This window comes from Carettochelys insculpta, chromosome 4 (assembly GCF_033958435.1).
Source record: "Carettochelys insculpta isolate YL-2023 chromosome 4, ASM3395843v1, whole genome shotgun sequence".
Lineage (NCBI taxonomy): Eukaryota > Metazoa > Chordata > Testudines > Carettochelyidae > Carettochelys > Carettochelys insculpta.
In genome coordinates this window covers 91,464,660-91,608,838 of record NC_134140.1, presented here as the reverse complement: position 1 = coordinate 91,608,838, position 144,179 = coordinate 91,464,660, and the positions used below count along the sequence as shown (strand labels likewise).

The 144,179-nt window shown below is 41.6% G+C and overlaps 1 protein-coding gene across 4 annotated transcripts; it reads right to left on the bottom strand.

The window, feature by feature from the left end:
• Positions 1-33,561: 33,561 nt before the first annotated feature.
• Positions 33,562-94,553, bottom strand: PCDH18 (protocadherin 18). Of its 4 annotated transcripts, XR_012645265.1 has the most exons (5): positions 91,678-94,553; positions 90,514-90,602; positions 90,248-90,411; positions 55,941-56,094; positions 33,562-33,628 (listed from the first exon to the last, which is right to left on the bottom strand). XR_012645265.1 is itself a non-coding variant. In XM_074991931.1 (4 exons), the coding sequence occupies exons 1-4, from the start codon at positions 94,177-94,179 to the stop codon at positions 56,066-56,068; spliced, it is 2,784 nt and encodes a 927-aa protein (XP_074848032.1). In that variant the 5' UTR covers positions 94,180-94,553; the 3' UTR covers positions 55,418-56,065. The 4 variants fall into 4 exon arrangements, 3 of the variants coding, with proteins under 3 accessions (XP_074848032.1, XP_074848030.1, XP_074848031.1); XM_074991931.1 differs by lacking the exon at positions 33,562-33,628 and having other exon boundaries at positions 55,418-56,094; XM_074991929.1 differs by lacking the exons at positions 33,562-33,628; positions 55,941-56,094 and adding an exon at positions 84,643-85,751.
• Between the last annotated feature and the right edge of the window lie 49,626 nt (positions 94,554-144,179).

The window sequence follows — 144,179 nt, the reverse complement described above, 5'->3', positions numbered from 1 at the left end:
TGTGTTATGAAAAACAATCACATTCCAGGCACAGCCCATTGTCCTGGAATAAACAACCCCTTACTTTGCTTTGCTATGATAAAAGGGAGGTGCATACCCAGTGTGGTGGTCCTAACTCTTACCGTTTAAGCAGAGTTCTTGAACAGATTTGCTCATTCCCAGACAAATTCTCTCAAATACGTAGTAGATAAAAGATATGAAAAATCAACAGAGTCCTGTGGCACCTTAAATACTAACAGATTTATTTGAAGATAAGTTTCCAGGGGTTCAAAACCACTCCATGCTTCTGATGAAGTGGTTTGCACCCACAAAAGCTTATGCTCAAAAAAAGCTATTTGTCTTTAAAGTGCCACAGGACACCTCATTGTTTTTGCAGATACAGACTAGCAAGTGTACTCCTCTAAGATAAGATATTGTCTAACTCCGTGTAACACAGCAGCTCACAATTGATGTGGGTCACTGGAAAATAGTTATTTCTATGCCATAATGGGCTGTATATTATAGCTTGATGTCTTTCCAAAGAAAACTGGCATTTTGTGATTGATTTATAGCGATAAACAGGTACATTTATGTTGTTGATCTGGGTAATCATGTCACTTGGTATTCATGAGCTTGCAATAGGTAATTTTATCAGAATTCCATTACCATCAGCATTATTTAATAGCCACTGAAGCAAGTGTTAGCAAAGCCTGTGGGGAAAGAATATAATATTCTTATAAACCTTTACGATTATTGTAGATCTTCAGCAGAGCAGAATAGCTTTATTTCAGCCAAACAAACAGTATATTGCATGTGTTAGACTAAACTGGACATGACGCAAAGTCCTTTGAAGTCATAAGACTGGCCATAATGGTTCAGACCAGTCATCCATCTATCCTAATGTTTTGTCATCAAACAGTGGCTGGTGCTAGATTCTTTAGAGCAACCTTCAAGTCAATAGAACGACTCTTCATTACAGATATGCAGGAACTGGATATACCATTTTGCTTGAAATGTCAACAATTTTAAATTTTATTTTTTCAATGTGAATGAAAATAAGACAATTCAAAATTTCCAACAAAGGGACAAAGGAAAATTCCCCTCTCCCCACTTTACCACCTTGCCCCAGAAAAAATGCTTTAGGACAATGAACACATTATTTTTGGATAAAATCAAAATTTTTTTTGATTTTTGATATTTTAAAACACTAAAGAATTGTTAAATAATAAAGTGAACATATATTTGTTTTGAAATGAAAAATCAAGTCATTCCCATTGTGGAATACATCAGATATTTTGTTCCCCTTGCTGGAGTCCCCATTCCTTGGCTTACCATGCCCTAAGATGATCTACTGGAAAGGAAGAATACACATTTCAGGACTTTGGGGGTTGGCTATAGAGTTGGTCCACCTGCACCTAGACTGGCTGGGAACAAGAGAAACACAATCCGTGTCAAGCAGGATAGATTAAAAGGGCCAGTTCAGGGCGAACCCAAGAGAGGTAAGTAAATCCTGGCCTAACCCAAATAACTTTGCCAAGTCAGGACCCTATCCTTGGCAATACTGACCTTGGGCCTCTCTGCAGGACTAGGGTTTATATTTTTTATTTAATGCCCAGGTAGCTGTCTTGGATTCAACATGGGTTTGTTTTCTATTAACCTCAGAAAGAAGCTGGACAAAATGCTGGTTGGCTGGAAAGTCTGGGCCATGGGAGCAGCAGCCCAATTAGAACCAGGATGCAAGATGTGGTGGAGTGGAAGAACACATGCCACATTGCATGTGATGCAAAGGGAAACAGGTTGTCTCCACTCTAAACCTTTGACCTTTTCAAAGTGGATTTTTCTCCTCCCTCCCCTCCCCTCCCATCCCCTCCCAGAAACCATATTTAAATGAATTCATCACATTTAGCTTTCAACGAATTGGAATTTTTCGGACAGAAAAATGTTGTGTCAGAAAATTCCTGATCAGCCCTATTCCCAAATACGTCATTGAGCTTTGGCTGACATTCTACATAGAGCTCTGAGTGAAGGACTATGCATTGCAGTACTGCTCCGTCACAACTGAAAAATTCCTGAATACTGTTTGGGGCAGTAAATAGCTACAACTTATTAGGTTGCATGTTACTGCCCACAGCTGAGATCAGCTATTCTGATTCGCTAGTCTTTTACCCCCAAAACTGCATATATTTTGCATGGGTATAAGTAACTACACGGGACACAGGAGAATGCAAATTCAATCCCTAGACTGACTGAGGTATTCTAGTAAATACTGTTAGATGAGACACTTCTTAACAGCAGAAGCATTTGATATATTAATCTTTGGACAAACATTATTATGATAAAAGTTGTGGAAAGGAAATATTTGTCTCTTTAGGCACTGAAGAGAGTTCACAAAGAGAACTAGAAAATAGATCTCATGAATTTCCTATGTAATGAACAGCAAACTTATGAACTTTCAATTCCTGACAAATGAATATACCCAATTACTGAGCAGCAATTACATTAACCCATTAATTTATATGCTCTTAATGGATAACATTCCATAAACATTTCCTTAAAACAGAACTTCTGCTCAAAATAAAAAATGGAATGATTTCAAAGAGCTCCATGTTCAGGAGATGGCATTAAACTCATAACACTTCTTTTTAACCTGGCCCAAATCCCTGCTCCATGATGCTGTTAGGAGTCTGACAGGGCACCAGGAAAATCATATTGGTTTCTGTTAGCATTTTCTTGTTTCATCTAACTAGGTATGAGAATTGCCAAACTACCCATAAAGATTCAAACAAAAGTTTTAGTTTCCTGGGAATCTAGAACAAAATCATTTCAGAAAAAATGAAATAAGACACACATTGGTTTAGGAGCACATATTCTAAAAAATGCCATTTTAGGCAAATCTATAGTCATTCTGAAGTTAAAATGTTTCCCCAGGGGATAGTATTCATTCTTGGCAATACAGGAAGTGAAAAGACATTTACATTAACTTCATCTGGTGTACAGATGTCATTTATTGCTAAGTGTGGAAACATGGGAACCTGTCTGAAGTCTGGTATCAGAACAGTGATTCATTTTTACTGCTGACAGAGAAGTTCTGAACATACTTCTGCTATACTTAGCAGGGGTGTATTTAAATGTTTACTTCAGTTTTAAAGAAACAAATGTTTGTTCACAAAATCTTTTGCCGTCTTCAATGCAAACACCTATTAAGTAACTTGGGCTGTAATGTACTATAAACATGACTGCTTGAGATTTCTGGTGCTTTATGGTTGAAATTTGCCTCTGAGTATGACACAGTAAGAATTCCTCAGAACACCATATACCACTTCTACTTGTAGTAGAAATAGAGGACAAATTCAGAGCCATCCTGTCCACAGGAGGAGGTGGGGCAGTGACTCCAGACCCCACACTTTTGGGGCAAAATAGGGAAGGGGCAGGGCCTGGAGCATTGGTGGGGGGTTGCCCTAGGCCTGCCCCCCCTTCAGAACAGCCCTGGCCAAATTAATGCTTATTGCAACTCCCTGTAATTATATAGAATTAAATTTGGAATGAATTCTGGCCAAGAACTGTACAGATGCTCAACAATGAAGATGTTAGAAGCAGGTATTCAAGCTTTTGAACCTCAAAAAGGATTGATTCCAGTCTGATGTCCTCCTGTGCAGAAAACTCACTGTTCAGTCTGTTAAATAAACCTTCCAAGAGCAACAGCCTTTCTGTGCTATTTTTCAAACTGTGTTTTTAATTTTTTAAACCAACGTCGACTAAGCTCAGCACTAATTTTTTGTTGATTCTTTTAACTCCTTCTTGAAAGATAGGACCTTCAGCACAGCCTTTTATAAAGCACATTTAAATTAAGGCTTTTATCCTTACTGCATGTGGTAAAGCTGCTTAAGTTTTTTTTTTTTTGTTTTTTTTTTAAGGAAAGGTGTTTATTAAAATCAGAAAGTGTTTGTTGAAATCAACTTTTTGCAGGGATAGAACAGGTTTTTGGGGGGAAAAAGGGGAAAAAAAAACAAAAAAAACCCTTTGTCATTTCCAGTTCAGAAGTTCTGGTCAAAAGTGAGGGAGGGAGAGAGGCAGACAGATAGGAGCCACCAAATTAACCAATAGCTTGGTTCAGGGCTACAGTCTAAATCTGGATCTCCCATTTTCCAGATGAGAACCCTAAGCACCACGCTGTTGTGAGGTGCTGATTTTTCTCTCACATTTTTTCAGTTTCATGCTAATATGGAAATGTTTAGACACCTTGAACATCTCCATAAGGTGGCAGAATGCTTCCTCAAGCAGATCTGCCCAGCAGCTATCTTCCACAGCACTCTTTGTGACTGGAGCCCTCCCATGCCCTTCCCTTGATCCTGCACCACCATCTGATCGATCTTCCTCCTGCAGGACATGTTGAACAGTAACAGAGAGGAAGCCGTGCTAGTCTATACACTATCAAAACAAAAAGCAGTCAAGTAGCACTTTAAAGACTAGCAAAGTAGTTTATTAGGTGAGCTTTCGTGGGACAGACCCACTTCTTCAGGTTCTGGTCTGGCTATGGTCTGAAGAAGTGGGTCTGTCCCACGAAAGCTCACCTAATAAACTACTTTGCTAGTCTTGAAAGTGCTACTTGACTACTTTTTGTTTTGATACTGCAGGGCACGGTCGCTTCTGTCTGACTTAATCACTTAACTCAGTTGGTAAGTTAAACTTTGAAACAGAGTGTTGGGTCATATGCCTGTGTCCGGTGATCAGTGCCCTGCACCCATTTGGATTGGATCATATTTGAGCTGAATGCTTAATATTTTTATAATTTGTGAAATCATGTGAAAGTAGCACTGCAATAATAGGGTGACAGTGAAAGCTGTGTGTCATTTTCTAGCTAAACAAGAAGACACAATATCAATGAGCTGTTTCCCCCACACCTATTCATTAAGTAAATTCCTGATTTCCCTTCATTTTTAAAGTGTGCCAGTTTTCTTAAAGGCATCCAAGTCCTTTGTTGGTAAACAAGGTATCCAATGAGCATAGAGTAAGTGATCATGCTTTTTTGTAACTGCAACTCAGCAGCCCTGGCCTTGGGATTGGCTGGGGGTGGAGGACTGCACAGTGAAGTATGTTTTTCTTATCTATCTTTTAATAACATACACTCTAAATTGTGATAATATTTGAGATGTTGCACACTGGAACTGAAAGACCCACATGTTTAACTTCACGTAGTGTATCGATTTGTAATTGATTTGAAGCTTCTTCATCTCACCATATATTTTCCAGCTATTCCTAAATATGAGAATACTCAAACAGATCTGCAATTAATGCAGTTCAACACTGTAATCTAATCAATGACTGGCGCCTGTGAGAAATTTGCTTGTATTTTGAATTGGCACCAAGATTTCTTCCCACTTAAGATAAAGGATCTTCTTCAGTAACTGTCAGTATTTACTCACATTTCTATCTTTGCAAGCCCCATGCCACTAGAAGATAAAACCATGTTACAGTTCAGCAGCATATTTTTAAACTGCTGGAAGTCCCCATTCAGCTCCATTTTAATTCACAACAGCACTCTAGCTATCCCAGGACTGGTGATGAAGCACTTTAGCTGTGCTTTGCCAGCTTCATCAATGTATTTGGGGAATACAGTAACAGTCCTGAGGAAGTCCCAGGATTGCTTTTGCAGGATGCTTATGACACATATAAATCCCTCTTTGTTGCAGCAGAGTCTGTTTTCACTTCCATAGCAGTCCCTTTGCAGCTCAGCATTAGTGCTGCAGAAATTCTTCATAGGTAAAGTAAAACTTGCTTTGCTATCCAGGGTTAGGATTCTGCCCTCCCACCCGTAAGACATTTTTCCCCTTGACTTCCCAAAAACTCACTTTGACTCCATCCTTCATCACTTAAGTACATTTACTTGGCATGCAGTAATGCTGTGCTGGGGTATTCAAATGCAGATGCAGGAAAGATGAATGTAGGGTATATCACAATTCCAAACAGATACCCTCTGCCCTTAACACATATTACACATCTCATTATTATTTGATGTACATTGCATCAGGCATTTTTGAACTGGTTGTTTTTTACAGAAAGCAATAACACTGCAGACTGCACTATTTACTGCATCCTAGCTGCATCGTTTGGGGGTGGAATGTTTCAGGGGAAGGAATGGAACCATCACCCCCCACCTCCCTGGTAGCAGCAGGAAGTGGAGCAACATTGACATTGCTGGAAATCAGGGGAGCACAGCAGATCAGGGTGAGGTCACTCCACATCTCCCTGATGCTAGTGCCACTGAGTGTGGATGTGGGTCCAACCCCTGTTGCTGGTTTCAGATCCTCCACTAGTCCCCTGGGTCGTGTTCCCTAGAGGATGGGGCATGGGAGAAAAGGTGGAATGAGAGCAGGGTGGGGACAGGGCAGGAGTGGGAAGAGGCCAGTTAGGAGGTGGAGCAGGATAGAAGGGGTGAAGTGGGAATGGAGCAGGATTGGAAAGGGGTGGGTCCTGGGGTGAAAGAGTGGGTTGTCCCAGGCCCTGCAGCCCTGCCTTGCCCCCCAAAACAGCCCTGTAGCCCCTTATCGACAGCCCTGCCTACTGGCTTATTGACTTTTCTTATTTAGTACAAACATTTCATTTTCAGACTGATCACTCATTAAGACCTTCTTCCACATGTTAAGTAAGCAAGTCAGACGAGAAGAAATCCCTGTAAACAGTTTCTTTTCATGCCCTTAAATTTGTGGAGACAAAAAACACCTAATTTAAAGAAATGCAGCTTCAACATGGTTGTACAGATTGCTCTGAACTGCAGTATGCAGTCATGGCTTATCCTTACCAGACCAGCTGAGATTTACAGCCTTGCAAAGTAAATTAACAGGTCTTGGTTGCTTGGTAACAAAATGCTCTCAATGCCTTATTAGAGGACAAGAACTGATTTAATACAAAGCTTTTGGGGGTTTTTTGGGTCCATTTTCAGCAGGCCTCTGTGTGCACATCCAAAAGTTGTATGCATATGCACACATATTGACTTGTGTGCACTTCTGTGTCACCATATGTAAATCTGGTGGCTAAGCCTCTCCGAACCCATTTCAGTAATTAAATATCTAGTTGTGTATATATGTGTGATTGTTTCTGCACTCCGACAGAATACATTGAAAACATAGCCCTCTAAGTTAGTGATTAAGAGTAAATATTTAAACACATCTTTCAGGAAAGATTAAAACAGTGATTCTAATTTCTGATACTTTAAAAAAATGACAATTTACCCTGTTTCCTGACAATGTTTTACAGGGTATCACATTGATAAGGAAAATAATCATGGATCTTAAAAAATAAATGTCGTTGGGAGTTTCTCACCTCTCAAGGCTTTTGAGGTAATAAGATTATATGTTACATATTACCAAGGTATTGGCTCATATAAATACACTATGGTACTATTCAACAATCACTGCAAGAGTGTATGAACACTTTTCTAAAGATGAGATTAAACAGAAGCAAATGGCTAAACACAACATAAGCACTCCTGTCAAATTATTAAATAACTAATTCATTAAGTCACAGAGCCAAAGAGAAAAGCTGGCCATTTGTGCATGTGGTCACACTGTAGTTAAGATAATTAGGACCAGCTGTTCTACTGTTCTGTTTCTGGAAGGGATCCAACTTTACTTGAAGGGAACGAGACTGCAAAGTGATACTAGTGCCCATGTTTTTACCCTTCAAGCCTTCTTTCCTGCTGCAGGTCATTTGATTGTGATGATTCAAGTTCTGTCCAGCTTGTCTAATGATTATAAGCCATCTGGATCTGCTTGCATCCAGGGTAAATTGGTGAAAACATAGAGTTCTAAAGCTTGCCAGTAATTCTTCAGTTGCAGATAGAGTTTATCTCCCTATAAACTGTATCTATTTTCTTCTGACATTATATCTGAATGATTCTCCTGGAGCTGATAGAGCAGATATTTTGGTGATATTGATCCAAGAACAAAACATTGAACAAATCGATGCATTCTTCTGATACACGTTCTAAAGCAAACATAGTCATCTCATACAGGGGTAATGTTAATAGACAGACTGCAGGCTTAATCCAGAATGCCAGATATTTTTATCAAACACAAAATCTTTTCATTTACTTATCATCGTTCTTTTTATAGTGTTCTCTGGAATTTGGTCTTGACCTCCTTGATCAATAAATTTGGTGCTTGACAAAAAATAATGGAATCCCCCTTCCATAGACTGTGCCCCTTTTATAGGTAGTCTATAGCTAACACAGAGGCTACGTCTACACGTGCACGCTACATCGAAATAGCTTATTTCGAAGTAGAGACATCGAAATAGTCTATTTCGATGAATAACGTATACACGTCCTCCAGGGCTGGCAACGTCGATGTTCAACTTTGACGTTGGGCAGCACCACATCGAAATAGGCGCTGTGAGGGAACGTCTACACGCCAAAGTAGCACACATTGAAATAAGGGTGCCAGGCACAGCTGCAGACAGAGTCACAGCGCGGACTCAACAGCAAGCTGCTCCCTGAAAGGGCCCCTCCCAGACACAGTTGCACTAAACAACACAAGATCCACAGAGCCAACAACTGGTTGCAGACCCTGTGCATGCAGCATGGATCCCCAGCTGCAGCAGCAGCAGTCAGAAGCCCAGGGCTAAGGGCTGCTGCACACGGTGACCATAGAGCCCTGCAGGGGCTGGAGAAAGAGCATCTCTCAACCCCTCAGCTGATGGCCGCCGTGACGGACCCCCCTATTTCGATGTTGCGGGACGCGGATCATCTACATGTGCCCTACTTCGACGTTCAGCTTCAAATTAGGGCACTATTCCCATCCCCTCATGGGGTTAGCTACTTCGATGTCTCACCGCCTAATGTCGATTTCAACTTCGAAATAGCGCCCAACACGTGTAGCCGTGATGGGCGCTATTTCGAAGTTGGCGCCGCTACTCCGAAGTCGCGTGCATGTGTAGACGCGGCCAGAGGGGGAAAAAAAAGTTAGTCATTACCAAAAAGTAGGCATCCTGGTACAGAAATACTTCAGAAGATATGTAGGGAGCCACCTAATAGCCTTTGAAGCAAACAAATATGCTTATTTTTTTCTCCTAGAATAAATTTGAGCATAACTGGGGTGCTTTTCTCATGAGAAAAGAGCTAAAAACTTGGCCTACCCATCCCTTACAACTTGAGGCATTCTCCTTCAGATGCATCTTTTGTTTCCAGGCAATATTAATGCCATTACATTTTAAACAGGAGATAGATTTTGCCAGGGCTCTGTTGAATCCTGGATGGAGATAATATGAATTGACATCCTTAGGCATAAACAGAGTTTAAAGAAAAAGAATGTAATCATTAACTACTCTTTTTTTTTCCATTGGCGTAACTAACTCACCACTCTATTCAGATTCCTGTACATTTCAGAAATAAGTGGCAAGGATGGAAACAAATTACCCACATACGTGAACTACACATAGCACAGCCATTTAGTACAATCATGTTGCTAACATCTGCAAATGAACTATTTCCTGGAGTCCTTTTATCTCAGAAGTAGGCAATCAACACAATTGCATGCCACAAATCCAAAAGTTTCCTCTGTACAAAAACTTCCACCACTTCCCTTCATACAGATGTTAATAAAATGCAGCAGCCATTACATCTGAATAGTAAAGTTGAAATGGCTCTAGACTGCATAAGAAATTTAAGTAAATATCAGCTGAATAGATATATTTACAGTTTGATATTATCCGATATCAACTTTTAGCAAGTGGAGCAAAGTGTAACATTTAGAGCCAGATTATTACATAACTAGATTACACAAATACAATCAACGTGGAGTATAGACTAGAGTGTAACTGCTCTGCGCCTGAGAAAGACAAAGCAATAATTTGTACCCAGGTGAATCACAGCTTTGTTCCTGATGGGGAAGAACCTTACACCAAACAAACATTACTCCTCTTCTGCAATGACTCAACAGCATAGGCCAGCATGTCTTGGTGAGGCATGGTGGAATCAAGACTTCCCCTCTTCCCCACTCCTGCCTTCCATCCAATATGAGAGGAGGAACAGTGATCCCATAGATGAAGACTCAAGAGCAGCACTGTGGCCTGAGATCTTGATAGCTTGCACAGGGTAGTAAACTTGTGTTTTGTGTCCTTGACCACACTATGCAAGCACAATGGGCAAATGGCAGTCGTGTTCAACAATGCTTGCATAAACTGTGTACACAGAAGCGTTTGTGTGATGAAATGAAAAATATATGCTCTGTTTAGTCCAATAGCTTGTAGAGAGTGAAAAGTTTTTTATCATCTCTGACTTTCTTCCTCCCTTGTCCAATACAATAAAATAGTAACCTTCACTTTCAAGAGTTTTCTTTGAAATGTCTGGATTGATTTAATATATTTTGGCATTAACTTAACTTAGTTAAATGATATTTTGGACTTGACTGTCTTCAATTCTTCTTGTTGATAGTTTTTGGTTTTTTGGCTTTTTCTGTGGGGAGGGTTGTTTGTTTAAGATTGTGGTGACCAGATTGTTAAAAGAGTAAAGCAAATAACAAGCAGTCCTATGGTAAGTCTAACATGCCACTGGACTGCCTATTCTTTCTGAAGCTATAGACTAACATGGCTCCCCGGAGGGGAAAAATGTGTCATTTATGGGGCAGACTTCACATTCTTTGCTGGAATGCTCTATGTGCTCAGGTAAGAAGACCTTTGCACATATTTGTTACTCTTTCATAAAGACATAAGTTATGTAGAAGAGCCATCCTCCAGGCAGTGTTCCTCATTAGATTAGAGACGGATATAAGCTAGAACCACAGACACTCCCTAATTACAGAACTTGAAATTCAGATTGAAATTTAAAGTTTCCCCAAGTTTGGAATCGGTATGAGGACTTCCGTGTGCCATTAGTGGACACAGTGAGATATCATGGGTTCCAATGTCAACAGTACACAGAAAACACACTACTCAATGGGCTTGTGTACATTTCCCCCCAACTTTGTAAGGGGCATGGTAACCAGGGCAATGGATGATTACTAATGAAGTGCTGCAGTGAATAAGCAGCACTTCATTAGGCTAATTTTCACCCATGGCAACTTCTAAGCATCAAACTTCAAAGTGTCAGCATTCATGTAAACGTGAGCAGTTTGAAGTCCCTTTACTCCTCAAAATCTGGCTATGACTGCATCTATGTCACCCATATGGACAACACTCTGCAGCAGGATGATGTTGAGGAGTAAAGGGACTTTGAAGTGCTCACAGCTACACACTTGCCGGCATTTTGAAGTCTGAAGCTTTTAAGTTGTCGGGGGGGGAGGGGGAGAATTAGCCTAAGGAAGTGCTGCATATTCACTGCAGCACTTCATTAGTAATCTCCCATTGCCCTGATTAACATGCCCCCTTTGAAGTTGGGGAAAAGTGTAGATCCAGCCTATATTTTCTTTACATGAAACAGCAGTAGCCCTATCACTTAGTTGTTTCAGAGCTCATGAGATAGCTGAATCTAGGAAGAGAAAACTACTTACTAAAATCTGTGCATGTTACGCATAATAGAGCACCTGCCATGTGCAGTAGGTGCTATACTTAATTGAAAACACATTAGTAATTGAATAATAATAATAATAAATGAATACATTTTCATACGTGTAAAATATGTATACACACAATAAAAGAAAACAGGTAAACTGGAATATTTCAGATTTCAAAAATGGGTTCAAAAATTAGAGGAACGTTTACATTGCTTGAAGGTTTACGTGGTTCCATATTTTACTCAGTGTTTCCTCTATCTCAGTATGAGTGGACCAATGAGACCATGGATTTATCTGCTGCATATGCCATCTTCACTGCCATATTTAGTGTTTGCAGAAAAAATGCTTTAAACTGTTAAGTTAAAGTGATGAAAAGATGATTTTACAGTGATAGAAAAACAAGGAATATTGCATTTTAACTGTCCAAATATAGATCTGATCTTTACCAAAATCTGCAATGTTGAAAGCCTGCTATCTGCTGTTAATGGTCCCTGCTTGATGTTGAAAGAATTCCATACTTGAAGAACCTCTTTCATAATGACTGTGTGTGTCTCCACTAGGAACTAACATCAAAGTTAACTTCAAAGTTAGGCACTACTTCAAAGTAGCCAGCAGAGAGTCTCCACACATTTTCCCTTAGGCTGTTTCTACACACGCCACTTTCTTCAAAAGTGGTATGCTAATAAATGGCCCAAAATATGCTAATGAGGCATGGATGCAAATTCCCCACGCCTCATTAGCATAAGGTCACATGATTTGGAGTCCAGAAGATGTTCTTCTGGATTCCAAAACGACATTTAGAAGCACACCCGCCCCAGGGGTATTCCGGAAGGAAGTCCTTCTTCCGGAGGCCCCTTCTTGCCCAAAATTTTGAAGGAAGTGGCATGTGTAGAAATGGCCTTACTTTGAAGTTAACTTCAAAGGAAGGGAGCCCAATTTCGAAGTCCTTACTCCATTCCTAGGAATGGAGTAGTGCCCTATTTTGAAGTTTATCTTAGAAGTAGGGTGTATGCAGATGCTCAGTTTCGAAGGTGCTTACTTTGAAGTTGTACTTCGAAGTAAGCAACTTCAAAGTTATTTTTGTAGCGTAGGCACAGCCTGTTAGTCTTCAAATCCTTATTTTTATGACAGCTGACATGTTACATCTCACTTATAATGATCCATGGTTAGGATTGTGATTCAGAATGCAGAACAGAAGGGAAGTTATGATTTCTTTTTTAAAAAATGCATGTGAAAAATATTTACACTCCACACAGCCTAATGTGTTCAAGGACAAGGATGCAAACATAGACAACTGGCTGATCAAGCGGAACCCAGATTGTAAATGTAACCTTGTTAATAATTCTTCATATCTTGAGACCATGGTACATATCATGCATTCTTTTCTTTGTATTCTTTTAAGTAATCCGAAGATTACAAAAATAAAGCAAGCCTCGTAATGACTAAGATTAATTTCAGAAAAAAGTATATTACTTGCACTAGAGCCTTAGTCAGAAGCTGACATGAGGAAAATGGCAATGTCAATGTAAAACATTCTGGATACTTGAAGAAAAGTTTTGTAAGGGCTTCTGTGAGGGGATGATAATGACCATTGTCTTTACAATGCTGCTGAGCTACTGAGAATGGAATACTACCATTCAAAGGTATTCTTATCTCAGGAGAAAAATAATTAGTGAAAGCAACTCAGGTGCAGTGCCTTCTTGCAATGTGTTTGGAACCAAAACTTCTGAGTTCTTGTCATGGGCATTTACATCAGAATCTATTACTTTCTGGCGGGAGATCAAAATATGCCCATTCAATGTAATATCAATGGTATCATAGTATGTTTCACTTCTATGATAACTTTAATCTGAAGATCTCGAGGAAATTTATATAATTTTAATTAGTTCCTCTTACAAATATTTATTAAATTAGGAGCTGTAGGCTCTGTTCTTCCATATCTGAGCTCCAACTTGATGCATGGGGTGAAGAGTTTCCACTTGAGATCAATTTATCTCTCTCTACTTTGGTCCCAGCCTGACCTTAGACAAGCATAGGCGTTTCTCTAATTAAAGCCAATAGGCTGTACATTAGACTTCCAGACTATGACTACACTAGAGGCTACTGCCAACAAAACTGGCATTTTGTCAACAAACCTAAGGAGCGTCCAGATTACTGAGGGGTTCTGCCAACAGTAAATCGATGGAACACAGCACTTTTGTCGACAGCTGTATCCTGGTCTCCACAAGGAATAATGCTTCTGCTGACAGAGATCTGTGAACACAAAGCCAGTGTAGACATGCCGGGTGGCCTTCTGTTGATAGGTCTCCAGGGTGCTGCACAGGTGCCCTGGCATACACCCTGTTCACATCAGTCAGCTCTCTATGGTGCCTTCCTCCAGCCCTTCTGCAGTTACCTAGACCATCGCAGCCACTCCTTTCATCTGAGCCTTCCTAGGTGGCAGACAGCCACCCTGAGACCCCCTGGACCATTGAGGGAGCAGACCATGGGGTCCCACGAGCCATTCCAGGGTACCAAGAGGTGGGCCCCCTCCTGGTCTGGTCCTGAGGTGCAGGCCCTCCTGAACCTGTGGGGCAAAGAGGAGCTACTCTAAGACCCCAAGGCAAAGAACCATAATGTCCCAGCCTGTGCCTGGATGGCCACTGCCTGGTGGAACAGGGTCACCCCCACCTGCTTTCTGCCCACCACAGCATGGAGCAGGTCCTAGTGAAGGTGAAGGAGCTTTGGCAGGGCCATCACCCAAGCTCAAGAAGCTGGCTGACTCTAAAGGACAGGACCCACTACCTGCCCCCATTACCTGGCCATCCTGGGGTTGGGGGCACATCACCTCCAACCCAAACTATCAATGTGGTGCTGGAAGCCTCCCCACTGCAGCCAGAGCCCCCAGAGAAGGAGGAGGAGCAGGCCTCTGAGTTTCATTCCCCACTGGAGCCAGAGGCAGACATGGCCTCAGACCTCAGCAGCAGCACCCTCGTGATAATCCTGGAGCTGGTCCCTGCAAGCCAGGCCACCTCTTAGGCATCTTCTGAGCTGGGTGAGGGTCCCTCTGGTGAGTACCCTGTGCATCACATATCCCATGGCACGGGAGGCAAGCACAGATGGAGTGTACTGTGACTGTCACCTGGCCAGCTCAGGCGGGACCTCGCAGTGTGGTCCTGACATATGGAACTATGTGCGCAAGAGTGTGTATTACCTACACCCAGCTGACAGCCAGTGACCAAGGGCACCAGCTTGCTGCCAGCCTCAGGGGAGGATGTATGAGCACCAGCCCTGGGGCAGGGGGGATGCCAGCACCTGCTGTGGCTGGAAGCGGGCTGAACACAATCATGCAGGACTGACCCCCAACACTCCAAGGAGGACAGCTCCCACTCCCACAGACAGCACTGCAATCCACAAGTGGTGTGGGGAGGGCCAGGCTGCCCCCAGTTCATGTGCCACCCATGAGGGGACCTCTCTCTGGCTGGACACCCCACTTGGCTGCTAGCTTATTCCCCTAAGGGAGTGGGGGACCACAGTGGTCAGCATGGTCCCAGAGGCACCATGGAGTCCCATGCAGCAGGGCCTGTTGTGCAGGCCACATATGGCTTTGCTCCAGGGACATTCTTGTCCTGTGGCCTGGGGTGGGTTGGGTGCTGCTCCTGGTGGCGGGGCAGAGCCTGAGTGGCTGTATTACATGAATAATACCATGCTGCCTTCTGGAGGATGACTGACCTCATGGAGAGGTGACTGTGGGACAACAGGGAGTGGTGATTGTGGGCCTGGGACCAACTAATATCCCACTTTGATGCCACTGTTGGCATCTGGTAAGACATGATGGCCCAACTACCCGTGGCTGCTGCCCGTGCCCCCACTCCATCCCCACTGGCCATCCTGCAGGGCATCCTGGAACTCCTGCAATGGCTGAAGGCCATGCCCGCCCACCCTGCTCCCCAGCCCCCAACCCCATTTCTTCTGCTTACCCAGACCGTGCACAGTCCCACTGCCTCCGTACCTCCCCCCGGTCCCGCCCCCAACCCAGCCATGATGCGTCCCCAAACCCATGGCAAGAGGGGATCCTGAGGCCAATGCCGCTCAGGGTCCCACTCCCCCTCAGGTTCACAGCCCCCCACCCCCTCCCAAGCCACCCCATCCAAGTTGTGATGCCCCCCAACCTCTGCCCCAAGCCCTCCCACTGTACATAGTGCAATGGTTCTGCATTTCACTTTATTACAGATAGTTTGTAGGGCACCATCTCTTTTCAACACATTTTTCTTTGGTTCGGTAAACTAATTCTTTGTGCACCTCACCCACATCCCTCTTTAGTGGGCAGGGGTTGGGGAGTGGTGTGGGGTAAAGGAAGGGGTTGTGGTGTGGATGGACTAGGGCTGTGGGCCTGAGGCCCCCACTGGGGAAGCCCTGAGGGGAATTCTTGGGGGCCATGGGAGGAAACTCTCCCTCAGGGCCTCCTGGATCTGCATCCCATCCCAATGGGCCTGGTGGATGGAAGTTGCACCCAACTGTTCATACCTTAGGCCAGCATCCACTCGCCAGCCCGAGAGGGAAGCCTTCCCTTCCACTATATTGTTCATTGTACAATACATGGCCACAACTTAGGAGACATTGTGCTTTCCTATATCCAGTGGGTGAGCAGGGATTGAAAGCATGCCTTGAGGCAGCCAAAGGTGCACTCAACCTGCATCCAGGCTGGGTTGAAGTGGGCTTTAAAGAGTTCCTGGCTGGGGTCCAGCTGGCCAATATAAGGCTTCATGAGCCACTGCATGAGGGGAAAGGCAACAGCCTTCACAATGCAGGGAATGAATGTGCCTGCCTCCATCCTCTGGCATAGCCCAGAGCTGCTGAACACCCACACATCATGTGACTGGCCCAACTACTCAAAGTAAATGTCTGTGAACTGTCCATAGTGGTCAACCAGGTCCTGCAGCACCATGAAGAAGTATCCCTTTCAGTTTATATACTTGGCCACGCTATGGTCTAAGGCATGGATAGGGACGTGGGTCCTGTTGATAGCCCAGTGCAGTTCAGAAACTGCATGACGGCAAATCTGGCTATGACTGCATCCATGTTGCCCATACAGACAACACTCTGCAGCAGGATGGTGTTGATGGCCATCATGACCTGCAGAGGGAGGGGACCAACCAACATAGCAGGGACTGAGGGAGGGAGTCCCTGGGACCCCCAGAGGGTCCCCTGCCCCCTCCCATTCCTCCTCCCACAAGCTCACCAGAAGCGCCCACATGAGGCCAGCAGCAAGGATGTGTGAGGGTGGGAAGGCACAGTCCACTGGGGATGGGGCTTCCCTCAACCCCTTGCATGCCTGCTTCTGCACACACCCCCACCATGCAAGGATTGCAGCCTGAGAATGCCTTACCTCTGTGAGGATGACCCTGAGGGTGGCCTTCCTCACACAAAACAGCTTTTCCACTGAGCAGTAGCTGTTGGGTGTGGTGAACTTCCAGAGGGGGACTGTGACCTCATGGAGATAGTGGTCTGCAGTGAGGTGTTCTGTCTCTAGAGGGTGGGGTGAGCTAGGCACAGAGCTCCAGGAGTATGGCCTTCTGCATGCAGAAGTTCTAGAGCCATTGCTGGTCCTCCCACTGCCCCATGACCAGCCAGTCCCACCAACCGGAACTGGAGTGGTGCCTCTAGATCCACCTGTGCAACTGGGGGTGGGGGGGTGGGGGGAACAGGAATGGGTGTTACTATCTGGCAGCCATGACAAATTCCTCCAAAGTGGTGTCAGGCTTGCTATCCCTGAGGAGGAGGAGGATGTCTCTCAGGAGGTGCAGGAGGTGCTGAAGCACCCCTGCTTGGGGCCAGCACAAGCCCAGCGGGTGGCTGCTCTGTCACCATGGGTCACTGGAAAGAGCTGTGTCTCTCAGAACGTATCAAAGCCCTGGTCTAGCATGGGCAGGCATCAAGCATCTTGGGGGAGGCCCTTTAAGGGCACATCTCACCAGGCCTCCCAGAAGGCCATGCAACCCTGTCTGACATTGTTCCATGTGGCCATTTTGTCTAGAGAGCGGATTGACAGAGCGATCTGCTTTGCAGTCTGGCTGCAATCTGTTGACAGAAGGTTTGTCGGAAGATTGCTGCGATCTAGACATGGCCCTTTTCTTCCCTGGCCCATTCCAAAAATGCTCCCTTCCTCCCACTGGCTGGTTGGTGGGGGTGTTGTTTTTGTTTGTTTGTTTGTTTGTTTTTGGCTTGGATTGGGACGGACAGTTTGTGACAAACTCCCAGCAAGGGGAATAATGGAATAATCCCGGCTCCAGGAATCTTACAATATATATGGCCAAAACAGATAAAGTGCGAAAAGAGAAGTGGACACAGACAGGTTCCGTGACCTGCTGAGGTGAGAGAGTGAATCAGTTGTCCAGCTGGCTACAACGCCCAGATCTTCTAACACCTTCCTGAATGCCCTATTCACTGGATCACTGGCTTCTGTACATACATCATAGAGGTTGATTTTATGCAGATTTTGTCCAAAGGTCTCCTCATATAAAATGATTGTTCTAGAGAGTAAAACATTCCACATTTTCCATGGTGCCTCTCACATACTAAAACACAGGGATTAAGCTCTGATTTTGACTGAAGAAGAGCCAGTCAAATAAATACAATTATTAGTAAATGATTATGATTTTCAGATGCTTTCATTAGCGGATTAAACAATCATAAAGTTATTCCACAGTGACACTGAATGATATATCAGCTGAGCTATTCAGCTTCCAGCATGAAGTTCAAGTTGATTTTGAGCATACCACAATAAAATGGATTTCTGTGACCTTGCATGCTCAGTGAACTATGAGAGTAATCACATGGCAAAATATTTGTAATTGCTTTTGGACACTGTTAAAGTTTGTCGAAAGCAAATTAGTTACAGTCATAGAAAAATGTTTGGAAATGTTAACAGTGCATGTCTTTTGTTGATTATAGAAGACATCTTCCATCTGGTTCCAAGTATGAAAATACCCTAATGTGGCCCAGGGCTCCACTGAGCTGAAAGCTAATGTAATCCTGCAAAAGCCTCAAAATGGGGGAAATGGCTTATTCACTTTAGGCCTTACCGTGCTTCTGCTGAAGTCAATAGCAAAACTCAGTTGAGCAGAATGGGCCTGTATCATTCACTTGTAACTATAAATGTTTAGAGACATAATGGGTGCGTCTACACTAGCCGGCTATTTCGAAGTAGCCGGCACAACATCGAAATAGCACGCGTCACATCTACACGTGCCATGTGCTATTTCAACATTGAAATCGACATTAGGCGGTGAGACGTCGAAATCGCTATTTCCATCTGAAGATGGGAATAGCGCCCTACTTTGACGTTCAAAGTTGAAGTAGGGAGTGTGTAGACGATTCGCATCCTGCTACTTCAAAATAGCGGGGGTCCTCCATAGCAGTCATCAGCTGAGGGGTTGAGAGATGCTCTGTCCGGCCCCTGCTGGGCTCTTTGATCACTGCATGCAGCAGCCCTTAGCCCAGGGCTTCTGGCTGCTGCTGCTGCAGCTAGGGGGCCATGCTGCGTGCACAGGGTCTGCAACTGATTGTAGGCTCTGTGGATCTTGTGCTGTGCAGGGCAAGTGTGTCTGGGAGGGGCCCTTTAAGGGAGCGGCTTGGGGCTTTGCTTGCCCCTTATTTCGACGGGGAGCACTTGTGTGTGTGGACGCTCCAGATTTCCTTCTGGGGGTGGCACCTTTCGATGTTCCCCATCACTACTTCGATGTTGAACATCAATGGCACCAGCCCTGGAGGACGTGTAGACGATACGTGTCTAAGTAGCCTATTTCGATGTCCTTACTTCGAAATAGGCTACTTCAACCTAGTGTGCTAGTGTAGACGTAGCCAATATGTTCCATGTACTTCCAGAGTAAAAAGTGACATTGATAATAATATCTACTCTACTATTTCCTTTTATAGATTGTTGGGGTTTGAGGTCAGAAAAAAGCCAGCATTAAAACTGTGTAATGAAATTTACAGTTTATGTGAGCTAAAGTTAATGAAAGATACTTACCAAGCAATGAGAATGAGAGCAGCTGCAATATTACTGAGACACATTTTCCCTCATTATTGAAACCACAATATATTGCTGCCTAAAATATATGCACAGTAAAAGCCAATTGCAATCAGCCTGTACAAATATTCTCATAAACATACTTTTAGGTCTGAAAACTGATGCTGTGAGGCATTCCAAAAAAGGCATGAAAAGCTTTCAAGCAGCTACAGCAGAACACACACACAGAAACGGAGAATGGGAGAGGCTCAACTAACAGTTAGTATGTAAGAGATAAGATCACATCTTTAGAAAGCTAAGTCAGAAAAACTAAATATTAATATTTTCCCTGTTGCCTAACAATCAGGCATTATAGCTGGTCACGACAGCACTTAGAATGGGTAAGAGACAGGCATGTTGTTCTATTGCAATCTGGAGTTAGGACAAATGAAGCAACAGTCTGTGTCATTCTTGTTTCGTGCTTAACCTGTGCTCAGCTTCGGCATATAGTCATCCCTTTTATTAGGTTATTTTCTTGGTTGTTCAATGGTTCTGCACAGAGGACAATGTTTTACTGATTCAAGGACTATCTGGTACAGAAGATTATCACTGATTCAGTGCAGTCGTCTTGAGGCAGATGGCAGAAGAGGTTCCTTCAAGCCCATCCATTTTTGATCATTTTGATTGTGTAGGAAACCACACAAATAACAGGAATCTATTTAAACACAATGCAGATTTTTTCCACAGTATTTTGTGATAGACTAAAGAAAGAGTACTAAAGACACACACTAAGCTGTTTAAATGTAATTCTTCATAGCCTCCTCTGTGGAAAAGTTCACCAATCATAGCTTTAGAGGGGTGGACTTCAAACCAGAAATAGTAAAAATCAAAAAAACCAAAGTAAACAAAGAAATAAATAAAGGTATACACTGACACTGCTTTGTCATGAGTGCTGTATTGTAAATAAAAACTCAAATGTATGCTTGTATCACTAACAATGGGGGCTTGTTTTAATTTTATTTTGTATTGAAGAAGAAGAAGAAGAAGAAGAAGGAGAGGAATCAACATGAGACTTTCACATCAGCTATTTGTAGTGTTACGAAATTATTATCAATAACGTAGCTACAATGCTAAGAGAAAGACTGTGCCTTTACACACACACACAGTCTCAGAAAAATTAGGAGACCTTCTGGCTCAGAGGCACAGTCATGATGCACAATTTGTATTGGGTTGCCCCAGTGGTACTGGAATGCATTGTTTAGGACAAGAGTGGGCACTAAGGTGAAGGCAGTTCAGTGGGGTTAGCCCCTGGCAGGCCACCAGTGTTTTATTTACCTGTGCGTCTAGAGGTATGGCCACTTGCAGCTCCCTTTATCCATAGATCACCATTCCCAGAGAGTGAGTGCTATGGGAAGCATAATGGACCATGTCACCACCTCCCACAGCTCCCATTGGCAGGAAGCAAGGATCCATGGCCAATGGTATCTGCAAGAACCTGTACCTGTAGATATATGGGTAAATAAACTGCTGGTGGCCCACCAAGAGCTCATGCTGATAAACTGCAGCTGGCCGTGTGGGCCACTTATTGCCCTCCTCTGGTTTAGGAGAAAAATCGTAACACTCTGTTTTTGGGATGCAACATAATTCCAGTTACACTTGTTGGCATAAAAGATCAGGGAAACCATTGCTACGTCTATTCCTCTTCCCAGAAATATCCTTGGCAATGCAGCTTCAGGGAGTTTGTGCCCTCTTAGGGCAACGGGAAGAAGTGAGTAGAGGTCCTTGTTTCCCTCTTGGGCTCTTTCAGGGACAATGTAACAACGCTCTGTTCCTGTCCCAAAGATTCCAGGGCTGCAAGAAATAGGTAATATAACACTAGTGGGATTCCCCCCACAGGAACAGTTCACATGCTCCTATCCACCATCCCTCATGAGTGCATCTCTAACTTTTAGTATCCTCCTGTGATGTCCAGGAACTGGAAAACAAGAGAACAGCTGGACCTTACATTTATGCCGATATTCTAGTGTTCTGGAATAAATCTTCAATCTTAGGTGCATTCTTAATTCATAAAATCATAATTTAACTAGTAGTCAGCTTTAGAGCAAATGGCCAAGTGGTTGCTGAAACATTAGCAGGCTATCTCTATTCCTGAAGATGCTAGATAATTTTATATTATCAGCTTTACTGGATGCTCCCATGAGCACTTTTCTTTATAAATGCATGTATACCAGAAATTAATTCATGCTCCAAACTTTATTGTAGGGTAGAATAAGTAATAACTGAGAAGAGAAGAAATCAAGGTGCAGATGGTGAGCATACTCAGGCAAAAACAAAGCATACCCATAATGTAGTAATACTGACTGTTGGAAAACCCTTAAGGGAAACAGCTTTGTTGAATTATTACGTTTTGTGGAATTTTTATTTTGCATGCCAAGGACTGTAGAGTACAGCTGAGTTCCCTAATGGAAAACTGTTTGGCAGACATATTTTTCCTGTCAAATATTTTACCATATGTAGTAAGATTTTAACTTATTATCCAAGTACAATCATGTGTTAGCTTATCTGATATGGTATCAGTGGGCTAAATACATTCTTGTTGTAACTCTGCTGCGGTAGAGCTTCACCAAGGGAAAATTCAGACCAGTATCTTGGCTTAAATAACACACACTTATTTCCTTAGGCCATATTTGTTAGGTTCAATCAGACTGAAAACACACCTATCAGAACCCTGGTACCAGATCATCCAGTACAAAATAGAAATGGTGGAGATCAAAATTGAGATGTATCTGCACTGACAGCTACCACAATTACTTTGCCAAAGCCTCACTGGATTTATAAAATAGGAAGGTAAGAGAGCAGGTCTCAGATCACAGAACTAAGGATGGACGGGACTAGCTTCAACCCAGAGATGATTAGGGATAATGTACTTTATTAAGCTTATTACTTCACTGTTTCTACAATTACAGAGCACACCTTAGCCAGCAAAAGCACTACAAAGCAATGCATAAAAAGGGAGTACAAGGAACTCGGAATACTTATGCCTCACACCCAGGATGCCTCACACCCAGGCCATGGTGATGGCTGGGATGAAATGCAGGGTGCTTCTCAGGGTAAACTCCCTGGGGAGACTCATTCAGGGGCAGGTCTCCCCATGGCTTTATATTTTAGCTTTTTCTTCTGTGTGCAGGCACACTGGCTAAACACCACAGCTAACATTCCCACACAGTTGAAGCAGGGACCAATGTTGTTGCTTGGTTCTCCTATAGAGGTGTTCAGGCTGTAGCTGATAAGGGCTCTTATTGCTGTTTGATAAAGCCCATCTGGTGTTTATGCCTGCAGAATTCAAGGCCGTGTGAGACTGTGTGCAGTGAGCATGGAAATTTCCAGACTTGCTTCTTGGGGCCTGGAGACGTATTATATGACAACAGGAAAGAGAAGAGAACAAGCATTAAAGTAGGGAAAAGTGTTTCACTTCAGTCCAGGATTTTTAGCATCTAGTTCAGTTATTTAAGATCCCAAGCTCATCTTTTGAAAGTAGTATGCAGGTTTTCTTTGACACTGATGGGTGATAGGTCAGATGTAGAGTGATTGCTTTGTGTAGTGTTCAACCACAGATGCTGGGTGGAATTTGTCTTTTATCAGCTCTTCCTATGTGAGTTCATTTACAGCGTATTCATTGGCTGCACTCATGCCTTGTAACATTTAGTGCACTGGATGAGGTATACTGCATGTTGAGAAAGACATGTGCTGGTGCTGAAGATATCACCAGCTGCAAAATTCATTTCCAGCTTTCAAACATCCTAACACAAAGAACCATTCAGATCCAAGATTTTGATTTGGGTCATTAAAAAGAGAGAAGTCGTATGCAAAAACGTCATCTAATTTTGCATTCAGAATATGCCTAGCCCTAAAGTTTTGATTCAGATGTGATTGAAATCACAACAGAATTTGAAAAAATCAAGGGAAGGGCTGGGATATGGGTATAGTTGAGTCATGGCTTGTTTGTTCAGTTAGGGTGAATCTATCCCTGCTAGTTGTGCCTTTTTGATATTTGCAAAATGTTCACAACAGAACTCAAAACACAAACACAACTTATCCTAACCCATACAGAGTTCTCTAATGGCAATGGCCCAACTCAGTAATTTGGCACAGGGCTCATTCACTCAGATTAAGCAGCCTCTCTTCATGAAGTTGAGGTTGGACTTTTTCAGAGTGCTAACTCTGTAGTGGGGAACTCTCTCTGGTATGGCATAAAGGACTTACCTCAATAAAAACATTCTTTTTGTGTATCCCATAGAGTACACATCTTCATTTCCATTAGCCTAACTTAATTTTGCTCTTGATCCAGCATCAGAGGTATCTATATGTGCTGCAATTTTGTCATAGTCAGGATTTGTCAAGTATGCTCAAATAAAAACCGTATCTTCCTCAGCTTGAAGTGGAGTGAAGAGGTTTTACTCCATGTATCAAAACTACATAACATTTATTGAATTAGTTTTAGTGTTTCTTTGAGATTTTGATTTCATTCAAACTTGAATCAAAGTGAAATACACAGATATAAATTGATGTGACTCAGAACTGAAGAATATGTTCAAACAAATTCCTAGAAAGCATCTTATATTTGGAACACATAAAAGAAAACCTAAAATAGTATAGGTTTTATGTGAAGAAAAGGGACTGGTTTGTGAAATAAGCTCTATTTAGAGTTCTCTGGTTGTGAATATGAATGGAAAATAGTGGTTCATAAAGTAAAGAAACGCTGATTGTCTTTTGTCATGTCACATCACCTGTTATCCACTTCACACTACTGATGCTAGTGTGAAATAGTCAGGTAAAGATCTTTTTGGAGAAGAAAAACTGAAAGACAGCAATAGTGAAAGCAGCTGCTCTGGATTACAATTTGGAAGTGTAAGTGTAAGTATGAATTACATTAAGAATGTACATCACATAGCCCTTAAAAGTTAAAGAATGTTTAATAGTTACAAGAGATAATCTTAGCATGCACTGAGTCTGGAAGTCACAATATTCCATGGACAACATATGGAGTCTCTTCTGGCCAGAGGGTGTTCTCAGGGAGATGTAATCCTTTCTGGAGCTTCAGGAACCTCAAGGGAATTGGCCTTTTACTACAGCTTTTTTTGTTCATGCATATTCCTCCCATGTCTGTGCATAGGGACTGTAATTATGTGACAACACCATTACAGAAACTGCTTACCTGGAAAATAAGATTAGCAAAATTGCATTATGGGCCACATTTTTTTCAGTCTTACATATACAAAAGCCTTTGCACTTATACCAGCAGAGAATATGGTGGGTGTCTTTCATGCAGTAATTTTTATTCTTTCTGAAAAGGTGAATGACCATCTCAATTTGCTCTTCATTTCTCCTTGCCATATGTTGGATTTCTCTCACTTAGTAACAATGAGCTAGCTCCCTGTAGACCGTAAGCAAGTGATCCACAGAAAAATAATAGTTAATGGATCACAATACGTGAAGTTCTCATCTGTTGTTTAAAATATTATGTCTCCTAAATCTTTACACAGATAGATACATGGCAAGTGAACATTTACCTGAAAAACTTGTTAGGGAACCACTTCATGCTGCATACGTATATCTTGAATGGGAATAAAAGATCTTTAACCAGATGCATGGATGTCTTTGTTGTTTCCTGTTATAAGAAACACAATTGATCTTTTTCAGGGGGAAAAGACAATACACCAAGTTAATTGCAACTATAGCATAGAAATCAGCATATGCATACACACACATGCGTGAATCCTGCAGCTGATGTCATAGGTACTAGGCTTATTAGTACACACGCCAGTCGAGTGGCCAATTAGACTGAGCACAAGGATGGATGGCACTGGGTTCTGTCAGCCATGGTCCAATGCTCTGAAGTTGTCTTCACAGGACTAACCCAAAGCTTCATGGCTACATTCTCCTCTTTTATGGTTGTAAGTCCCAGCTTTAGTCTATGGGTTTTGGCAGTGTCATTCTGCAGTCACATAACTGTTTTACCTGAAGGTTCCTTCTGTTGTCATGCTCCATCTGTACTTTGATGAATGCCCTGGGAGTGACTGCAGCTACTTTGTCATTTAAGTATAAGCCCTTCCTTTGGAGTAGCCCATTCTGCCCCTCTTTGGCCATACTGAATTTGACTGATTCTTGAGTTCACACTACCTTGACCCATCTGGTTCTGGAGTCTTCTGTGGCTTGTCTTCCCACATTCATATATTTCTCACTCACACAAGGGACAGTTCATTTCAGAGAAAGCAGTTTGTTTCCCAAAGGAGAATGTGGGATTTCTCACAGACTTACCAACATAGAATACTTAATACAGAATATATTTTAATATCCAGCAGCTGCTAGGAAACAAAGCTTAAGAAACAGAATCTATGTAACCATTAAAAAAACTAACAAAGCTTTGTTTTAAAGCATTATATAGATTTAGCACTCAGTCAGGCCTAGACTCCCAGCACTGGCAACATGGCTGGCCAATGTGCCATACTACCCTTGGTTTCCTCCACACTTGAAATCTGATTTCCACTTCCAATTTTCCCTATAGTCACCACAGCAATTCTTATCCATAAACAGAACGTGCAGCTGTGTGGGGTACTGGGAAATTGGGGGCACCACTAGGTCTTAATGTCCACCCATCTGGCTCTTCCTATCCCTGTTTGGTGGTTCTGCATCCTCTGGAGAGGCTCTAGTTAAATTAAAAGTGAAAAAGCCTGTCCAATCTCTTAGCAGAAGCTGGGAAAGAGCCAGTCAAGTGGTAATGAAGCTGTCAGACAAGCATTTGCCAACCCTGTCAATTTCTGAGTTTTCTACAGGACTTTAACATTTGTTTTAAAACTATTCTGGATATGGTCTGAAGAAGTGGGTCTGTCCCACGAAAGCTCACCTAATAAATTATTTTGCTAGTCTTTAAAGTGCTACTTGACTACTTTTTGTTTTGATAGTGTATAGACTAGCACGGCTTACTCTCTGTTACTATTCATTAATGTGTTGCTGTAGATTATAAAAATCACATATTTAAAAAAATATGCACCCCCAACCACCAGCTATGCTTGAGCATAGGAGTACCAGTTTAATAGGACAGGTTGAACCTCTCTAGTCTGGCACATTCCTTTCCAGCAACATCTATAATCTGGCATGATTTTAGTTAGCCATCTGACTACTTTTCATGACTTTTTAGTAGCTGGATGGCTATTTTTGAAGTTTCTCTTAGTCCCATAATGTTCGTTTACAGCCATCAGTCTTGGCTCTCAGTGTTCTGTCATGTTATTTAATTTTAATTTACCTCTAACTGTCTTCTAAGGGTCCAGTAAGCAGTGGACGTATCGGTAATGTTGCTAGACAATATAGACTTCCAGTGGTCCAGCAAATTCTCTCGTTCTGCACCTGTCAGATCCTGAGGGTGCTGGACTAGAGAGGTTCAACCTGCACTGAGTTGGACCCCATAAACCCTCTGTTACTTATATTGATGTATGTGGTAGGATGATACTACTACATAGCTCCATTTCATTTCAGTATGGCATCCCCATTTCTTCACAGTGAGCAAAGCATAGATGCCTAGCTTATGAAGTATCTTTATAAAAAAATGCGCTTATTAGCAAGGGGTCAAATATTGGCCATACGAACACAACATTGGAGTTGTTCTCCAGCATGTCTCATGCTTCTCAACCTTTTTTCTTTCTGAGGCACCTCCTTCCTGTCCACAAACATGCAAATAAAATGTCATGGTCCACCTGTGCCATAGTACCTGGTTTTCTGTATATAAAAGCCAAGGCTGGTGTTAAGCAGTAGCAAACAATGAAATTGCCTGGGGTCCATGACACAGGGGGCACCATGAAACCAAGTTGCTCAGGCTTCTGATTCAGCCCCCAGATAATGGGACTCAGGGTTCCAGCTTCAGCCTCATTGTGTGGGACTTCACCTTTCTATCCTGGGCCCCAGCCTGTGCAATACTGGTCCTGCTTGGCAGCCCTCTGAAATCTACCTGTGAGCCCCAGGGTCTAGACATTCCAGGGAGGCCTTTGTCAACAGACAGAGCTTCTGCGACACTGGGCAACCCTGTCTGCTGTGCTTCTGGTTGGTCATTTTGTTGAGAGAGCGGCATGGCAGTCTAGCTGCTGTCTGCTGAAAGAGCGATCCGCTCTTGCGATCTACTTGGTAATTTGGCCAAGATCTTGGTAATTTGGCCAAAAGTTTTGTTGGAGGATATCTTCCATCAAAAAGTTCTGTCGACATATCACAGTAATCTAGACATAGCCATAAAGAACACTTCACTCTTATGGCAAGAGCTACTGTTGTAATTCACACAGTTCTAATCAATAATCCTCAAAACGCTTGACCATCATACACCAGAAGGATAATAAATTGAACAACCCTTTCAAAGGAAAGATGTTATATCGTGATATGTGCAAATAGGAGACCTTTCAAAGCTCTTCTATGCAGACTTGTATTCCATCAGATATTCACCCCACATACACTGCTATATAAGGCTACATCTCTGACATCTCTTTTTTGTTACTGTTCTGAGATGGATAGGTAGATAAATATCTACAGTAGCTCTATAATATATGATGAAGATTAAGCATTTATAGATGTTGTCTTCAGCAATCACTGGCTGCTATCAGTTCTAAAACATATCTCTAAGCTTTTTGCGATTACATACATCTGAAAATGATACTGTATTTTCCTCCCAAATCACTAGTTAAAGAGCATGAGAAGGCTTTCTAACTCACTGGCAATTTATAGTTTCTCATGGGCAGATTCAAGGGGAGTATTGGAGAAGACTTGGGGTTCTCCCTACTGTCATTGCTACCCAGAAATCATAATGCATCTGCTTTGCTGAGGCTGCTTGTAGCACTGCACAAACTTAACAGGAGTGTTTAGGTGGAATGGATATGTAGTCAGGTCCTGGTTTTTCCCAAAAACTCATGCCAGAGGACAGTGCTAGAGAATATGCAGATGAAGCAAGTGCCATGCTGGTCGTACTGTCCCTATTACTGCTGGAGGCACTACACTTTACTTACAGTTAATGCTTTCTGCCACTATTGCTTAAGTAATTCAGTTGATTCCCAACTTCACTATTTTTCAGAGCTATAGTAATATTTGATGTCTGAGAGGTGATCAATGATGAAACACTGTGTGACCAAAAAACCCCGGTCCTCGAGCACCTTAAATACTAACCATATAATTTATTAGGTGATGAACTTTCGTGGACCAGGCCCACTTCTTCAGATCTCGAGAATTCTGATAACAGCTAACTGAGAGGAAAAGAATTTAAAAGAAAGAGAAAAAAAATAAAAACTGATGAATCAGCTGAATAGGAAAGCAGGAAGGGAAGGAAGGGGAAGGAAAAGGGTTTCTGCAAGAGTCTATTAAGTTAAGTGGGCTTCCTGGGGTCACTGTGAATATCAAAGTTGGGGAAATTGTCCTTGTAATGTGTACGGTAATTCATATCTGCATTGAATCCAAGGTGATAAGTTTCAAACTTGAGAATAAATTCCAGTTCAGAGAAGTATCAGAGAGGTAGCCATGTTAGTCTGTGGCTTCAAGAACAATAAGAAGTTTTGTGGCACCTTAGAGACTAACAGGTATTTTGGAGCATAAACTTTCGTGGGCAAAGGCCCGCTTCACCAGATGTGTGAGTCGGCGGGGGGGTGGTTTCAGAGGGGTATTTAAAGAGTGGTGTCCCAGTAAGAGGGAGGGGCAGAGCTGACAAGGTCTATTCAGTAAGGTGGAAATGGTCCAGTATCAACAGCACTGATAAGAAGAGGAAAAAATCTCCCTGGACACTCAGTGGCAGATTTAAGGGTGGCAGTTCCGAAACAAAAAAATTTCAAAAATCAGATGCAGAGAGAAATATCTGAGCTGCAATTTATTTGCAAATTTGACTCCATTAACCATGGGTTAAACAGAGACTGGGAGCGGCTCGCAGCTTACAAAGGCAGTTTCTCCACTCTGGGTACTAATATCTCCCCATTAGACTCTGACAAAGGCTCACAACCCCCTATCTGATCTATTTGTTTTTTCCTCTTTTGATAAGGGCTGTTGATACTGGGCCATTTCCACCTTGCTGAATAGACCTTATCAGCTCTGGCCCTCCCTCTTACTAGGACCCCACTCTTTAAAAACCCCTCTGAAACCACCCTTCCTGACTCATGCATCTGATGAAGCGGGTCTTTGCATACGAAAGCTTATGCTCCAAAAGATCTGTTAGTCTATAAGGTGCCACAAGACTTCTTAATTCAGATGTTTCCCTTTGTAATCTGGTGCTAAAGTATCTTTGTTTTGGAATGCACACCATTAAGTGTTGGCTACTATGACCTGCTAAATTGAAAGGCTTATTTACATGTTTATGTGCATTCAAATACCTAATGTCTATCTTTCTTTTAAATTTGCTTTGGCTCAGTTAGTTGTTATCAGGATTCTCCAGCTCTGAAGAAGTGAGTCTGTCCCATGAAATCTCATCATGTAACAAATTATATTATTCGTCTTTAAGATGCTACATCACCGCTTTTTTGTTTTGTGAGGATACAGACGAACATGGCTGTCTCTCTGAAAGTATTTTGTGTTTTCCTACTTTCTGTCCACATTACAAAACTACAACAATGATTGGCAGGAATGGACACCTTTGTTGTCCTTCTCACAGATGTGAAGAACTAAATGGGAAAGGAGAATGAACCTCATTTTGATGGATACTCCATACAAGTTATCCAGTTTGGAAATGACTATACTGCTTCTGCTTCTGCTGTGTCAGCTGTTGGAGTAAACTTTTGACTTTTTTTTGTAAAAATGTAGTATAGGGACTATGTTGAAATCAGAAGATATATAGAAGGGGAAATAGGTTGCATTGTTACAGGAGCAAATCCAGGGAATTGTTGTGGGTTTTTTTGAGAATCCTTAAACAAAATTTAGGATGTCTTTTTTCATTGTTTGTTGCAGTATTTCATATAAAGAATAAAACTATGTATATTACTGAGTTATTATTTCCAACCATGAGGGGTATTTCCTTATTAAAAGTTGTACAGTTTAGTGAGCATTCAGCCCATGCATAAATAATTATTTGAAGCTGCTCGATATGCAGCAAGTAAGAATTCTGTCAAGACCTGATTATCTTTACTATGGTTTTAGATTTTTTATTTTAGAAAATCATCCAGTAAGTCCCAATTTCCAGGCTGAGAATTTAAATACATTTGAAAAATACTCTGTGTGTGTGTGTGTGTGTGTGTGTAGCATTAGACAAATAAAATCTCATTCAAGTAACTGTTATATGTGATGTGTGAACTAGCAAAAGCAAGGAACTTCAAACATTATCCTAGTTTTTGCTTCAGCTATAAATTCGGATCCTCTGGACCAGCTATTTGGTGGTAGCTCAGGAAAAAGGTATAAAGTGGCTCTAAATCATCTCATGCTGCCTCTGCTTTGTTGGCCACCATGTGCTGGGCCATTTCTGAGTTGCAGCATAGAAGGTCTACAAGCAACTTGGAGATCAACCAGATATAGCAGTTTCTCAGCCAAGCCCTTTTTTCCCTGGTATGGTGCAAAAAGTGCTACACTCCAGGTGGGATCTGGAGAGGAATAGAGGAAGCATAGCTAGATTCATATTGGAATTCTCTTAGTCTAGGAGAATCCTTGGTAACTAATTAGGGAAGTCTCAAGGCTGATTTGTATGGACACACTGATTCAAATTGGTTATACAAGTTCAAATTGAGGTGGAAGAGGTTCTGTGGCTTTCAAAATCTGGTGTTTAGTCTTATCCACAGTTCTGAGCCTCATTCATAACTTAGGCACCCCAGAGAAGTGAGTTAAGAATGAAATTTCACCAATTGTGAATTTCCATGTTTCTGCACTGGAGCCTGAAGTCAGCCTCTGACTTTTGTACGAATATATTATTTCGTGATTTAAATAAATTCTTGTTTGACAAATAAAATACTAACTGACATGGATGTGTACAAGACTTGAAACAGGGGATCCTATTAATTTTGTGCATATGAACATAGAGTCTATAATGTATTTTATATCCCATGAGTTGGCATTCACACAATGGGTTGAAAGCTTCATTTCAACTTGAATAATGTTAGAATAAACATGTTTGGACGAGATGGTGAGTAAAGGACAGGCGAGTGAGAAAAAGGAAATGAAATGAAAAATGGGGTCAGTGGCAGAGCTCAGTAGTGTGGCACTGCAACTTCTTAGTCAAGGGTTTAGCTAATACTTTTAACACAGCATTTTCCCTGCCTACGTTCCTGAATTTCCTTCATAGCATTGATCCTGGATATAAATATTCCTCTTTGTCAGCATGCTCTCTGTTTTTCAATGCAGAGCTTTCTCCGAGTATGAAATTTTCTCCAAGTTCCACAGGTTATTGTTTATAATTCTATCTGTAGCATGTGAATCCCCTAAAATAGGCAGCAAACAGCCTCTGTGAACTCTAGGTAATCAGTTCCAGCCAAACTAGTCCACATTTCCATCAAGCCAAATTCACTCTAAGATATATGGAAATGTGGAAATATTCATTCTAAGTTTATGGAAAAAGTGCCAGATCTCTAATTCGATTACTCACCCATGATGTGTTGAAAGACTCAAAACCAGTGTAGATAGCAAGCAGAACAAAACGTGTATACCAAGAGGATGTGGGAAGAATACAAGTTAAATCTAATTAAAAATAAAAATAGCATTTATACTGTACTGTGTTCATAGCTGAGACAGCTTGGCATTCAATGGGATAGATTAGGGGGTAGCATCTCTAATTCTTAGCAAAGATTTCCTTTCAGCTAAACAAACAATTTTGTCCTTGGGAAAAAAATGTTTTTGGGTTCCAGGAAAAAGATATTGGTCATCAACTCAAATTGGTTTAACAGACTAAAACAGTCAGAGGCAGTTGCAAAACTGTGAAATTTATCAATCCTTTTTATATGCTCTTTGTAATGATCCTAATGGGGTATAAATGTATGTTTAAACATACATGCCCTCTAATAGTAGATACATAAAATGTTCACAATGCAATTTTAAATGTGCAGCATTTTATCGTCGTCAAATTTTAGTGTAAATTTAAAATTGGTGCTATTTATAATTTTTGTACTATTTCATGCTTCCCCATGACTTTCAGCTGACTCAGGGCAGGTCCGTACTACAGGGATCAATCACCGTAGCACCAGTCCGAGTGGTAGTGGAGACAGCCCTCCAGACTGCAAAGTCCCAAAATCTCTCAAAATGGTACTTGTTCTCCTAAATTACTTATGCTTCTGAGAATGGTTTCTGGAATTAAATTACAGATAACTTATGAAAAAAAATTCACAGTTTCACACAGTTTCCCTGTTTTATAGACTTTAGCACATCTGTTTCATCTCTCTATCGGTATCTGGTCACCTATTAAACAAAAGGAATTTATAACCTGACTCACCATTGTTATTATGGCCCTTTAGAAACCTGATATTAACAGGTATTGCTCTGTTGACTCCTCTGGAAGTTGCTTGAGATTATTGAAGTATTAAAGCTTATGACACTACAAAAGAACCAGGAGATATGGTATCAGTCACAATATGGAGAAAAAGGCTGTAAACTGGACACCAATAAATTTTTGGGTTTGAAATTAGACAAAAGTTTCCAGCCATAAGAGAAGTGAAGTTCTGGAACAACCTTCCAAGGGGAATTGTGGGGACAAAAACCTAACTTGCATGATAAGTTTGTGGCAGGGCTTCTATGGTGAGACTACATACAATGGCATGCAGCTTACTTGTGACTGCTAGTAGCAAATGTCCTCAGTGGCTGGTGACGAGAAAGTAGATAGGATGCGTTCTGAGTTACCAGACAGATTTTTTTCCCCAGTTGTCTGGCTGCTGCATCTTGCCCAGATCCTCAGGGTCTAACTGATTGCCTGTATTTGGGATCAGGAAGGAATTTTTTCCTGGTTAGATCAGCAAATACCCTGGGGTAGGTGTGACGTCCTCTGGAACATGGGCCATGGGGTCACTTGCAGGTTTAAACTAGTGTAAATAGTAAATTTTCTGTACCTTCATATATTTAAATAATGATTTCAGGACTTCAGTAATTCAACATAAAGTTATGGGTCTGTTACATGATGAGGTGGATGAGATTCCATGGTTTGAAACATTCAGGAGAACTAGAAGTTCACGGTAGTCTCTTCTGGTCTTGAAATCTATGAAGATATGTAAGTCATGACGTTTAAGAAATGCAATAATTTTGGTGATGTAAATGGAGCTGTTAAGCAACAAATACTGATATAATTGGATCACACATATATGGTGTGAACTTCACTCACTCCCATTAATTTCTGATTCATATTTAAATCCTGATCCTAATCTATTTGGCCTTGAACAAGTTGAACATAGCTACCTTAAAGACTTCACTTTATCATTTGCAACTGATAAAGATAGTTGAATACTGTAATAACAACGCTGCCAATCAGACCTAATTTATGACTATAAAGAATAAGAAGCACCATGTTGTAAGTGCGGATGTGAACTTCCTTGCTAAAGACCCAAATAAGCCCAAATCCAACTAGGCTCATTCAAACAACAGTGTAAGTTTCTCTTTGAAATACAGCCTTACTCATCTCTCAACTTCATCTGTTACTTCCATTCTCTTCCCTCAACTCCAACATACCCACTGTGCAACCACAGAGGAGGTCAGGGTGGAGGGGAGAAAAGTACTATTGTGTATCTCAGCAAAATAGACATGAGTAACTACTGATGAGGGATATGGGGGGTAAAGGTGCACCAGTCATATGACTGGCCCCCCTAATGTGACTCCTTCCTGTAGCACTTATAGGTGGGGTAGACTGGGACAGCCCTCCTGAGGCCCAGGCCCTGCCCCGACCTTCTTCTTACCACCACAGGCTTTGCCCCACCTCTGCACCTCAAACTCCTCCTCTGAGCAACACCACCTGAGGGACTAGCAAGGGTCAGTAGGGGCAAAGCCCCTAACATCATACTCATCAGCATCAGTGGGGTAAATGGGGTGATGTGGCCCTTTACCATGTTGCTCTGTTTCCCATTAATCGAAGCCAATGAAACTCACTCTGAAAAGTCTCACTACCTTTGCCTTGTTAGAGTACTCCCATATGGCTTCACAGCTAGGTGTAGGAAGGGCTGATAAAACATAGTTTTTCAAAACGTTTTGTTTTTTTGGCAGAAAACTGGGTGAGAACTATTGGGTGTGTGTGTTTCCTAGCCTGCTTGGTTGTTTGAATTTGAATTTCAGTTCCTGATTGATCTCAGTTACCTGTGGGTGAGTTTGATTGCAAGGCTGCTTGTTTGAATCTCAATTTCAGTTTGCTAGGCTGATTGTCTAGTTGAATTTGAATTTGAATTTCTGTTACTGATTGAGTTCAGTTACTCTGGCAGTTAGTGTGTGTGAGAGTGAACCCCTCCCCGTGTGACTCATCAGGGGTAGGAGGGACCAAAGAAGAGAAGGCTTCGCAAGCCAGAGGCTAGGGACCAGCAGGAGCATGACCAGCTAGGAGGTGCAAACAGGGTGCTTCAAACAAGGATGTTTGCTTGGGAGTTTGCCTTGTGGAGAGCCCCATATTATTATTATTTGGTCACATTTTTCTATAGTTTTGTTTCTCTTCTGCCCTTCAAGGTGGCTCTAATATTATCTGAGGGAATTCTTTGAAGAAAGAGAAAAAAATGGATAGTGACAAGTCTGCTGACTTGTCTAGACTTATTTAGTTTGCAGAAGAGAAGAGTGAGAGGAAATTTGATAGCAGCCTTCAACTTCCTGAAGGGGGGCTCTAAAGAGGATGGAGAGGCTGTTCTCATTAGTGACAGATGGCAGAGCAAGCAACGGTCTCAAGTTGCAGTGGAAGAAGAGTAGGTTGGATATTAGAAAAACTATTTCACTAGAAGTGTGGTTAAGCACTGGAATGCGCTACCTAGAGAGGCGGTGAAATCTCCATCCCTAGAGGATTTAAAGTCCTAGCTTGCAAAGTCCTGGCTGGGATGATTCATCTAGGACTGATCCTGCTTTAGGCAGAGGGCTAGGCTTGAAGCACTCCTGAGGCCCCTTCCAGCCCTAGAATTCTATGTTTCTATGATATCAGAAAGAAAACTTGCAGAATAATAGCAAATAATAAAAACACAATTTTATTTCAATATGCTTCCGTAGAGAGTCCTGCAAATGGCAATTTGATTGCTTTATATTCTCTTTACCCAGCTCTCCAGCTGGACTTCATCTCCCAGGATGTATCATGTTCATGAAGGTTCCATGGTACGCTGTCTCCCTGAACAAAGAGGGGAGCACATAGTGCATCATGAGTTATGTAGTCCAAACAGGAAGCTAACTCCTAGAGAAAAATGGGAGCAGGACGTAGCTAAGCTGTAACTCCCAGGAGACATGGCGGTGGCATTTCTGAAGCAAAATATTTCACCTTTTTCTATTTGTCACGCAAATATTGACATTTTCTCCAGGAAAAAAATCTGAGATGCTCTAATAATTCTTCTGTTGCATATAGTTTGGTTTAGAGTATACACAAATTAGTAAAAATCAAATTCTGAAAATATGGTAGTTGCATCCACCCAACTCCAGCGGCGTCAATGCCCTTGTGGTACAATGCTTGAAAATTAAGCATTAGTGATGGAAATACTGACAGGCTATTAATAGCAGTAGCAGCAGCTGTCTGTATAATAAAAAAGACCAGACAATGTGTTTTTCTCTCTCACTCTCATGTAAACAGCATGTCAAAACTCCAAGAAACACAAGTTGAAGAAATTTACAGAACAGATTTCAGTTTTTTTAAAGCCCCATGTCAATGTTGCTAAATATTTTAAATATGGCCTTGAATAATTCATTTCTGGACCTCTGTTGTTTCATCAGACAGTGGAGTTTGCAAAGATGCCTGTCTCTGTTCTTCAGCTGGCTAACATTATGTCTTGTTCCTTCACACTCCAGAAGTATGTTTCTAATTAAGATTCATAATAGTGTTTTCCTGTGCAGAAGAACTAATGGAGAAAATATTTTTACAGTAGAAGTTTTATTCCATTTAGGCCAATGACTCAAGCTCCACTCCATTTAAAATAACTAGCACAATACAAAATTTTGAAAACAATGTAAAATAGTAAGTGCGTGTTTGTTGTACAGTGTTAATAGTAGATTTATTTGTGGCAAGGTTTAAGTGCTCCACATCCTGAAATAAAGTAGGAGACGCTTCACAAGCGTGCTTTATCTTTGCTCAGAAGTGGATGTGGAACAGAACAGGAATGCATTTGTAGAAGAGCTGCTTTTCAGCACTGCTAGTAATAAAATAATATAGTTGTACTTTGAGTGAAAAACAGACTGACCTTTTTTCTTTCTTGCTTACAGACTTCCTTCAGTGGGGAGCATAGAACGTGAGCTTTTCCTCAGTGTCTATCTCCCGGGAATGTTAGCGAGGAATTTACTCAAAGTCAATTTTATGCTAACTTTGCTGTTGTGCCACCTCTTAGTTGTTTATTAACTATTTATGTCTATTTTTCCCTTTCCTAGTCCTTTTAAAGGAAATATTTACTTACACTTGTTAACCAGAATGTTTGTCCCAATTTTTAGTGTACTATTTGGGTTTTTCATGTGATGGTGTGGTGTCCAGGAACTTTTAATCCTGAAATATCTAATTTACTTTTCCCATTTCAACAGTAAAAATATTTGCATGGATTTTTTTAATTAAAATATTCATGACATAAACCAAACAATATTTTTCTCCAAGTCTACCAGGAACAAACAATTCTATAGTGAGCATTCACGGTGATAGACTGTGTTTGAGTCAAAAGAAAGTCAAATGAGTGAAGGAATTATCAACATTGCTTTTTGGGGCAAAATGATAGCTAAATGCTTCATGACATCCTTATTTGAACATTAAGATATTGGAAAAGATCCTTCTCCTTTGTGAGACATACTCAAAAATACCAGTACAGTTATACGCTGACCATGGTGATGTCCGTGCCTGTTTTTTAGGGGTACTTTTGTCTTTATATGAGTATCTTATGACCCTAAAATTGTTGACACCAAAGAGGTCTCAGGTAATTTTTTAAACCTACGATGACATGACACGTTGATTTCTTGGAACAAGAGCTAAATTTGTTTCCTACAAGCTAAAAAATGCATCTTTCCATGGTTCGTTTTGTATCTAACGTCACAACCTGGGTTTGAGTCTATGGAAAGTTTCCAATTCATGTTACAACTCTTATATGCCTTCTGAGATACCCGTCATATATATTTCTGGCAACCAGAACAAGTGCTAGTGAACTCCATCCCTTGCCATTCAAGCATTTCATTTATTTCATAGCATACACAATAACTATCCAATTATAAAAAGGAATATTGCCAAACTACGAAGAGGTATTTCATGCCAGTGCTGAGATCCTTGGATGAAAGTTGGTGTGCATGTTGTACCCAGAGGTACTGAGACCTCATCTGGGGTGAATAAAGTCTCTGCTCTACAGCTTTGCCTGAGAGCCATACAGCCTTCACCTCACATAGTAGACTTCAAGGGCTTTGGATTCTATGCTGGCAGGTTCTAACCCTGGTGCTAGCAACCTGGGTCCGTTGGTATTATAACTGGTGCATTGGATGCTAAGAACTGCTAGAAGGTCTCAGAAGTTTGGAATGCACTTCCACAGCCCAGAGAAGCATGTTGTACCCAGAGGTACTGAGACTTCACCTGCAGTGAGTGAAGTCTCTGCCCCAGAGCAGAGCCAGCTGGTCTTTAGCTCACATGGTGGAGTGCAGAACTTTAGATCCTATGCTCACAGGTTCAATCCCTCCTGTCAGCAACCTGGGTCTGTGGGTGCAACATAGTAATTTGTTGTTATCGTCTCAGGAGGAAGATTCTTCTTTCAGAAAGTAAAAAGATCCTCAGTTTTAGTCATCCTCAGGGGTTTTGTGTTTTTTATTGCTTAGCTTTATAAATGGATCAACCTATAAATAGGAACAATTAACATAACAGTTACATCTGAATAAGTTCTTATATGCCATAAAGGTTTTGATTTTTTGCAGAAGAAATTTCATGCAGAAAGACCACGATTCTGCATGCTACCTGGGTGTATAACAGATCGTGCACAGATGAAGATACATGACTTGTGAGTGCCATTATGGTATTTCTCAAAATAGGCACATAATGTAGGTGGGAGTGATTATGAGTGCCTATTGAAATATGAGAACCCTAGGAATGCTATTGATAATAATAATAATAGTTAAGGGGGTGGTGCAGATCTGTGTGGAACTAACTTTCAAACTAAACAATCCTTCTGTGACTGCATAAGGATAACTTTTTTTTCTGTGACTCAAACAAATCCTTAGAGAGATACTATGAAATTAATAAAGACAACTTCTCCATAGTCTTTTTTTGTTATAAAATCCATAAGGAATAAACCAAACCCAAAATTTCCAAAGTCTTGCAAAATTTCATGTGAAAATGTCAGCAGCAATTGAACCTATACCTCAGCCTTCCATTTCTTCAGTGTCCATAAGAACAGGAATATTTAATGTGATCTTAATTCAAGTTCAGGTTAAATTGTAAAAAGTCATTTTCAATGTAATTAAGAGAATGGCTTGAGTAGTCAAACTCTTGGCTTTAAAAAAGTATACCCTACATTATAGAATCATGGCACTGGAAGGAACCTTGACAAGTCATCAGATCCAGACCTCTGAACTCCTGACAGGAACAAGACTCTGGACCATCTCTGACAGCTGTTTTTCTAACTGGCTCTTAAAAGTCCTCAGTGATGGAAATTCCACAAACTCCCTGGGCAATATATTCTGGTGCTTAACCACTCTGACAGGAAGTTTTTCCACTAATGTGCATCCCAAACCTCCCTTGCTGCAATTTAAGTCCCTTGCTTCTTGTCCTATCATCTGCAGTTAAGAAAATGTTTCCTCCTCCTCCTCCTCCTCGTAACAACCTTTTAGGTACTTGAAAACAGCTATCATGTCCCCTCTCAGTTTTGTCTTTTCCAGACTAAACAAACACAGTTATTTCAATCTTCCCTGATAGGTCATGTTTCCTTGACCTTTAATCATTGTTGTTGCTCTTCTCTGGACTTTTCCCAATTTGTCCACGTTGTTCCTGAAATGTGGCACCCAGAACTATACACAACACTCCAATTCAGGCCTAATTTTTTTATATTCTGCTTTCAATTTTAAAACAAGTACAGCTGTGCTGACAAATGAGAAATGGCTTGTGAGTTTTTTGATACAGGCATTAAACAGAAGGACTGCGATCTTGAATGCATGAAAAACATAAGACTCAAGAGGAAAATACATATAGGTAATTAATCCAAGGAGAACCAGTGGTGATAGAAGTTTCCACTGTCCTATAGTTTGTTACATTCTCCTACCTAAATTGCCTCTGTAATTTTAGCTTGATGCTGTTTCTTGTCCTGTTCAAAGTGCTGCTGTGAGCTGATACCTTTCATTGCAATGGTGGGTATAGCGATTCTTATATTGTATGCAGTGATTTTGCTCTCTACATTTCTCGTGTATCTGTTTGGCCCTAAATATCATGTGGCAGTGCCTCAACCAGGGAGGTCACAAAGTCTAAGCATTGCATTTTTCAGCTGTTGACACAGTATCTGTCACTAGACTACCTTCCCCATTCAGTAACAACCCCAGGCCTTCCCTGACCACCTTTTATTGCTAACATGCCTATAGAAACTATTCTTGTTGCCTTTCACATCCCTTTCCAGCTGCAACTCCAGTTGCACTTTGGCCCTCCTGATTGCACCTCTGCATGTTCGAGCAATATATTTATGCTCTTCCCTAGTCATCTGTCTAAGTTTCCACTTCTTCAAACCTTCTTTATTTTTGTTTAAGCTCACCAATGATTTCTCTGTTAAACCAAGCAGGTCACTTACCGTATTTGCTTTTCTTACTGCACCTTAGGATGGTGTGTTCCTGATGTCTAAACACCAAATACGGGACAGGGAGATATGGGCGGGAGAGGCAGCTCCTCCAAGCCCCCAGCAACTGGGAAGGAGGTAGCAGCCACTGGCCCTCCCCACGTCCCAGACCGCAGCAGCCCCCAGAGCTTCCAGGAGTCCCAAGGAAGTAGCAAGGATGGGGCAGCTACAGCACTTCCCCCGCCTTCCCTGAGCCCGAGAAAGCTGCAGGGATGAGGCAGCCATGGCGCTTCCCTGCCATTCCCTGAGCCTCAGCAGCAAGGATGGGGCAGCTGTGGCTGCTCGTGGAAAATATGGGACAATTGGTCTCTTTTCTAAAATAAGTAGGAATGCCTTTTTGGCATCCCAAATACAGGATCGTCCTTCCAAAAAAAGGGATGGATGGTCACTCTAATCAGAGGGCAGAGAAGTAGATGTCCAGGAGAAGGGGGGAATAAAGAGGAGTGCCAAAATTTAGAGAAATTCTGATAAGAATTGAGAAAATGCTCAATTCTGATTATTTTTTATTTGCCTCAACTTTTCAAAGATATTTTGTTCACTTATTACAGTTTACCCAGACTACAGAATCAACAATTTTAAGAGGAGGACAAGCTTATAACCAAATATTAAAAGGATGAATGTGTATGAAGTCAGGTTTTGGTGGCAATGCTCCACACACCATAAGCTTAACCATTAAGGGAATTGAAATGATCTGTTCTGAAGCCACCTGAATACTCTGAACCATTCAGGAAAACACACAAGTTTGCAGAGACTGATACTGCCTTTTGACAAATTGGTGTTACCATGGAAAACATTAAAGACACATTCTATTCAAGATGCCTTTTAGGCATGATCAGCAGGATTTAATTAGAGAGAATGAATTACTGAACATGTGCTGCTGTTTTCTTCAAGCTTTGAAACTAGAGCCAGGCAGACTCAAACCATAGCAAGACAAAAGGGCATGTTGTACCAAATCATTTTTCCACTTTCCTTTTCTCTTTTTTGACTGCAGCCTTTCCAGAGGTAGAGTTAACTGAATATGCTGAAAGCAAATAGGATAAATAGGACTCTTCCGTAGAACTGCTTGATCCATAAATTTGTAAATAAATTATTTTAAACAAAGCAAAGCCACAGCAACAAACATCTTAACAATTAGTGAGGGACTAGTTTGCCATGGTTAGCTTTAATTTTCATCAGTGCTCTTGTTTGTGGCTTCAATGCCTAACTATTTGTGTGCATTATCCTTCATCTTCATAAAATGCATTAAAAATTGTTGCATCTCACAAGATGTCTGTTCTGATAGGAAAGCTGTGCCTGAAGAGAACATTTTGAACCCAGTCAGGTAACATTCAGCTGCAGACATTCTCATCATTTTTTCCCTGGGAGGGACTTAGACAATTCTGCCCATCTGTAGAACAGGTTTAAAACAGAGTTCTTGAAATACTGTTGCATAATATTACATTGTGCATTTATTAAAAGGTCAGGAGAATGGTATTTGCATACGGTATATAGAAAAAAAATTGTCTAGTCAGTCAGAACCCATTTTTGGTGTCATGATTAATTTCTAAAAATTGAGTTTATTTTTTGCTGCTCTGGCCTATTTGTGCCTTCTTACACGTTTACTGTTAGGTGCAGATGTAAGCTGTTTGTCAGCATGTTGCATCTCTGCCCCTCCCCAAACTTAGGTGCCCTATGCACAGAAAAAGTGAGTTTGCTTTTTTGTAGTTGGGTAGGTAAAGGTAAGTCAGTTGTAATTACTGGCATTCTTTTTGTATATAGTTTATACGATGTCACTATATTTTTCCATATATTTCTCAAAATAGGGAGAGTAAAGTTTTGCTTCATTATTTAACAGGTTCTTTTTGAGGTTGTAGAAAGAAAAGCTGGAAAGAGAAAATAACACAGGCTGTGTCTCCACATGCCTCTTCTTCCAGAAGAAGAGGCACACTGATGAGGTATCTGGAGGATGCTAATGAGGCACAGATGCAAATTTTCCGTGCCTCATTTGCATATCAGCACGTGGTTCAGAATCTGGAAGAGCTTCTTCCAGATTCCGAGGCACCTGTGCAGATGTGTGGCCCATGGGAATCTTCCGGAAGGAAACCCTCCTTCCAGAAGCCCCTTCTTCCCTAAAATTCTGGAAGAAGTGGCACATGGAGACACAGCCCTACTGCATAAGGCAGTGAATCAAGAAAAAGAAATATTTAAATGCATCTCTGTAATTCGCCCGTGTGTGCAATGTGTCCCTCACTGTGTCAGATCTAGAAAGGGTATAAGTCTATCACATCTCTTAGTTCAACCTGCAGTTGCACATGCTTTTAGCTCAGTGAAATTGTATAAAATACACTGAACAGAATCACGATGAACAGCCTGACGCTGCATTAAAAGTGACTACCCTGGCCAAAATCAATTACAAAAGATACATAGAAAGAAATATGCTTTCTATTAATATTGCATTTTGGTGAATATTGTATGCATTTAATTATAGATTAAATAATATTTAAAGCACAAAAAGAAAAATATTTTTAATTTAAAGCAGTTGTTTAATATCCAATGTGTGTTGTATATACAGATGTAAGTGATTTAAAGCCAGAAGCTCTGGCTTAACTAAGAAATCACTCATTTTCTGTGATGAAACTTACTTTAAAAAAGTAAAGCTCATCATTCTTTCCAAAAGGACCCTAAAACTGAAAAACTGTGGGTGCATCTACACTAGGAACTAACATCAAGGTTAACTTCAAAATTAGGGGCTTCTTCAAAGTAGCTTGCAGAGCATCTACACACAGTTTCCTTTACTTCAATGTTAACTTCGAAGTAAGGGAGCCCAACTTGGAAGTCCTAACTCTATTCCCAGGCATAGAGTAGTGCCCTCCTTCAAAGTTTAACTTTGAATTAGGGTGCGTGTAGATGCTCAACTTTGAGGTCTGTTACTTCAGTGTCATACTTTGAAGTAAGCAACTTCAAAGTTATTGTTGTAGTGTGGACACAGCCTGTCTGTGATAATCTTTACGGGGGGGTACCTTTTTTTTCAGATATCATGGTCAATGTTTGCCAGCACTGCACTGAAAGCTGCCTTCCATGCTTGCTTCTGATGAGTTTGCCAAGCCTTTTCTATGAGATTTGCAATAGGGAATTTTAAAAATGCTATAAAGGTTTACAATCACCAATACTTTTAAATTATATGGTCACATGAATGTAAATTCTCTCATGCTCTTGATCATACAGTTTAATTGTAAGCACTTGTATGACGTTTGGAATTCAAACTACATTGGTTGAAAGATGCCATGGGATGAAAGCTTGATGTAACAGAACTGCCCAGGTTTCATTGAGCACCCAAAGTGTTTCTTTATTCTCTACATACTGTGTGCCAAGAATAAGTGTTTTGTCTTCTTCTTAGTGATTGTAAAAAGGTGGTGGAGTCTTCTGTGGACCTACACAGTTATCAGGATGGGAACCAAAAACAGATCACTGGGGTTTAAAGAGTCAGAGTCAGGAGAGGAAGTCAAGGCACAAGAAACAGACAGCTCATAGGTGGTTCCTGGAGACAAAGAGCAGGAGAAGTGATATTATAGGGCTTGGGGTTCCCAGAGTAAGGTTGTAGGGTTGGGGAAATGCTTAAAAGGATAGGGGAATAAGCTTGAATGAGGGTGATTAATGATATTAATGACAGCAAGGAATAAGGTAGGGAGCAAAATAAGGATTTGGGTTGAAGTTTACCAGTTTAGGCATTTGAATAGAGACAGAAAATTAAAGATCTCAGAGTAGATCAGGTACAGAGAATAAACTCAAAGACCCATCAAGAAGAATGATTGGTGTAAGTGCTTAGGTATATGATGGGATTCTTTGGTAGTGGGATAGTAACAAAGAGGAAGCCGTGCTAGTCTATACACTATCAAAACAAAAAGCAGTCAAGTAGCACTTTAAAGACGAGCAAAATGGTTTATTAGGTGAGCTTTCGTGGGACAGACCCACTTCTTCAGACCATAGCCAGACCAGAACAGACTCAATATTTAAGGCACAGAGAACCAAAAACAGTAAGCAAGGAGGACAAATCAGAAAAAGATAATCAAGGTGAGCAAATCAGAGAGTGGAGAGGTGGGGGGAAGGTCAAGAATTAGATTGAGCCAAGTATGCAGACAAGCCCCTATAGTGACCTAGAAAGTTCCCATCACGATTTAAACCATGTGTTAATGTGCCAAATTTGAATATAAAAGAATAGTGTGGGGCCATGTGGGTGCCCATAGCAGTTCCACTAATCTGGAGGTATTGTGGACTGGAGGTATTGGAGACTGTCCGTTTTGGGGACAATTTATACCTCCAGATTAGTGGAACTGCTATGGGCACCCACATGGCTCCACACTATTCTAATATATTTATGGCTGACCTGGAACAACGATTCCTCAGCTCTTGTCCCCTATTACCACTCCTCTACTTAAGATACATTGATGACATCTTTATGATTTGGACCCATGGTACAGAGGCTCTAGAGGAATTCCACAGAGACTTTAACAATCTGCACCCCACCATCAACTTATGCCTCGATTACAACATGCAAGAGATACATTTCCTGGACACTACAGTACTAATCAAGGATGGCCTGATCAGTACCACACTGTACCGAAAACCTACTGATCGCGATACTTACCTACACCCTTCTAGTTTCCACCTTGCACACGTGACTAGATCCATTGTTTACAGTCAAGCTCTTAGGTACAATCGCATTTGCTCTGATCCAACTGACAGAGACCAAAAACTACAAGAACTTTACCAAATATTCATAAACCTGAATTACCCACCAGGAGAAGTAAAAAAACAAACCAACAGGGCCAGACGAATACCCAGAGACCAGCTACTCCAAGATCGGCCCCAAAAAGCCAAGAACAGAACACCACTGGTCATCACCTACAGCCCCCAACTCAGACCACTGCGACAAATTATTAAAGACCTACAACCTACCCTTAATCAGGATGCTACACTCCAGAAGGCCCTGGGTGACATGCCTGTTCTCTCCTACAGACAACCTCCCAACCTCATGAGGATCCTCACTAACAGCCACAGTCTATACCCCAGGAATACCAGTCCTGGAACCTTTCCCTGCAACAAAGCCCGCTGCCAGCTTTGTCCACATATCTTCTCTGGAAATACCATCACTGGACCTAACTAGGTTACTCACAGAATCACAGGCACTTTCTCATGCTCCTCTACTAACATCATATATGCCATCATGTGCCAGCAATGCCCAGGTGCTTTGTATATTGGACAGACTTCTAACTCCCTTAGACAAAGGGTCAATGGGCACAAAACAGACATCAAAACACTCCACATCCACAAACCAGTTAGTCAATATTTTAATGGAATGGGGCATTCTGTCAATGACCTAAAGGTATGTGTGTTACTGAAAAGGAATTATCGCTCCGTTTTGGAAAGAGAAACATCTGAGCTGGCTTTTATATTCATATTTGGCACATTAACACATGGTTTAAATCGTGATGGGAACTTTCTGGGTCACTATAGGGGCTTGTCTGCATACTTGGCTCAATCTAATTCTTGACCTTCCCCCGACCTCTCCACTCTCTGATTTGCTCACCTTGATTATCTTTTTCTGATTTGTCCTCCTTGCTTACTGTTTTTGGTTCTCTGTGCCTTAAATATTGAGTCTGTTCTGGTCTGGCTATGGTCTGAAGAAGTGGGTCTGTCCCACGAAAGCTCACCTAATAAACCATTTTGCTCGTCTTTAAAGTGCTACTTGACTGCTTTTTGTTTTTGTAATGGGATACTAATTCTTTGGTAGTGGTGTAGGACTGGATTATTAAAGTTATTTTTAAGTAGTAGTAGTAGTAGTAGTAGTATCTTTGTCTTTATGAGCCCCATTAATGGACAAGGAATCCTACTGTGCTTTACAAACAGAAAAAGACAGAACAAAGCAAACTGGCAGGCATGTAGCACTTTAAACACTACATGATGGACTTTTTTTGTTTTGTTTTGTTTTGTTTTAGAATATGGACTAACACGGCTATGTCTCTGTGATTAGAAAAAAGACAGGATTTGCTACAAAGACTTTACAATAAAATATAAGACACAAGACATCAAACAAGAGAATACAAGGAAATAGTGCCACAAAACTGGTGTGTGAAAGCAGAGATCTAATTGTTATCAAGTTTTGTGTAGATAAAAATGCTAAGCATAATCACGGACCCACAGGACTAGGAAGGGACCTTGAAGAGTCATCTGGCCCAGTCCCCTGCACTCGTGGCAGGACTAAGTATTGTCTAGGGCATTTCTGACAGGTGCTAGTCTAACCTGCTCTTAAAAATCTCCAAAGATTCCACAGTCTCCTGGGGAAATTTATTTCTGTGCTTAACCACTCTAACAGGAGGTTTTATCTAACGTCCAACCTAAATCTCCCTTGCTGCAATTAAGCCCATGGCTTCTTGCCCTTTCTTCAGAGATGAAGAACAATATTTTTTCTCCCTCCTCTTTGTAACATGCTTTTACATATGAAGTCCCTCTCAGTCTTCTCTTTTCCAGAATAATTATTTTTCAAGCTTACCTCATAGGTCATGTTTTCTAGACTTTTAATACTTTTGTTACTCTTCTCTGGGCTTTCTCGAATTTGTCCACATTTTTCCTGAAATGTGGGTAAAACAGGACACAATACTGCAGCTGAGGCCTAATCAATGCAGAGTAGAGCAGAAGAATTGCTTCTCATGCCTTTACACCCATTGCAGATGCAGTTTAATACCTTTAAGCACTTACTAGCTGATCAGAGTCAAGCCTAGAATCTCTCTCTAGGGTTGATGAAGACCAATTAACACCTTTTTAAAGATATTCAGTAGACCTGTCTGGAAACAAAAAGGAAAAATCTGTCAAAGTTTGTGAAAAATCTTTCTTTTTTTGCCAAAAAATTTAAAAATGGGTATTTTTCAACCAGGTTTTTCTAAGCTGTTTTCATACTAGATGCAAAATAGTTTTTAAAAACAGTAAGCTAACACCTTTTCAAACACAATCTATTTTCCCAGTGTAGAATGGGCCTTAGAAATTCCCTCCAGCCTCTATGAATTTTATTTTTTGTCATATTTGAAATTACGGTAGCTTCCTATGGTTTTAGATTTTTAAGGTGTTGCATGTGTATGGTGCTGTCAGGGTTCTGTCTGCATAAAATATAGTCAAAGCAGTATAACTGTTGCAAGTGAGTGTTCAGAGTTCTGAGCTATTCACCAAACTCTGGGACTGAGCTTCACAGCAAAGTTATTTCAAAATAACAATTTTGAAATAACTAACCTAGTGAATATTCAGCACCTCATTACATGCTGCTGGCTGTGGGCCTTCAAAAGCGCCGCATTTCGCTCATGCACAGCTCGGCTACACGGGGTCCTTTTTGAAAGGACCCCACAGAATTCGAAATCTGATAAACTGAAGTCAGCCAATAGGAATAAGGGGATTTGAAATCTGTGGGGTCCTTTTGAAAAGGATTCCCATGTAGCTGAACCGACTGCGGGCATTCGAAATCAGCACTTTCAAAGCGCCATGGCCGGAAGCGTGCTAATGCGAATGAGGTGCTAACTATTCAATTCAGCGCCTCATTAGTAATCTTCGAAATGGCTATTTTGAAGATTTGTGCCAGTGTAGACATGGACTGTGTGTAGCAGTGTTATTTTGAAATAAGCTATTTCAGAATAGTTATTTCAGAAGAAGGCTGCTGTGTGGACATACTGGCTGCGTCTACACTAGCAAGTTCTTTCAAAAGATTTTTTGAAGAAAGAAGAGGGCTCTTTCAAAAGATCCAGTGGATCAGCTACAGACACAAAGCACTATTTCCAAAGAAAATTGAAAGAATGCAGTGCTCCTTTCGAAATCATTCTTCCTTTCCCATTTCAGGAAGAGTGCCTCCTGTTGAAAGCTTCTTTTGAAAGAAACCATGTAGAGGGTCTGCAGGCCCTTTTTTAGAAAGAGCAGTCCTCATTGGACCTGATTTGGACCTGTGTGGACAGACTGTTTCAAAAGAGCAAATCATTCTTTTGATTCTCCTTTTTCTGCATGGACGCACTCTTTCAAAAGCAATTCTTTCGAAAGCGATCTTCCGGAAGAGCGTCTTTCGCAAGATCTCCGTAGTGTAGGCGTAGCCACGCTGGGAGAAGTAATAGTGAAGAGTAAATTACAGAAGACAGAGAAGTGACAAGATTACAGAAGTGAGCTGAGTCAGGCAGACATTTTAGTGCCTGCAGTGGCTGAAGCTGTCCTGATGCTCCCACTGCTCACCAAGTGAAGTCTCTTGGATATTAATAAGTGCTGCTGTTTCTTTGTTCTCCACTGGTATTATGTTCCTTGGCACCTACCTGTCTGTTCTTGTGTGACTTAAATGTGGTGTTGTTGTTTTCCAAACAAGCAGTTAGCTGTCATCTATTGTGAATAAGGCTGATTAAATCTAAACACCCAGAGACTTAAAGGTCATGTGTCTATTTTTATATTAATCTTCTGCCTTGCAGGGGTTTTTTTTATGTGTATGTCAGCTTTTCTAAACCAGTTTCAGCTTTGTTCATTCAGGCTGTATTCTTGATATGCAGATTGGCATTCAGATGTCCGGGACATAAATTTACTGACACTTTATTTTTAATAATATAATTAAAAATGAGTATAACAAATCATAAAAACAAGAACCAAAAAGGATATTAGTGCAGAAACCAAAGGGTTAATATAGGACCTGCCAGACATTGACTGGTAGTCTAACAGTAGCTAGGAAGGTAAAAGACTGCTGGGAAGCAGACTGGCAGGGTGGTTAACAGAAGCACAAGCAGGCAGAAGTAGACTGACGAGATGGCTCGGTTTTATAGGGAAGTCCTGCTATTTGCAGCTTTTTCTTATATAGGCTCTTATTACCCCCAATGCTGATATTACCTACTTGCTATGTGGTCACCCTAGGCAGAAGATGGGAACTGTCATCTGCAGACTGCTACAGAGCCTCCCAGGGACAATACCCAGCATGGGGCACACAGACTGAAGATCTATAAGGTTAGATTTTAATCAGATAACATCACAGAGGGAAACAGTGGATCTGCCCTTTTATGTTCTTGCCTGAGATCACAAGGAGAGCAAGAAATCTTGCATTGCCTAGAGTGGTATGCTGCAAATATCTTCCACTTGAGTGTGCTGGGAGGAGCTACACCAGTGGGAATGTATATGTGCACAGTCACTCAAAGGAGAAGTTTTGGTTAATCCATTCATTTAATCTTACAGTGAGGGTGTATTTCATTTGCATCTTCTGTTTGGTTAAGCATTGTTCCTGGTAAGAAACTGCTACAGAAAGCGTTCTTAGGAAAAAAATAAAATCAGGAGTTTTGCTGCAGAATTTGGAAGAGCAGAGAGTGAGCACACACCATGTGGGTTGCAGTGAGCTACTCTGACATAGCTGTGTTAGTGTATCAATGGAAACGTGCCCTTTCCATGGGCAAACAGGGAGGGCATAGCTGCAGCTCACTCAGCCCGTGTATCTAGAAACCCTCTCCAGGCCTGTAAGTGGCGGGTAGTGTGGGTGCAAATGGTGTGAACATCCTCCCCCGCCCCACATACGGTTTCTCTCCCTTTCTCCCAGCTGCACTGTGGAGGGCAACCTACAGGACATGATGGAGGAACCCAAGGTGCCCTGGGAGCTGTAATTCCACGGCCAACTCCCTGCCTAAACAGCTGGCTCTGGAGCAGAGAAAGGACTACATTTCCCAGCATGCCTTTGGCCAATAGCAACAGCAAAGGGAAGGGAACAAGGAGTAAGCTGTGAGACTCCTGAGCAGCACTTGTTGTGCATGGAGAGGGCTGCTGTAGGGGGGTGATGCTGTGAGTGGAGAATGTGGGTGCACAGGGAATATGTGACTTTGGCCCTGAGCTCACTCGCAGAAGGCTACAATATTTTGGAATATTGTTTTTCACTTCTGATATTGCAGCAAGATTGCAGAAGGTAATTTCCATATAACCTTTATTACTGTATACACCTTAGTATGTTATAACAAAATCATTTTACCAATTGCTGTTTCCACTCAAATTTTTCATTACCCTCTCTTATGCACACTCATTGCGTGACTATATTGAACAACCTTTGTATTTTAAGAATTGCAGTCCATATTTACAAATGTGCAGAAAAGGCCCTGATTAAGTCTTCTGTTGCTGATTTGAGACATGTCAAATTTAACACTCACTAGTTTGCTGATTTTGACTCCAGCTCTGTTGTGAGCAGCATCAACATCTACGCCGGTTCTGTCTTTGTCTTTCCCTCTGATCCACTCTACCTCAACTACACCAGGTCCAATGTCACTGACACAGTGTTTGTTTTGGTGCCCTCCCCTGCCACTTCTTGGACTTCTTCATTGGCAACGGATCTTCTATGCCTGTCCTACTGGACCTTCCTTTGCTCCATCTAGTGCCACTGAACACAGTACCAGAGTTTTTGGCTTCATTAATAGACTTGTGACTACTAAGTACACTCGGGCTATGTCAACACTACAGCTGTCAGTCTTTCCAAAGAAGTTCTTCAGGAAGATCTCTTCCGAAAAAAACTTCTCTCGAAACAGTGCATCCACACACAAAAAAAGTGGATTAAAAAATTCATCCCTCTCTTTTGATAGAGATCATCCACACAGTGACTGCTCTTTCAAAAGAACAGGCCAGGGATCGAAAAATCTGATGCCATGAGGACTGCTCTTTCAAAAAAAGAGTGTGAGGAGCACCTATGCATGCTTTTTTGCAAAAGAAGATTTTTTCTTTTGCAGATTACGTGGTCTTCCTGATCCAGGAGCAGAAAAGGGCTTCCAGAAGAAGAACCATATTCTTTCAATTTCAGATCAGAAGAGCGCATTTTGTGTGTAGACGCTCCTCAAAAAGAAATGGCTAGTGTAGACGCAGCCTCAGTGTCATAAGCAATATCCACACTGCAGGAGCACTTATAATTATGAACATCACTCTGCACCCTCATAACATTTGAAGGCATCAGCTTAGTCAAAGATAGTACTGTTTCTCTTTCCTGTTATGGGCTGGTACCAAATGCTTCATCAGCATTCTGACCACCCTGCTCTTTGGTTTCCTTGGATCCAAGAATCCACCACTCATATCCCCACAATCTCAAATCCCAAGGTGGACTCCTCCTTCCTATTCCAAGAAAACTCTACATTTTGTTCAGACTCTGCAAGGGAGAAACATGCATCCCCTACAAGATCTTTTAGATCTCCCTTTTAAGGGCTTCTACCACTATGAGACCTACAGGCCAGGAAGGGATTTGTTGTAAAGACGCTTCACTGTGGCGTCCCCAGACATGGATGTCTCAGACGATGCAGTAACCTCCATGGACTTACTGGTTTTGGGCTTGTCCAAGAGTTTATAGATTTCCATCATTGTCAAACTGTACAAAGAAGTCTTCTCCTTTCCTACTGCAGGTAACCTCTACCCAACATTCTGCAATCATCCCATGGTAGAAGGAGTAGTAATGGAGGAGCCCTTAGATATTTTCCTTCCCTCCATGTTTCAATATCTTCTCCAGATGAAGACCTCACTCCAGAGTTGACATCTCCTGATTGGACTGCAAATCCTTTCAGGATCTCATGAAGTCCTTCTACAAGACTTCAAGATGTCATGACTTCTCTGAGAGCACAGATGCAACTTGTTCAAGACCACCAGCGGGCTCTTCTTAATATTTATAGACTTCTGTCAAAGGAAGGGTTGGTTTGCTCATCTACTGATGTAGTCCCCTGAGCTGGGGTTCAGTGGAGTGGGAGGACCTGTGCCCCCCTGCCATCCCTAACTTCTGGGTGTCAGTCTCCCCCTCTAGCTAGTCTAGGCACATGGCTGTGTTTGTCACCCCTTCTTCTCCCCACCTCCCTCCACCCCGTATTGCAAGGAGTCCTGACCTTTCTGAATGGCTGTTTGCTTGTTGCCCCTCCCTGAATCAGAGCCTGGGCCTAATGACTCCTGTTAGAACTGCTTTTGTTTGTTGCCCCATCATGAACCAGGGCCTGGGCCTGGTGAGTCCTGAGCAGAGTCACAAGCTCCAGGATTAAGCCTTGCTGGCTCATAGTCCTGACCCCAGGACTAAACCTATTCTCTGCTTTTTGTAGCCTATACTGAGCTTCAAGATCAATCAGTATCTCAGTGCCTGCTCAGCAAATCTCATATTGGATTTTGGTTGCATTAAGCTCTGCTATAACCTTTCTAACCTCTTTCAACCTTCAACAATAATGGCTCACTACACATTTCATGAACCCTTATGAGTAATATCCCAATAGTGAACACCTGCAAAGCAGCATGTTCATCTTTTCCAGTCATTAAACCATCACTCAAACCTCCAATAACAATCCACCATTGGAAAGTCAGTTTTACAACCTCTGCTCAGATGATCAGAAGTCCCAATGTTGAGTAAGAAACCATTGATGCATCACCTACAGCAGAATGTACGTGGGCATAGCAACTTCAAGGATTGCACTTCTCTGTACAATAACCATTGTTCTTTGAGATGCTCCATGAGTGCAGGAGTCTGGACCTGATGGCTTCTCCAGGTCTCTTCCAGTCTTATGATTCTATGTATTGTGCACATACACTTTCCATGAAACCACCATTCCTGTTACTTCAGCCATTACATGTCTGTTGAAACTACAGAGTGGGAGATGGTGAACAAGCCCCTTTTATACTTTTGCATCAGAAGCAATGGAACTCGTGTGCTGTCTGGTAGTAACACAGGCAAGTCTCCAACTTGAATGCATTTCATGCATGTACATCTTCAGTGGAATGTATATGTGCACAACACATCTTCAGAACAACTTTTTCTATCCAAGTACATGACTTCTTTTTTCCTTAGCACACACCAGTAGCATCACATCCTCCCGGTATTAAAAAGCCATAGTTCTGAAATCAGTGGTGTTGTTCCAATTGAAAACAAGTGAGGAACGAGTTTGCACACATCTTGTCTGCCCAACCCATCAGAGTACAAATGCCAGCTGGTAGCTCTTAAAAATTTATAGAATAACATAAAATGAAATAAATCTCAAAAAAAATCAACTTCAGTGAAAGAATTTTTTTCAATTTGTTTTAACAAAATTGTGTTACAACTGACATATTTCCCCAGAAACTGTGTATTTCAGTAAAAAGTCATTTTCCAGAGGATTAGAAAATAATCATGTGCTGCTGAGCACAATGCATATTTTGTGGAATTTTATTACCTTGGTCAGGCCTACAAACTATATGTTTTCAGAACATTGATTTAAGAGAGGTTTTAATATTCAAGGACAAAGGAGGAACCAAACATGTCCACAAAATATCCTTGCCAAAATAGTTTATTCTTTTGGTGTGGGAAAAATGTACAAGTGCAGTATCGAAGTGGCTGTTGTTTAGGAAATAAATCTGGCTTGCTTTTTCCAAAATACCATAAGCCACTGACTAATGAGCCTAAACTTTTCCTTTGAGAAAACAGAACCAGCTTTGCTTTCCAGCAGAGACTAGCAACAGCTATTTTTGTACTCTTGCAACCTTAAAACTTACAAATTTACTTCCCTTCCCTCCCCCATTTCTTTATGAAGAATTTCTCCCACTTAAGCTCAAACCTAGAAAGAATGTGATTGTGTGTAATCAAGTCACAATGCAATTGCTTGAAATTACATTTTTTAAAAATAGAAAACAATCTTCATTATAAAGGAATGAAGGTTCCCCAAATACCATAAACCACAGATGTCAAATGTCATTTTTTTGAGCTATGGGAAAGCAAAAAAAAATGTAGGAAACTAATATTCCTTTCCATCTGGCAAAGCTTATTCTCAGGGTCTATAATGCTGAACTGAGTCCTAAGATATGCAGAGCTGAGTATTCTGTGGGTCTACCAAATTAGTCTAGTAATTTACTGTCACTTAATAACTTGAACTGAGAAGCTTGAACCAATATTGATTAAAAACTCTGGCTTCCAGCTGGGTTGGGTGTTCTCAGGGTTTACAGAACTTACAAGGAGCTACAAAAGACACCCACAGCTGAAACTCAGGGACACAGAAAGAAGACCTTAAACTCTGATGAATTATATGCCAACGCAAGCCCCCAGTAACAGCAGAACAGCTCTCACTTTTAGGGATAAATCAGAGCTTTAATCAGGCTGTCAGCAAAGCAGGTGTTTTGACTGCTTCTGTGGTTCATTTTTATGCAAAAGGGTTGTGGGATACAGAAATCATGGGGGATTGCAAATAAATGGCACTGACAGCACTGATCCCACCAGGCGAGGGGGCCAAAATCGGCCTGTCTTTTCATATTATGAAATATACCTAATGGCACCCTCTTTAAGCCGTGGTTACACAATGCACTGTCTGTAAGCCCAGGACTTTTCTTTCTTTTTTATATGCCAGTGGCTCTTTTCTATTCTTTCATGATAAACTGCCCCAGCAGCCATAGCAGGTTTAGAATGTTAAAAAGCGATATCTCACACGATTTGACAAAAGGATTCTGTTTTAAAGGGTTTAAAGGACACTGTAGACACTATCTACAAAACCATTTCGGGATAACATCTTTTTCTTGGTTTTCATAGTTCAACAGCAGCAGCAAAAACACATCATAAAATGTGTCAATGCAAATTTTCCAGGACCGAAAAAACAAACATCACTCAAAAAGAGGTTTATTCTGGTGTTAAATTTAATTGTGAAGGGACATGGGGAAATTCAAAAACACAGAAAAAACTATGTTGATTATGCTATTTACTCTGATGTAAACATGTTTTCTGAGCTCAAAGTTGGCACCCACAATTTATTCAGATTTATATATATTTTGACTCCATTTAATTAGGTTATGAATTAATATCAGATGAAATTACTTACAGTATTTCAAATAGTGTAACATACTGTAACGTGAAACATGATAGCATCCTAAAAATATTAACTGTTAACGAATATTGAATATATCTTCCTTCTATCCACTTTTCCAAAAGAGAAAAATTAGAGACTTCTTCCTGACTAATACAGCCCAATAGCTGTTAGTGTATTCTGTGTCATAATTTGAAATATTACCACAAGGCATTCTTAGTAAATTTCATTCATCATTCACAAACCGTAGAGCAGGCAAGAAGAAAAATTTTGCAATGACTATAATTTCAGACCTATATTTACTCATGTCTCGTAGCTCACTATTCACAACTGACAGTCTTTCCCAGCTTTATTACAGATTTGATTATTTTCTTTGTATTTAATTAAAACATAAAAATAATGCCCAGCTGGCATTTTCCTAGCTCACACTACCTTGGGACTACTTTGATTAATTTTTTTAATGAAAAATACTTGTAGTGTAAAAGACAGATATAATAATCTAGAGGACCATTACAATCCTCCCTACCGCTGCACCTAGACAGAAAGCTTTCTATCAAAATTAAGAGAGAACATGGATGCTTTTAAAACTTCAAAACAAAAACAAAAAACTCTTCTAATTGTTTTCAGGGTCCAAGTCTCTGTGAGCAATTTAATCCCTGATTCTCCAAACATTTACCTGAATGCTTTGCTTAACACACGAGTAATCAGTGGATATACTTACATAAGCAAACTAAGTATATGTGTAGGAATTTTTGAAGTTCAGGGCCTCAGATATAATCTTACATTGGCTTACATCAGACTTGAGTTCATTGGGATTGTTCATGTCAGTGATGTTACTTCTGTGTATGCAGGATTGATCCATCAGGCCCCAGTGCATCATGTGGTTTGCTCAATCGCAGCTTTAGTTTTTGCCAGAATTTAAATGATGAACAGACCCCAGTAATTGCCTGACAACAAAGATGATGTAATATGCATATTTTGATCATTAATCATTAATCACAGCATTTTTTTTAACTTTTAACTACAATAAGTCACAGCTGGAGAGTTCATCCTAAAAGTTACTGATATCACTGTTTTGACTTACTAAAGCAGAAGATTAATACAGGTTGAACCACTCTAATCCTGCACCCTCAGGATCTGACCAATGCCGGATGAGAGAATTTGCCAGCCCATGGGAGGTCAATATTGTCTAGCAGCATTACCAACACTTTCACTCTTTACTGGGCTCTTAAAAGACATTTGGGGTAAATTACAGCACAGAACACTGAATGCCAGGACTGGTGGCTGTAAACAACCTTTATGGGACCATGGGGAACTTGGCCACACCCATGATAAATGGTCATCCTGCTAATTTAAATCATGCCAGATTTGAGATGTGGCCAGACGAGAGAGTTTCCAATTAGAGAGGTTCAACCTATAGTAAAATTTTATTAATGTTGTCTGCTTAAAAAAAAATCATTAAAATTAAAGGAAAATTAACAATCTATTGTCAGTGTTACCAAGCCAGTATTGCCCAATTTCTGATCATATATTTATTCTTTAGTTTAGAGCTCATTTACTCATGAGATGTGCATTCTGACTGCCACAAAAATGCATGATTTTTGTTAATCTGGATTCTTATTACAGCTGGTTTTAAAAAAACAGGAACAAAATAATAATGTTGGCAATATTTCTGACCCATTCTGCAATGACTATTAGAAGCTTTTGTAACAGCAATAGATAATTTGATCATCAAGAAGATGTGACCTGATCCTACCGCCGTTATGTGTGTAATCCCATTGAAATTGATGTTGAAAGCGTGAGTTAGGACCCAGGGCACATCTCATGTTCTGGGCCACCAGGGTTTTTAGCATGTTCCCTAGATAGTTATATTCACAAATGCTGATCCAAATGATTACAGAAGCTAAGCTTCACTGAGCAGCACAGTCTAAGCTCTTATACTCCGAAAGTTTATTCACCAGTTTTCAAATACAAGTTCAAGGACTACGTTAAAGCTGAAGTTAAGAGGAGAGAAGACAGGGGAGCTCTAAACCACTTTCTTTTGCTACCAGTTCTAGAACATAGACTATTTCAGGCTTAGCAATTGCCTAGATCAACAAAAAGATTTAGGGCTTCTTTGATGTAGGTACCAGAACATAAGGATTGTAGTAGCTTCGCTTGAGCTAGCATGCTACAAAAGAGCAGAATGGGCACTGGCTCCAGTATTATTTTTAGCATGTTGACAGTATGTCTTCTTGAGCTAAGAATGTCTTCCCGGCCCAAAGAGTATATGCCCTAGGAGACCACTGTTCTTTCAGTAATACGTAGGCATTCTTAATGATAAGTATTGCAGAGCTGATGTTCCAACATAATTTGTGAGCTGCGGGGGAGGAGGGATGGGGGAGCTAAAGATCATAAATATACATTGAGAGAGAGAGAAAGGAGGTAGTTTGCAGGGCCTACTTCATTAGATTCCCAGGCTTTGGAACGTTCTTCCTTGTCCCTAGTGGCCTGTATTTGTTAGCCTTCTAGAAGTGCTACATATTACTCCCTTGCCCAAAGAGAGAGATGCATATTGAGTAAGATAGATGATGCTGGTGTGTGACTATGGCTGCATCTGTACTACAATATAAATTAAGGCAGTTAGCTTGATATTACCACGTGACAATTTTCAATGTAAATATCATAAGCTCGATTTTGGCCACACTAATGTCGAGATTACAATATCATCATTACCTGATGGCTATGGTGGCAAGGTCGAATTCAAAAGTTCGTGTAAAGACCAGTGTGGAAGCGCCATGTCTTAAAATCGAATTTATTAGCCTCCAGAGGTGTCCCATATGTAATAATGCCCCTCAGTGCTCCGCTCTGGCCGCTGCTCTCCAGGTGCACCGGAATTAGGTAACAGGAAGACCATGAATTTCAAAGCAGGAGCAGCAAGCCTGTGGGGTCATAGTTTTATGAGAACCTGAAAAACACAAGCTGTGAGCACATGTACCCATTACAAATAGCCCCAGCATGGAGTGCATGGTTCTGTCTCTACACTCGTTTGTTTGTTTGTTTGTTTTTCCTTCTGTGCTGCCTGGTGCCAACAGCTGCCCCGCCACACCATGTGGCAGCAAGGCTGTTGTGGGGGTTTTGCGTGGATAAGACACTGAGAAATTTCTTAGCAGTGGTTTACATTTGTGCGCAAACCCCCGTCCCTCCCTCATGGCACCACACAGTTGGGGGTCTTTCCCTTACTCAGCCACATCATGTGGGCAGCCCCCAACCCAGTGAAAGGATATGCCTGTCAATCAGTGCTGACCATGCTGCCAGGCAACACACCATGTACTAGCTTGTGCGTGTTTAGGGCTCCAAGGAAGGAAAAGATACTCAGGGGCTTGCTACTGCTGGGAGGAAGTCTTCTCTGGCAACTAAGATCGTCAGCGGGACTACTTCAACTACTTCAACTTTCCAACATTCCACAGCATGCCCCCCCTACCTCACCAAAAATATTTTCGGGAGCTTGCTGTCCATTACAGACACCTGCTGGTTTGATATTTTGGTTATAAAATCTTTCTAATAACATTTACTATCAGCCTTATTGGTTTGACCCCCTCAGAAATGTGGGGGAGGGGCTTGTTGAGCTTTCTGTTTCTACTATAAGTTCAGTGTATGATATTTCATTGCCATCATCCATGTTGGCAATATCTGGGTAGTGAAGGGGAAAGTCACAAATCTTTTTTCCTTGACTTTTCTATCCTTTTTCTTCTAACTTTGAGAATATAGTCCAGGTCCCTGTATTATTTTCAGGGATCGGATGCAATTATGAGAGGGGGGACACTCAGTGGATGGCCACTTTAGAATTCAGCTAGAGAAAAAAGACATTTCTGTAAGTTTAGGGGTTTTTTGTTTTGTTTTGTTTTGTTTTTGCCATCTCTGTGGAAGACCTACTTTTCCTTCCTTCCAATGGGAAAAAAAGGATGTGTGCGCTTACTACTGGAAGAAAATGCAATGTGGGAAGATGATCTCAAAGACCAGCGAGGATACCCCAAATGCTACAGAGATGAGGGAACAGTGGGATAGGTTCCCACAATGCACTACTGCAACAGTTGATGTTTGCCAGTTGAGTGTAGCAGCAATAAGTTGACTTTGTGAGGAGCACATGTGGAGGTAAGAATGGTCAAATTCAAACTTATAAATTACAGAATTACAAAATCGATATTAATAAATCTGAATTTATCCTGTAGTGTAGATGCAGCCTCTGATAGGAACTGAGTGGGAGCCTGCCTGATAATTGATTAATGGAAGGTGTTTTGGGTTATTTGATTTGATCTGAAATAACTGAAAGCTTGAGCTCACACGGTTAAAAAAAAAAAAACCAATATGCTCAAGGTAGCATAGGCAGCTGCTTGGGCTAGCCACCCAAGTATATTGCCAGGGGATCCAGGAAGCTGTGTGTTTGCACAGCTAGCCCGAGCCACCACACATGCATCCTTTATTATGGTGCTATATTTAGCAGAGTAGCTTAAGAAGAACTAATCTGGGTATTTTGGTGGTCACTCAATAACAAGTAGGATGTCTTCATGTCACCCTCCTATTTGAGAGTCTGTTGGTGACTAATCAGCCCATTCTGGAACCACAGATCTTTTCACAAAAGAGGCAGGTGTTAGTAGCTGTTGTAGGGGTGTGGTGCAGTTTTTTATACTCTTTTCTTCTTCTCCACATCTCCTCATCTGCACTGCAGTGGGACCTCTCAAATTATGCCACACCCTCATGGATTACTGCTCTCTGCTGAGAGCAGTCTTGCGCAAGGTTCTCCCAAGTGTCAACATTGATGCTGCACTTCTTCATGTGCGTCTTCAGCATGGCTTTATATCACTTCTGCTGGCCCACAATGCTCTTCTGGCCTTCCTCCAATTTGGAAAATAGAATCTGTTTTGGGAGGCACTGATCAGACATCCAAACCATGTGACCAGTCCAGTGAAATTGTTGATGAATGATAATGGCTTCAAAGCTGGTCATATTCGACTCTTTCAGGATGCTATTGTTCATGTGCTTATCCCCCCCCCACCACCCCCCAGAGACACTTAGGATTCTCATGAGGCAGCGTTGATGATATCATTCAAGTGCCTTCAAATGACGCGTGCATGTTGTCCAGTTTTCACATGCATATAGTAGAGTTGCAACAACCACTGCACAGTATACAAGGAGCTTTGTCTTGAGCTAGATGTCCCAGTTCTCAAAAACCCTTTGTCTCAGATGGATGAAAACAGAGCTTGCACGGCTCAGAAGATGCTGGATTTCTGCATCAATTTTGACTTTAGCAGAAAGATGACTTCCAAGATATGCAAAGTGCTCCACATTTTCCAGTAGTTTTCTATTAACTTCAACAGACTATGCATGAGATTGTCCTATCGGTGAAGGCTGGTGGAGCACCTTGGTGTATTTGATGTTCAGTGTGAGGCCAAGATTCTTATATGCTTCAGTGAAGGCACTTAAGATGGTCTGAAGGGCTGTGGGAGAAAGAACAACAACCATATTGTCATTCATATACTGGAGCTCCATTATTGAGGTTGTAGAGTTCTTGCTTTTAGCCTTCCGTCTAGTGAGAGTGAAAAGCTTCCTGTTCATTCTATAGACAATCTTCTTGCCATCTGGAAGCTTGCCATCAATGAGGTGAAGGGTCATGGTGACAAAGATGCAGAAAAAATATGGGGCAATGATGCAATCTTACTTGACTCGTTTTGAACTCAAAGGGGTCACTTTTTGGGATCTGTTGTTACTCAATAGTGTGGCAGTCATGTTGTCGTGAAGCACCTCAAAATGCTAATGAATTTTTTGGGACAGCCAAATCTTTGAGCGGATGGTCCACAGGGTGCTACGATTGATGGAGTCAAATACTTTGGTCAGGTCAATGAAACTCCTATATAAGGCTTGGCTGTGTTCACAACATTTGTCTTGCAGTTGCTGGGCAGTGAAGATCATGTCTGCTGTTCCTTGGAAAGGTTTGGAAGCCACACTGGGATTCTGGGAGAATTTCTTCTGAGAATGGCAGGAGTTGATTTGCAAGGATTCAAGCTAAGATATACACAAGGTGGCAATCATATCACCCAGCTCAAATGAACACAAAGGAACAGAAACTCAGTAGCAATATCCAACATAACACCTGAAATTAGTGTCTTTGCTGACTCCATTTAAAGAATGTCATCAGCAGCATCACTTCCCACAGACTCTGGGGTTTTTCTTTGTCTCTGATAAAAGTTCTGGTTCAGCCCAACTTTTGTAAGCTTGTAAGTGCTAATGGCATTACAGGACAATGTGGGATGTTTCCAGGCAAGTATATCTGAAGTGGTGACAATGAATTATATTTGCTTTGTGTCTAGCCTGTTCAGCCTATTTTATCCATATCCTTTCTCATAATACAGTGCCAATTAAAAAAAAACAATACAGGGGAATATTTTCATGCAACACTTAATCAACCTACGGAACACACTGCCAGAAGATGCCATTGTCCTAAAAACTTACAGGACATAGCATTTACTTGGATAATGAGTTCCTCCACTATTCCATTGTGTAGTTGCTTCTCGGCATAAATCTACCAGTAACTGACAGAAAGAGAAAAAAAAATCCCTTATGGGCATGTTGCTTTGTAATTGTCAGCTACAGGATTCCATCCACATTTCTCTGATGCGTGTGGTTATTGACCATTGCCAGTAAGGATACTGGTCTAGATGGACTGCTGGCCTTATCTGCTTTGGCAATATCTATGTAATATGCATTCAATTTTTCAATGTCATCCATTTATAGTTGGTGAGTTTTGGCAGCTCTAATTTTGCATTTATTAAAAAGTTACCCAGCATCCTATGTGTTTAATTCAGACCTGGATATTTCTCTGCTTCAAAGTCCATCTTGATTGCATGCTTTTCGATGTTTCATCTATTTTGAATAATGAATAGATACTTGCTGATCATTTATGAAGATTGGCTACGGATACAAATTTGTGCAGGTTTCCAATAAAAAATCATTGGTGATCTCTGAAAAAAATCTAGCATTCAGCAGCTTATGACTGAGTAGTAAATAATTAAACTGATGCCATTTACAGCTGTATATCCTTGGCATGTTTTATTATCATAAGATTTAATAGTCTGAGAACTTGTATAGATATTTAATTACATTTCTAGTCCAAATTACTATTTATAATTCCAATTTGTATTTTCAACTCTCAAAGTGTTCTTCCTTATAAGACAGCTTGTAAATCAAGATATAATATGTGCACAATATACAGAACCACTCTAATAAACTTAAATGGGTCATGTGCATTATTAAATCAATTGTTCTTCTCCCTATTCTCCCCACCTGTCCTCTCTCCTGCCTCCATCAGGTGCCTTTTCTGAGTCATCCTAGATGCAACTATTGAGGAATGTTTTTTTTGTCCAGATGATAATTCAATCTTCCCCCCCACCCCCATTGAGCACCCAGAAAGGAGGGAAACATTTTGCTGCTACCACATAGGTGTGTAGGAATCTGATCAGTAGATCAATGCTCAGCTGGCAGATCCCAAGAAAAGAACCTTCACCCACTTCCCTCACTATTTCATAGATGTTGTAGATGAATTGTATAGTCAATTGCTTGACCACACTTTTGTTCATTATGAAATATGCTTGAGACCAAGTAACCAATTTCAATCAGGTTTATTAATATGGTACAGGAAAAAAGTTCTGTATGATACCAGTCATGGAAGAACAGTCCCATACTGCATTGTTACCTTCACCTTATGCAGAAGGTGTGCTTCCTAAGTTAGACATTTCAGCTGGTGCTATTCATATGTGCTATGCCTACACTGACCCTCCCTCTCAAAAGGGGCATGTAAATGCAGCAAATCAAAAATGCTAAAGAGACACTTCATTTGCATAGTGGCAGCCACTTGCGATGTTGAAAGTGCTGCTTTCGAAATGCAAAGTAGCTCTTCTCCCACTCTAAAACAAATTAGGAAGAAGGGTGCTTTCAAAAGGGGGCTTTCTTTCAATGGAACGCTATCTATGTGGCTATTTTGCATTTCAAAAGCAGCGCATTTGATGCAGTGAGTGGCCATTATGCAAATGGGGCACCTAATATTCATATCAGCATCTTGTTAGCATTTTCGATCCTCCGCATTTACATGCTCCTTCCAAAAGTGAGGGGCAGTGTAGACGTAGCCATGATGATTTTGTAAGTTAAACTTTTTTTTTCCACATCACTAAAATTCAATTGATATGTTTAAACCTCTCTATTGTTGCAATGTCCTAACTTGTTCTCAAGTATCAGAGGGTTATCCGTGTTAGTCTGTCTCCAGAAAAACAATGAGAAGTCCTGTGGCATCTTATAGACTCTCAGAATTTTCTGGAGCATAAGCTTTCATGGCAAAGACCCACTTCATCAGATGAAATACATCTGACGAAGTGGGTCTTTGCCCATGAAAGCTTATGTTCCAAAACTTCTGTTAGTCTATAAGGTGCAACAGGACATCTTGTTGTTTTGTTCTAAAGTGTTAGATTTCTTCCTTATCTTTCTTGGATTCTAGCATTCCAGATGCTGGCTGGACTATGAAGATACTTCCCTAGTTTTCTTATACAGAACAAGTGTCTTTATTTTGACAAGTTTTCTATTCACTTTTACCAAACACTTACTTCAGCCAATGCAAGGAATTATGGGATACTTATAAGTTTAGAGGACGATGGCATAGAGCAGTTTAGCCTTTATCAATATTAAAATATTTGTGTTTAATATTATTGGTGCTCCCAGCTTATGTTAGCCAACAGGGTGCATGCCACATATGGGGCTTGTCTACACTACCACCTTCCTTTGAAGGAAGGATGGTAATTAAGGTGTTGGGAGTTTACTAATGAAGTGCTGCCGTGCATAGGCAGCACTTCATTAAGCAAATTCCCCCCTGCGGCAACTTCGAAGTACTGGCATGCATTTAGCCGCGGTGCACCTGCTGGTACTTTGAAGTGCTGGGGCAACTTCGAAGTCCCCTTACTACTCAAAATTTTGAGTTCTCCTGTCATTTGAGGAGTAAGGAGACTTTGAAGTTGCCCCAGCACTTCGAAGTACCGGCAGGTGAACCGCGGCTAGACACATGCCGGTACTTCAAAGTTTAAAACTTCGAAGTTGCCACAGGGGGCTCGAATTTGCTTAATGAAGTGCTGCCTATGCACAGCAACACTTCATTAGTAACTCCCAACACCCTAATTACCATCCTTCCTTTGAAGGAAGGTTGTGGTGTAGACACAGCCATGGTGAAGTATGGTGTCTTCTGTAACCTAATTTAGACAGTAACAATACAAATAATTTGTGAGGCATGGGAATGTGATTGGAAAGGCTGTAAAAATCTCTCTCGTTTATTTACTTGTCCCCCATTACTGAACACTTCACAATGAGACACTCTATACCCTTTTCACATGTGGGAAACTGATGCACAGAGAGGCTAATTGACTTGGACAAGGTTAAACAAAAACCTTATACCAGTGTAGGGCCTGGAGCCTAAGTCTCCAGCTAATGCACAATTCACTGGACTGACTTGCTAAAATTATCAGTGGAGATACTGAGCTCATAAAACTGGAAGGGACTTTCAGAGGTCATCAAGTCTTGTCCTGTTTGAAAGCAAAGATATATTTATTGTGCCAGATCACTCAACTGGTGTAAATCTGCTTAGCTCTATTGGCTGAAAATAATATATCCTGATGTATATCCACTGAAAAATCACATTGACATTTCTTGAAAACCTGGTGAGACTACTACCCTTTTAGCCATTAGCTGGTAACTACTGCCAAATCATTTGTTTTCTTGGGCCTCTGGTTGCATTATATAGTCCAAATATAGGTTATAATTCAGTGCATGGAAACATATATAATTCAGTCCCTCTTGTCTATCCCTCTACATCACATTCCAATATGCCCAAAAAACTTTTAAAAAAGGTTTACTTTTAAAAAGTCTTACTTTTAAAAAAGTTTTCATCCACCCTATATGCATGTGTATCTAGCTGGTTTCAGGCTGTTAGCCTGAACAATTCACAGTTCTGTATTTTCATGTGTCAGGCGCATTGTACTATTTGAAAGGGCACAGCTCATTTGTTTATTACAAGTATGCGTGATCCAAATGCCTGAGACTATATATTTTAAAATGGAATGTTGGCAAAGCATCTCAGCAAACAGACGATACAGGAGGGCTGTAACTGAATTTATGCTGAAAGAAAGAAAGAGAAAGAAAAACAAACCTTGGAATTCATCTCTTACAGTCATAGTTACACATTCAGTTGGCAATTTTTTGAAAAAAAGCTCAGCAAATTGCCCAATCTTGAATTGCTACCCACATGACCTGGCTTTAGTACTAGTGGTTTAAAGGAATTTGACTTTATAAACAGAAAACTTACTACAAAGCAGAAAGGGAAATAAAAAAGAAAGCAGTTAGTTGAAAATTCTATTTTTAATGTGAAGGTGTTTAGGGGACTTTTTCCCCCCTTGCATGAAACTTTGGAGCTTTCATATTTTTCAAACAGCCAAAACAGCTGATGTACCATCACTTTTATATCTGCAAAACTTCCAAATTACTCTTAAGTGCTGTAACCAACCAGGCTCGGGTTCCCCAGAAACGAAGCTGCACCCAGAAGGCGAGTGCTATATTTGGTTTATTGAAAGCGCATGACACCCACGATGGGAGCCCTGGAGACACCGCAGTCACAAGTGGGGGAAAACCCAATGCGTTGGAGCCTCGCTCAGGGAGAGGCTCTGTAACAGGCCTCCTAACACTAGCCGGTAAAGCTGAACTCATTAACATAAGATTGCCTAAAATTGCCTATGCATTTCTTATCACTGTCTCTTGTGGCCTACTGCCAGCATAGCCTTGAAGTCTTGGCAAGCGTGCCTTGTTCTGCAGTAGTTCCCATGACAGTTATTTTGCAGCTTTTCACCTTGCACAGACTGGTCTGTTTAGATTCTCCTGAGGATTCACAGAGGGGTCAGACTGCACTCTCGACCATTACAATGTCTTCTCGCACCCTACAAGTGCTCTTAGCTTTGGCACGTTATCCTTTACAAATGACAGGGGAACTCAGTGCCTCGCTCCTCCATTCCAGATTTTTTGTTTCTGTTAGTGGTATGCCCTAAAACACAATGTCCATGTCTACACTAGCAAGTCCTTTTGAAAAATCAGGCCCTCTTCCAAAAGAACAAGTAGAGCATCAACACACAAAACGCTCTTCTGAATTGCTTTTGAAAGAACACGGTGCTTCTTCCAAAGGCCCCGTCCTCTCCCAAATGGGGAATAGTGCCTTTTTCTGAAACATTCTTTCAGCAAAAAAACATGTGTAGGCACTCTGCGTGCCCTTCTTCCGAAAGAGTGGTCCTCATGGTGCTGGATTTTTCGATCACTGGCCCATTCTTTGGAAAGAGCGGCGGCTGTGTGGACCCTCTTTCGAAAGAGCAGATTGCTCTTTTGGTCCAGTTTTTTGTGTGTGGACATGCTCTTTCAAATGAAGGTAGTAGTGTGGAAGATAGACAGAAGATAGCAGTGTAGCAGATAGAAGATAGATAGATAGAAGAAGATAGCAGTGTAGGCGTAGCCAGTGTTAAAGGTTGTGTGCATGTGAAGGAGTGTATTAATGGAGATGCAGAATAGACATGGTAGAAAAAGTGGTTATTTTTTATTTATTATTATTATTGCAGCATCCTACAGTCACTACTTTGCTTCCTCACAGTTCAGCACCTAAACTGGATGGTTCTTCCACGCACAAAATGGAGACATTCTAGAATCATTTCATTAGTTTAGCTTTGTTTTCTTTTATCCTCAGATTATCTCCATTTGGGCTTACTTTTTGCTTGCTGAGAACATGTGATTATGACTCACTTTGGATTCTGGCAATGCTGCTTTTGAATATGGTCAGCCACAGAGTGACACAGAAGGAAGTAGCATGTACTGCTTGTCCCTATTAGTAAAGAGACATATCTGATTTAATAGATGTTTTTCTCTTTGTAATCTCCATGCTGTTATGATCTGCAAAAGTTGCCTTTGCAATGCTTACTGCCAGTCCAAAAACCAAAGTAAAGAGCTGAAATCCCATATTTGGATCTCTGACAGCAAGTTGCAATTGTGCCACTTTTTAATAAACTTACTTTTGGCTTCCTCTCTTTCACAACTGTGAGTTAGCAATTTGGTTTTCTTGGTACTTTCAAAATTAGAAGAAGAAATGGAGAATTTCTAAAATTGTAAAATGATCATCAGTAAGAAATCCACTGTGCTAATGAAGTCATCTATTTTTAGTTACAGGAATCTCTGTCACTCATTACTGGAGTCTCTTACGGCCTGTTAGTCTCCAGTTAAATAAATGAACTTGTTACAGTAAGACGATCAAACAGCCACAAACAGAGTGGTAGAGAAGTGTGGGCCCACTGATGAGAATAGATACAAACTCTTAAGTAGCAGAGATTCCCAATATTGGCTACGTCTACACATGAAGCCTACATCGAAATAGCTTATTTTGATGTAGCAACATCGAAATAAGCTATTTCGATGAATAACGTCTACACGTCCTCCAGGGCTGGCAACGTCGATGTTCAACTTCAACGTTGCGCAGCACAACATTGAAATAGGCGCTGCGAGGGAACGTCTACATGCCAAAGTAGCACACATCGAAATAAGGGTGCCAGGCACAGCTGCAGACAGGGTCACAGGGCGGACTCAACAGCAAGCTGCTCCCTTAAAGGGCCCCTCCCAGACACAGTTGCACTAAACAACACAAGATCCACAGAGCCGACAACTGGTTGCAGACCCTGTGCCTGCAGCATGGATCCCCAGCTGCCACAGCAGCAGCCAGAAGCCCTGGGCTAAGGGCTGCTGCCCACGATGACCGTAGAGCCCCGCAGGGGCTCGAGACAGAGCATCTCTCAACCCCTCAGCTGATGGCTGCCATGGCGGACCCCGCTATTTCGAAGTTGCAGGACGCACGACGACTACCCGGTCCCTACTTCGACGTTGAACGTCGAAGTAGGGCGCTATTCCTATCCCCTCATGGGGTTAGCGGCTTCGACGTCTCGCCGCCTAATGTCGAAGTTAACTTTGAAATAGCGCCCAACGCGTGTAGCCGTGACGGGCGCTATTTCAAAGTTAGTGCCGCTACTTCAAAGTAGCGTGCACGTGTAGACATGGCTATTATGAGTTCCAATTACATTATGTGTGCAGTTGCAATGAGTGGAATGTTTTCTGAAAACAGCACTGATGAAAATTGCCAAAAGAATAAAAACAAAAACAAAAAAACCTACAATAGTGGGGCCGGTGAAAAGAAAATGTTACGTGGAGGCCTTCACATTTAAGTCAGTGGTGTTCGCCTCGTCCAAATCTTTAGAAATTGCTGAAAGACTTTAATCTCTGGCTGTTAGGTGATGTGTGAAATAAGCCAGCCCCAGTATCAATCTTGAATATCTAAATCTAGGCACTTTACATTTTCTGTCCAGTTGTGCAGTCCTAACTGCTGATTTAAGCACCTGCATTAAAATCCTGTTTTCCCTCAATTGAGCTCTACTTTGTTTATACATTTTTTCATGAAACATTGCCTCCTTTAAACTAAAAATAACTCTCCAGTGGTGCCAGGATGAAGATTTCTATTGTCTTTTTTGGGTGCCTTTTATAATGCTCATCAAAGCATTAAAGTGCAGTTTGACTGTCACCGTCTCCTTGCTGAGGCCCTGAAACATTTGCATACTGTAGGAATAATGTTTTGTAGGTTAAATGTCAGTGCAACTTTAACAGTCAAGATACCATTTTCTTTGCTGATGCAATTATGAATGATATCCTGAACTAAACTTTTCCTAAAGAACGCGACACACCTCTGCTTTTATTTTTATAAAAGGGAGAAAAATTTCATATTTCAACTTTCCTTAAATTTGGGGTGGGGGGAACGGATAAGGCCATCTGCATTATTGGCGTCTCTCAAATGTTCTCTTTCTCCCCCACGCTTCCACAAAGACTGAATATGTGAGGTGAGCCTGAGACAAAATTCTCTGGATGCTTCCGAGTTTTGGGAAATTTTGGTTTTGGGCCTGAATTCAAACTTTGTAACTTCAGTAAATTTTTAGGTTTGATGTTACATCTTATTAAATCACAAAAATAGAACTGAATATTTTCAGAATGAAATGTGCTGGGTTTACATTAAAATATGGTAACTCTTCAACATATAGGCTATGACCACATTTGGCCAAACCTTCAAAATGACCATGCAAATGGCCAAATCGAAGAATACTAATGAGGTGCTGAATTGAATATTCAGCACCTCATTAGCATTTGCACTCTTCCAGCTGTGGCACTTCGAAAGTGCTGCTTTCGAATGCGCGCAAGGCTGAGTGGAGCTACATAGGGGTCCTTTTCAAAAGGACCCCGCACATTTCAAAATCCCCTTATTTCTCTCAGCTGAATATTCAGTTCAGCGCCTCATTAATATTCTTCGATTTGGCCATTTGCATGGCCATTTCGAAGGTTTGGCCAAGTGTGGCCACAGGCATAAGGAAATCATGTCTATACGTTCTGGCAATAAGTCACTCAAGTACGATTCACCTGTTTTATGCTAACTGATCCCACTGATGACATTTAACTCAAATACATACTAGGTAACTGTGGATTTCTTTTTCTTCTTTAATAAACTTTTTTCTGTATGTACCGATAGTACAAACCATTTCTCTAAAATTAAACATTGTTCATCATGCTAGGTTTATAGGTGGCCAAGTAGCTTTATCACTGTCCACCCCATTGTAGGTTCAATGTACAATTATGAAATGTGGTTTAAAATTGGGTTACGCAGCAGCCATACACATTGCACTGTATTGGCTGAAATTAGGGGATTTGCATCTGATAGCTGCATTGCTGTAGTTCAGTGTTTGTAAACAATCTTGAAATTCAGAGCTAAAAGGCTTTGGTTCATGTAATTTCATACTCATATTTCACTTTTCAGGAGGATTCACAAGAACTTTGTTTATTTAACAAAGTCAGATCGTCATGGATATCAAAGCACCTGCTGTACTTTCCAAAGTTCTTGGCAGTGGCTGGTTACAGATGTTATTTTACAGAAGAGTTTTGGGTAGCATTCTGTTTTTTAAAACTATTAGGTAGTCTCTAGGCCACTCATTCAGACGTTTAAGAAACATTCATCTACCTTAATAGGGCCCCCTTGCAACAAACTTCTCTTAAAAATAATTTGATTGTCATATTGCAATAGAAAAAATAATAGAAATATTGCAATAGAAAAAGCTCATCTCTGTAGTTATAAACTGATCAGAGTAACGAAGGCCACTTTACTAAAACATTTTACAGTGCTTTTGTCCTCAGCCAAGGTCTGTGTCCCTAAACTGACTCATTCCTCCCTAGATTGGAGTCTTTCTGAGTTCATTTTTTTGCATTGACTCACTTTGTAGCAGTGCTCTCAAATGTAACTAAAACAAACACAAACAAGAAAACGCCTCACTTCACATTTCCAAAACCATGGAAACTCATTCAAAATCATTTAGTAACTAATCCTCCCTTTCAGAGATGGTTTGTACCAGCCCTTTTTTCAGAGCTACTTTGCCTATTGTGTTACACGAGATATTTTAATCCCAACAACATCCAGTCACATCTAGGGTATTGCTTGTCTGACTGAAACTCCATGTTCATCAACAGCTGTGCTGAGAGAGTCTATGTGCCTTGAAGGCACAGCACTAGCTGAAGCATTTTTTGAGAGGCACTGAGCCTTAGAAAATCATGCCTTTTAGTGAAAAGTGAGTCACATCCTCAGTTATGGAAAGTGTCTAGTACCTCCATAGTATACTGGGCCTGTTATTTCAGAACACCAAGGAGTCCATTTTCTCTTCTAATAGGAATCTCTTACACCTTTCTGGAGTGGGATTAAGGGTCTTAGAAAGGTCAAGAGTGGGGACATTGGAAAGAGGAAAAAGTTTATAGTGAAGCACCACAAAGACAGCAGCAGATGCTAAGGATTATTGACAACATGGAAGAAACACAAGAGTATTTAGTCACATACTGCTAGTTTCAAGATGAGACATCTGACTCAGTTTTTATTTCAACCAAAGTGGTGAACTCAAAGCATACACGTGCTCAAACACCACCACCCCTATACATACAAACATCCAGTCATACTCTGTGGGTTTAGGGAAACATAGTTTACAGCCTAGTCTCGTAAGTATTTCTGCTTTCAGTCATCATTTCTGCAATAATGATTTCTAGGATAATACCACTAAGCTCAAGAATATCTAAGCATTTCCAGTGCTTTTTCAAAAGCCATCACTGAATGAATCTCTGCCTTAATTTTTTGTACCTTACCTATCTTTCCAAATACTCCTGTGTTCCAAATTTAACTAAAATGTCCAAGGCTACCCTGCTGCTCTTATCTCATGCAACCCAATCTATCTGTTGTGAGGAGTTGTGTTCTGTTTTGTTTTTTTTCCTAAACTCCCATGAGAACGTACGGCATGCAAATTCTCAAGAACAAAACTATGATGGAACATTTTTTCTCATACGCAGTTCAGCAGGGTGGCATTCCTCTCCCATTCCAGATTTGCACCCATCATGACCTAGTAGACTTGTGAGGTCTGCACTCAAATTTGTTTGCATTTGCTTCCTGCTAATATTGGCTGGAGCTGCTTCTGAGAATCTTACAGCACTCTCTGAATGTTGTAAAGGGCTTGTGTATGTGCAAGTGACACAAGTGAATATGTTAAACTCAAAGATAACAGAATTTATTTTCATTTCTGAAGTCAGGCAGGCTTTCATTTAATGTGTATTGGCCGTACAGAACGCTAACAACAATTGCTACTTTCAGGGGAAAAGGGCCATTATTAAGGACAATACATTCACTAGAAATGCCTCAGACCTCAGCACCCTAATCCATTCTTTAGTTTGATGATCTCTATGCAGATACCTTTTGCTTGCTATATGGCTAGCTATGCACTAGAGCTAGCATGGGCGATGAGTCTGAGACCCAGGCTTCAGTCTGAGTGGGAACATCTGTACTGTTACTTTAAGCCCCTCAGCATAAGCCCAATGAGCCCAAGGCAGCTCACTGTCACAGACTTCACTAAGCAGAAAAGCAGCCCTGTAGCACTTTAAAGACTAGCGATATAATTTATTAGGTGATGAGCTTTCGTGGGACAGACCCACTTCTTCAGAAAATCTGGAGAATCCTTTTAAATGATAACTGAGACAAAGAGCATTTAACAGAAAGATAGAAAAAAATGAAATAAAAACTGACAAATCAGCTAGATAGGACAGAAGAGGCAGGGAGAGGGGGAAGAAAAATAGCTTCTGCAAGTATCTATTAAGTTAAGTGGGCTGTCTGGAATCACTACAAATATTCCAATGTGGGGAAACTATGATTGTAATGTGTAAGGTAATTGAAATCTTTGTTGAGGCCGAGGTGATAAATAAAGGTTAAACCTCTCTTTTCTGGCACCCTCAGGACCTGACCCAAGCCGGACAAAAGAATTTTCCAAAGGAGGGAAAGTAATTTTCCCTCAGCTCCCACAACTAGCTCCTCACTGATCACAGGTCCTGGCAGCTGGGTCCCAGCTTCTGGCTGTCCCGAGCCCTAGCAGCCACTATCCGCCACTGCATTGTACCATCTACAGATTCTGGAAGCCTGCGACTGTTCACAGCCACTGGCCCTGGCTCCCCACAACTACTCGCTGGCCCCCTGCGGCTCCTTGCCACCTCCTGGCTCCCTGTGGCTCTCCACCCACCGTAGGTCCCAGTATCTGGCAGCTGACAGCAGGCACAGGCTTCTGGGACCTGCAGGTGGTGGGGAGCCCAAGCTGGCCTCTGACAACAGGTGCAGGAGGATGGGGCCTATGGGCTGCTGGATGAGGGATGTTTGCCAGATAAGAGAATTCCAGTTAGGAGAGGTAGAACCTGTATCAAACCTGAGAATGAACTCGAATTCATAGGTCTGCCTTTGTCGTCTGGTGTTGAGGTCTTAGAATGCACACTTAGAATTCATGCTATGACCTGCTAGATTGAAATGTCACAGAGTTGTCGTTTTCTTCTGGGCAGCGGAGAGAGACCAAGTGAGTGTTTGTGGGGCAGAGAAGGAGTATGCATCTGATTGGGCAACAGCCGAAAGAGTAATGAGAAGGAGAGAGAGAAAGCATCATTCCTCCTCAGACGTCACTACAGAAATGGGCAGATGAGCTGGCAGAATAAGCAGCTTTCTCCTGCCAGCTCGACAAGCCTTGCCCACAGTGCAGTCACCATACGTTTGGCTCCCAACCCTGCAGCAGACAGCCGAAGGAACGATGCACAGAATTCAAACACATTCCTCTCTCAAGACCTTGCAGACATCAAGAATTTTCAATTGTTTGCCAAGTTTTAAACGGATAATGGTGGAACAATGAAACTCAAGGAATCAGATTCTGCAGAAACATAGTATATACCTCAAACATCGCAAAGCTAAAGGAAGAAAATGCCGGATGGTTTTCCAATCACAAATGATGAAACACTCAGATTAGCTGACCCAACGAACTCATCTGCTAATCCCCTGTTGGCTATGAAAGCTTTCATGTGGGCCCTGTGCTAGGTTATTTCAGCTCCCCCCAGCTTGCAGACCCATGCGTATCGATGTCGTTGAATGCTTTGAGTGAGGAAAAAAATGCAGGCTCACATCCCTGATTTTTTTAAAGAGGGTTTAGCTAGTTATCTATTTTCGTTTTGGTTTGGTTTGCATACATTCTGAAATAGTAAAAATGGCACTGTGGAGTGTCCCTCCCTGAATTTCTGTGAACTACAACATAAATGTTCAAAGCCCTCTACTGATAATTAAATTAGCAATGCTGATAGTATATTATTGGGCAGCCTACTTAAGTTTCAGTTCGAATGAAACCTCACAGAAAACGATGTAATGAATAACTTCTTTAGTTTTGAAATCTGAAACTATGTGGCTTTGTTCTCTTTATCAGGGAGAAATTTTCAAGGACATGAGAGTCTCTAGATAGACCAAATATAAATAAACATCAAGTTATATAAATGGAGATAATCTCTGACCTTTAGAGGTTCACTAAAGCAGCAGTTACACGGTCACATAAGAAACAGGACTCAAACAAAGAACAGTACCATCAAAATACTTGTTTGTCATCTCCCTCTATTGCCACTTATCTCAATGCATATTCATTTTAAAACACTAAACTAATAAGGTTCCGTTTGCTTATGAGACACTAACCACAGACGTGTAGGCATTGTTATATTGTCTTTAAAGTTATATCCATGTGTTATTCCTCAAAAATTGCAGTATATTGTGCAGATTTTATACAATGCTAAATACACAATAGAGGTTTTGTTTTGTTTTTCATTCTTGTACACATATGTTATGGTTACACAATATCACTCTATTACTCTTGGAAGAGACTTCCCAACTAAACATCTGTCGACAGAGTTCAGCCACACACGAAAGCCAATTGAGAGAGCTCTCTGCTCTGTCAACAGAGCAGCTGGACTGTCCAGCTGCCCTCTCAACAAAACAGGCACCTGGAAGCACTGCAGACAGTGTTGCCCATTTTTCTGGATGCCCTGTCTGTCGAGAAGAGGCCTTCCCCAACCCCCAGAGCTTCCACACAGCTGAAAGGCAGAATGCTGCCAGTGAACATGCTGAGTTTTGTTGACACACTGTCAACAAAATGCATTTTGTGTGTGGACATTTCACTAGTTTTGTTGACAAAAAGCGTTCTTTTTGTCAACAAAACTCACTAGTGTAACTGTAGAGTAGTTTAATTGCTATAGTGACCTAATAGGTCCTCACTGACAAAGGCTTTATACACTTTTCTTTCTATGGCATATATTTTAACTATTTAGTTGAGGGTTTATGCTCTGTACTGGCTATTTTCAACCATCCATGCATTTTCTTGGGTGAGATTCAGGGGTCTGAGGGACTTAGCAATGAACCTAACTTTGTTGAAAAGAAAAAGCAATCCAGTAGCACTTTAAAGACTAACAAAATAATTTATTAGGTGATGAGCTTTCGTGGGACAGACCCACTTCTTCACATCTGAAGAATATTTTTATTCCCACAGGAAGTGGGGCAACAGAAGTTAGGAGCCTAAATACCTTTGAGGAGCTGATTCTTGATCTCTGCCCCTTATGCCCACTCCCAACCATGACCACCAGACCAGTCCCAGGCTCAGCCTACAACTCCAGAGCACTAGGAAGGGTGGCGCTGGGCTACAGCTTCTGGAGTGCCAGCAAGGTAGGTGGTGCATAGCCATAGCTGCCTCAGCCCCAAAGTGCCAGAAGAGTGTGTGCTGCAAAGGTCCCACCTGAGCCACGGCCACTGCATAGGACAGGAAGTGAGCCACAGGCTGAGCAGGAAGTTCTAGGGGCAGGTAGAGGGCTGGAGGAGGAGTGTGGGTGGGCCACACCTGGTTGTTTGGGAAAGCACAGACTTACCGGCCTATTTTACCCATTGCCCATGATTATACGTGTACTTATATAGACAAACCTCTTTTATCCCTCTCCCATCGTAGCATCTTAGTTTTTACAATCTATATGGCATCTCTGAAACTGACTAGTCCTTTTCCAGATGGCACCATGGCATGCTGAGTTGCTACCTTAGTATTAAATTAGACAAAGCTAAATTTAATGCACTTTTACAAATCAGTGCTGCAGCGCCTGGCAGGGCAAGCAGCTCTGTAAACAATGATTGTGATTCAGGAATCCTTGAAATCATTGGGAGTTCTACTGTTTAGTGAACAAAATGAGGGAAATATTTGAATAGACTGCAATGGTGTTTGGGGTAAAAACGCCATCAGCCAGAGGTTAAGGGTCTGTTACAAGAGCAGGTGGATGAGGTTATTTGTCCTGCAATGTGACAGAAATCAGACTAAATGATTATGATGGTCCCTCCTGGCCTTAAAAGCTGAGTCTAAAATATATAAATAAAAATAAATCCACCAACAACTAAGCTTGTTGAAAACTCTCAGCTCTTCATGAAGAGTTTAAAATCCTAGGAAATCCTATTTTTTTCCCAATTCACAACCCTTAAAAAATTTTAGATCTTTTCAAAGGTTAGAGTATGCAAAAGTCCCTCATTTTCTCAACTGTGTGGGTGTTATAAATAAGCTTTCCATGCTGTGAGACATAATGGAGGACAAACTTCTGAACAATTTCCGTGAGACTAGATTTGTGAAGAAAGCCCTGGATTTAAACCTTCATAATGATGGCAGCAGCTGAAGCTTAAATTGAAGCTCTCTGGGGCAAAGCTATGTAGGCTCCTAAAATAATGCATGTGAGTATCTCTATTCTGAGTGTCCCTAAACCAGAAACCCCCATGCGATGGAGAAAGCAGCTCTGTGCACTGCTATGCTCCTGTCTCCCCCGCTGCACCCCCCTGAGCTGGGAGAACAGCTGCACAGCCATGCACTTCCCCTGAGGCTTTCCCTACTGTCCCCATAGTGGTTGGGGTCAGGGAGCCACATGTGTCCCCATGAGTGGCATGCCAGATAAGTATCTCACCTAATCCATCCCACGCCCAGACCTGCAGAATCCTCCCAGGTCTTTAATCTGGCACACCCTGAGTTCATAGAATCATAGAATACTAGGACTGGAAGGGACCTTGAGAGGCCTTCGAGTCCAGCCCCCTGCCCCAATGGCAGGACAAAGTACTGTCTAAACCATCCTTGATAGACATATATCTAACCTGTTCTTAAATATCTCCAGCGATGGAGATTCCACAACCTCCCTTGGCAATTTATTCCACTGTTTGACCACACTGACAGTTAGGAACTTTTTCCTAATGTCCAACCTAACCTCCCTTGCTGCAGTTTAAGTCTACTGCCTCTTGTTCTATCCTCAGAGGCCAAAAAGAACAAGTTTTCTCCCTCCTCCTTATGACACCCTTGCTGCATTAAAGCGGTTCAAGTGTCAAAGGAAATGCCGCAACTGCTGCACTTCCATTGTTTGTTAATTATTTAATGTTTAAAGGTTAACCTACTGTCTACACCAAGTAAGGTGTGCTATGGGGAGGAGACTGAAGTGAGTGCTTCCTCCCAGCACAATGGGCTGGTGAAATTAGGGTTGGTCATGCCATCCATTATGTCCCCAGCTCAGGGCTGGGCCTAACACTCAAATCTAGCCTGCAGTACTGTCAGCGATATATTCTACACAAACAAAGAAGTGACAATTTAAACAATCTGTGAACATTTTACCTTCAGAGAGCAAGGCATAATAATACTTAGCTATGTACAGTTACTTTACATCCTCAAAGCAATGCACAACCATTAAGAAAACAAGAACCCTCTTTACAGGGATCAGTTAATCCTCCACTGATGTACAGAGCTCAGTGATGATACATAGTAGTAGTTTAAAACAAACTGAAACAGTCTGCACTAGTGCAGGTGAGACAGCAACAAATACCTTATTTACTTGAAACTCAAGAGAGACTGATTAGAAGGATTAGAAAATGATCCAGGCTGCAATGACTACTCATACTTTCACCCAGCCTTATTGCAGGTAGTGCCAGGATGTTTTATTTAATGATAAACGGTTAGGAGCTTGCGTGGAAGACAGCGCTCGCAGCAGGATCATGCCTCTCGCTCCATTCTGGGATGGTGGTTCACTACTGCTTCGTTGGGAGGATAATGAAACCAACATCCTTTCCAACAGAACCTGGATGTTCCTGGGTGGGACACCTGACATATTGATCTAGTCAGTGAACAAGAACACAGTGTAAGGCGGTATGGCTGCAGATAGTTAATCTCTCTACCTCTATGTAACACTACCTTGAGAAACACTGGACAACTTCCTTACAACTCCATTCTTGCCACCATGGATGTAGAGTTTCTCTACACTAATATTTCACATGAAGATGGACTACAAGTGATCAGGAATACCATCCATGATGTTACCACATCTAATCTGGTGGCTGACCTATGTAACTTTGTTCTCATCCACAATTTTTTCTGATTGGAGAACAACTTACACCTCCAGAGTAGTGGCACTGCTATAGGCACCCACATGGCCCAACAATATGCTAATATAGTTATGGCTGACTTGCAACAATGATTCCTCAGCTCTCGTCTCCTATTACCCTTCTTTCACTTACGATATATTGATGACATCTTTATCATTTGGACCCATGGTAAAAAGACTCTGGAAGAATCCCACAGAGACATTAACAATCTGCACCCCACCTTCAACTTCAGCCTTGACCACTCCACATGACAGATACATTTCCTGGACACTACAGTACAAATCACTGATAGCCAGATCAATACCACTCTCTATACCAGAGACCTACTGACTGCTACACTTACCTACATGCTTCTAGCTTCTATCCTGCACACACCACATGATCTATTATTTACAGTCAAGCCCTGAGATACAATCACTTCTACTGTGGTCCTACTGACAGAGACCAAAAACTACAAGGTCTCTACCAAACATTCATAAACCTTACTTACCCACTGGGAGAAGTAAAAAAACAAGTCAGTAGGGCCAGATGAACACCCAGAAACCAACCATGCCAAGATAGGCCTTTAAAAAAAAACAAACAAACAAACAAAAAACAAAAAGACCAAGAACCAAGATGACCACTCATTATTACCTACAGTCCCCAACTCAAACCACTGCAATGCATCATTAAAGACCTACAACCTATCCTAAATCATGATGCTACATTTCAGAAGGCCCTACGTGACAGGCCTACTCTCTCTTATATTCAACTCCTAACCTTATCAGGATTCTCACTAGCAACCACAAGCCTTACCACAATATTACTAACCTGGAATTTTTTCTTGCAACAAGTCCTGTTGCCAACTTTGTCCACCTATCTATCTGGAGCTACCATCACTGGACCTAACAACATTCAATACAGAATCAGGGCACATTCTCCAGTTCCACAACTAATGTTCTATATGTCATCATGTGCCAGCAATGCCCGTGCACTTTGTATATTGGGCAAAATGCAAACATTCTTCATCAAAGATTGAATGGACACAGAGCAGACATCAAAAATCTCCAACTACACAAACCTGTCAGCCAGCACTTTAATGAGTGGGCCATTCTGTTAAAGACCTGAGAGTTTGTGTTCTGGAAAAAGAGACTTTAACAACCATCTGCAGAGAGAGTGTTCACAACTAACATTTATATTCAAATTCGACACATTAACCTGTGGTTTGAATAGGGACAGCAATTACCTGACCCATTATAAGGACTCTTTCACATACTTGGAGATGTTATCTAACTCATACCTTCCTCACCCCACCCGTACCTCTCTCTACTCTTCTATCTGATTTGCCAACCTTGATAATTTTTTCTGATTTGTCAACCTTGATACCAATTTTTGGACCTCTGTGCATTATATATGGTTTGTTCTGGTAAGACTGAGATCTGAGGAAGTGGGTCTGTCCCACAAAAGCTCATCACCTAATAAATCATTTTGTTAGACTTTAAAGTGCTACATGACTGCTTTTGTGTTTTGACAGAATACAGACTAACACATCTATCTCTGTGGTACTACCCTGAGAGTTTGTAGGCCATTACATTTGTAAAGTATGACCCTGAATGTCAGCTATTTCCTTCTCTAGGAACAGGTTGTTAGCTCTAAATTTATTTATAAAGGACAAATATTTTCCTCAGGATTTAAACTGAAGGTTTTAGTCCCTGTTACATTTATTTTAGGGCATCTAGAAAGGAGAATTTTAGCCTTTTACCACTGATAAGAATATACAATTTTTAAGCCTCTTTGCTACAGGTTGAACCTCTCTAATCCAGACCTCTCTCATCTGGCAACATCTGGCATGATTTTTGTTAGCAAGACGACCACTGAGCATGGGTGTGGACAAGTCTCCCACAGTGCCATAAAGTTTATTTACAGCCACTGGTCCTGACTCCCAGTGTTCTGTGCTGTTATTTAGCTCTCATTTACTCCTACATGTCTTCTAAGAGCCCAGTAAGTAGTGGAAATGTTGGTAATGTGCTAAAAAATAGTGATCTCCCATGGGCCGGCAAATTCTCTTGGCTGGCACAAATCGGGCCCCAAGGATGCCATATGAGAGAAGTTCACTCTGTACTATTAGGAGATGACAGAGCGTGACTCTCTGCAGTACATAACAACAGTCCCAATTTAGCTGGGGTTGTCCCACATTTCACAAGTACATTCTGTGTGTTTACAATAATACAAACCAGCATCAGGCGTCCAGTAGCTACTTAATGTGGTAGTCAGTGTGATGTCAGCTTCTTGTAACTAAGGGCTACTTTCAGGCAGACAGAAGGGAGTTGGTTTGGTGACATAGCAGAGCACCGCATCTTCTCCTTATTCCTCTTTCCCTGGGAATTCAGTATCAAGCGGCTAACACAAAGTGTGTTGCCTCTTGTGGCAGCCCCTGACATACATACAGCTGAGCAGGACAAGCAAACCAGGTGGTTGCCTCAGGCCCTGCACCTTCAGGGTCCTGTGTTCCAACTGACTGTAGCATCCTCTGTTTACAAGCCTAACCTTGCTGGGCCAGCTCTGCAGATGAGCAATTAAAGGGATAGGAGCACAGTGGGGAACTCAGTGTGGAGGACATGCATAAACAAGCAAGGGAAGATGTGGGTTTGGGGAATTAAGATTAGTAGGCTTGAGTTGAAAAGGCAGAAATTGGAAAGTGGGCCTAAATATGATGGTTCTGGATGCACTATAACTACTCAAGATATAGAGAAGTGTGACCATGGGAAGAAGGCTGAGGAGGACAATGGTGAAAGTGAAAAAGGGTAAAGGAAGATAGAGAAGATGATGAAATACTTTTTACCTTCAGAGAAAATACAAAGAGGGCTGAAATCTGTGCAGCTTTAGGAGAGGGGGCTACAGGGGAAAAGTCACAAGGTCACCTACCCTGCAGGTAGGTAGGGGAAGAACTGTCCTTGGCAGACACTAGAAGTGAGAAATTAACCAAATGATCACTCCTGAGGACAGCAGAAGATCACTGGACATAGCCCATTGAAGATGGCAGCTGCAAGTAAGGGGGAGCCCATGGGGGTTTGGTATTCAGTGTAGTGACAGTCTCTTGTCATTAATAAATGCTGTTCTCGTTTGGCAATGGCAGACAATGATCCCTTCATAGGGTCAGATCCAAACATATGCAGACGCTACATGGAGACTTTAGTAACGCATTTCAAGTTATAGTTAATATTTCCTTTATGTGAGATTTTCAAAGTCATAAATTGCAATTGGCAAACTAATGTTCAATGTGGGTTAGGCATCTAAATGTTACTTGTGCCTCTGAAAAAAGAAATCTTCCTTTTAAATGATGATTATATGGGGGCTGGTAGCACTACCTATCAATAAAGGAGTCCAATGCTTCCAGTTAAAAACTTAGTTTGTAATGATTTATAACTTTGCCAAACATTTAACTGTTTGGACTGAAACTTCCATCTCTGGGCTCCACCGATCTTATGTTTTTAATAAGGCAAAACATTTTAGTTGAGTCTATGAAGGTGGCTAATGAAATTATGTTGTTCTATGTTAAAAAAAAAATCTCAGCATTTTATTTAACATATCCCCTTGCTCCGGAGTGGAGACCTGAAATTTGGCAAGGATGTCAGGGATGGACAGTTGCAGTGAAAATTTGTCCAAATTACTGTCCTTGGAAAATCAGTTTGCACATGATCACTAAAGACAGGGTAAAGAATTTACAATTACAGACTCCAAAGATTCCACCTGCACTGACCAATCCAGCGCTGTGTAGATCTGTCCCTTTACTTATAGATCTTGTAAGCTATGGCCATGCCAGGTCTGACTCCTGTAAGTGAAAGCCAGGAGACCATCTTACTTGTACTCTCAATGACCTTGCTGCTGGCACCACAGCATGATGGAGGAGGAAGCTTCCTGATTAAAATGCAGTGGAGACAAGAACCAGGCCTGTGGGCAGAGGCAGTCGGAGTGAAGGGATGGTAAAGGGGCAAAAGGAGACAAATGTGAGCCAAAGCCAGGGGTGGAAGGGATGGTCAGATGTGACTGTATCCTTTAACATCTATAGTCCCCTAGAGGATGCTTAAATTAGAGGGTCACATTGTTCCCACCCCCACCCTATAAAAGGTCTCTCCTGTAGGAGCCCTACTACATTTGTTGCAGAAATCAGGAGGTATTAATGACTGCACGGAGAAGAATCAAATGGTCTCGTAGCTAAGGCAACTTAATATTGTAGGGAATTGAATTCTGTCCCTGCTGCTACCCAAAAGTTCCTTTGATTCTGGGAAATACATTTAAATCAAACTTTTCCCAGCTGGTCGCTAATTGTGGTCTTTCTTTTCTGGATGCCTCACTTGAGACCCTGGGGGATCTCATCTGGAGAAGGGCTGAGTACTCACAGCTGGAATTTAGGCCAGATCTACACTAGACTTTAAAGCTGATCATAGATGCACAGTTCCAGCTACGGCTTACCTGGCTTTCTGCACTGAAGGATGCTGACTTGAGAAACTCTCTCCTTGACCTACCTTGCTCCTTGTGAGATTGAGAAGTACAGGAGTCAACTGTTGATCCCAGATAGTTCAATTTTGCACATCCCCTGACCAGGCTGAGCTACAGGATAACATAGATGTACTCTGAGGTGAATAGGAGCTGTGTTCTGAACACATACCGATCCATATAATGCCATCTATGCTCAGAAGATCAGAGCTTGTCTGTCCTAGCCTTATTTGTACTAGTGGATTTTTTTTTTTACTGCCATTACTCTCTGCCAGTTCCCCACCTGTGAAATAGGATTAATACTACCCCTTCCTCTCACAGAGGTATTATGAAAATAAATTAATATTCACAAAGCTCTCAGAAACTATAGTGTTAAGCACTATAGAGAAGCCAATCAATAATTCATTTTTCAGAGCAGAGTGTGAACAGCATGCAGTAAATAAGGCATGAGGCCAATTGACCAATGAGGAGGAAACAAAATCATAGAATCATAGACTCCTAGGGCTGGAAGGGACCTCAGGAGATCATTGAGTCCAGTGCCCTGCCTAAAGCAGAATCAATCCTAACTAAATCATCCCAGCCAGGACTTTGTCAAGCCGGGACTTAAACACCTGTAGAGATGGAGATTCTACCACCTGTCTAGGTAACACATTCCAGTGCTTCACCACATTCCCAGTGAAATAGTTTTTCCTACTATCCAACCTACACCTCCCATGCTGTAACATTATACCATTGCTCCTTGTTCTGCCATCCATCACTGCTGAGATCAGCTCTCTTCATCCTTTTTAGAGCCTTCCTTTAGGAAGTTACAGGCTATCAAATTGCCTCTCACTCTTCTCTTCTGCTAACTAAATAAGCCCAAGTCATGCAGCTTCTCCTCGTAGGTCATGTGCTCCAGCCCTAATCATTTTTGTTGCCCTCTGCTGGACCTGCTCCAAGGCATCCACATCCTTTCTATAGTCGGGGGGAGCCCAAAACTGGACACAGTACTCCAGATGTGGCCTCACTAGTGTTGAATAGAGGGGAATAATAACTACTTTAGATTGGCTGGAAATGTTCCTCCTAATACACCCCAATATAACAATAGCTGTCTTGGCTGCGAGGACACACTGTTGACCCATACCTAGCCTCTCATCCGCAGTAATCCCCAGGTCCTTTTCTGCTGCACTGCTACTTAGCCTTTTGGGCCCCAGCCTGAAACTAGGCTTGGGATTCTTCTGTCCCAAGTGAAGGACTCTACACTTGTCCTTGTTGCACCTCATAAGATTACTTTTGGACCAATCCTTCAATTTATCTAAGTCACTCTGGACCTATCCCCACCCTCCAATGTATCTACCTGTCCCCCTAGTTTACTATCCTTCACAAATTTGCTGAGGGTGCAACCCATCCCCTCATCCAGGTCATTAATAAAGATGTAGAATAATATCAGCCTTGAACTGATCCTTGAGGCACTCCACTTGAAGCTGATTACCAACCAAACATTGAGTCATGGATCACTACTCTTTGGTTCTGATCATCTAGCCAGATTTCTATCCACCTCACAGTCTATTTATCCAATCCATATTTCCTTAACTTATGAACAAGAATAGTGTGGGAGACTGTATCAAAGATGTGCTAAAATAATACACAACTACTTATGTAAGCACCATGCATCTTGTGCAGTGAATGAGGTGACCTGTGGAAAAAATAATTTGTGATCACGCATTAAAAGCTGTGTGTTACAGAATGACCCGTAGAATTGCCTGGTAGGTTTCAATACAGAGTGAGTGACTGCTCAGCAGCAGAAAATAAGAAAGTGAGTAGTGAGTTGGAGACTCTTGTGTTTGGAGTACAGAAGGTATCTCTCCAATTTACCCTTTTATTTCCATGATCAGAGAGGTCCCAAATCAGACTGACACTTCTGGGAGAGGTTGAACGCAACAATTTTCAGAGCTTCTCAGTATCTAAGTTTTGTTGGCCAAAGGAGATGTGCCTCCGGAGAATGTCTCCATCCTTTCTCACCCCTCTTAAGAGCCATTAAATAGGAGAGTGACTCTCTCAACTGGCATGAAAATAAGAAGAACATTTTAGACGTCATGGAGTTTGCAACTCTTTATTTTAAGAATGAAACATTGCAACAAGGTGTTGGATCAGTTACTGAAACTAACTCCTGGATAACGTTTCAGTGGGGTTGGGTCTGTGCTGTCACATTTGGAATTCTTTACAAAAGCATGAAAAGCAATATCCCTGCCTCTTTACACACCTGCTTGGCAAGAATGTCAAATAGTGCCAGTTATATACACTTAGGAAAACATGCTTGCCCTGGGAGTACAAAAATAAAATTTATTTGTTAAATTACACATAAATATAAGGTACAAATGTATTTTTAAAATACAGATAAAGATAATCACACTTGCATTGTGTACATATGAAAATACACTATTTTAATATTTAACATACAGACACATTTATGATAAATGCAACTAATTGGCAATGCCAGTTCTTTTCATTCTGTTTTTTTTCAATTTTCCATAAATATGGAAAAATATGCCGTAAAAAACCTCTAATTCTGCCGGACATCTTGCAGCAGCTTATTAATTTCTGCTACCAGCTCACTGGCATCCATTAGTTCATGTTTACCATCACTGAGGTGGTTAAGCACATTGTCAAAGTCATCTTCTTCATAGTTCTCTGGGATTTCTTCCATGGCTGGCAGCCATTTAGAGGAAGGTTGTGCACTTGAGTGAGTCCCTAGCATGGCCCCTGCATTGTTTGCTGGGTTTTGGAAATGTGTACTGGCTGCCCAGGCTGCCACACCTTGTGGGTAGCTTACAGTCTTGGCTGGAAAATGCCCCTTCCTGCGCTCCAGTGAGTTTGAGCGGTTCATTTCATTGCATTCTGTATAGGTATCCAGGGAAGGAGGCAACAGGCGCTGGAATACGCTGCTCATTTCAGAAAGGAGAGATGAAGAACAGATATCCTCTGACTCTTCCTCATGTTGGCTGTCCTTGCCAAATGTTGAAAAGCTTTTTTTCTTTTCATTGGAATCAATAGGCTGTGATTCCTCCTCGAATGCCTGCTGCTGCTGTGGCTGAAATTCCTCCCCAGGAATAAACATGTTACTTCTGTAATCAGAAGGCGGAGATGGCAGAGGTGGCATCCAGCATTGGTCAGAGTGTCCCAGGACTCTACATTCCTCTGTGCATAGCCTCATTGCTGTAACCAAAACCAAAATCTGAGATTCATTTGCATATTCATTTATGCAGATTCCTCATATTTACAGGGATCAGCACCAGTGCATACCTAACTATCTGAGCTTCATTGCTCAGATTAGGATCTGAATTCCTCCAAAGATCAGAGTTCAGATCCAGCTTTCTCCCATTATGGGGAATTTCTGGATCCAGATGAGCATCTGGATCCAAAGATGACATTTATTTTTAGTCTGCAAGTAAGAATGAATATACGATTTTTAAACTTGGCTGATGATGAACATATTATACCATTGCCTCAGTGAATCTTAAGAAAATAAGTGGCGTGGGGTGACTTAAAAGATAGAAGTTAGAGCATTTCTTTCTCAGACAAGACTGCCTGATGAATAGAGAGATGGGCTGGATGAGTTAATGTCTTTTATTGGATCAATTTCTGTTGGTGAGAGAGAGAGATGCTTTTGAGTCTCACAAAACTATTTTTCATGCCTGGAAAAGATACCACAAGTGTCATGGCTAAACAAGGAGAGACTGTTTCCCAGACCACAAGTTGGTCCAATATGATATTCCCTTAATATTTTGTGTGTCTAACCTCTAGGGACCAACATAGCTACATCTACACTGCATTTAACAAGTTTCAGAGGGGTAGCTATGGTTATCTGTTTTAGGGAAAACAAAGAGGTATCCTGCGGCTCCTTAAAAACTAAGAAATTTATTTGGGCATACGCTTTGTGAGCTGGAGCCTGCTTTGTGAGATGAATCTGGATGTTAGAGACACATCTGATTAAGTATGAGAGGTAGCTGTGTTAGTCTGTAGCTTCAAGAACAACAAGAAGTCTTGTGGCACCTTATAGCCTAACAGGTATTTTGAAGCATAAGCTTTCATGGGAAAAGACCTGCTTCATCAGATGCACCTGTTAGTTTATAAGGTGCCACAAGACTTCTTGTTACATCAGATTAAGTGGGTTCCAGCCCATGAGAGCTTATGCCCAAGTAAATTTGATGGCTTTTGAGATGCCACAGGTTACCTCCTTGCTTTTACTCCATACAACATTATTGCCCAGTCTATCTCCATTAACTTGAATAGAGTAACTCCACAGAAGCATTTGAACTTTTTTGGGGGTGGGGCAGGAGGGTGGAGCGTAGGTTGGTTTAATGCCTCCAGTAGTTGACTGCATACAGTGACTATATTAAATACAGAAAGGAACATCCACAGACTTAAGGGATCTGGGCCCACGATGAATGCTAAATGGACGGTCACTCCTTTTCTGTCTGTTTTCTGAACTAAACAGTCCTAAACTTTGCAGAGTCTTCTGATAACTTTCTTCACACCTTTAAAAATATTCCCAACTGTCTCTGGATCACTTCAATATCTGCTGTCTCAATTCTGAAATGCAGTGGCAAGAACCAAACATAATATTCCAGGTGAGAAACTATCCTTGACTAATATAGTGGCGCTCTGATATGGTCAGTATTATTTCCCTACCTTTATTTTCATTTAGGCTTTATTCAGTCTAATACATTATTTGCTTTTCAGTGCCATTTAAATTCCTCTATGTTTAACTAGCTTCCGTTCTTAACATCAGGGAATAGGTAATTTAGCAGAAGTATGGATGGCTGGAGGCCAGATTTTGCATTGGTGTTGCAAATGAGCTAGTGATGGGTAAGCCTCAAAAAGGTTCATCTGCATAAAAATGGCAGTTAAAGAGTTGCTTTAGGCATCTGAAATGCTTACAAAGTGCTTTGTTTCCACACATTAAATGTGCTCAATGTTTCACGGGCAATGCCAGCAACATTACGGTTGCACTAATTCTTCAAAAGTCTTGTAAATACCTCAACCCACAGTGGTTAAATCAAACTATTTTAGTTCTAGTGTGGCTGTGAAATGCATTGTAGCTGCACTGGTTCAGTTGGTCCTCCCTGTGCGATGCTGTAAATTAACAGAGAACAGCAGGACCATTAGTGTGTCACTGTTCATTGGTCAAGTTCAATCCAGGCCAAAGCCTTGTCTCATTTAATTCTGTGGGAGTTTTGCCCTTCACATTAGTGAGACCAGGGTTTGACAGTATAAAATAATAATAATACTCTGAACAAATGATCAGAAGCCCTCCTGTACTTGCAAAAGAGAGATAGACCATTTCTAATTTCAAGCCCAGGCGCATCTCTCCCCTTTTGTTGGAATAAGCAAAATTATGCCAGCAATCAGGATGTTAACCATGAGGGTTAATGATGTCCCACACTGTTCATAACTCAGTGATTGGAAAGATAGAAATGTACAACTGTATGGCTTAAGCCAGAAAGGTCAGAAGTAAAAGTCTGAATGTAGGATTTCTTCCAAAGCTTAAACATATCGTATTTTTTTTCATATTTAAAGGAGAAAAAAGAACTGTTTTCATGGAAACTTTAAATATTCTGATCCTGCAATTTTTAAGGTTTTCCCACAAATTCATGAGTATGGGAGATGGTTCATTTCTTTCTATTTCCATCTGGGCAGGAAATATTCTTTCCTACGGTATTTTGACCCCATGACTTCAGGTCCAGGGTAAAAATGCACAAGCACTTAAAAACAAAGGGGCACAGAAGGAGGAAGATACACTTACGAAACATGAAGAAAGTTTCCATTCTAGTTTTTGTGAGTTTGGAGAGAACATGCAGATTAATGCATATTTTATCTTAATTGGTTCATATATAACTAAAGAGATGGCTAGGACTATGAACTTAAGCAAGTATCACATGGGATTTTTAAAGGACTCCATCTTAGCCTAACTCTGTTCCCCTTGTAATCAGTAGGAGTTCTACCATTCGCTTCAGTGGGATCCAAAACCTTTTTAAATTTTCACCCATTGGTTTTCTATTTGGAGGGCTAAATAGGAAGTTCTTAAAAAGAGTTCAACTATCCAAGAGTGAAAACATTCCTTTCTTCCCTGGCAACCCACCATCATCCATCCAGGAAGCAGACAATTATTCCTTAGCTGTCACTGTGGAAGGATTTCAATGCCAGAGTGTTGTATTAAGTTTCCCTTAGGAGCTCCTGAGAATTACTGCAAAACGGTCCTTACTTTACCACCCGAGGAGAGAATGACTTCTGTGTAAAGTTGAATAGTACCATAGATAATGGTCCCTAAGCATCAACTTGTTGGCAAGAAGCGGCCGGGGGGGGGGGGGGCATGGCTGTGGTCCTCAAGTGAGATTTCTGAAGGATAGACTGTACACATGAGTAGTGTGAGATCCTAGAATGGAGAAAAATCCACAAAAGGAGTGTTCGAAAAGACAGAATTAAATATTTGTATCCAAGATGCCCCGGTGCACATGGAAAGGAAGAGCTGCAGGAGCCTTTTCATCTTCAGCCCTCCACATGAGAGCCAGGCAAAATTCCAGGCCCTACTAGTGCCCTTGAGGGAATTAGCCATAATAAAGGTGGGAAGGAGATGGCAGGTCTTTGGCTCTGCCCCATTCTGCTCTGGACATTGACACTACCTGGTTACAGAAGGAAGCATGCTATGCACTCTCCTGAGGAGCAGTAGAGTGGACACTGTTAGACTGAACCCTAGTTCAGTAAATTTTAATGCTACCCACCAGCGCCAATATGAACCTAAGCCATCCTGGCATAATCTAGCCCTGCAGGAGACAGATTTTATGGGCAAACATAAAACATTTCCTGTCTATTTTGTATAATCATTTGTATGTGGGCCACACATTTATTTTCCAAGGTTTAGCAGTAAAAAAGTGCAGGTAGTTGTATAGATACTGGGATTCTAATACAAAGCTCACTTCTGTGCCTAATGTGATTTCCAAGTCTCTCTTACTGGACTTGCGAGTGAACTTGAATTTAGAAAAGGTTTATCTCTCTTTTGACCCCCCTCCAGTTATGCTTCTCTCCTTATGTTCGAGCAGTCAACTTATTTTAGCAATCAGGATGGCAGGCAATGACCTTCTCTCACATTCATTACAAATACTGACACATAGGTCATATTCATACATACTAATTCATTAGATGAAAACACAGTGCACTGCTATTCTTTCCTATCTATAAACTGTACTCCATCACCTAAACAGTGCATTTTAAGCTCTGAAAGTCTGGATCCTATTATGGAAAATGCATCTGCCAAATTACAGTTCAGTGTATTTTTAAACATACCACAGCAGCCTGGCTTTCCACAAAAATCCACCCAGTCATTAAAAATCTAGGGGCACAAAGCAATAGATGCCTTTTATTTTTGTAGGGGATGGGAGAGGTTGTGGCAGGGAGATTTAGAGCAGCTCATACAGCTGCAAATAACAGCAGAAACTGCCCACGCGCTGCTCTGGGCAGATCTTCAATAGTGTCCCTATCTTGAGTGCACCAGCTGTGTTCTGGTTTGGGGGCACTATATCTCATAGCTGAGAAAAAGGAGGAAATATAAAATAGGAGAAGTAAAGACTATTTGTTTTCACAATGCTAACTACATCAATGTGGCAGTCAGGGAGCACTGTGAATAAACTATTCAGCTTTCATTGTGTTCTTACCTGCAGGAATTCTCCCATCTGTAAGGAAAAGGTCACTGAATCCTTCTCCAAGAAGTCTGTCAATTGGAGAATCTCTACCCAAATCATAGTCACTGTCTCCTGCTTCACTATCACCACGGCCACTGTCTTTCAAGCTAAATTTATCCATATCTTGCAGTGCATATCTGTAAATAGAAATAACAAAACGAGAGAATTTTATTAGCTCACATTCAGTACGTTCTTCACAAATAAAAATGTTTTGATCAGAATCTAACTGAAATGTTCACCTGTAGCTTCTGGAATATTTGTTTCCTCGAAAACTTGGTCTTGGCTGATATTGGCCCTGATGAAGCATTGAAAGAAGCTGAGAGACCTGCTAAAGAAAAGATAAAAACACTGATTTCTGGAAATAAAACCCAAATGTCTACTTAGAAAATCTTTAATTATTTACTTGATTTTTGTTTCTTCTTTAAAATTTAATTAGAGCACATTTCATGTGCATACATAATGTAGTACAACTGGGTATTTATAGTAATAGTTTTTTGCCATAGAAAACAGCTGAAGGCACTTCACACACAGAAAATGCAGTGCTATTCCTTAATCTCAGAATTCATACTAATTAACTACAGTAATTAACATTTCAAAATAATGGACTGCAAAGAGGAAGATTATTTTTGGCCTTTTAAAGGAGAGATCAAAATTAATTTTTGACACTGCATGATTGTATTCTGAAAGAAAATTCCATTTAGAATCTGTCATCTCAGTGGTTACAGCATTGGCCTTGTAAATGCAGAATTGTGAGTTCAATGCTGGAGGGGGCCTTCAAAGGGTCTGGGGCTTATTGGATTTTTAAAAAAAAAAAAATGCCAGGGATGGTGATAAGTCTACTGTGAGTGCAGGGGACTGGACTTCTCAAGGTCCCTTCCAGCTCTGTGAGATGTGTGTGTCTATGTCTCCTCCAAAGATATATATAACGGGCAGTTTCAAATTACAGACGATGTTGGATACATACATTCACATGCTACCACAATCTGCTAGATCAGCAGCATTAACAGCACTGTAGCAGTATCTCTACCATAAACTCATGTTTTAAGTAGTTTGTTCTGTCATATGTACATTTACTTTGTGTGTTGTACACTGTCACACACATAGAAACTAAATTTCAGTAATAAAGCACTGTGTCTATTATGTGTATATTACACAAAGTTGTTTAAACTTTAAGGATAATATAAGGACATTAAGATAGGTTTACTGTAGTCTCATGTGCAGGGTTGTTTTAAAGTTCAGTTGACAATGGAACTGCAGTGCTTTATATCTGATAAAAATCTCAAATACTTTCATATTGTCTGTAGATAATTGCTTACATCTCTCACAGACAGCATGCACAACATAAGCACACTCACCTAAGAGTGAGTGAGTGAACATGCATGCAAAATGACATATGACCTTACCTCAACAGCAGGAGTGGCATGGGTGAGTTCCAGCGAGAAATTCTCTGGCACGTGATTTGATGAGATTGTCACCAGACTGTTAAGTGACTGGTGACTATGGTTGCTTTGTCGACTGCTCATTTGTCCTCTTTCTAAGGTTGGGGATGATGAAGGAGAAGCTCTGTGGTGAGACCTGATGGGTAAAGTGCCATTAACAGTTGGCACAAGTGTAATGTCACCTTTGTGAATCTGTCTTGATGGTCTTTTTGGATGGTGCTGGTAAGTTGATTCTGCCACACGGCAGTTGTAGGATCTGGTGTCCTTTTTCTCTCGATTGCATCTTGTAGCAAAGACAACCATAATGACCAACAGTACTGCACATATGGATCCAAGGGATATAATTGTTATCATAGAGATATCCAGGGAGGGTTGGCTAATAAAAGTAGCTTCTGTGCTTGGAATTGGATAAACATATTCAAACACAGTACATTTCACATGTGCTTTGGTGCTGAGTGGAGGGCTGCCTTTATCCTGAACTATTACAAAAAATTCCCATTCCTTAGACGAAATAGATTCAATGCTGACATTAATATAGATAGCACATGATCTTGGATCCATTACAAATATGTTTTCTTCATTGTCAGCTATTAAGGCACAGCTTAGTTCTGAGTTCATGCCAGAGTCTCTGTCTCTAGCCCTTATGCTAGTTACATGGAAGCCACTCTGAGCATCTTTAGGGATGGAGATTTGGGCAGTGTTATTACGTAGTGCTGGTTCCACAATAACAGGAGCATTATCATTTTCATCAATAACAGTTAACACAACTGTGGTATTACTAAAAAGCTGCTGACTCCCTCCATCTCTAGCTTGTACCACAAAGGCAATCTGATTTACTTCTTCATGATCAAAAGTTCTGAGTGCATAGATTGCACCATTGGAGGGGTCAATGGTCACATAAGCGGTAATGGAACTTCCCAAAATATAGCTCTCCAAAATAGTGTAGGTGACTTGTCCATTGTCCCCTAGATCTGGATCTGTGGCTGTGACAGATGTGATGTAGGCACCTTGAGAGTTATTTTCTAAGATAACAACTTCGTATCTGTTTGTCTGGAAGCGGGGTGGGTTGTCATTTTCATCATCGATTTGGACAGTAAAATGTTTCACTGTGGAGAGACTGGGTGTCCCCTTGTCTTCAGCTATTACAGTTAAACTGTATTCAGATCTCTTTTCTCTATCTAGGGTAGCATTAGTCAATATTAAATAGTTATTTTCATACGTCTGAAGTTTAAAGTGACCATGCCCATGAAGCTTACAAACTACCTCTCCGTTCACTCCAGAGTCCTTGTCTTGCACCCTGACTATAGCAACAAAAGTGTCCATGGGTGACCCTTCAGAAATGTGAGCTATTTCCTCACTGCCAGGGGACATCAGGTTTAAATTAATTTCTGGTTTGTTATCATTGACATCCACAATTTTAATGATAATTTTGCAATGAGCTGGGATTGAATTTGGACCCAAATCTTGGGCCTGAGCATCAATTTCATAGGATTTGGTGAGTTCATAGTCCACTTGTGTCAGGAGGGTCAGGTGGCCTCTCTCTGAGTCTATTTTAAAAGTCTCTCTAATTTTGGAAGACACATGACTACTGAAAGTATACGTGACTTTACCATTAGCGCCCTCATCTGGATCAGTAGCATTGAGGTCTATAAGCAAAGTACCCACTGGTGAATTTTCTAAGAGATTAATTATATACGACGGCTGCTCAAAAACAGGACTGTTATCATTTGAGTCAGAAATACTTATTTTTAGGATAGAAGATCCAGATCTCTGAGGTACCCCTTTATCTGATGCAGTAAGTTGGAGTTCATAGCTTGACTTCAATTCCCGGTCCAATTCTCTAACCACGATAAGTTCTGCATACTTGGCACCATCAGTCCTGGTTCGCACTTCAATATTAAAAAAATCATTCACAGACAGTGAATAAGTGTGCAGAGCATTCTCCCCAACATCTGGATCAAAAGCACTGTCCAAAGGGATCCGGGTTCCTACAGCTGCACTTTCTGATATTTCAATAGGGATCAGAGCTCTGGAAAACTGGGGAGAGTTGTCATTAATATCGAGCACTTCAACTTCAACATGGAAAAGCTGCAGATATTCAGTTGGCAGGGTTATCACATCAAACTCAATAGAGCAGTTTAAGTTTTTCTGGCAGAGTTGTTCCCGGTCAATTTTAGCTCCTATGCTGATTTCTCCATTATCCTCTCGGACTACAAGTAAGGGAGAATTCCCTCTCTGCATGGCTCGAAAACGAACTGAAGAAGGGTTAGGAATTTTAAATAAAACATCAGCTACATCCTCTGATAGTCTTGCAATTACTGATCCAACTCTCTGCTCCTCATAAATCCTGTATTTCAAATTCTTGCCTAGCGCACCTTTACTGAAAGATACCATCATCAGTGCAAAAAGGAACATAAAGTGCATTTTACTACTGATTTGGTGCATTTGTAAGTTTTTGCAATTCATTTCTCCAAGCCAGTTAAAAAGCAGTTCTTTCAACTTCCTTTGGTACCTTAAACCCAGTACACATCTGGTCCTTTAAAATTTGAAAATGTCTTTTTTTCTATAATATAGCAAAGTATTAATATCTTACTATCTCAGAAAACTTTTTCTTTTGTATACACACCGTGTCAGGACTTCCGTATACAATCTGTATAGAATCCAATCCTTCTTATTTGTTTTCCTGCTCCTTTTCAAGGACGAAATCTGTCACATCAGTGTTTTTCTCCTTCTGCAGTTAGTATCCATGTGTTGCAGAGCGCTCGCAGAATCTGCAGTGTATCTTTTCTGAGCAATCCTCTTTCCCTCTCACTATTCAGCCGCAGACTAAACACCCTTGATTGCTGACTCCAGTCTAAAATCTGTGCAACTTCACTTCAACTCACACAAAGCTTTTGCCCGGCATGTGTTGAATTGCTTCCAGCCAATCAGCTTCCTTCCAAATCAAAGAACAGTGAAGTCACACACAAAAAAGAGAGCGAGAGGAAAGGTGGGAGGAGGAGGGCAGCTCCTCCCCCAGCATTCACTTTCTGTGAGTGTGCCACAACAAAGAGGAGACAAATTACTAAAGAAAAACTTTAAATCAACTTTTTGTCTTCTTTATTTATATGACACTTCAAATTGTTTTTGTAATTTTAATTAGTATTCTTGCCTCCACAAAACATGTAATCATTCTCCTGATTTACACATCTTGGAATCCTCTGTTTTTCAACAAAACCAAACCTTTTAGAGTGCATTTGCTTAGTAAAGGACTGTAATTAAGCCTCAAGATCATCCTCTTGCTCCTTATTAATATATTGGCACTTCTGCTTATTTCTGGGTAACCTGCTTTTGTCTGTATTGCCAAAGGAGCACAAGCTTCTATTATCTCTCTCTAAGTTCTCTTCAGTTCTTAGAGAAAATGTTTGTAAACGTTTGCCCTTTATCTGGCTTCTTATTGAAGCGTACTGCAGCAGTGTTTTGTCTTATGTGCACTGGTCTTTTCCTGAGTATGGCTGTGTTTGTGTGTGCATTATTTGCTTTATTATTGTGTTGTTCCTCTGTTTCTTCAGACAAGACTTTTCATCGTACTTAAAAAAAGCAGTTACACTGAACATTGCAAGTCTTTTACCTTATACACCTTATACACGCTATGTGTTTTCTTTTTAAAAAAATTCAGCAACCTGAAGGATACATGGAGTACGTGTCCTGTAAGTGGCAAGTTAATCATACTTTTTCTATGTGAGAAAACTGTTTCCATATATTCCATGCATACAAACATATTTACACGCAGTAGTCACATGCCTGAGTTGCTAACGTGTTTCGTGTACATCAGAAATGCTATAGACCAGTGGTTTTTAAACTTTTTTAAACCTATTATTTTCTTCAAAAAAAAAACAAACAGCAACAGTGTCAGAAGCTCCAGCACACCTGTAAGTTTTTCGAAGAAGTTTAAGAAACACTGCTGTAGAACTCTGTGTGAACCTTGGGCTGTATCCAGGTCACAGAAGCTCATATGTTCTCCTCATTTCAAATGTGATTATTTATGATAGAGTTTTTACGCCCCTTCTCTCCTCTTTCTTTTAAGTTTATCACTACAGCCACAAGCTTGCAGCTTTCATTCTTCATGATTTCCATGCTGATTTTTATCCACTTGCTGATTTGCTCATTCCCATAATCTTACATCTTTTGTCATTTTTTTCTTCTTTCCACTCCCCCCATACCCAGAAATATAAAAAGTAAATAGCTGATTTTTCTACTTTACTTATTCTCAGCACAGCTAAGCCAAAGTCACTAAGAAGGTTCTTGTTGAAAAAGAAAGCAGAGAAGGCTCAGCATGAACTCTCCTTCTTTTTAAGCATTCAAAAGCATTTTATAAGCCATTGTCTCTTTTTTTCAGAAACCAGCACCGTGTGGCAAATTGTGCAGAATAGAAATGCCTATAATGAATGTATTTAGTACTGGGTCACGCCGATGAACATTCTGCCCCCATGAATAATACTGTTTTACAAGTTTGCAGGCTTTTCAAATTGCTGATCCCCAAACCCTATAGGCAAACTAGAAAAGCTAACACAAGCAACTGGGACTTCAGAAACCCATAGCCATCTGGCCTAAATCTCTAACAATCCAAGCCAATAATTATATCAATTCAGGCTTTAGTGAACCTCTTTGCAAACACCAAAAGAGCAAAGAAAGGAATTAGTGGCCATTCTAAGTTGGGGTGAAGGGAATTCAAAGATAAGCTAATTCCATTAGTTCATGGGCAGCTTTTCTTGCAGTTTTGATAAATGATCCTAAAACATTTTTCCAAAACTGTCAGTTTCTTTTCTGACAGTAACTGAAGAAATGGGTTCATTAAATGCTCTTCCTAATGCCAATTAAAAGTATTTTGTTTTAAAAAGGTCTTTTTTTAAAAAAGAAGAGTGCAGGTGATGAATAATTCATAATGAAAAATAATTTCAGTGCTACATACTGAAATATTTAAAACACGCTGTAAATTACTGTATATCCATAAGGAACATGTTCAAAACAGTAACTGTTTAATGAATTAGAAATGCTGTTTTGTGTTGCAAAATTTGTTGTACTTGTATCTCTTTGCATACAATCATTCTATATTCACCATAACAGTCTCTTTTGGTGCTATTAATCCATCTACTACTAGATAGCAACATACCTTTATACAGCTCTCATTGTAGTGTTTTTTTAAACTAGCTGGAATCAATCAAGTAATCACTAAAACCATCAAGTATGTGTACATTGTCTTGCAACTGATTATGTGCATATAATAAAGACAAATACTGAGATAGCATATTGTTCCTCATCTTGAATTCTGAACTAAGATGATGAATAAGATAGCAAAATTACTTTTTCAAAAGGGAACACTCTGGAACCTATGACTGATGACAGAAACATGTTTTGTTTTGTTTTTTAAGTACAACAATCTGTTAATAGCTCTAAAGTTGAGACTTATTTTGGGCTCTGTGAACTGTAAAGTGCTGATGAATCTACTTTCCTCCAGGCTAATTCCTCATGTAACCAGTGAAAGTGTTTTGTTTGAGTGTCCCTTAAACTCCAGTCCACCTTTGACATGGCAGACTTTGTTACAAAAGAAAGAGCTCTATGTGAGGCTAGCAGACACTTCTTATGGAGTGTGGTATTGTGAATGTTGTTAGGCACGTGAGTGGAGTGCAGTTCACCTCCTGGCGAGTAATCTTGCTTAGTTCTACTCTAATACATGTCTATTCACCACAAAGGGTGTTGTCAGGGCTCACGTTTTAAATACTTATGTGTCATACCTTAAGGAAAACACCAGACTGATTCCAAACAGTATTTCCACTCAAATTTTTATTGCCACTTCAGGTAATATGGTTACCCAGCAGTTTAAATAACTTTAAAATGGATTGTCAAAAGAAATAAAACTATATTAGGCTCTCTTATTTCTCAAAGGAGTTTTATTGAGTATTCAATAAACCAGGATCTGCTCTTCTAAAATTTACTGACTTATATGTAATATGACACCTGAGTTAGAACCACACTACTGTGGAAAATCGACCCGCTCAGGATCGATATTCCAGGGGTTTTGTTTCATACGAAACAGCTCTTTCTGAGGTCAAAGTCAACCTTGGAACACCTCACAAGTGGCGAGGATTAAGGAAGGTTGTTGGGAGAAATGCTCTTGTCAACCTTCCTCTGTATAGACAGACATTGAAGTCAACCACTGATAAGTCAATTTTAGCTATGCAATTGGCACAGCTAAAATTGCGTATTGGTGGTTGACTTCTACGTTTAGTGTAGACATAGCCCTCGACACAGTGGCTATGGTTACACTAGCGAGGTTTGCCAACAAAAACTGGTGGAATGTTCACACACAAAATGTGTTTTGGTTGACAGTTTGTCAACAAAACCCAACAGTTTCACAGGTAGCATTCTGCCTCACAGGGAGGGAGGTTTCTCTTTACAGACATGGAAAACAGAACTATGGGCAGCCCTGTCTGCTGTGCTTCCAGGTGCCTGTGTTGTTGAGAGAGCAGCTGGGCAGTCTGGCCACTCTGTCAACAGAGAGGAATGCTCTTCCGATTGGCTTTTGTGTTTTGTGTGTGGCCCTACTCTGCTGACAGAAATTTTGTCAGGAAATCTTTTCCAACAGTGACTTCTGTCAACAGGTGGCTGTAGTGTAACCATAGCCCGTAAGTGGTTTGGAGAAAAGGCTTATGTTGAAGCAATAATCATTTACCAGGGACAATGTGCACTTTTTAAAAATATGAAAAAAGTGTCAATGCCTTAACTTTTCTTTAAATACAATGAAATTAGCATACTTTTTTTCAAAAACTGTAATTACATTAATTTTCAATCTGATTTATTACCATATGTCGCATCATGTCACACCAGGCTCTAGCACATAAGGTGTAGCAAGGTGAAATGTGATTTAACAACTTTGTAATGCATGTGAAAGGCAGTCTTGCCTGGTCAAGACAACTGTTGAGAAGAATATTTCCACCATAATGAGGGCAGAGTTCCTTTCTTTCCTTCCTTTATTTCTAACTACATCTTTTATGAACAACATTTCCCCAAGTAAAAACAACTGGTGTGTTTTCCCATTGCCTTGTTCCTGGCATTTATATCAGTGATGGACTAAGGATTTGGTACCTGTATAAACAAGGCAATCATTCTGATGTGATAGTGATTGACAGCCTGATAATGATTCACTGCTCTGGTGCAAATGATGACATGTGATGCAAAGTGCAAGCATAGTCGGCTTCATGGTTTGCAACTCACAAAGTACTTTTTTCTAATGTGACCTGTGTGGATTACTGGAAAAAAAAGACATAGGGACAAGGTTTAGAAAGGGTCAAGAATTAAATGATCCCTCTCAATAGAGTGAATAGCCAGAAGGAGCTTCACAGTAGATGTGCCATGTTCAGCTACCAGTAGTACTTACCATTCAGTGATTCGCCATGACCTTGCATCTTGTGTTGTCATTTTCACATCTGCACATTGTTCATAAAACCTTCCAAATCAGAATTGCACACTTGCATGCTTGGCAGATTGAAGGCACTCCTAAACCAGAGAGCAAATGTGAAAAATTGAGACGGTGAAGAGAATGAAACGTAATATGTGCCTATACATGAAAAAGTCTGAAATATCATGACATCTGGTCACCCAAGCATTCAAGTGGTCTAGTACTTGAACCCTGATGGCTTCATCTCCCCCTACTTTGAGTGTCAATGTCAGGTACAGACTCTGTATCCTCTCCCAGAGAAGCAGGGTCACTGACATGAGTGAATTTATCCCCTAATGAAGCCCCAGAGTAGAGCCCATCCCCCCATGATGGCAGCAGCAGAAACCTGCTCATCCATCCAGAGGCAGGGATGAGAGTAAGAAGGCCTCCCAGTGCTTATACTAGAAGCTGCTTAGGTGAAAAGGATGAACTTACTGTACAATTCTCCTGTGCCATGTTCAGTCCTCATCCTGTAGCAGTGTTGGTGGAGTATCCCAGGAAAGAGGTTTCTGGAGCTAAGGCTTCATAGCTGTACATGTGTTGGCTCACACTGCTCAGTGCTATTGCATCAGGCTGCCCACAGACTCAGGTGACACAGAATGCCTTATATGGTGTGCTGTCATATATGGTGTGCTCAGAGCCTCCCATAGAAGAGGATGCTCTGAGCCAGTGTCTTTATTGTATCTCATTGCCTTTTCCATTTCACCAGAGACTTTCTTATCATTTCAATTGATTTACAATAGTAAGAACGGAATGTGCACTAGAACATATTGCATACTTTTAGCATCACTATCTAATGTTTTGAGAAAAAAATGCACAATGCAGAGCTTCATCTGCACAAGGAGAAGATGCCATAATATTCTGGCACTACCCAGAGCCTCATCTCTTTTCCAGTGCAATATACAGTAGCCTTGGGACTGGCCTACATTGTGCCTAACTTCATCTGGCAGACAGGAGACTCTGATATACAATGGTGTTTTGGATTTGTTCCTGACTTCCACAGTTTGATGTGGTGGCCAAGCATAATTATGCTGGCTCTCTCACCTCCTTGGGAAGCTAAGTAGCATGGGGCAGGAGGATCTAGTCCTCAGTAGTTACATTATTCCACATTAATCCTTTAGAATCAATGTGTGAAAGATATGTTGTGGTTGATTCTTCTGTAAAAATTGACAGCTGTGGGAAATAAAGGCAACACCCTGTTGTCAGTGATAAGAGCCCAGCTTCTAGAGTTATGTAAGTGCCTAAGAGTCTATGTTTTCTTTTAAAACAACAGCATGCAACAAAAAGATTTAAAACATGACCTAACCATAATTGACACATGTCCTGCTCATTAGTAAACCTTGCTCCCCATTAATTTGACTTACACTTTGGGATCTCAGAAGAGAAAATATGCTGCAAACCCAACTGGGGCCCACTGCTACGCAAGCCATAATTGATTCATCTAGTGAGTCTTGCTATCTGTAGCACCTTGGCCCTGAAATAGCCCATAGTAAATATTTTCTTTCAGTAGAGACCAAGTCTCAGACTGGCAAAGGCACAAATGTAGAGCTAGAGCTTTTCAGAGTACTGGTTCAAAACATCTGAATAAAAAAATCTTAGTTAATATCAAAATTGACAGATTTATCATCAGCCTTGTCAGAAAGATGAAAAAGTGGAAAAATTAAATTTGTCAAAAACTAATTATATCAAGCCAACCTAATAGCTTTGACTGGACCTTGTGGACAGGGCTGGAGGGGATGTTATATGTCTTAACTGCACTGAGGCTTTTGATACTGTCTCAAATGACTGTCTCATAAACAAACAAACTGTCTCACAAACAAAAGTGCTACCTAGATGGAGCTACTACAAGGTAGGATCATAATTGGTTGGAAAAACCATTCCTAGAGGGTAGTTAACAGTGATTCACAGTCAAGGTGGGAGGGCATATTGAATGGGGGTGCTTCAGGACTCAGTCCTTGGTCAGTTTCTGTTCAGTATCTTCAGCAATGATTCAGTTAATGTCATAGAGACTACACATATATGTTTCCATTCCATAAATGCTTTAAGAAGCAACATTCTATTTGGAAAATCATGACTCAGCTCTTTCATTTCCTCTTTTCATTCTCCTTGCCCATCACCTTAAAAAATCTTGTGTCCAGCTAGGATTGGGCTTCTCCAGCTCTCACTGAGCTCTTCCCAAGAACTGCTACAAGTTCAACCTTTGTAATCCAGCTGTCGCTTGTCTGGCAACATCTGTAATCTGGTATGATTGTAGTTAGCTTGATGACTACTTATCATGAGTGTGGCCAAGTTTTCTGTGGTCCCATAAAGTTTGTTTGCAGCCACCAGTCCTGGCTGTCCATGTTCTCTGCTGTTATTTAGCTGTAATTTACCCTTGAAAATCTTCTAAGAGCCCAGAAAGCAGTGGAAGTGTTGGTGATGTGCTAGACAGTATTGACCTCCCATTGTCCAGCAAATTTTCTTATTTGGCACTGGTCGGGTCCCAAGGTTGCTGGACTAGAGAGGTTCAACCTGTACATTAGTTTGGGGTCACTTGAGAGAAGGAACATCCAATCTCAGTCTTGTAACTGTCCCTTATATGGGTTTAAGGTAAGCACCTCCCAGCCAGAGCCAGCACCTGCAACCCCAATTCTTTCTGCATCCCAAGTTCCTGCCTCAAGTTAACCCAGGTCAAGATAATCCCTTGTTACCACACCTCCTCCATTAATATCAAAGAAATTAATATCATTAATATCAAAGTGGCCCTTGACCACTTACCAAAGTAGTTCCCCATTAAAAATTATTGCCTACCCCTACCTGGAGTGATTTCGAGCAGCTTCCGAGTTAATTTTAATTGTGCTCAACTGTGTCAACAGCAAAAGAATGATAGGAGAGACAAAGATCTGGCCTCAAATTTGCTGCATAAAGACCTCCTGATTCCCCATACACAGACAAATGGATTTTTACAGGCAAAGGCAGCCTGCAGAATCCGAACATCTTACCACTGTGGCTTTTGGCAAATGAGTTTGACAAAGGATTGTCACAGTGGGAATCACTGTATTAAAGACCCCCCTTTCTTCCAAAAATTAAAAAGAAAATAAAAAATCCCAGCCTTGTTTTCAGAATGTGGACTTGATCTGTAAGTGTTTAGGGATTAGAAGTAATATTTATAGAGAAACACAAAGAGATCAGCTGCATTTTTACTAGTAATTTTTCTGGAGAAAGACATTTGTTCCACTGTTTTAGTGTCATGGAAAAACAATGTGGAAATGTAAACCTGCTACAGGGAGCAGACTCACTGGGAGTTACAAGCAGGAAATGCAGAATTATCAGCAGAATATGCTACATCTACTAAGCATCCAGCTTTCCAAGTAAGTTGTTAACAGTGCTGGATACAAATGTTTCTCTTCAAAGAATCAGATGTTCCTTCTTTTTTTTTTAATAGCTCCAGCATGGTAAAACTGGTGCCATAAAGTCATTGCAAGAGACAGCAAACAACTTTGTTATCGTAATACGCTTTTTTTCTTCTTTTTTTTTAAACAATGGGTCTAGCAGGTGGCATGTGGCAGAGACTGGGTCTATCACTATCTCCAGGGTGCCAAGATGTCCCTCAAAGTTTCTGTGGGAGGAATTTGTTGGTGGGATTTGGATTGTAAAGGCACGCGAGCATCTGGTGCCTGCTCAGTCTCATTACCATTCACACAATTAACTCCTGCCGCTCTCAGCCCAGCAGCAAGGGCCAGGGACTCAATGTTACTGCCTTTTGACAATGCTCATTATCATTCATCTCAACTCAGAGTTCCACTACTTTAAAGTCAGAGCAAAGTTTTCTGAGAAAACAGATTACATAAAGAACAGCTTCAGTAGTGAAGAGAGAGTTGGAATAATAGATGCTAACAGCTTTAAATCAACTTTTTAAACACAATAGATAAAAATTCAACCTGCATGTTAGTGGCTTATTTCTGCCATATAAATCTGTTTAAAATAACTTTTTATATTTTATGCTAATCTTCCATAAGCATTTTTAATATTTTCCATTATATATGTGTTTATATATTGCTGAAGGCACATATAAGTACAGTATTTTTAGCTCCTCTCTCCAGTTCCCATCCATTTGTGGTGCTACCTCAAAATATCCTCCTCTGTATTGTGTATTAGGATAAAAATGTGTTTTCACACTCATGCCATCATTTTAAGCAACGCTTGGGTTTGAAAAATGGAATGGGTTTGAAAAAAAAGATTCAAAAGGAGCTAGTAATCACATATTCCTCTGGCAGCTCCAACATATTCAGAAACCCAGCAAGTTTGGTTTGTCCGTACTGTTAAATTACATAAAATCTGAAAGTAAATGCTGCACGTGCCTTTAAGTGCTGGAACTCTAGCTAAATGTCCAAACACTTGCAATTAGTAACAGTTCATGTTGAATTTCCATGAGGTGACACCTGGCTCTACCTTTCTGATCTACTATGATTAGTGTGTAGCACTATAAAGATATGAACCCATCTCCCTGTCAGTAAATGGAAACTAGAAAAGCCACACCTTTTTACAGCAATCATTCAGATAAAAAAGAGGGGATTTAGCCTAATCTGCCTCCCATCTGAAAAAGGCAGCTGTATTTGACAAAGAAAACATTGTGCAGTCAGGCCTGAAGGTGTGATAATCCAGCCCCGTTTAGAATGATCGTTTGGAATTTACTGAGGAATATCAACTAGGGGGGAAAATACATTTACTTCAATATAGCTACACCAGAGAACCATTTACCTCAGTATAGTATTAGAAATATTTTGAGCCAAGTGAAGCAAAAGTTTTGAAAAGTTTTTAAGGCTCGAGGACATTTTATGCTTTCCATAAACCACTATTACAGGGTTATTTTCCTCATTAGAAGAATCTCCCTCTCTATTCCTTGTCATAGTTTAAATCTTAAAGTGGCATGCTGCAGAGCTTCCAAAATGGCTCTTGCCAATTTGAATTTCATAGGAGTGGTGCACGTGCTGTGAGTGCAGGTGACTGGATTCAATGACCTTTCGAGGTCCCTTCCAGTTCTAGGAGATAGGTATATCTCCATGTTTCAAACTTGACCTTGGTAGTATCTTAGAAAAGTGGAGTAATTAAGAAAGGAATGATACCTGTCATTATGCGGTGGTGAGGACTTTGTTTGTAGAACTGTCCCAGCTGTGGGTATTTGTCATGCAAAAATGAACCATCACAGAATAGCCTATCATGTCACATTAAAATGATTGTATTTTAATTCTTTGTTTACTATTATCATGTTCATGTGGTTTGTTGAAAATTGATATAGCTCAAGCCAGAATGAGAACAAACCAGATGGAGTTGACTCAAATTAGCCACTGTTATTGTTCTCATATAGTTAGAGAGAGGGGAAAAAAAAGTATGAGCAGCAATGAACATTAATTTATACAGTGGGTGTGCCACAACTGATGTTTTATGTTTTCATTTTATGAAACCTGATTTATGTGTTAATCATTTTTTTCTACGTTCTTTAAGTCCTTTTACAACAAAATGAAATAATTGTGTTGGTTTGCCTCCAGAATGCGTACCATTTGTATGATTATGGAAAGATAAAAAAATATGTACAGACATTGAGAATTTGATGCTTCTATTGTCATTTAAATAAAAATTTTCATCCATCAGAGATTTTTGTTAGAGTCCAGTTTCTATTGTCTTTTTGTTGAAAGTCTTAATTACAAACACATTCCAAAATAATTAACTTAGTGGAATGTGTTTCCTGCACAGGGTCCAAAAGTATGAAAATACTCTTGTGTTTTCTAAAACTCTGTGCTTCCAAACATGTAACTCAAATGCTGGAATAGTTTCAGTATGATGTAATGAGGCAGCTGGCACCAGCTCCTCATAAATTCAGGGATAGAGAAAATAACTACTATTTCTGTGACAGGTACTTAAAAGTATGATCCTGAGTCCACAAACTTTCCATATACAAATACCAGATACTTACTGAGCTCTGTGGCTTCACAACCCTTTCACTTTGAAATGTTTGCATCAAAAAGGAAATAAAATTAGTTTGGTGGATACAGCTTCTGAGCTAAACTTTCCTATGCTCCTTTCGTATTACTTTACAGTTTAAAATATTTATAATTTTTGATGCTGTGTGCTCTCTCTTATGACATCCTATTATTCAAGATACTGTTCACCTGCTTTGTCCCTACAAAGTCAACTTAAATCATGAAATGAAGCCATTAAGTAAATACAAAATAAGTCAAGCATGCACAGTATGGCATATGGGTAATTTCCATTAAAGAAATGGAAAATATGTGGACAAAGGTAAAACTTGATAAAAAGAGATGCCAGAGTCTAAATGGATTCGGTATACCGCTATCATGATTAAGTGTCACAAAAGCTAAGCTCCATGGGAATGTTTAATATCATTGTTAGGGATTGTTCCCCTAGCTTTACCACATCATTTTAATACTAATGCTGTAGAACATTTAAGTGGGTATATTATATAATATACATAATTTATATTGTATACTTTAAAATATCCTTTTGGTTTACATATTATGGGAACAAATGATTCTGCTGTAACAAGTGAATTCTCTGATGGCCTCATTTGTTTTGCAAAAGCTATAAAACCAAGTCATAAAGTGGACAAAGGGTGTGCCAGGAAAATACAGCTAATTAACATCAGTTTATTGACAGGTTTTGGGGTCTTTTACTGTTATCTTTGTTTTAAGATCCCTTTAGATAAAATACTACAGTTGTCTTTATGCCTATTAGTTACTATTTTCCAGTTATTTGTCCTCCATATAATGAAATGAAAAGATATGGGAAAAAACAGTATGTCTCTCACTAGGTTTGTTTTGATTCAGATGAAGCACAGGTGATTCAATTTTCCTTTTTAGTTGAAAGTTTCTTTTTTATGAAGAGGGATTTATTTACATGAGAGATTATGCCAGTCTCTTTGGGGCTTGCAGAATGGCATTATTTGCTGAGGTGATTTTCCTACTGCAAGTACAGTTACAATGTTGCCATGTGCTAACTAGCTGTTTACAAATTATGGCAATGTCTACACTAGAGTGTTTTGTTGGCAAACCAGTTGCTTTGGTGACATAATGGGAGTGTCCAGATTCCCAAGGAGTTCTGTTGACAATAAGTCAACAGAATGCAGCACTTTTGTTCACATCTGTACCCCACTCCCCACAAGAGAGAAAGCCGGTCTGGATGTTCTGGGGAGGACAGCCTCCATCAACAGACAGGGCTTCTGGTACACCAGGGCTATGGTTACCCTGGTTTTGTCAGCCAAACTTGTGGAGCATGCACACACAAAATGGGATTTGTCAACTGTGTCTTGACAAAACACAGCACTTTTCCTGGCAGCTTTCTTCCTCTCAGCCATGGGGCATGATGCTGCTGACAGATTCCATCCATAAAAAAGCTGTGTGGGCGAACTGGTAGGGAAGGCCCTTTTCTTGATGGACAGGGCGTGCAGAATAATTGACAGCCCTGTCTGCTGTGCTTCCAGGTGCCCGTTTTGTCTAGAGAGCAGCTGGGTAGTCTGGCTGCTCTGTCAACAGAGCGGAACACTCTCCTGATTTGCTCGTGTGTGTGGCCACACTCTGTCGACAGAAGTTTTGTCAGGAAATCTCTTCCAACAGTGACTTCTGCCAAGAGAGCACTGTAGTGTAACCATAGCCTGGGCCATTCTGCCAACAGAGCAGCTGGGCAGTCCAGCTGCTCTCTGTCGACAGAGTGGATTGCTCTTGTGATCCGCTTGGCAGTGTGGCCTCAATTTGTTGACAGAAGTTTTGTGGAAAGATACCTGTCGATAAATCCCTGTAATCTAGACATAGCTTGTGAAGATACAACTCAACATTCTACAAAGGAAGAACTCCAGCTTGTTTTGCATATCTGTGTTGAGCAAAGACACATTAATGGACATATTGACCTTCAGTCAAAGCCTATATTACTAACTGACTACTTGGAAAAAACATTAGAAACACTAACTTTCATATTGGATATATGTTAAGAAAGAAAATACACAATCAAAATACTTTAAAATATTAATAGATAAGATTTATACACTCTTCAGAAACTCAGCAACTCTGAGTCACCTGAGTCAGATTCACTCAACCATAAAGAGCAGGCTTTTAATTAGTTGATCGGTCAGTCATTTAGCCTGGGTCCGGCGCTGATTTCAGGAAGATTTCATTCTCATAACTATGCTGTTCTTGTCACAGGGCTTCTGTATCTTACAATCAAAATGGCAGTTTAATGAGCCCACTTCATTATATGAGAGAGTTTGCCTGATGGCCTCTGGCCTTGATGGGTAGTGACTATTGACTTTTTATATCAGTTGATTATAGAGAAACAGAAATTGGAGGACTACAGAGGAAAGATGGTGTTGTGTAGCTGGATTTAATGGACAACTGAAGTGTGTGCATGATTAACTGTGATGGCTATCTTACATGACTTCTTTTAAAAAAACACAGCTACTGGGCCAAATTCCACTCTCATACGTAAACAAAGGTTAAAAGAATAAAAAGTATACAATGCAGGAGTCTATGTGACTCCTAACCCAGGTGATATTCTGATCCCAGTTATGGCAAACTGCCGTAAACATGGAATAACCATTTTTTGAAATGGAATTACTCTACGGGTTCAACCTCTTAAATCTGGTACTCTCCAATCTGGCAACATCTATGGCCCTGCTGGACCACAGATGTTTCTGGCCCAAAGAGAGTTGGGGCTGAGGCTGGACCTGTGTCAGCAGGGCAGGGGCTGGGGCCAGAGCTGTGGCGGGCAGCCTAGCCCAAGCCAGATCTAGAGCCTCCGCCAGCCCTGTTGCAGCGAGGGGCAGGAGAATGGGAAACCAACCCCTTCTCTGGAGCGTGGGGCTGGGGCTCCCACTTAACATATTAACTGACAGCACTCCCTCCAAAACCCTGCAGAAGCACTGGGGTGGAGAAGCTGGCAGGCTAGTAGCTAGGAAACGATTGGTGAGAGGCTTTCCTGTTGCCGCTGAGGAACAGAAATTGCTTTCTTTCTGTACATAGTCCTATTTAAGTTAACAGGGTAACTCAGTCTGGGTTTTAGGATTTTTTTTCCCATGGTGGCCATCACCAGAGTAGCTAACAGGCCACTTTTACAAACAATTCAGGGTAGGAGTTGACCAATATTTTGTGTGCGCCTTTACCCACATGTACTATTGGGAGAAAGGAGTGATAATTGGTGTTTATTTGGAAATAATGTTTTAACTTTTGGAAAAAGTTCAAAGGTGAGAACTTCACAGCTACTCTGACCCTGTCATGTCTTGTAAACAGGACAGAGTGGCACAAGAGAGCCCTAAAAATACTTTTTCCATGAAGGAAGGGTTCCCTCAGAACAGGCCCAGTGGAGAACAGCCATAAGGATTTCTTCTGAGCATCCTCTCACCAGTGCAGGAGATGCAAAGTTTTTCTTGGGTGGGGGAGGCATGCCTGTGGCACAGCCACAGCAGAAGTTCTGTGGAGATTCCAAGTAGTGCTGCAGGCTATAGGCCCATGGCTGTCATGCTTCTGGATCTCCTGGAACAGCCTAGGATTAGCAGGGTGCAGAGATGGCTCAGAGTCACCCTAGCTCTCCCTCCTCCAGACTGGGAGTTCTAAGGTGCACTCAGGGGTGGGGCACAGAATCTCTTCCCTAGTATGAGGATGGCAATCATAGGAGAATTAAGAAAGCCTTCACTGCAGAGTTGTCTTTCACTTTTGTCTGGTCTACACTGGAAAGTTAGATTGACTTAACTACTTCAATCAGGGTTGTGAAATATCCAGATCTCTGAACAGCATAGTTATGGCAACTTAAATCTCTGTGTAGCTAGCACTGGGTCAATGAAAGAATTCTTCCATCAATTTCAATACTGTCACTTGAATGACAAGAGAATTCCTCATCAGTGTAGGTAATATGTACACTGAAGTACTATAGCAGCTTTAAATGTAAGTAAATACTCAGTGACACATACCACCTCCTGGCATATGTCCTCCAGACTACGTCTTGGCAAGAAGCAGCAGAGAGCGTTAGGTGGGGTAAAAGGGCAAACCTGGGTAGATTTAAGCCTAAAATGAACTTAGTCCAGTGCAGGTAGATCTAGAAAAAAATAATTTGTGAAAAACCTCATACTATGGAATAGTTTGAGTAGCCCAATTATAATCAATAACTCATTTTAAAGGCAAATGATTAGGGATCAGAACTGCTTTTCCTTTACAGCAGCATAACTCCAGAAGAAATCATGTACTTCAGGAAAATTATTCCAGGCTGACACCATTATCATGGAGAACAGAATCTGATCCTATGAGACCAAATAATAAAAGCAATTATCATTATGACTCAAACATAGATAGTGCCTAGTGTTGTCACTACAGAACTACCTCAGAGTTATTTCAGATGCTAACTTTTGCCACTTAAAGCTTTGTGAAAATCCTGTATTTCCATCTTATATAAAATGACCCAATTTCACTCTGCACTGGGAATGTATTTATCCTCAAGGGATTAACTTTTTTGAAAGAAACACATTATACCCTCTTCCGCATCAGAAATGCAAAATCCATAAGATTTCCTATCTATTACTAGCATGGTCTTGCCCAGAAATATTTGGATTTTCATGCTAATAGATTCAAACACTTGATATCATGCAGACAAAAATATATCATTTACATCAAAGTTACATATAAATTTAGTTCCTGCACTTTTCAAACTAAACTTTCCAACATCACTTTATTGATTTCTAGAAAATGTACCTGACATGAAAATCCACATTGATCCTATCGGGGGCAATAAATGGCAGATTTAAAAGCAATCATCTCCTTTGAGAGAAAAAAAAACATGTAGAGAATTTCTTGCAGATTTTGAAAACGTATTTCCTCATAAAAAGTGCTTATGGGAATTTAAAATAAATAAATTAAATAAAACAAATTACTAATAAGCTAGACCTGAGATGTTATCCTAGTACTGACTGCATCTGAAATTGTTGCATGAGGCTTGATCCTCCGCAACATTTTTGCTAGTAAATATGATCTTATCTATTTGTGTTGTATTTTGAAACATCTCAGTGACACCTCGTTAAGTGAAGTGATGTCCCTGAATTAAATATATTGTTGGTACCTATCACTTCTAATTGCACATGTACATTGTAATAAGTACCAACAAAATATCTAACTTAGGGATATCACTGAGACAGCATCAAAATACAAAGAATTAAGATATGTACACTGAATGTAAGGTGAGTAAAACTCTTTATTTTCCCAAGAAATGAAAAGGCAGTGAACCTATGATTTTATAACTCTTGTTTATTCTTAGCGTCCTACAGGACTGGGAACTTGTCTTCAAAATATTTTGATTCACTTACCAAAAACCATATAAATTGAATTTCTCCTTCTAGTTGAAATAGATTAATATTAGTTGGTGTTGTTGAATCCATAAACAAGGTTAGCAATATGTTTTAATGTTAATGTGCATGTTCATTTTAAAGCCGATGTTCAATCACCACTACAGAGATGAGGGGTTTTGAGGTAGGAAGATGATCCAGGCTGGGTTTGAGGGATTCAGAGTGTGGGGCGAGCGCAGGGGATAGTGGGGGAGTTTGTGTGCAGGAGAGGGCACAGAACGGAGGCAGGGGCATGGGAAGAGTTTTGGGGTTCTGGAGCCAGGTGGCATTCACCTTGAGGAGCTCCCCACAAGCAATAACAAGTTCCTGCTGCTCCTAAGCCTATGCAGGGATAGGGGGTTCTGTGCGCTCTCCCTGCCTGCAAGTGCTGTCCTTGCACCTTCCATTGGTTGCAGTTCCCAGCTAAAGAGAGCTGCAGGGCCGATGCAAGGACAAGGCACAGTGCTCCTGTGGTCATTCCTCTTCCTAGGAGCAACAGGGATGTGTCACAGCTTCCAGGGAGCCATACAAAGTCAGGTATGGAGTCTGCCAGCCCCATACCAACTAAACTATAAATTGGAATTTCAATGATGATCAGAAATGTTGGTTGATAAACCAGAACAAATAACTTAGCTTTTACTGTACCAACAAACATATCTAAAACACAAGACTTGTAGTAGTGGGGACCACGGCTACCCAAGCTACACTTAAAAAAAATGTCCAATATATTATTTGACTATACTGGGGAGAACCTGTTTCAGCAGTAACCAGAAGGCCAACCATTGTAGACTTGATTCTGACTAACAGGTAGGTATTGATTGTGAATCTGAAGTTTGAAGATAATTTGGGTGAAAGAAATAGATTTCATGATTGCAAGGAAAGGGAGGAATGAGCTCAGCAGAATAAGGAAAGCAGACGTCAAAAGCAAGAGACAATATTAAATGGCACCATGGCAAACTATCCCAATAAGAATGGAAGTTATAAAGAGTAGTAAGAGGTTGGTTTGGCTCCATCATCAGCTCCTTAACACCCTGAAAATAATAAAAAAGAAATCCTACACAAAGTGAAGAGCTAGACATGTTGCTAAGGATGAGTATAAAAGTATAGGGCAAGGATGTAGGGACAAAAGCAAGAGGCTAAGTCACAGAGTGCATGACACCTAGCAAAGGGAATAAAACATTAGTCAATAAGAAGAGGTTCTATAAATATATTAACAGCAAGAGAAAGAGGAAGGAAAATACATGTCTACCACTTAGCAGGGAAGAGAAGTTAATAATGGTTAACATCAAGATGTTTTAAGTGATTAATGTCTATTTTGTGTAAATCTTCACTATAAAGTTTAATTATGACTATATATTGAGCACAATTAATATTAAAAACTAGGAAGATAGAAGCCAGAACAAGGAAAGAACAGGTTAAATAATATTTAACTGAATTAGATGTCAGTTAGGTGTCCAGTCAGTGGGGCCTGGTGAAGTTTAACCTAGAATACTTAAGGAACTACCTGAACTAGTTCAGAAGCCTTTACAATTGTCTTCAAATACTCATGGAGGACTGGTGACATCCCAGAGGACTGGAGAGGGGCGAACACAGGGCCTATCCTCACAAAAAAGATCCAGGAATATATAGATAAGTGAGTCTAACTTTATACCTGGAAAGTTACTGGACCAAATTATTAAACAATTAACATGATACTAAGTACAGGTACCAAAGATAACAGTACTAAGGAGCAGCCAACATGAATTTTTTTCAAAAACAAAATCATGCCAAACCAACCCATTTCTTTGTTTGACAAGGTTACTAGCCTAGTGGATGGGGACAGTAGTACACATTTTTAGATATATCAGTAAGGTTTTTGACACAGTCAAGGTGACATTCCTTCATAAAGAACTATGAAAATATAAACTTAGGTGAAATTAGTATAAAGGGGAGGGAATGTGCAAGTGGTTGAAAGACCACAAAGGATAATTATCACTGGTTCACTTTTAAAGTGAGAGTGGGTATCAAGCAGGGTCCCACAATGGTCAGTTCTGAGTCTCAAACTATTCCACACATTCATTAAGAACACAAATAATGGGTTGAAAGGTATGCTTAGAAAACGAAGGTAATACCAAGGTGGGAAGGGTTGCAAGCACTGTGGAGGGCAGGATTAGAAGTCAAAAAATCTTATCAAATTGGAGTATTAGTCTTAAGTAAACAGGATGAAATTCAATAAGCATAAGTGCCAATTAATACACTTAGGGAAAGTTCAACTGCAGAAACACAAAATGTAGTCTAATTGGTTAGGCATTGTTACTGCTGACAAGGTTCTGAGAGTTGTAATTGATGGCAAATTGAACATGAATCCACAATGTGATGCAATTGAAACAATGGTTAATATTTTGGAGTGTTTTAACAACAGTGTTGCGTGAAACACAGGAAGTAGCTGACTTACTCTGTTTGGCACAGATGAGGCCTCAGCTGGAGCATTATATCCAGTTTTGGGTGCCAAATCTTAAGAAAGATGTGGACAAACTGGAAAGAGACTAGAGGCTACGTCTACACGTGCACCCAACTTCGAAATAGCTTATTTCGATGTTGCGACATCGAAATAGGCTATTTCGATGAATAACGTCTACACGTCCTCCAGGGCTGGCAACGTCGATGTTCAACTTCGACGTTGCTCAGCCCAACATCGAAATAGGCACAGCGAGGGAACGTCTACACGCCAAAGTAGCACACATCGAAATAAGGGAGCCAGGCACAGCTGCAGACAGGGTCACAGGGCGGACTCAACAGCAAGTCGCTCCCTTAAAGGGCCCCTCCCAGACACACTTTCATTAAACAGTGCAAGATACACAGAGCCAACAACTAGTTGCAGACCCTGTATATGCAGCACGGACCCCCAGCTGCAGCAGCAGCAGCCAGAAGCCCTGGGCTAAGGGCTGCTGCCCACGGTGACCACAGAGCCCCGCAAGGGCTGGAGAGAGAGTATCTCTCAACCCCCCAGCTGATGGCCGCCATGGAGGACCCCGCTATTTCGATGTTGCGGGACGCGGATCGTCTACACGTCCCTACTTCGATGTTGAACGTCGAAGTAGGGCGCTATTCCCATCCCCTCATGGGGTTAGCGACTTCGACGTCTCGCCGCCTAACGTCGATTTCAACTTCGAAATAGCGCCCAACACGTGTAGACGTGACGGGCGCTATTTCGAAGTTACTGCCGCTACTTCGAAGTAGCGTGCACGTGTAGACGCAGCTAGAGAGAGCAACAGAATGATAAAAACAAAGAAAACTGATGAGTAAGAGTGAAAAAAGTGGAGAAAAAAGGCAGATGGGGTATCTTATAATAAGTTCAGATATGTTATGGGCTGTTATAATGAGGACTGTGATCAGATTTCCATGTTCACTAATGGTAGACAAGTATTAATTAAATTAATCTTCAGCAAATGGATTTAAATTAGATTGGGGTTCTTCATTACACTGTGACCTTCCTTCTCACAATAAAAATGACACCAGCATATGGGGACCAAAGCCTGAGCCAGCCCAAATCTCCCTGGTTTGGCATGGGGGAGTGAGAAGGGCAAAGCTGAAGCCCCAGGCCTGTAATCTGAGTCCTAACACCTCAGACTTCAGCATCATGTGGTGGAGCCTGGGCTTCAGCTTCAGCCTTGGGCCTTGGCAAGGCTAAGCCAGTCAGACCCACAATTTGAGAACTTCTGGATTAACATTAGGAAAAACTTTCTAGTTATAAGGATAGTTAAGCACTTGAATACCCATCAACAGTGGTTTTAAAGAACAAATTAGAAAAATACCTTTCAGGGATGGTCTAGATATTTCCTCAGTGGGCTGGACTAGATGGTCTCTCAGTGTCTTCTCCATTCCTACATTTCCCCAGTTCTGTGATTTTTTTGTGGTGATCCACGCTATATCTTCAATAGCCTCTGAATAGCCAGGAAAGGATGGACACTGCCTTGAAAAATCTCAGAGTCTAAGTATTAGTTGCTAAAACAAATTGTTACATACTTTAGCGGCACACATAGGAATTAAATGTGTGTTTTGACAAATTGGCCCTGAACCAAAAAATTTTTAACAAATCAAAAAGTTATGCCTGTGGCATAAGTAGATATGTAATTTATAGTTTTACTCTCTGTGTAATGAACTTTCCTATATTTCTAGCAATCTGCCAAAGGAATCAGCTACTTGTGTTCCATTCTGGTTCACCTGATTACTAAAAAAAAAAGGTACAGGAAACCCTCAAGTTATATGGGGGTTGTGTTCCTACAACCCCCAAGTAACTCAATTATTTGCACAAGCTGTGGGGGAGATGGGAACCAGGCTGCCAAAGTTGGTCAGTTTCCTGGCTGCTTCTCCCTGCCTTCCCCCAGGGGCATGGCTGTCAGGTTGCGGGCAGCCAGGCAAGCTAAAAGCCTTCCCCCTACCATCCTGAAGCTGTGTGGCCGTCAGGCTGAAGGCAGGGGGAAGGGGTTATTCGCTTCCTAGCTGCTCACAGAGAAGGAGCTGTAGAGCAGCATCAAGTTGTGCTTAACTTGCGTAAAAGTGAGTAATGTGCAACTTGAAGCTGCGTATGTTGAGTGTTTAATGTATATTAGGCTCCCTTATGGAGACCTTGAACTTTGTTTTCTTTTCCCTTCATCTAAAATGAATGTCATTCACACTGTTCCTATACATAGATTAGGAAACACTGGTAGAACCAGAAAACAATGTTTTGTGGCAGAAACTAATGAAGTATGTGCCCTGCCATTGAGCATATACTCATCTCCTATGTATAATATGTAGATAGAATTGGCTGAGAATATTATCCTAATTAGCAAAACAATTAAACTATGGTTATTGCATAATAAAATTTCCATTGTAATTGCTATGGACTAATGGCAATGAGTGAATGGAACCCAAATTTCAAATATCCATTTCCATGTTTAGAAAATCAGTGCACATCTTATGTGTAAAACTTTTTTGTGCTACAGAAATCACGTTTGAAAAATAGATTCATATTATGGTTCAGGAAGTGGGATTCTTAAAAAAAATTAAATGAAGGATCATCTCAACTTCATTGACACAACACACTGAAACAAATGTAGTTTGGATGTTAGTTCAAGGGCTTTATAGACTAGAAGCACTGCTTCAAGGTGAAATGCAGACGTGATAATGACTTTCCAAGTTCCAGATCAGTGAAAACTGCCACTGAGCTGATAGGCTCAGTTTCAAGAACAAAGATTTAGTTCACCAGTTGTTTTGTTCTTTCTAGAAAAGAGCCATGACGTGCCACCATTAGCAGCAGTAATCCACCTACCTTCTCTCATAGCCCAAAGGCTAGAAAAGAAGATGCCCTTCTGCAGTCAGAGAATGAAATAAAAGATGTGAAAAGAGCAAGAAAAAACGAGCAAGTAGGGAAGTCTTTCAAGATTCATACAACGTTCATACAGTGCATTTGACTTATCTCAGTGGAGCATGCACTATAGGGAAAAAAACACGTCACTGCTCTAAAACTGTCTTTTCTAATTCAATGCACCCATGTAGTGTTATAAATATTTTCCCAGTCACTAAATGTTAGGAAGACAAGAGAACAAGGTAAGGCAGTTAGATATCATCTCAGTTAATGAAAACATTAAGCATTCAGCAGCTAATATTAAAAAAAAATGACCAAGAATTTAGATGAGTGATTCCTAACTAACACCTGCAAGCACTCAGTAGAAGAATGATTTTTTTTCTCACATCTATATGCCCGCAGAAAGTGGCAATATTCAGTAGCTCAACTTCTGCTGAATCTTCATAAAAATGAAATCTTAAAACCTGCTACAATTTACCAGAGTTGATATCAAATGACATGCAATGCAAGCCTTCAGCCAAAATTCTGACCTCTCTTTTCTGAGGCACAGAAAAGTTCAAATAATATTTATATCTCCTAGTTGTATGACACCAGACTCCTGAGTGCAAGGGAGGACTGGGGAAAGAAATATGGAGTTTTCATGAGAAAAGATAATCTTGTGGAATATCCAGATCTGAAGTTTCTCTCAGGTGAAGTAAGTTTGGAATTGAGGTTTTAGTTGATGTCCACTGCTAGAGATTTCTAAAACATTTTGCCCACACAGAATTTTCAGATAAATTTGGATAATCCTCAAGATTTCAGGTGATTATTCAAATAGAAGTGAACCTCAGTCTTCAGCATTTCAGACATCATTATTTTATAATTACAAGAAATATCTTGTTTCCAACCTTTAACAAAACAGAGGGAGCAAAAGAATAAAACTGTGGGAACTAATTAAGTGACTGGAAGTAACTAAGTTAATGGAAATTGCTTGGGATGATCCCACAATTGAATACTGAAACAGCTTGTGTAAAAAAACCACACGTTGCTAAATTAAGATGACTTTTTTTTGTCTTTGTTTTGACCATCAGCTGTTTTAACTAAATACATTAATGAGTTTTAAATACATTTCTTTTTTGCATCTGGAAAAAAAAGTTAGTATATTTAAAGGTAATGTCTTCCAGATATATACATTCATTACCACAGTTTGTCTCATGATTGTTTATTCTCTCTGTACCTTCTCTCCACAGTTACATATATGACTGATGTACATATACACACTCTGCTAAAATATAAGACATATTTAAGCAAAATATTATGCAAGCATTATTATGGAAATATGCTGAAAAACTGATGACTTAATATGCTCTATATATTACATATAATGTCTCATATATATTTGATTCGAGTACAATTAATAATGATTCACAGATTTTAAGTCCAGAAAGCGATGATTATAATCATGTAGTCTGACCTCCTCCATGACACCTGCACAGAGTACATCCTGTATCCAACATAGTAATGAGGACATGAAAATATGTATAGGTTTATTTCAAGAACCATAATAAGCATCCTGGAGCTCCTTTGATATAGACCACAGTGTAGTAGAGTATCATCAACTTCATGAAAGCCGCAGAGGAATTGGGATAACTATGCAATGTTCATTTTTGTTATTTATATTACGGCAGTGCCTACAGACCATAGGGCTACATTGTGCTAGGTGTGGTACAAACATATAGGAAGAGATGGCACCTAATTCAGAAAGTTGATTGTAAACAAGACAAGCAAATAGGGAGGAGAAAGCTAAGCAAAGTACTTAGGACCAGACAGCAGGTCAGAACACTACCAGCAATAGAACCCAAAATTTCACATAATTCTTTAGCCACTAGACAAAGTGGTGGTATTTGACACTAAGGCAGTGGTAGGCACTAAGCCAGTGATGGGCAACTTATGGCCCACAGGCCTTTCGCAGCCCTTCAGAGTTCTATGCGTAGCCTGCAAGGCATTCGTTTACCATCATTCATGTGCAGGGTTGCCACATTCAGTTGGCATCTGTCCATGTCAGTTTAATTTCCTATGGGTATGCGTGAAGTGACACACATTAAGCAAGGGCTTTTGAAGTAAGGTGCATGCTGATTATGTGCAACATTGTTTATGAGATCCATTCTCTCCCTCTGCAGCCTGTCAAAGTATGGTTATGTCTCATAATCTGTGCAGTGTGCCATCAGCACACGCCTGATTTGGACAGCCCTCAAATTCTAGATACAGAAGCATTGGGAGCAAAACTACTCCATCCCAGGAGAACATCTTGGTTATGACAATCTTGCAGTCCACTGAGATGAAAAAGGGCCACTCATGTGGCCCACTCACTATCCTAGGGTGCCCATCGCTGCTCTAAGGCTATGTTTACACTACTCAAGAGAGGGATGTGATTCCTCTACTCACGTACACATATTCACACTAGCTTAGATCAAACTAGCATGAATATACATAAGCATGTAGTTGTGTTAGAATGGGTAGTGGAAGCAGAGTTGCGGCTAAGCAGTGCCAAACACAAGCCAGCCTGAAACCAGTGGGTGTGCAGATAGCACAGGTAGAGTGTGCCTCTATTGCCACTACCAGTGCTACACAGTTAATTAGATTTCCTCTAGTGCAATGAGAGCTAACCAGCTTCTGTAAGTTGAAATTTCTAGTGAAGTATCCTACTCTGAAGCTGTATTCTGCCAATAAGAGTGTTCTGCCTTGTAGCAATGCCAGGTCGGGAAAATATATCAAGTCAAACTCACTTTACACATACATCTCATAGAGCTGGAAAGGACCTCAGGAGGTCATCGAGTCCAGTCCCCTGCCCTCTCGGCAGGACCAAGCACGACCCAATTTTTTTTGTAATCTGTTGGGCTCCGATTCTTTAAAAATCAGCATCATCTAATCTGAGACCAAAAAGATAAGAGTAGGCCTGAATCATAGTTGAATGGTTATTGCACGAGGACCCTGAAGGGTATTTAAGGTAGTTGAGTACCTCAATTTTGCATATGTTATTTCAACTCATTTGGATTTCTTGTACATATAACTTTAAGTGCAAATTTCCTGGATTTGTTATGCTTGGCTCTGGGATACTTGCAACATCTTGGTAGTGGTTTCTGCCCTTCAGTTACTGATAGTACTCTGAACCTTGACTTCATCTTAATTTTTGTACGTACTAAGTGCTTTGTATATAAATCTGTATTATCATACAGTAAAATGCTCTGGTATGAAGGAGGATATATAAATGTAAATTAATATTCATGTTTATGCCTTTTTTTTAGGTAAGACATACCTGTATATTAGTGTAACTCCATAATAAGTGTCTCTTACTATTTGCATACAATATGAACTTTGTAGAGAATGTTTATGCTTTGTTTATAAAGGGTTATAATTCTATGGACTGAACTATCTAGTCCACTGGATGTGGGGCACTACAATAATGTAACTATCCTTAAGCAGTCCATCAAAGACGAAGCTATCTTCATTTTAACATTTCCACTTTCGACAGCAGAGAAATGTATTTTTGCCTAATGACACGGCAATGGAAGAGAGAGCTAATTTATACAAACTTGGTTTACCAGTTTCCTGCATAAATTTTAATCAGTTGACCTCTAAATGTCCAGTGATTTATAGTACCACATACTTACAAGTTTTTAGTCACTATTTAAATGCAGCTCTTGAAGTGTAGCTGTTCTTCTCATAATGCTTGTAATTCCAGCTTCAGTCAATTTGCTGAATGAAGAAGCAACTTTTTATGGTTTTGAAATGAAGACTTTATCTTTGCTATAAATATAATGTATTCAAGCTTGTGGACAACAGTTGTCAAAATATAGCTCCAACTTTATAACATTTTGTCTTAAAACAAGAATGAAAAGAGAGAGGGAGAGAGCGTATGCAAGAAATACATAAAAATCTGATGTGATATGCAATGACATATTTGATGCAAAAGTATTCTAACAATATGAACTAGCTGATGTACATAACCACCCTAGTGAAATGGACATGGTTTTCACTTGAACAGATAAGATATTATTTAGATTCTTTCATAAAATGTAAGACTTAATTTTCTTGATAGAAAATAACTAGACTTTCTGCTGAAAAGCAGAGTAGTTGGATAAGTTACGGGTACAGCTTTAGATGCTGTAAGCTGAAATATCTTTTCCTTTGTAGGGTTCTGTTATATCTGATTTAAGCAGCTTGTTGAGCTAATTTAGCTCTATACATCTTACATATAAACAATTCCCTGCTCATTTATTTATAGGTAAAACCTGTTCTTTGCTGCACAGTCAAAGGGGTGCCCGTTTGTACATAGTGTCACCAGTTCTTATACATGGTGATGGGAAGGATGATTAGACTGCACACAAGTCAATCATTGCATACTAGAATCCAGTTTGGCACTGTTGAGAAAGGAAGTTTAAATTTAGGTGAGAGCAGGATGAGAGTGGAGCCAATTACTATATGAAATCTACCATTTATCCTCCTTGCATCATAAGAGGCCTGATCCAAAATGCCTTTAAGACAATGGGAGTTTTTCCATTGTTTTCAGTAGGATGAGCATTATTTTATAGGAGGGTGTATTAGAGTGGATGTTAATACAGATCTGTGGCCTGCGGGGATTTGTAACAACCCATGAAGGATAGTAACAGAGAGATAGCCGTGTTAGTCTGTATTCTATCAAACAAAAAAAGCAGTCATGTAGCACTTTCTTTAAAGTGCTGCATAGCTGCTTTTTTGTTTCAACTCATGAAGGGTTTCCCTTTGCCATGTCCTAAACCCAGATTTAACATAGGGAAATGTTTATTCTTTAACATATAGCCTTCCTTCACAGTGTCACATTGTGAACATTTCCAGAGAGGGCCCACGTACCCGTTTGCTTCAGACTTTCAAAGTACTTAACTTCTTTGAATGTCTGTAAATTAGGATTTTCAATAGAAAATATTGAATTTATCTACAATTATGGGATCAAATGACTCATGTATCCCAAAGGGCAGATTTCTGCAAACTTCAGTGCTAAGGTCATGTTATATTCAAGGTATTCAGATTCATAACTGAGATGATTTTAAAAATGCATAACAGTCCCATAGATAGCAGGTCGCCTTCCTGTGTTAGACGTGTGTGATGAATTATTGCTTACAAGCACCAAAATCACCTTTTGAGACCTGGGAATATACGAGTAAATGTAAGGAAACTGTAATCAACACCACTTGCACAAAATGCTACTTGCATTTCCAGGGCTTGAATTGAATTGATTCTTCAGGACAGGAACAAGTATGGGAAGACAGGCAGGCCTGTTAAGTGGAGGAGAGGGAAGGGTGGCAGGAGGAAGAGAGAAGCTGCATTAGGGCCAAGCAATTTAAAATGGCCCAGAGTTCTTGGCCTCCACCACTACTTTGTAGCCCTGCTTTGTATGACAGCAGTAGCAGTCAGAGCCCTGGGCAGCACTGAGAGGCTGGCAGAGGAAGGCTAGCTCCTGGTCCCACCTTTTCAGTCTGAAACCCCACTCTTTCTGGGGTCCCAGAACCAAGTCCCCTTTCCTCCCACTGCCCAGGGCCCAGCAAACTCTTTTTCCAGCCCTGCGGAGGAGGGAGCCTTCACTGGTCAGTGGGCATCTCCAAGAATTTACAGTTAGCTGGGCAGTAAAACAGTCAGGGGGCGAGGGGTTGGGGGGGACATGAGGCTGGAAGGCCAGAAAGTTTTGCCAGTATAGTAACAAACTGAACACATGGGGAGATGGGGCTCTGGGGGGAAGCTTTCAAGGCTAGTGAACAGGCGTGAGAGGAAGCATGAAGAAATAATGGAGGGGTGGGGGGTCAACTAACAAGCAGGGAAAGCATGAAAAACAACCTGGAGGGAGAATATAAACAAAGGAAAGCTTCAGGCAGCAGGAGACCAGATTCAGTCACCAGGCAGGAAAAATGGAGGGGAGGATTTGAGAAGAAGCCGCCACAGCTTCTCCCTGCTTCTGACATACTGGTGATAGGAGCCTGACACAGGGTCTTGCTTCTTACCAAACAGTTTGAATGTTTGCGTATGACAGTACTAGATTGTGCAGCTTGAAACCCATCCTAACAAAAGGTTGTAATTTTAGAGGTCCCTCTAGAGCTGGTCAAAACAAATATAATTTCAGCTGAAATATGCTGCTTTGTTGAAGCTGAAATGAATCACAGAGAGGCAAGCAAAGTGAAAATATCCATTTTGACACAAGCCCGTTTCATAAATGCATTGCAAAGGGTTTGGTTTGGTGCAACATGGACCAAAAACCCAAATGCTAACAGTCATCATCATTCAGATAGTTCTAGCTCACACCCTTTGAAAAATGAAACTGAGAACTCCTGTATTTTACTGTGTTCTACCTTCCTCCACCCACAGCAAAAGTGTGACTCAATGGAGGGCTCGGTCAAAAACCTGGTGTGTTTCACAAATGGGAGAAAGAGAGATATTCCCCCATTTAAAGACTCTGCCTTCCCTGCCAAGTAGCAGAAAACAAATTTGGAGGTCTTCAGAAGTGAGATGAATTACACTGAGAAGAATGGCTGCCATTGATTTTCAAAATGATTTGCTAGTACCTGGCTCTCACCAATAACATATCACTAGACAAGCACGTTTAGCAGGGGCAGGAACAATCTATATTGTGGGAGTGCTGAGAGCCATTGAACCAAACAATAAACCCTGTCTTTGATGTAAACCACTTCAAGCCAGTAGATGCAGTAGCAACTCCCCAGTGCTCCTAGGCTATGAACAAACCAATACCTCATGCTCCATGTCTTGCTTGACTTTTTGACATGGTTCTAAGAGTGTATCATTCTTTTCTACTAGAGCCCTATATAGCTACATCAGCTGGCATTTATTCCAGCTCCAGATGTCTAATTTTAAAGTCAATGAAGATAAATTAAAGTGTTTTCATTGATTCATTAGTTAAAATTAATAAAACTAAAAATCCTAGAAAGGGAAAAGTGCAACAGACCCCATGATGTCCACTGAGGATGCCACTATTTTTACTGATTTTACCTGAAAGGTGCTCGGTTATTGGGGTGATAGACAGCAGCATAAAACTTCCCACGGACAGCCTTCATTAAGAGATTTTCACCTGAAGGGAGATTGTACGATCAGGCCCATTTTTGGGACTCACACATCTCCATAATGCATAATTATGTAGATTAATAAAGAAAAATCAAATCGAAATAATATGGAAAGAGAAAAGGATATGGAATAGAGATCAAGTGAAAATGCTAGGGTTTGCTGTATATGATTAAATCTGAGAATTTTCTGATCATAAAGATTGTGAAAAAGCTACAGGAAGAAATACTAAAAAAATTCTTAAGAACATGCTTTGATAGTTTATGAGATAACTTTAGTAAAATAAAATGAAATCAAGCTATGCAGGAGGGACTGATAAACACTGGAAGCAATTTAAACAAAGTTAATAGAGTTTCCATCAGAAATAGCAAACACTACGTGCCCAACTTGAAAGAGTTCACTAGTTCACTGTACACATAACCACAGGAGGCATTTTCAGTGCATGTGTGTGAACTCATGACTGAAACTCATAAGATCAAATAATAGAAGACAACATTTTGTTGCTCAGTCAGGCGCAGGGCCTGACCTGGTTCCCACTGACCTCAGTATTCAAACGTCTGTTTACATCAATGAGAAGCTCCCTAGGTAAGAGTATGATGAACAAAGTTAATTACGAAGTTAATGTAAAAAACATACAGGGCCTGCAAGTTAAATGATCAAAATCAAATTATTACTATTTGTATTGTTGTAGAAACTATTGGTCCAGGTACTGGACCAGGACCCCACTGTGCTATGTGTTGAACACAACAAAAAATTGTCTCTGCCCCCAAAGAGCTTAAACTCAAAGATAAAGATTCCTGTCCTCCAAGCCCAACCCCAGTAGCGTAAATGGGATTTGACACTTCTCTCTATCCTAAAACCAGTGTTCCTACTCAGTCAGAGGAGGCAGCAATTTAGAATAGGAAGGGGTAAAATGTGGCTGATGTGGAATGAGCACTGGCCAGCAAACAACTGTGTCTACACTGCCCTTTGCAGCACAAAAAATCAGAAGTTCAGAGGTGTGAAAAAAAAACCACTCCAAGCAACAAAAGTGTGAGTATGGTTCTGATATAGACAGTGCTTTGTTGCCAGAAGCCATGATCCTGGCAATAAAGTTACCATCCCTCATTTGTGAGTTTTTAAGTTGACAGGAGAGCTCTCCTCCAGTAATAAAGGATGACTACACTGCCCACATCACAGCATTGTGGCAGCAGCTCTGTAATGTGGGCAATGTAGACGTACCCAGAGAGTCCATAGGAAGCTGTTCCAGACTCCAGCCTGCTCCAGGTTCTGCTTCAGGAGCGGCACAGCATCAAAGATGACAGAGTAGAAGGAGGGACAGGTCACAGAAAGACAATGAGAAGGATTTCTGTTTTACAATTGTTTTCCTTGAGTCTTTTACAATACTTTCTATAACATCATTTTACTCTCACCTGTATGGTTGGCTAGTTAATCAGGTTCTTCATTGTTGAAAAACCCTTAGAAGGCATCAACAAGCGAGCAGAAAAAAATAATCCTTTCAATAATTGAATAATTGAATAATAATTATTGAATAATATTAATAATTCAACAATTATTTCAAAGACAGGATATTTAAAAGAGTGCTGTATCAGAAACTGTATTATTTTTATTTGGCAAATTTTAAAAACAACAACAAATTGACAATATTTATTTCAAATTGCCTTCAGAAAATCAGTTAGGAATATTCTGGTTTTAATTTTCAAATAATGCTGGAATTTAATGCCTGACTGATCTGACAAGCTTGAATGGGAGAGAGGGAGACACAGAGAGATTTATTCACTGCATCATGTGCAGAACAATTTCTATTGTTACCACTCTACTTATTCAACCTGAGATGCACCTTTTTAGCAGTGAATGAATACACCTGATTGCAAGAATAAAAAAAATTGAAGATGGAAAAACCTGAAGGAAATGAGCAGTAGCAAAGATAACCGTAAACTCAGATTATGCTATTAACATAGGAGAACAGGATTATAAATGAGACATGAGACGCTTCTGTAGCTTGAAATAAATACAAAGAGAGAACTATTTTTAAAGTTTGGCAGTGCAATTGTGTATGTCACTTGCAGCTGAACAACATGTGTACAAGAAAGATGCAAGCGTTTTTCATGTGAACATGGGGTAGCTGAACCTATGCATCAGGAAGGCACAGATGACGTGCAATTGCGCATTGCTAACTTTGAATACTTGATCGTAATCTGAACACAAACCCATGAAAGTCCACCCATCCTCGCTAAAAGGTTCTGTTCACAGAAGAGCAAACAGCTGGGGAAGAAACTAGTGGGATCATGGGGCAGAGGGACTGGAAGGAGAGGGCACAACTATGCTGTCAGTGACAGATGAGTGATACTGCTGAGAGAGGATTAGTTCTTGCTTCAGTATTTCTAAAGGATGTTGAAGGTCACATCCTGGACACTAGAGAGGTGAAATTTTAAAAGGCCTTATGGTACTACATATAGTTTGGCAATTAAACTACCAGACATTGAAAAGTCATAAACTCAAATGAATTAAATCCAAACAGCATGGGGACCTGCTGATAGTTTTCTAATCCCCAGGTTAGGGAAATCCTGTAAGACTTGAGGGCAGTAATGTTAATTCCATATTTGAGAACATATCCTGAGAGTATATTGGTGACCTACATACCTGGTTATATTAAATGAGAAAGTATCAGTAAGAAATAAGATTATTACGCATAAATTTAGAAGCATTTGAAATTGCTTCAGGCACCACGGATTCAGGAAATCAACTATTCCCTGAGTAAAGTCCTTTTTGTTCTGAAAACAGCAAGAATATAGTGAAGGAGACAGAAGCATAAGAATACAACACACCACTTCAAAGGATTCAGGGGGATTGCTGCTTATCCCAACCGAGACAAACCAAACCTCTGAACTTTTTGAAGATCACAAATTATGATCTGTAATGCAAGGCTTGGAATAATTTGCGGTAGATGAATGAGGGGATGCAGTGGGAATTCTGATTTGAAACCAAGCATGACTCAGCACACCAGTGTTCATGCAATTCAGAGATCACTGTAGCTTTTCCAAAGGCCTTTAATTCCATTTTGCACTTTATCATACTATATAACAGATCTATGAAGGTCATCTGAATCTGTGTGAGCAAACAAAGTCAGATAAGCATTATCAGTGCTTTGCCTATGAAAGCTCATTTAAGATACAGTAGTTCCATATTCCTCCAAGATTATATTATGAAGCACCTCTGAAAGATAACACTTACTTCACAGAGTCTCCAAAAAGTTTGCCATCACCTTACTAAACTTGAAAGTTGTCAGTTTCCAAGACGTCGCTTTGCATCATGGATTATATCTGTCCAAAATACATTTTTGAAATTGAAGAACTTGTAATACTCCAGGCAGTACATAGTAATGCCTTGCTATTACAAGCTGTATCTACACTAGTAAGTTCTTTCAGAAAATCAAGCCATTTTTTGAACCAACACACGACGTGCCCACACACAACGTGCACTCTTTTGATCCAAAATCGAAAGAGTGAAGCTCTTCTTCCAGAAGCCCTCTTCCACTCCCAGATCAAGAAGAGCGCCTCCTTTCGAAATCTTCTTTTGGAAAAAAAAGAAAAGTGTGTAGATGCTCTGCGGACCCTTCTTTTGAAAGAGCAGTCCTCATGATGCCAGATATTTGGATCCCTAGCCCATTCTTCCAAAATAGCGGGGGCTGTGTGATTGCTCTCCAGCGAAAGAGTGGATCGATGTCTTGAGACGCTTTTTTGTGTGTGGACGCACTCTTTCTAAAGAAGTTTTTTTTGGAAGAGATCTGTATGGGTCAGTAGAAGAAGAGCTTCCATTAGAACCACAATTTTATACAAGCTAAGCCCTGAAACGCAAGACTGACCTTGTGCAGCTGGTTTTGACTGGCTTGCTGAGCAGTTTATGCTTCTCGTTCAGGTTTTGACTAAACTAAGCTACATAAAGGAAGAAAGCTCATAATCCAGAGGCTGGTGCAGAGCCTGACTCTTTCTCAGCTTATGAATTTAAATATCTGTGTTAGCTTCCTCCCGTTTGCTATCACACAAGTGTTGGACAGCTGCAGGTCTGATGTACATACATCCTGAATTTTTATGCACTGTTAGAAGGGCTTTTTGGGTGTGGGCTGCTTAGGTTTCAGGCCTGAATTCTATTTTACAAGCACTGTTAACAGTGATGATGCCTCTTCCTCAGAACAAGCAGACAACCGTACTTATCACTCATCCATTAATATAGGCAAACAGCCATTCTCCTCTGTGGAGCTCAGGCAGATATCCACCTTAAGTGCTGGTTAATGCTGCATTAAGGACAGTTTGAGGAAGGTTACTTGTCTGGTTTTTTTTTTTTCCGTCTTAATTAGGTTACACCCTGAGCACGAGCTTAGCATAGCTTATTGCATTTATGACTTTTCTACTGTGGCTCTTGGGAACCAGGGGTCTTACTTGTTAAAAGTGTTTGAATGGTTTAAGTACATAATGGACTTCAGGAGATTTGGAATTACTGAAGTAACCTCAGAGCAGAGAGTTTTTAGATATACCCCAAATAGTGTTTCATTTAGAAGTATATAGAGTTTTTAGATATACCCCAAATAGTGTTTCATTTAGAAGTGTATTTCTAAAGATACCGGGTGAGCTGCAGTTTTCCACAAGTCTCTCTCATAGACTTAGGTGTCATGTTATTGTCTATAAAATATGGAAATTGCTTCCAGGTTCTGAGCTGAAAATGATACCCAGGAGTTATATTCAGAAGGGTGTCTGCACTTGTGTCTCAGCTAGTAATCCTGTTTATAAGGCTTTCATTGTTGCTCTTGGTTTGAACTCTGTTAATATATGTGTATTCATCAGAAGATGAGACCAATACAACATTTTCAAGTTCTGCAAAGTAAACAAGCACCCATTACCACAGTGCCAAGAGAGGAAGAGTGAACAACTAAAAGGCAGAACAGTTTTTCATTAACTATAGTAAAATGTCAGCAAGATTAATGTGTGACCAAGAAAGAAGAAAGGAATTACTTAGCTAATGGGCATAAATGAATATAAAAAGAAATGGAGGGTCCCAGCTCCATCTAAGGATAAAAATACCACATGAAACATTACATTGTGCTATAGGATTGGAATGAGTCACCTGAGCCACTTGATTATGCCCTCTCTACTCACAGGTTATCACCTATAACGTGGCATTGGTGCGGGAGAATGTTGCCAGACATCTTGCTGTGGGTGCCTATTACCGGAAACTAATTTCTGGGAGCACCACTTACATAACCACAATTGCTGAGGAGAAATAGACATTGAAAGGTCTCTTTAACATTATGAGACGAAGGGTCCTGTGGCACTTTATAGACTAACAGAAAAGTTTTGAGCATGAGCTTTCATGAGCACAGACTCACTTCATCAGATGCTCTGATGCATCTGATGAAGTGAGTCTGTGCTCACAAAAGCTCATGCTCAATACTTTTCTGTTAGTCTATAAGGTTCCACAGGACCCTTCATTGCTGTTACAGATCCAGACTAACACGGCTACCCCTCCAATATTTAACTTTATGAGGTTCTCTCTTCCCTGCCAATGTTCACAGAATTGCCTGTTGGAAACCATTTCAGATAGTGTTGTACTAACTAATTCTATTTTATAAAAATAGCTGCTGAAAAAATGTTCTGTTACATAACACTTAACTACTGTCAAATGGAAAAGGCCACCTAGTCTCAAGAGTATTAGTATAGCAACCAGAAACTCCAATAAAGAAACAAAAATCCAACAAATAAGTTTGCCTTGTCCCCAGAGGTTGGCCTGTCTGTATACAAATATTACTTGAAACTATTTCAGAAAATGATTTACCTTTTGGTGGTTAGACCCCAAATGTAATCAAATGTTGTATCTAGTTGGTAGGTGATCATGATTTTATCTCACAATTGACTCCCTAATCATCATGTCCCCTCACTTTTAAAGCAACTACATTTGCCCAATCTAAGTTCATCACTAAGAGCTTGTTTTTACACCTCATTGCACTGGTTTTACTTAAATTGTGTTAAAAATGGAAGTAGGTAAAGCCAAGCAAATCATCACGTGAGCAGTCTTGCATTGATCTCAGAAGGGTTGGATCAGTGTAGACAGTGATTGCACATATATTAATAATTTTGCCAGTGATTGACAGAATGGCTTTATTGTGTTCGTTCAAAATTCTTGATAAGGACGAGTTTAGCAACTACAGAGCTGTCAGTGTTAATGTCTTGAATGTATGAATCACTTCAAGGCAAAAGTCAAGATGCTCAGTTCAGCTTTAGACCTGGTCATTCCACTACCAACCTGATCCTTACTTTGAGATAAATTTAGCAAAACATCTCAAAAATCTAATAAGTCATTCAGAGCATATTTTAATAACTTTGTTCATGTCCTTGTGTGCATTGAGGAAGCATATGGGATCTGACAAGCCTACTCTACATCACTGCATCCTTGGAAAGTACTGTCATTTTTCTCTGGTGGAACAGAAAGCTTCATTTCTGCAGTCAGTGGCAGAGAAGCAGCATGTTTTCCTATCTCCACAGAAGCTGGCTGAGGCTCAGATCTGTTATCATTGCTCAATACTCCACTTATTGGCCGATGGATAAGCCTAAGGAGGTAGCTGGTGATGCTGTTGAACTGCAGATCCTCCGATTTCAATGTTTTTAGTGCACTGATGGTATTGCAGTGTAGCCTCATTTTCCTAAAGAGCTGTAGCTGAAGTTATTGGGCAAAAGGCAGCACCCATTGGTCTGGTTATTAAACTAGATAAAAGTCAGTCCTCGCCACTACCACCAACCAGCCTCTAGCTCCAAATTATAACTAGCCCAGAATTAGCCCATCCAGATGGGACATGGACCAGGTAGCAACTGTCAAATGCTTGGGAAGTGTCATGGAAAGTGCTAGAAGATACTAGAAAGCTGTGGACATGCATGTTGCAACAGCTACTACCATGTTTTTGGAATTTCAGTGGCCACTGTGGAGATCTCATGAGAAACAACATTAAGCTCACGTAGATGTCCATGGAGCATCCCCTATGGTTCACTGGGGCCTGCAGCACAACCAAGTGGTATCCCTTCCAGTCCATATGGCTCAAATAGCAGGGAAAGCTGAGGGTAGCAAATCTGGTAATGTACACATCCAGGATCCCCACTGTGGACAAGCCTCTGGAGCAGGATGGCATTGATTGCCCTCACGACCTGTACGGGACAGAGAGTGAACACCCTTGTGACTGCATGAAGGGGTGCCCCTGGCCGGCTCCCCTGTCCCCTCCTCCCCATGAGCCCTCCAGTCACCTTCCCCTTCTATGAGGCTGCCCTTCCAAAAGTGGGCTGGTGTGGGGGTGGGGCAGCATAGTCCCCTGGGGATAGGCCTCCCTGTGCCCCCCGAACTGACCCCTCATACTCCCAACCCCAGTCCCTGAGGGTCCCCCTTGCCTGGGAGCCCCCTTCCCCGTTCCAGGTCTGCAAACCCAGAGTGCCTTACCTCCATGATGGCCAACTTGCCCATTGGAAATTGCTGTCCCACAGAGAGTTAGCTGTCTGGGGTGTTTAGCTTCCACAACATGATGTCAACTCACTTCACAGGGGGAGGGCTAGGGTGGGCTGCATGCAGGTGTCCTGACGTTAGAGGGCAGGGGTGAGCCAGCTGCAGAGTTCCAGAAACATCTCCTTCCTCATGCGGAAGTTTGGAAACATGTCATCCCACTCGCCCATCACCAGCTGGTGTCACCATCCTGAACTAGTAGGATAGCTCCAAATGTGCCTGACTGCAAGTGGGGTGGGGGGGGAAGGGGGAGCCAGGCTCCTTGGCCTTGGTGGTAAGTCTCTGCCACTGGAGGAGATTGAGGGAGCCTGCAATAAACCATGGCCAGCAGCCTGACCACAGTGTGGATGTGGTGCCAGCCCCAGAGCTGCTGCAGATCCATAGCCATCAGCTTCTGGTCCCAGCTGTGCTTTGTGCAGCAAGGCAGGCCTCCACCTGTGTGGGGAGTGGGTGTTTTGTGGAGGCCTTTAAGGGAACACAGTAGAAGGCATGCTGCCTTGAACACGTGAGAGAGTTCTCTTTCGTGATTGTTTTGTCCACCTTTCAATTCAGGATCTCAGGTGCTTTAGAAACTTTTTAGGTAAGCCATGTATACTTCATGTTAAGATAACATTAATGTGTTGATGGTAGTTTCCTTTCCAAACAACTTTTTCATCAAAGAAGTGATGTCATGTTTAAAACTTTAAAAAACCACCAGGCTTACTATTAATTTCTGTCACACAGAGCACACGAGTGTAATCTTATATGAATGTACTGACTCTTTACTGCTAAGGATAAGTGAAGTACTGTGAGTATAATAAGGACTGAACCTCCAAAAACTTTGGAAAAAAAGAGCAACTTGCACTCTCCCCCTACCAGCCATAATAATTTTAATGTGCCTCTGCTCTCATTTCCTAAGTTAGTCAAGAATTAGAAGCAAAATGTCTGAAAAGCAGGGGTGGGAGGAAGAGACCTTTACTGTGGTGTGTGTAACAAAGCAAACAAGTAGAAGTATAAAATATTAAACCAGAAATAATGAAATATCACTCCTAATTTTGCAGGATGAAAAATCATCTAAGTACGGCTATGTCTACACGTGAAGCCTACATCGAACTAGCTTATTTCGATGTAGCGGCATCGAAATAGGCTATTTCGATGAATAACGTCTACACGTCCTCCAGGGCTGGCAACGTCGATGTTCAACTTCGACGTTGCACAGCCCAACATCGAAATAGGCGCAGAGAGGGAACGTCTACACGCCAAAGTAGCACACATCGAAATAGGGATGCCAGGCACAGCTGCAGACAGGGTCACAGGGCGGACTGGCGCTTCCAGGGCAACAGCTAGCCACTCCCTTAAAGGGCCCCTCCCAGACACACTCAGCCTGCACAGCATGCGGTCTGAGGAGCCATAGGCACACAGACCCCAGGCGAAGCAGTCATGGACCCCCAGCAGCAGCAGCAGCCAGAGGTCCACCCAGCCCTCCCGGCAGGAGCAGGGCTTGCCCTGATCCATGCCATGCGGGAGGCAGCTGAGCACCTCCTTGCTACACCGGAGGAGGAGCTACCCCCAGGGCAGCAGGGCTCAACCCCCAACCCTGCAGCAACCCACCCCCACCCCCGCCTCACACGCCGACGGCTGTGGAGATACCCCACCAGCACCGACTGGTGGGAGCAGCTGGTGCTTGGGGAGTGGGACGACGACCGCTGGCACAGGAACTTCACGATGAGCCGGCAGACATTTATGGAGCTGTGCCAGTGGCTCATCCCTGCACTCAGGCACCAGGACACCGCCATGCGGCGTGCCCTCACAGTGCAGAAACGGGTCGGCATCGCTGTCTGGAAGCTGGCCACTCCCGACAGCTACCGATCCGTGGGACAGCAGTTTGGTGTCGGCAAGGCCACCTTCGGGGCTGTCCTAATGGAGGTAAGAGAACCCATGGGGGGAGGGCAGGGCAGGGGAGGGGGGCCCGGGCAGAGGAGGGCAGGGCAGGGCAGGGCAGAGGAGGGCAGGGCAGGGCAGGGCAGAGGAGGGGAGGGCAGGGCAGAGGAAGGGAGGGCAGGGCAGGGCACAGGAGGGCAGGGCAGGGCAGGGCCACACACACCCTGCTCACCCCTCATTGGTGCTGTCCCATGTGCTTTCCCTGCAGATTGTGCGTGCCATCAACGCCATGCTCCTGCACAGGCTCGTGAGGCTGGGGGACCCAGATGCCACCATCACGGCCTTTGCCACCCTGGGTTTCCGCAACTGCTTCGGGGCTCTGGATGGGACTCACATCCCCATCTGCGCCCCGCATCACAGTGGAGGACGATACATGAATCGCAAGGGCTACCATTCTGTGGTCCTCCAGGCCTTGGTGGACAGCTGGGGACGTTTCAAGGACATTTATGTGGGCTGGCCTGGCAGCACCCACGACGCCCAGGTTTTCCGGAACTCGGGCCTGTGCCGCCGGCTGGAGGCGGGGACCTACATCCCCCAGCGGGAGATCCCTGTGGGGGACACCACCATGCCCCTCTGCGTCATCGCAGATGCGGCATACCCCCTCCGGCCCTGGCTCATGCACCCGTACACGGGCCATCTCTCCGCTAGCCAGGAGCGCTTCAACCAGCGCCTGAACCACGCGCGCCAGGTGGTGGAGCGCTCATTTGGCCACCTGAAGGGACACTGGAGATGTCTCCTGACCCGCCTGGATGCGGGCCCCAACAACATCCCCCTGATTGTGGGTGCCTGCTGCGCCCTGCACAATTTGGTGGAGAGCAAGGGGGAGGCCTTTTTCCAGGGCTGGGCTGTGGAAGCCGGCAGGGCCGACGTGCAGCCACCCGCTGCCCCCAGTCGGCAGGTGGACCCCGAAGGGACCCGGGTCCGGGAGGCCCTGCGGGCCCACTTCCATGATGAGGCTGCGGGGTGAACTCTGCCAGGCCCCCCACTGCCCGCCCCTTCCTCCACCACACTCCTGCCCCAACGCCCACACCATGGAGCACCCAACCACACCCCCCTCCCACTTTTCCTGGACAAATGACAGCATGCACTTGTGGCTGAACTTAAACTGCTTTTTCTTTGAGAACTTTTTTTTTTAACTATAAATATATAAAACAAGAACAAACTATATACAACGTGTGGAACCAAAGTAATATGTACAAATAAAACAATAGTAAGAAAAAAGTGTGCTCAGTAATAAAAAGAAAACCAGGGAGGATAAAGGGGAGAACTATTTACATGGGGGGGATGGGGCAAACGGGGGGCACAAAATAATAATTTCCAACTATATACAAGGGGGGGGGCCACATCCCGGGCCCCTCACCCCTAAAGTCAGGCACTGGGCGTGGGCGGCCAGGAGCCCCGCCACGGCCGCAGCCCTGTCCGGGGCTGGCTGGGGGCGGGCCGGACCGGAAGATATGCCCGGTGAGTCTCAGCTGGCTCCAGGGGTCCCTCAGCGCTCCAGCCCTCGGCGGTGGGTGGCGGGGCGATGGCAGATGGGACGGCGACGGGCAGAGCAGCTGGTGGTGCGGCAGGTGGAGCAGGCACGTCGGGCGCTGCGGCGGACGACGTGGCATGGGGGGCCAGGTAGTCCACCAGGCGGTTGAAAGTCTCCATCTAGGCCCCCCATGCCTCTTGGCGCCAGGCCAGCACCCGCTCCTGCAGCTGCAGGTGCTGCTCCGCGACCTCCAGCTGCCGACGGTGGATGACCAGCAGCTGGGGGTCCGTCGCCGTCGGCTGGTGGTGGCACGGGGTCCGCCGTCTAGCCCGCCGTGGGGCCGGTCGGTCCTCGGCCGAGGGGCTTGCCTGGAGCGATGGCCCCGGAGGGGTCTCCGGGACCACTGATGCCTCGCCGGCGCTCTCTTCCGGTCCTTCTGATGGTGCAGGTGCGGGACACAGGAGAGGAGGGGGGGAAGAAGAATGGAGACAGGCGTTAGTGTGGGCCCCGAGCCGTGGCCTTTGTCCCCCCAGCCCTGTGCTGCAGGTTCCCCATCCCCGTCCCCGGGAGATGCTGCTGTGATGGATGGGGTTCAGGGGTCCCCCTGCACTGCACCCCGTCCCCTGGTGGGAGCGACTCTCACTTCACCCCGCAGGGTCTGAGAGCAGGAGAGGTTTCTTAGGCCACAGATGCCCAGTTTCTCCCAGGAGTGACAGCACCAGCTGTCGGAAGAGACAGTCCTTCCAACCCGTCCTGGGGAGAAGACCCCAAGGGGTGCCCCTCTGGGATGCAGCTTTCCCCCTCCTCAGGCTGGCTGCCTTCCAGATCTCCTTTCCCCTAGCCTCTACCTGTGGCCCCCGCCCTCCCGCCCCAATTCAAAGCCAGCTCGGCTCCTCCCTACTCTTTGTTCAGGGCAGAGGTGTCACCTGCCAGCTGTAGCCCCAGGATCATCCTTTGCCCCTGGGAGCTATTTGGCTCTTGTTGCTCATATCTAACCTGAGTCTCCCTTTTGCACTCCCCCCACTCCATCACATGCTGCTGCTGCTGCTGTTGCTGCTGCTGCTGCTGCTGCTGCTGCGGGGTGTCCCACCCCCTCCTCCCGGGGGCCCCTCGAGGTTCCGCTTCCCCCTGCCCCGGGGATGGGGCATGGCACTGTCGTGCGGGGTGGCGGGGGGCAGAGGCTGATGCACTGCTGTGAGGGACATGGCCCTGCTGTCCTTGGGGCCATGAGCATGTGGGGGGCCCTGGACACATATCTATTACCCCCCGCCCCTCAAGCCCAGGGGTGTACACCAGAGGGGGGTACATATCTGTCGGTCCACTCCCACGGTCTGGAGATCCCCAGGGGGCGGAGGCCCAGCTGCTGCTCCAGGATAGCAGGAGGAGGATCTGCAGCCCGGATTCTGCGGAGGAGGAGCCCCCCTCCTCCTCCTCCTCCTCCTCCTCCTGCCACAATGTCCCAGGGGTGGGCTCCGGGGGGGGCCCCCGGGGTGCGGGGCTTACCTCCGGGGTGGACTCCGGCTGCAGGGCCTGCTGGACCTCATCTGCCGAAGTATCAAGGGTGGCCGGAGTGGAGGAGGTGTGCCGGGGGCCCAGGATGTCCCTGAGCTCCCTGTAAAAGGGGCAAGTGATGGGGGCGGCCCCAGATCGGCCGGCCACATCCCGGGCCCGGGAGTAACCCTGCCGCAGCTCCTTCACCTTACTCCTGACGTGATCAGGAGTGCGGTCAGGGTGACCCCGGGCAGCCAGGACGTCGGCCAGCTGAGCGAACGCATCCGTGTTCCGCCTCTTGCTCCCCATTACCTGGAGCACCTCCTCCTTGCTCCAGAGCCCCAGCAGGTCCCGCAGCTCGGCCTCCGTCCAGGAGGGGTCCCGCTGCCGCTTGCCAGCCTGGCTGCCCGCCTGGCTGGGCTGGCTGCCCTGGCTCCCCTTGGGGGTGGGTCCGCTGGGGGCGCTAGGGGGGCTGCCGGGCAGCCATCGCAGGTGGGGTGGCTGGTTTGGATGGCTGAGGGACGTGCAGGCTGGCCGCGTGTCTGGGCTGCCGCCTGCACGTTCCCTCAGCTTCCTGCACAGGAAGGAAGGGGGAGGGGACATTTAAGGGGCCGCTCCATGCGGCCACCATTGAGCTGAGGGGCTGCAGAGAGCGTCTCTCAACCCCTCAGCTGATGGCCGCCATGAAGGACCCCGCAATTTCGATGTTGCGGGACGCGCAACGACTACACGGTCCCTACTTCGACGTTGAACGTCGAAGTAGGGCGCTATTCCTATCCCCTCATGGGGTTAGCGACTTCAACGTCTCGCCGCCTAACGTCGAAGTTAACTTCGAAATAGCGCCCGACGCATGTAGCCGTGACGGGCGCTATTTCGAATTTAGTACCGCTACTTCGAAGTAGCGTGCACGTGTAGACACGGCTTATATGTGATATGTCAGAATCAAGTGTCCAAACATTTTAAGGCGAGACAATCAATAATTACAGAGTCCCATTTTTCATGTAAACGTACAACAAGAGAAAACTATTTTAAGAGAAAGGAAACATTTTTTGTGGAATATATCACAATAAAAGATTCAAAATCAACAGTAATTACACCACTAGACTGTTGTCCTCAAACTAGCAAGAGACAGATTCCAATCAAAAACATTTTGAGTCACATTTCATTATTCAAGAAAATGTGTGGAAAAAATACAGTGAGTAAGCCAAGCATGGAAATATAAGGAATATGTAGGTGAGATACATTTTATTTATCGTTATGCCTTTCAATTTTCATTCCTCCACACCAACAATAGAACCATTTGCTGGAATCAGTCTCTTTGAAGTGTTACTCATTTTTGTAATGAGCCTATTTTCTAAGAGGATCAAAGTAGCAGAGCTGCCCAGAGCAGCAGCAAAGATAGTAAAACAGACAGCCCTTTGAGAGAGGGACAGAACCATTTCACTCTGCTCCCTCCCCCCACTCACTCAAAGTCTTCCTTAGAATAAATCAAAATCTAAGCTTTAGGTTTAAATATTTAAAGTCGAAAATGAATTTCTCATGTTAACACACAAATTAAAAAAAGAAAAGAAAAGAGCAGGAAGAGACTTTTTGGACTGCCTCATCTACAATTTAATAGATGTCATCTGACACTTCAGAGTTATTTAATTAAGTCTGGTAGCTCTGGCTTAAGTCTAAGGTGGTAGAAGAAGCAGCAGGAGGGATAAGGGCCTGACAGAGAGGTGCAGATTCCATTCCCATGGATATCAAAATTGAAAGCAAACATAAGGCAGGAAACTGTGCTGAATGCTACAGATCTAAGACAGCTTAGATGAGGAAGGTGGGGGGAGGGTTGTGGGAAGAGGGAGAGAGGACTGGTCATGTAAATTATGGGCCAGGAAATGAATTCCTCATAGTGTTTCTTGCCAGAAGCTAAATTCTAGTAAACGTCTCTTTTTTTTTTCCCTCTCCACAATTCCTTTTTGAGATAATGGGGGAGTCAGGGACAGGAAGGAGGGTTGTTCAATCTTTACTTACTTGTGTGAATTACATTGTTGCATGAGCCATTTTCAACCTTAAATGGCCTATTACTACAGGGTAATATCCTGCTTCTCATCAGCCAGTTTTTTTTTTTCTATTCTGTTGATGAGACTGTAGTGACCCCCTGAATATGTTCTTGTGTTGGGATACCCAAAGACATCTTTCTGTTCCAAGGCTGGGTGAGAATATTGCACTGTCTTCAGTAAGGAACCAGAGCAAGAGGAGGCATTTTGTTCAAATGTTTTTCACTGTGAATGCAAGCTGAGGCTACTCAACTTTGTTTTTATGGACTAGATAGCAAATTTATCAACACCAAAGAGCTCTGTATCACTGACCTGCACTTAACTTGGGGTTAAATGGAACTGCTTATGCTTAAGGTTAAGCGTGTATAAGGCAGGGTCAGGGCCTACAGCTGATGGAACCACCATCTGTACTCTATTCAACACACTCATAAATAACCTAGAGAAAGATAAACAGTGAGGTGGTAAAATTTGGAGCAGATACAAAATTGCTCAAGATAGGTAAGTCCACAGCAGACTGCAAAGAGCTTCAAAATGATTTAAAAAAACTGGGTGACTGGACAACAAAATTGCAGATGAAATTCAAAGTTGATAATAGCAAAGTAATGCACATTGGAAAATATAATCCCAATTACGATAGGATCTAAATTAGATGTTACCAGGAAAGAAAGATTTTGAAGTCATTGCAGATAGTTCTATGAAAATATCAACTCAGTTTACAGTGGCGGTCAAAAAAACAAACAACGATGGAAATTTTTAAGAAAGAGACATAAGAAGAGAGAAGATAACTTTGTGTCTGTTTGTAAATCTATGGTATGCCCACATGTTGAATACTGTGTGCAGATGTGTTGCTTTAGCTAAGTCTACACGTGAAGCCTACTTCGAAGTAGCCTATTTCGATGTGGAGACATCGAAATAGGCTATTTCAATGAATAACGTCTACACGTCCTCCAGGGCTGGCAACGTCGACGTTCAACATCGACGTTGCGCGGCACCACATCAAAATAGGCGCTGCGAGGGAACATCTACACGCCAAAGTAGCACACATCGAAATAAGGGTGCCAGGCACAGCTGCAGACAGGATCACAGGGCGGACTCAACAGCAAGCCGCTCCCTTAAAGGGCCCCTCCCAGACACAGTTGCACTAAACAACACAAGATCCACAGAGCCGACAACTGGTTGCAGACCCTGTGCATGCAGCATGGATCCCCAGCTGCAGCAGCAGCAGCCAGAAGCCCTGGGCTAAGGGCTGCTGCACACGATGACCATAGAGCCCCGCCGGGGCTGTAGAGAGAGCGCCTCTCAACCCCTCAGCTGATGGCTGCCATGGCGGACCCCGCTATTTCGATGTTGCGGGACGCGGATCGTCTACACGTGCCCTACTTCGACGTTCAACTTCGAAGTAGGGCGCTATTCCCATCCCGTCATGGGGTTAGCGACTTCGACGTCTCGCCACCTAACGTCGATGTTAACGTCGAAATAGCGCCCAACATGTGTAGCTGTGACGGGCACTATTTCGAAGTTAGTGCCGCTACTTCGAAGTAGCATGCACGTGTAGACACGGCTTTTATGTCAAAAAGGATATATCAGAACTGGAAAAGGTTCAGAAAAGGGAAAAAAATGATGAGGGGTATAGAATGTCTGCCAAATGAGGGGAGATTAATGAGACTGGGACTTTTCAGCTTAGAAAAGAGAGGACTACAAACAGGGCTACAACAGAAGTCTACAAAATCATGAGTGGTGTGAACAAAGTAAGTAAGTTATTTACTCCTTCCAATAACACAAAAACTAGGGGGAATCACATGAAATTAGTAGGCAGCAGGTTTAAAACAAACAAAAGGAAATATTTCTTCACAGAAGGATCAGTCAACCTGTGGAACTCCTTGCCAGAGGATGTTGCGAAGCCCAAGACTTTAACAAGGTTAAAAAAAGAACCAAATAAATTCATGGAGGATAGGTCCATCAATGTCTGTTAGCCAGGATGTGCAGGGATGGGCTCTAACCTCTGTTTATCAGGGCTGAGAATGGACAGCAGGGGAAAGATTGCTTGATGATTACCTGTTCTGTTCATTCCCTTTGAGATACCTGAGAGGAAGATAGAAATAAAAAAAATGGAAATCTTTAGCAGATAAAAAGTGGCCGATGAGTCAAGTTTAGCTATGTGAGACACAAAACAGGTTGACTAATAAAACGGCCTTGAAAGCAATTATGTTACGATTAGGGCATTTGGCATCAAAAGCATTTCAGGATTTTTTTCTTATCAAAATGTTTATTCGCAGTTGCATGTGTTCCATTTAAGGCATTCAGCACCATTCCTAAACGAAAAAATATTTTGTTTTAAATTTCACTTGAATATCGTTCATTGTAGCTATTGTCAGAATCAACTCCATGATTACTATAAAGATGCCTAAAATTGGGCTTTTAAATCTATATTTAAGTATCCAAACAGTCTGATTTTTTTCAAGTGTTGAGCACCCAGCAGCATCCACTGGGGTAAACAATTTTTATGATGCACAACCCCTAGTTTCCCTGCTCTATGGCAGACGGTATTTCCTGCTACAGAGCAGCTGCCAAATTGCTGTACTTCAAAGGAGTATAAGTATCCATATGTCTTTACATCTTATAGAAGCTTCTCATATGCTCAGTAATTTTGAAAACCAGGGCTCTTTTTATATTTAGGTGTATTGGGGTATCACTAAAAGCAATTAATTATCGAGGCTCAGATACTCACAGGAAAAATTCTTATGAAGTTTTCTTTTTCATGAGTCAAAGAGAAACTAGACTTTGCATGAAAAAGGCCTAAATTGGTTAGGTGTGTGACACAGTTTTTCAAAGTTAACACCCCACATCACACCAAACACAAGTGCCTCACCCACGATACTACTTTTAAAATCTAGGCCAAAAAACCTCCTATTTTATTACTAGAATATATGCCTTCCAAGACTACACAAACAGCAAGAATGTTACGTACAAATATATGTTGAAGGATGTATGGTATATTTGCAGTAGATTCATCCCTTTGGATTTCTCCTAAAGATTTCAATTTTATGAATAAAAATAATGTTTAGATTATGTCGCCCCCTTATGCTCCTCCTTCAGCTTCCCCATGAATCTTTTGCCAGAATAAATTTGTTTTTAAAAGTGGTATCCTGTGCAATTCATACAGATATAAGGCAACAGTCAAATACAGCCAAAAATTACACAAAGAGATTTAAATAATTTCAAAGCTCACACATTAAGTTGGGTTATTGAAAGTTAGCATCAGCTGGGGTACTAGGCAAGCACTCCTGAGAACAAGGCATACGGGTCAATAAGTTGGGAAGAAATCCCTTCATTTCAGCATGTGGTATAAGGGATGTTTGATTGAAAGCAGTAGTTGAAGGGCATCTCTTCCCATTGAGAACCCTACCATAGTGTGATATAGTTTAATAATAATTGCAAGGTCATTTCAAAGAATTATTTCCACTTCAGATGTTAAGTTACTTTGAAATTGGGGCATTTCATCATCTTAAACATAGTTCTTGCATTGATCTCTCAGGAAGTTGCCTTGCTGGCTATTATAGAATCATGGAATGCTAGAACTGGAAGGGACCTCAAGAGGTCATCGAGTCCAGTTCCTTGCCCTGTTGGCAGGAACAAACACCATCTAGATCATCCCCAATCGGTGTCTGTCTAACCTGCTCTTAAATAGCTCCAGCGATGGAGATTCCACAAAATTCCTAGATAACTTATTCCACAGTTTAACCACACGACAGTTAGGAAGTTTTTCCTAATGTCTAATCTAAACCTCCCGTGCTGCAGTTTAAGCCCATTGCTCCTTGTCCTATCCTCAGAGGCCAAGGAGAACAATTTTTCTCCCTCCTCCTTGTAACCCTCTTTGAGGTACTTGAAAACTACTATTATGTCCTCTCTAAATCTTCTCTTTTTTAAGCTAAACAAGATCAGTTCTTTCAGTCTTTCTTCATAGCTCATGTTTTCTAGCCCTTTAATCATTCTTGTTGCTCTTCTGTGGACCTTTTCCACTTTCTCCACATCTTTCTTGAAATGTGGTGCCCAGAACTGGACGCAATGCTTCAATTGAGGCCGAATGACCACTAATGACTTCTTGCGTCTTGCTCACAACACTCCTGTTCATACATCCCAGAATCACGTTCACTTTTTTGGCAACAGTATCACACTGACTCATATTTAGCATGTTGTCCACTATGACCCTTAAGTCCCTTTCCACAGTACTCCTTCCTAGGCAGTCACGTCCCATTCCACATGTATGAAGCTGATTGCTTCTTCCTGAGAACTTAGCATTTGTCTTCATTAAACTTCATCCTGTTTACCTCAGGACAATTTCTCCAGTTGGTCCAGATCATTCTGAATCATAAACCTATCCTTCAAAGCAGTTGCAACCCCTCCCAGCTTGGTATTATCTGCAAACTTAATCAGCATACTTTCTATGCCAATATATAAAGTGCTGATGAAGATACTGAATAGAACAGGTCCCAAAACGGGTCCCTGCAGAACATGGAAGCCTGTAGCATGTAAGAGGTATGCTGTGTCAATGTAACATGATCTTATTGTCATAATCCCTACCTTCCTTCTCCTTGTCCTCATTTTCGTAGCCACTCCACTTGGTATCCAAACTTACATTACAAGGCCCTCATGGCAGCAGCTCTATAAATCGCCATACATATACAAATAAGTCTACAGACTTGATTCTCTAGCAAACCTCCAGCCAGTGATGTAGCATGTGTTAATTTTTAAAAATTATGTCTGCTGATTTAATGTAGGTGCTTAGTTTCCACTGACTTTTTTGCATAAATTTCTAGAGTCTTGGCTTAAACAAGCTGGTGTATTGCACTGCTTGTCTTAAAACAATTCAAAATGGCAGTTGGTAATATACTGTTGGAAATCTCGTATATGAAATCTTAACAGACATTCAGTATTGACCATGTGATTAACTGCAGCCTGACTCTGGCATAGATTCCTTCAGATCTATCTCCAAGGGCATGACTGCTTAGTTTACTCAACAATCCAGAGATACTTGCTGAGATCTTGCCACCTTAATTCAGATCAGAAGAGGATGACAACATATAGCATTAGGCACTTTCTGTAAACAGTGCCATATAATCTTCAGAGCAATGTAAAATGAACTGATACTTTCCAACAAATGTCTTTTCAAATAGACTTTGTTCAGGTATTGCTAGTCTCAGCCTTTGAAGGCTTTTCTGATAAATTAGTCACAACTCAGCCCTTCATGACAGCAAATCTCCCTTTCTATAAGTTATAGTGTGCTGGGCCAGGCAAACGGACAGTAAGGTCAAAATATAAAATATGCCTATAACTTGGACTTACACTGGATCTAAAAAGGTAGTTATTTCAATTGAGTAAAATTTGTTAATACATTAGTTACCATATACTGTACTACAAAAACCATTTAATTCAAACTTCAAAAAATACACCTTTTCACAAAAGAGATTTTACCCAAGACGCCCTAGAGGAACCTAAACTTCCTCCTACTGAACTCTGTAGGGCTCTTATCCAAAAACACAAGACTCGTATGATATGATTATGTTTTCTGGGTCCTAGGCTACATCTACACTAAGAAATAAAGTTGAATTTATTGAAGTCAGCTTTTTACCACTAGATTTTATAAAGTCAAAGTTGAGTGTCCACACCTTCTCACAAAGTTGACAGTGTGGTCCCACTAAATTGCCTAAGTTCGACTATTGCTGCAGTGCATTGTGGGTACCTATCCCACACTTCCTTCAGTATCACTACATTCTTCTTTTTTTTGTCAGTGTGTTATGGGGAAAAATGCCTCAGATGTGGTTGTGGGGGTGTGATATCATCCCAGAGAGCATTGCACTCATTTCCCCCTCCATTGAAAACAAATGGCCATTTTTCAGAAGTCTCTTCCCCTGGTGAAAACACACCAAATATGAATCGTTCAGTAGCTGAAACCCATGATACCCATGAGGAACATAGTGTATCTGGAAGTTAGGATTCAACACATGCAAGAAAATTAGCTGAGTCTGCCACTTATGGCTGGTATAGATAACAGGTTTGAAGTAGAGACAGAGAAAATTTTGAGTCATCCAAATTACAGAAAGAGGAAGCTTTCAGAAAAGTATTTTTGCAAAATATTTTAATTTGACATTAAATACAAGTGAAAAGAGAAAGAGGCAGAGATTTTAATTAGGGCTGAAGGAGCCAGGTTTAAAGTAGAGAGAGAGAGAGAGAGAGAGAGAAATTTGTGAGCCATCACCACAGAGAAATGAAAAATGGCCATTTTTCAGAAGTCTCTTCCCCCAGTGAAAATACACGAATGGTTCAGCAGCTGAAGCCCATGGTACCCAAGTGGAATATAGTGTATCTGGAAGGTGGGATTTGCCACAAGTGCAAGAAAATGAGTCAAATCTGCCACTTGCTGCTAGTGTAAATACCAGGTTTGAAAGAGAGAGAGAGAGAGAGAGATTTGTGACTCATCCACATTATGGAAAGAGGCATTGGGAGAGAGAGGCTGAATGAGCCAGGTTTTAAGTGAAGAACACTCTTTGGAAGTGAGAGTCTATGCAACTAGGGAAAGACTTCATATTATTCACAAAGAAGGTGCAGTGACATGAGAAGAGACAACTCAGCATGGAATCTCAGAGGGTTAACATGCTGGAAGGAGCCATTACACTGACATCTCCAACATGATGTGAGGACACTATTAGAAGTAATAGTCCCAAGACTCATTCTTCAAAACAGAAGAAAAGTTAAGGAAGTATTAG

What these genes read in the sequence shown, in the direction of transcription:
- PCDH18 (XM_074991929.1), bottom strand. Translation starts at nt 94,179, where the DNA reads ATGAATTGCAAAAACTTACAAATGCACCAAATCAGTAGTAAAATGCAC. An exon ending in ATGCCACTCCTGCTGTTGAG is followed by an intron (nt 90,603 to 91,677) that starts GTAAGGTCATAT and finishes TCTTTTCTTTAG; the next exon opens with CAGGTCTCTCAGCTTCTTTC. An exon ending in AGATGGGAGAATTCCTGCAG is followed by an intron (nt 85,752 to 90,247) that starts GTAAGAACACAA and finishes TTTTGGTTACAG; the next exon opens with CAATGAGGCTATGCACAGAG.